Source organism: Lytechinus variegatus, chromosome 7, assembly GCF_018143015.1.
Source record: "Lytechinus variegatus isolate NC3 chromosome 7, Lvar_3.0, whole genome shotgun sequence".
Classification (NCBI taxonomy): Eukaryota; Metazoa; Echinodermata; class Echinoidea; order Temnopleuroida; family Toxopneustidae; genus Lytechinus; species Lytechinus variegatus.
The window spans coordinates 3,577,268-3,721,446 of NC_054746.1; the positions used below are offsets into that span (position 1 = coordinate 3,577,268).

General features: G+C 36.9%; 1 protein-coding gene across 1 annotated transcript; it reads right to left on the reverse strand.

The window, feature by feature from the left end:
• Positions 1–4,293: 4,293 nt before the first annotated feature.
• On the reverse strand, positions 4,294–74,631 carry LOC121418235 (sodium- and chloride-dependent betaine transporter-like). Its single transcript, XM_041611983.1, has 14 exons — positions 74,354–74,631; positions 58,698–58,922; positions 51,461–51,592; positions 50,774–51,071; positions 50,075–50,213; positions 47,224–47,358; positions 37,408–37,511; positions 23,274–23,398; positions 15,875–15,987; positions 11,925–12,062; positions 8,938–9,040; positions 7,436–7,539; positions 6,699–6,872; positions 4,294–5,395 (listed from the first exon to the last, which is right to left on the reverse strand). Exons 2-14 carry the CDS (start codon positions 58,912–58,914, stop codon positions 5,174–5,176), a joined length of 2,004 nt encoding a protein of 667 aa, XP_041467917.1. The 5' UTR covers positions 58,915–58,922; positions 74,354–74,631; the 3' UTR covers positions 4,294–5,173.
• Positions 74,632–144,179: the final 69,548 nt, after the last annotated feature.

Genomic DNA, 144,179 nt, shown 5'->3' on the forward strand with positions numbered 1-144,179 from the left:
TTTTTCCTCTTTCCTTGTCTGATTTGATTGGTGTGTTTGATTTGTCTTTGTTTTTAAAGAGAAACATAACATTTTCTCCACCAATTTCATAAATACTCAGATCCATCCCTACATATTTCTAGATAGATGGCGCTATTATCAGAATAAGTGCGGACATGACATAATCGGATTTCTCATTACATATTCATGAAGACAGGCATATACCGGTTTCTCTGAAATAATACAAAGCATCAAAATGTAACCTTCTTATTCCTTTCCCGATTTGGATGAAATTTTCAGTGTGTTTGTTTATCTGATTCTACTCTATTCTAACCACATTACCTTCTGCATGATGTACCCACTTCAAACTGAAGTCTCATTTTCAATATATTTTAGATTAATTTTCACAAGACTATGTACTATAGATATGAAAATTTTAAAAAAGTGGGAGCGAAGCGCGAGCTGAAAATGGGCCATATTCTGCCGGTATTCACGGTTATTTCATTTTCATGCCTGCTGCTTAAGTTTAAATCTCTCTTTTGTATCTTATCTCTTTTGACACTTAGTTTAAATCATAAACATGAATAAAGACTTCTATCGAATACTAAGTGATATTTCTTTTAAAAATGTAGAATGAACAGGACGCCACTTGCTCTTAATTGGTTGCGGGATTGGGTAAACTTTGTATTAAAAAATTATAAAAGTTGGACATAACGGTAAACTCGAAGTAAATGTAGAGAGTGGCAATGCTACTTATTCTTAAAATTTACCAGAAAGATCAGTCGTTTTCAATTCAGTATGAGTAAACAAATTAAATTAGGCATTTTCATTATTATTGTGTTTATACAAAAGTTCTTAGAGAGTATATATTTTACTATTTCTTCCCGTTTTTTAAAGTAGTCTGTACAAATTATAGCATTAATTCAACAACGAAATTATAACTCGGAAGTTGTGTTAACCAGTGTGTTTCCTTTACACAATCGAATAATAATTCTATACTAATTAAAACACGCAATAGCATACCTAATATTTTCCACGGGGGGCAAAATCGCCCGCAAAAAAATTGACCCCCAAAAAGTATTCAACCACAAATAAAGGATTTCGTGCCAGAAAAAAATTAAACTTCTCGTCCGGGGGGGGGGGGGGCAGAGATAGGTCCCTTGCATGGGTTGTGACTCGTCGGGGGGGGGGCAGTAACCCCCCCGTAGGTACGCTATAGTGAAAACAAAAAGTCATGAATTGATGGGACAAGAATGCTAGATATTTTTTCACAGTTTGGCGTTTATTTATTTTTTCTTCAAAGTCACTCGATCACTTCACTGTCACAATGTATTTACAAGACCACCAGAAAAGAGATTAATTTAAAGTATGTCTTCAAATCATAACATTTACATACTAGTATCCAGAATAATGTTTTAACTGTATGGAGTATTATGGTAATAAAGATTATTTTAAGTGGTACCTTTTGAACATAACAATTGATGAAATAAATTTCGTTTTAATCATTACAAAAAATACTGTCATTTGCTATGGTCTTACAATCTCTGTGTGTACTGAGAATCCATTGGCGTGACTGATATATACATAGCAATACTGACGCATTGGCAAGGTTATTTTTTTCTTATACGTAAAAATGAAAACATACATCAAAACAATTAAAACATAAACATTTTTATTATGAATTTGGGGGAGGGGGGAGATCAAAACCTAGTCTGAAATTAACAAACACAAACACACATTCAAACCCAAATACACACGTTTCTACAATTTATAATGTTCTGTGTTATTAAAAGAAAACAAGAATGTTCCTACTTTAAATCAGTCTTCGTTAGTAATGGCCGAATATTTCGCAGTACCCGCAGAGCATATCTATAAACCCCGAAACAAAAAGATGAGGAACATCGAAGGAAACAGGCGAAATTACTTTCACAACAAAATTTGTATCTACATAACACTATACATAACACAGCAAAAAAAATGGTTTCCCGATAAACGCGTTATTCAGTTTTGACCAAACAATATACTATAATATTCATATCTCGCTTCATTTTCCCCTTTAGCGTTTATTTGGGGTGCTTCATAGCACAGCTGGTCACAAATGGTAGAGATAATTATTAAAGATGGTTTCACTTGAGAAAGGGATTGTACATTAAGATCATTTGGTTCCTTTCCCGCAAGATGTGGCTTCGGGTAACCCAGTTTTTCTTTCAGCTCTAAAAAAAAATAAGCACATAGGCGCCTATATCAAAATTCGGCGATAAAGTTTTAATATCCCCTTCTAGGAGTCAAATTAAGTGTTAAAAATTTCATACAAGAAGATACATTGTTGCATTTTTAAATTCTTTATATAACCTCCCAAACATTACATTAGGCCCATACCGTATCCCCTATCCTTGTGCCATGGTTGCGATTTACTAAGAATGACGAATACCCAATTCTACCCAACATTATTTGGTCAAAATAAAAAAAATAAAGATTAATTTAGGACAGACCCACAAAAATCCGAATTACGAAGTGACAGCGACAAAGAAAGGTTTTTTTTTGGTCGCAAGAAGATCGATTGTGCGTAAGCGACATCATGATTCTATACAGAAAAAAAGTTTTGAATCGTTTGCAGGAAGACTGAAAGCAAAATGACAAGATTACAAGAAAATAAAGAGGGAATAGCCGAACACTTAACCAAATAAGCAGCAGAGGAAGACGATAGGCCTATTAAAAAGAATTATCTAGTGTAGTATACTGTACATATTATCTAGCAGAGCTGTCGTGGTGTAGGATGAGAAAGTTATTTTATGTTTGAATTTGCCACCGCGTTTTGAGGCTGCGATGAATGCAAGGAATGCTCCCAAGGATTGTAAATTGTGCACTAAGTTTCGGGATTGAAGTGAATCCAATGACCGGAGTAATTATATGCTCTTACGAGCTTTGAGACGAATTTGGGAAAAGGGCTATATAACAATTGGCTATTATCAGAATTTGACTGCGCGCAGTGCTGGCCGACTTATGATTTTCATATCTTGCGCATCTTTTGAGACCAAATTGCAACGCACAGTACACCGGTTCCGAAATTACGCAATGTTTTGTGGCACACGTCCAGGGGCGTAACAGGGGTCGGTGGCCAGGGGGGAGCCAAAAATTTCCCGATCATATCATGGAACAGGCAACGGCGTCGTGAGGCAAAAATTAGAGGGGGCGATATGTTGTATCAGGCAAAATAAATATTTATCCAAAATACGAGCGAGCAAAATTTTGTGATAGATTTTGACATATTCCACCCTTCTCTCTTTTCTTTTCTCTTTTTTTTTTCTTGGTCTGTACGCCATGGTGAACAGAATTTTTGTTATGATTGTGCGAGAGCATCAATTTTATTGCAAAAAAGGTCGAGGGGGGGGGAGCTGGTTCGACCCCAATCTTGCTTTTTTTAGAGTATAGGTTACAGCATATAAAGAGGGGCTGGTCTTACAAGACAAGTCAAACAGAGAAATAAAACAATCAACATTTCAATAAATCTAATGTAATAAATAATCTTCTCAAGCTTTATCTATGATGTTCGTCTAAATGCTGATTCATATTTAACAACAAAGTGTACTAAGCTTTCATCAGATAAGTACTTGCCCATATATTCTTTTACATTTCCCTGCTGTTTTGACGTTTTGTTATTTTTGAAGGGGGATACCAGTACCTTATTCTAACCAAAATACAGAATTTTCTACTGAACTGATTGTAGATGGTTGTTTTAAACTACATTAGCCAAATTATACTCGACAATTGAATATATACATATAATTGAATTCCCTTTACACCAATAATATACATGATGTATACTACCTATGAAAATCATGACATAATAACATAAATCGGTAGCATGATGGAAGATTTCACAACATCAATTATTTACAAGTTACATGGCAAGTCATAGCCAAATCTTCAATGAATTCCTCTGAATCCAGAATCAACCAAGTTTTACATATACACAAAAATGTTTTATTGCATTCTCATCATTCTCATTTGTCTCATCTTATATTATCATCTACACATGATTTCAACGTTCAGGCCCCGCTTCTTCGGAATGTCTGGCAATCAACTACTCAAGAATGAGTACTTCTATATTGTAATATAATTGATTGATATTTAAATGTTATGCATACATGATTGCAATATAAGACGAGAAAGACAATACGGATAGCATAAAAAAGGGACATCAAATATTATTTGAAGTGATTATATCATATCGTGTATTGTTACAACTTGTTCTAAATATCTGTTGCAGTTAGGTTTGACCGTAGTTTTAGAATTGCTTTTTTTTCACAAATAAAGATAATGTTACCAACCAATAAGACTAGCTTATTTTATGATTTAGTTGGTTGCTAGCAAGGTATGCTTGGTAACAAGAATATAATTTGTCATTAATAACATGTCATAATGTTTGGAGGGTATTCTTCATTACTAGCAATGATCTTGAATGCAATGCAATGAAATGTTTTTTTTTTAACCCTAACTAAGACCAGGGGTGGTATTAACACCTAAATCTTTCCTATTTTCTTTCAAGTCTCGCACAATTGATGTCAAATATGCATTTCGTAAATTACAGGTAATCTTATACATGTACAATGAACAACAAATTATTTTGTTTAGATACAATACCAATTTTGTTTTCAGCTTAATATTCATAAATGCATAATTATTTTGTTAACAGCTAAGAACAATTAGTTACTTGCATGTTGTCTATATGAATGAAAAATTTTGTTATAAAATTGCATTATAATAATAGAAATTAATATTGATATTGCATTTTAATAGAGTTGTTAAGAATGTTCCAAAGAGTATCTAGACCAAAAAATATAATTGATTTAAATAGAACAAAATTTTGATTTCAGGCATAAATGCAAGAATTAGCACAGTCAATGAAATCAATTTATTTTTCAAAACAAATTGTCTGTGCAATTTATGGGGGAAATGCGTGGCGATCTTTCGGTGTGATCTAACAAAATAACCCGGCCCCAAGCCTCGCCTAGTTAGGGTTAATTTCAAAGCTAAGTTGTCAAGAGCAAGCTGCAAAATCATAGAAGTAATAGGCCATCTACCCTGTGTGAATACATCTAGGATTTTTTTTTTAATATAAAATATCAAACATTCCCTTTCATAACATCTACAGCAAAGCCATGGTCTATTGACTGTCTGGTAAGTATTGCTTTTAGACGCTTTCTGTCGCATTATACGTTTGTATTCCAATGGATTCATTATAGGGTGGTGGGGGCATATCGGCCCCTCCATTCTTCATCACATCCCCGTCGCCGTGGTTGTTGTGGCCGAGTTCCATGTTAGAAAAGATGGGATCAATCACATGAACGTTGGGCGCATTCACCGTTTCACTCCGGCAGTGAGGCAGGTATGGAGTGGTCAGTATGTTCCATCGCTGGAGGAGAGAAATAAAAATGATAAATTATTCATACATTCAGAGCTGCCAACCAGAAAAAGAACATTTCAGTATTTTTAAAGCTGAAAATCAGTATTTCAGTAAGGAAATCAGTATTTTCAAAGAATATCATAGAACCACATGTAAAGCTGAAACTTAAGAAATCTGTATTTTACATGAAACTAACAGTATTCTTCTCATTTTTCAGTACTAAATACTGAAAATCAGTACTACTTGGCAGCTCTGTACATTGCATAATCAAATTTTGTAATCAATATGGTTTTTTTAAACGAAAAATTGAATATGAAGAATATTTGAATTCATTTATAGGATCAGTTTTCAATGACTTGTATATGCAAAATATGTTGATATAACGATGAGCTGAGAATGAACCTACAAGGTTCCTAAGTGAGAGGGTGTCAATTTCACCTCATCCTTCAAATCTTGCTTTCAAAACTCGATTGGAAAGGGGGTTATATACAATTAATACTAATTAGTAAAAAGTAAACTCCAATATCTCTTGTATTTCTGAAGATTAACTGGTTATGTATTTTGTTTCTAATTTGTTTGAATAATGTACTGTTATGATTTGTTAAGTTTTGGTCATTCTAATTTGGTAACTGGTAGTTTCTTTGAATAAATAGCTCTCCAAATGGGAAATTTTTTAAAGTGCTTAATATTATTACAATTCCTCTCCCAATGAATTTCAGTCAAATATCCAACAACTTTTTATAAGCTATGAAGTCATTATACGCCTTATTTGTGACATCATTCATAGCATTTATTTGTAGAAGCAAACCCTGCAACTCACTTTTTTTAATTATATTTTCATAATTTTACATATAAAATGATTTTTCTTTCATGTCTGTTGGATACACCCTTTTCTGCATCTAATTTAGTTTTTAGGAATGGTTGACAACACTAATTATCTTGTTTAGAATAATGTTCAGACAGAACAAGTGCCAGAGAACATTAATTTAAAAAATGTTTCGATATTCAGTGATGTTCATAGCCTTGCTTGCATACACACTACTTTATGCAAGACTAGTTTCCTCCTTTCCCCATTCATTTTGATTCCAAATCAGAAAAGATAGGTATCCCATTCAGAAATAAAGAGCCTTGTTCTTCATGAAAATCTGAATTAAAAATTCAATATTTATTTTCGGGTTTGGAATGCAATCCCATTCTATCAAAAACAGTAAAATTTTTGTGGGACCTGTTTTAGAGCAAAAAGGGGACACCAATCGTCCATACAGTTTCACTGCCCCAGTTACAAACAGCCCAAGAAATGATTATATCTTACCTCAATAAGGGATCCTTTGGCATTGAAGATTAACTGGTAAAAGAAGAATATAGGGATGTTGACCATGGTCATGAGGGCTAGGATCCATCCAATCATATAACCCCACCAGGGGTACACATAGGTGTTGTTATACGTAAGTGGCTTGTATTTCACCAAACTAAAGATAAAGATTGCCTGCAAAAAAGGGAAAATCATGACAATATAATTCATATATTATTATTCTCATTATAAAACACTGTGAAGTGCTGGCAACTGGGGAAACAGGGAAAGTGCCCCCTTCTTTGTTTTGATTTGTGCAATGTGCCTTACCTTTTCTAAGAAGTGCCCCTGCCCCTTTTTCATGTGACATTTTTTGCCTTTGCTTTATGCAGGGATGACTGATTGAATCCGATGACAGGGTAATAATAAATCTGTAAAGCACATAGACACATCCTCCCATGTATTAAACGCTGCATAAAAGCAAAATATTATTATTATATAATAAGAAGTGCCCCTGCCCCTTTTTTCATGTGAAAATTTTATTACATTATTACCCTGTCATCGAATTCAATCAGTCATCCCCAAATAAAGCAAAGGCAGAAAAAAAAAATTCACATGAAAAATTGTCAGCCTGACAATGTCTAATCTTTCATGTCACACATTAAATATAACATTCATTGAGATTACATTGGAGTTGGGGAAATGATTACTCTCCAAATAAAAATTGAGAAAAAAAATGTATTTTTGGTTATACTTACAGAAGTAAATAATGGAGAGAGACAGATCCATGCTGTAACCATGTAAGGAGCAATCCATTTCACACCAGACATCTCCGTCACATTCTTCATGAACCGGCGACCACCTACAACATAACAGATAGAAATAATATAGTTTTTATATAGCACAATGTCTTTGAGCACTTCATACCACAGTCATCTGAATCTGTCTAGCCTTTATTCAATGAATGCTCCTGACCATTATGTTCTACAAAAACAACAAGAACAGGCTGTATAAAGATATTTTTATAACATTATGTTACTGAATTAAACACACTGTTGAATTAGTAAAATAGCACTGGACAGTTTATTAATTACTTCTCTATTCATTTGCATTCCAATACACATGGTATAACATTTTGGATATACATAAGTATGGTCAGTTCCCCCATGTCTGCGCGGTCTCCCAAGTCTGCGCACCCGCGTATCTGCGCGATTCTAGTAAAAGAATATACGCAACGAGCACGAACTTTGCACATTCAATGCATAGACAGGTATTCATAAAAAAATCCGACTCAAAATGGTGCCAATAATGATTTCAGGGCATTTCATATGACGGTCTCAAAATGCAGCCTTTTGTCATCAAAATCCCCGAATCGTGTGCAAAGTGAATGAGTGCGCAGACATGGGGTACCATTTTTTTTTCAATCTGAAAATGACTGCCCGAAGTTTTTTTCCAAGAAAATCATATATTTCTTTCAAATTTTTATGAGATATTTGGCACACTAACTCATTATGATGTAAGGAACATTATCAACTGAAAGATTTTGTGAAATAAGAAGAAATTCATGTTAAATCTTAACTCAAATTGTTAGGTGCGCAGACTTGGGGCCCACCATCATAACATAAATTGATATGATTGTCAAAGTACAATATAATCTGTAATGAAGTTTCATTTAATGAGCCATTCATTATTTTGAGTTATTATTCAAAGTACATTTAAATACAAATTCTCTTCTAATGTTAAGTTTTATTTGCTATCGTTACTCATATTTCATAATGCACTATAACTTTCAAGGATTTAATATAAATCCAGATCAGATATAAATAAGGGACCAGTCGGATTTATTGGATTTATTTTGAATCCTAAAGATTAATTTTTAAATCTCAAAGGATTCATTTGTGATCCTCAAAGAACTTGGATTTAAAACTTTCAGATTTAAATTCAAATCCCAATGTTTACATATAAATCTAACGTCAAACTGGTCCCTATATACTCACAGTCGATCTCGATTTATTTTAAATCCTTGAAATTTAGAGTGTATATTTGTGAGAGTCCATTATTTTCCTCACCAATCTACTAATAAATTAGTTCATCTCAATCTAAAAATTTGTCCATAAAATTGTATATTGATCTCGCCTCCAATAATTATAGCTTTCCATACTAATCCATTTTATCCTTCCATCTGTGTTCCACCTAATAATAATTATGCTCTTCAATCTTTATTATTATAATCTTCTTTCTTTTCCTTCACTGCACATACCGTAAGCCCATCCGATGGTGAAGCTTTCAAACATCGACACCCAGAGAAGAACAAAGCCACTGGCTGCATAGTAATCAAACAATTGGAAGATGTACATGCCTCCCTGAATAGAGTAAGAGATCGAGAGGGCATTTAATTATCAGTTAATTGCATTCTTACAGAACCATGTCTTGCATTCCAAACCCCCTTTACCCCATCAATTAAAAACAAGATGGAATGCTTTAGCGAGAGTGTGCAAGGACACCAACATACGTGACAGTAGTGTAAGGCCATTAGTCTTGGACCTCAAGCCTGAATGTGTGCCTTTTTTTCGCCAAGGGGGGGGGGGGTGCGAAAAAAACTCATTCACATCTATGCTCTTTTATCATGCATTTGCATTATTGGTAACTAGATGGGCACTTGTTTTCGATGGATGATCCGGGCTGAAAATATTCATATCTAAATAAATAGAGTAAAATTCACAGAGCAAAATGCTGAAAATGTCATCAAAATCGGATAGCAAATAACGAAGTTATTGAATTTTAAAGTTTATCAATATTCTGTGGAAACAGGAAAATGCACATTGTCAAGAATATTCATTAGATGGGCTGATGATGTCACATCCCCAATTTTCTTATGTTATTACATTTACATGAAATCATGAATGTTGCATTTTTTCATACATATGCGTAAATGATGTGTCTCCATTATAATGAAATAAGTTGCGGCAATAAGTAAACTAATGCACTTAATCAATTGTCAATCCAATTATTTTAGTTCTTTGTAATTTTTTTTTAATAAACCTAATATCAAATAAAATACAAAAGAACAAGCGGGGATATGACATCATCAGCCCACCTAATTAGTATTCATGAAGACATGCCTCGAACCCTTTCACCGAAAATAATGCAAATCTTTAAAATTCAATAACTTTGTCATTTGTTATCCAATTTTGATCAAATTTTCAGCATTTTGTTGTGTGAATTTTACTCTATTTATTGAGATATTAATAATTCCCAGACTGGACAATCCCTTTAAAAAGAAATCATCAACATTTTCGTCGATTTTCCTCGAAGCTGATTTTGGTTGGTAGTCAACAGTTCAACTTCTTAGCTTTGCTCTTAGAAACAGGATATTTGTATCTCAATAGCCCTACTTGAATAATGCAAGCGCGAAGCGCGAGCTATTTTTTTAACTTGTATTTTATCCTGAAAATTCTACATTTAAGCACTTCTGTGATGATAAGTTTGATGCATGGTAAATATATTTTTAAGAATTAATGCAAATTCAAAGCGCAAGCCGAATTTTTTGATAAACTGTCATGAAAATGAGGATTTAAATTGTTTGTTTGAATTTATATTGCAGTAAACACCCTGTATCGGGGATCGGTGTACTCTTCAATGACAGCATTTCAGAGCCATCAATGTCATACATCCCACCTTCTCCATTCAATAGTCCCAGTAATGCACGTTTTAGCATCATGAAAATTTATAAAATGACTGAATTTTTTTCTCGTTCTTTTACCCATTAATAGGCAAAAGGAAATTGTATGATTTCCGTCACAATATTTTCAAAATTTATACTCTTTGAAGTCCTAAGTTCTCATTTCCCTGAGACAAACTAAATAATTTACACTTTTATAAGGTCAAGGGAAATGCTAGTTTAACAGAATGAATGCAAGTCGACTATGTTGGGAATTCAATTTTATTGCATGTCTGATTAATACGATATAAAAAAATCTGCTTCTTTTGATGCATCTACTCTCACATTTGGGAAAAGAGCTATCAATTTGTGTTTTCAAATGAACTTTCTCTCTGCGACTGGTCTGTATTAATAAAATGCTTCTTTGCCAATCGCAGTTCTAGTGCACACGAAACAGGTGTACTTTTTACACCGCCTACCTTAGATCTGAATTTGATCATATTATGGCGCACTTTGAGAGGAATATGATACAGGCAGAACGGCGGGAAAACGTCGTGAATTGGTAAATCGATCCCCGCGATACGAAGGCTAACAGATATAAAATAAGGCTGATACGATACTGCTTTCTATCTTTTCAAGAGTCAAGTCATGGCAATAAAGTGGCGACCTTCTCTTTTAATACCCTGGAGCGAGAGGGATATCCGTATCCAGATCGCTGGAGTCGTCTGGTGTCTAGTTTGGGTATACGATCATACGGATATTCTTCCCGTCTTACTTAGTCCAGGCACTGGCATTTCTATACACATGTAAACACCGACCCCGTCATCAACTGTGGTTACATCTTATCCACCACTTTCTGACCGCCGCGGCGGTATCTCATGCAAAAACTGTTTACGGATATCTTCTATTATCGATGTCATTTAACAAAGAAGAAAAATAAAAATTATTATACGATGAAACACCCAAATCATTCCGCAGAGATTCAGATTTTAAAGTTAATTTTAGCGATAAAAGATTTTATTTCAAGAAAATGGAGCAGAAACAATTGACTGTAATGGATAGCAATTCTTTACATAAGGCTGACTATCTATATGGGACTACACATGTACACTGTTAAAAATACTAGTAATTTTACAAAGAAAATCGTAAATTTAGTCACAATGGCTGAAGTTAGATGAGACGACATGACTCTCATGCCTTTTCGGTTATCTACAATAATGGCCGAGCGGGGATTCGAACTTATAACCTCACAATCATGAGTCCAATAGACCACATGGCCATTATCTTGGAAATCACTTTAAGTGAACGTATGGAAAAGGCAATAATATAAAACAACATCTGGAACGGAATGGAATAAAATTGATGAATGCCTCCATTTTTCTCGATTCATCAGATGATTTTTTTTCCACTCTTTAATTTCATGTAATTCGTTCAATTTTTCAAGAGATGTTATAACTTCGATAAATTTACCAAATAACGAAACAAAGAAAGACTAACAAGTTCCCCTAACAATATCACAATTGTTTACAACACGTTAATGTTGAACTGAAAAGTTAATAAAAGGATAGAAATTGCGAATGACTTACGTAAGTACACATAGGTATTCCGGCAATACAGAAGAACAAGCAGACAAAGATACAGAAGATTTCACGTCGGTGTCCTTTCAGGAGAGTGTTAGGAAACAAGTCCACGATAGTAGCCACGAAGCCTTCCACACCAACAAACTAATGCAATAAAAAATGTTAAAGATGGAAATGTGTGACGATAATGATACAAAATTCCCCCCTTAATGAAAATGATTGGAACCTTTGGATCAACTTGGCGACATCTACAATTTTACTTTCCGGCTTCAAAATAGTTCTTGTTAGGCCTATGTTATGGCATGAATATTCAATATCCCTATGAAGCTAGATCAAGCATTTTATGTTTTTTTTAGTGTAATATTACAGATGAATGCGCATGCAAATATTCGAAATGAAAATGCGAAAAATTTGGAGTCATTTTGGCATAAAATTTCATGCTCAACAGTCAACAACCATGGCAACTTGCACTCGAATTGTGCAAAATAACGGCTGAAATCGATTCACGATTTGATTTTTTTTTTTTCCTCTCTCTGATCATGTCATATATTTGGTAATATTTCATTTTGTAATTGCTGAAACGCATTAGTATATTAATTTCTAGTATTTTTGAAGTTTGATGTATAAGTTGTATAATTATATTGTAATGGATTTATTGTATAATTTATAATTATGTTTCAAATAGTTTGTACAAATTGTTTATAGAATCTGATTATGTATGTTAATTTGAGAGAATATAATAAAACATCCTTAAAAAAAAAAAAAACCTAGAAGTAAGAAATGATTTTCGATAGGAGCTCGAGAAACCATCAAGAGTGGGGCGAATCTGATACGATCTGATATATCACTACGATTACACAGTCCGTATAGTTAAAGATTACAACAATGCACATATAAACAAAATGGTGATCAGAACTCAGAAGAGGGGAATGTCCTATTATCTGTAAATTAGATTTTTCTAATTGAACGCACAATTATGGTTAAATAGGACAATGGACCTACTACCACTACTACTACTACTACTAAAACTACTACTACAATACCACTACTACTACTACTACTACTACTACTATTACTACTACTACTACTACTACTACTACTGCTATACTACTACTACTACTACTACTACTACCACCACTACTACTACTACTACTACTACTACTCCTACTACTACTACTACTACTACTACTACTACTACTACTACTACTACTACTACTACTACTACTACTACTACTACAACTACTACTACTCTTATACTACTTCTACTACTACTACTACTATACTACTACTGCTGCTACTACTACAACTACTACTACTGTAGTAAGTCAATGGAGGACAACTTTAACAAATATTCCTTATCAAAATATTAAATAAAAGATAATAATTAGTACCTATTCCTATTTTGAATTCAAACTCATCTCATTTATACATGTATTATTTTTGTTAATGAATGAACCAAGATGATGGATGTTCGGGTGTGCTTTTGTGTGTGATGATGACGATGTTCCTCGGTGGGTGGGTGTGTCTGTGTGAGAATGAGCATATTCCCCCCCCCCCCCTCTTCATCTGATGGGTACATAATTATTGTATTCTTTTGAGGCTTCTTATTTTCAAGTGTAAACTTTTTGTTGCCCTCCTTTTCTTGTAATGATATTTCTATATACGAATGTACAATTTGATGATGTTTTTATTATTATCAAGAATAAATTAAATTTGAAATTTGAATTTGAATTCAACCTGGCACAAGTTCCAGGCAAACCTGATACCTTTGTAAAATGATATTAAGTTTTCAAGTTATTTCTAAAGTACTTTTCTCTTTGTCTCCACCGTCGACGCCATATACCACTCCACTATATACACGTCGGAATCTTTTAACAATGACGTCACGAAGCCCCCAAATTCTCTGACAGTTTAAATGATGAATAACTCATATAAACAAACTGACAAGACAGAGATGAACGATTGGTCCCTTGCTATCAATGAAAATACATGCTAATAAAAGAGAGATTAATCGCAAACATGACATGGATGTCCCCATAGAGTTTACTTATCAATTAATAAAAAAACACACAGCACTTCACCCACTGGTCAATGGAAACGATCCATTTTAATGACAGATAAAATATTTCTTTCTTCGTTCCTGAGCACAATGCCTCCTTTCATACATTTTAAAATATAATGAAGCCATTACTTACAGGCTAACAAATCGCTTCTCCTTTTGAATTATTCATTACATCTACCCGCCCCAAGCTCATTTAACACCAGTAACGTTTTCATTTTTCACTCGACCTTCATTTTTATCCTACTGCATCATTTACAAATAGCTTGTGGATACTTCACACCAACAATCCATCTCTTAAACACTTGGGATCCAATATATTCTCATATCAATCCACCTTTAGTCATAGATGTCACATTTGGAGCCGAATATTTTTCGAAAACCTCACCACAAAATCAACATGTCCTCATCCTCAAAATCCAAATTCATTTTTCTCTCTCTCTCTTTGAATTATTATTCGACATTATAAATGTGAAAAAAACAAGATTTTTTGTTCGAAAAAAAAAGAGTGCAGATCACAAACTTGAAAAGAAGGACTGGGGTTCGATCCTCGGCCCAAAACAAACCACATTCAAATATCTTAAAACCAGACCCCCCCCCCCCTAAATAACCAATGCAAGCATAAGAACATATCAACCTCTCAATGGAAAATTAATGAACTTTTATGTTTTCTCTTGAAATTAATTGAATTGAATTTATTGGCTATTGTATTGGCTTCTCAAAATCAAGAAAAAAAAAGAACAGTGATTGGAATACAAAATGGTGGACAATGACTATGACCAAAACCACGCTGAAATGGTGCAATGAGAACACCTGTATAAGGGATATTACTTTCATACACCATTGGAGAGCTTCTTCGACACTTTGTGTCCATAAATTGTGTGCTCAAGATTCGAGAACATATAGCATTTGGACAAATATTGGGTTTATACAATTCCCTCCCCGTCAGAACTGATAAATTATTCAACGAAGCAATAACTGAAGAGTGGAATAGACATCAATTACGGGAATATGTTGCGGAAAGGCATACCAATAGACCCAACACAGCTAACTGAAATTCTACATTCTTTTCCCTTTCTATGAAATCCATATTTATATCAGAATCACTTTTTTTTATAATAGCTTCATGTTTTGCGCTATTCTATTCCGATATCACCTGAATACTCATCAGAGCTTATAATTTTCGCTCCTGTTTCCAATGTTTGAATCTGCCTTCTGAATTTCTGATCATTTTTAGCATACTTGAGAGAAGTACGTGTCAAAGGGTGACTGTTTATGCCCTTATCATTTTTTCGTGGTAAATATCTAATGCAAGATATTACCCCACCTCTTTTAAAGTGTCTTAAACTCACTCTAAAAAGAAAAAGTAACATTTTACCCAATACTGAGTAGAAAGGGAACTTAAATGCATGTTTTAAGGGTAAATTTCAAGGCAACATTGCATGAAATTTACAAACTATTTGGTATCTTCTTACCCAACAGGCATGCAGGTTCCCATTTTACCCAAAATAGGTACATTTTTTAGAGAGTTTCTTAATTTCTCAAAAGAAAAAATGGTCAAGCAACAAAGAAGAGTTGTCAATCCAATAGAGACCTATTTCAACCCTCTCTTAAAATAAGGGGGAGGGGAGGGGGGGGCACTACCCCTCAGATTACTCAATGTGATGTGTCAAAATGGGAACAGGGATGCCCCCTGTGCCCCCCCCCCCCCTTCCCCGCACCCACTGAAATCACCGCGTGTGAAACATTCAGCATCACAAAAACAGGACACTTCGAAAGTACACTTACATTACACAGAAAAATAAATAGACATATGAACTTATTTTTTTAAATTGCCAAATATAATAGCACACATTTCCCGCAAGGGGAAACACCGAGGCACAAAATAGATCCTTACCTGACTGTCTATACCCAGGACTAGAAGACAGAGAAAGAAGAGCACAGCCCACAGAGTAGAAGCCGGCATCTGTGTTATAGCTTCAGGATATGCAATGAAGGCCAGTCCAGGTCCTAAGATAAAGGGAGATCATCATAGACGAGAGTTATAACACCACACTGTTTACAGAATATAGCCAATTATATTGGAGCGTTGTGGCCCAGTGGATTAGTCTTCTGACTTAGAAACAGAGGGTCGTGGGTTCGAATCCCAGCCATGGCGTAATTTCCTTCAACAAGAAATTTATCCACATTTTGCTGAACTCAACCCAGGTGAGGTGGATGGGTACCCGGCAGGATTAATTCCTTGAATGCATGAGCGCTGAAAGGCAACTCGAGCTAAAGCCGGGGTAATAATAATAACACCGCGCCTCGGAATAGAATAATTCTAGATAGATGGCACTATATTAATGCCTATTATCATTATTACTATTATCATTATTATTTTTGGCTAAAAACACGATGAATGTGGCAATAGACAACATGAACTCATATCTTTATATCAGATTAATATCTAAATTAAATATGGTAAAATAAACAAGCTTACCGATAAAATATTTTTATTCAAGTAATATAGAGGGAAAACATTAAAAAAAAAGGGTTGGGTTTATAACATTTAACAGAAATTAAGAAGATGTACACATCTGATGATGTTCGTTTGCAGAGGACGATCCAGCTTTTGCTATATCGTAGAGGGGTTCGGACAAATGTTTTCATCCACATTTTCCTTCATATGTATTTACATAAACAACAACTATTTCAATTTCACATCTGAGCCGATTAAGGTCGGCAAGGCAATCAGGGTCATGGTCGGCATCAGTCTACCCCGACATCACTACCTACTCACATTGTCGACATTCCCGATCAAGGTCGATTAACCCCGATCACTTGCCGAGCTCGACCGACCCTTGCCGAATATCTTGTTGATCGGGCGTTATAGTTCGGCAACGCACGTGAGCAACGAATTGTGGATTAGTTCGTTATATCATTACCATTTTCTTGTTAAAAGAGTGACAAAGTGAACCTTATCTATCATCAAAATCTCCAAATTAACAGAAGGAACAGAGGCGTTGGTGTTACTGCCATACATTACACTGTAAAAAAATCAAGTGCTAAGTTAGCACTTACTGTGGTTGTATAGTGACTGCGTGCACTACTAGTGCTGATTATCTATAGTTTAAATCTAAACTAGAAAATTAGCACTCACTATACAAGTGCAGTCACTATACAAGCAATGTAAGTGCTAAATAAGCAATTCATTTTTACAGTGTACCTATTAAAAAAATAAGTCGGTTTCTTACTAGAATTGGGTAAAAATAAAACTGTTCTAGCCACCCTATAGCATTCTCTTCCCCGAAGAAACACAAAGGATACTATGTTACAAGAAATTGAACATGAAACTGAACTACATCCATGCGCTCGCTCTGCTAATGTATTCGGGAAAACATACGACACACGGTGACTCTTGAAAGGTCAAAGGTCGTTTCCAATAATATCATTTCGGAATTCAGGATGAAACAAACAAATCAAAACCTGATAACCTTCTACTTCATCAGGTTTATCAAATCATTTTTTGTGAACCAAGGGAGAGCTTGTGATGGTTAGCTCAAATCATTTTGTCATACTCATTTTACATTACCAATCGCAGATCTTACACAGATTTCAGACTCGGACTTGTAAGATAGTGCGGTAACTTGAATTGATATATTTTCTTCTCGCGATAATCTCCCTCCTAAAACACAAGACACTTACACGACTTGTTACTTTTAATTCACCATTATACTACAATGAATCGATAGTTGCATGATGCCTCTACCAATCACCCTGATTGAGTTTACTATAATCTGAGATCCTGAGAAGACTCTCCCTCTCTGTTTTCATGTGCAAACATGCAGCTTCTTGATCCCTCTTACATTTTCTGCGATTGTCTATTCGATCTTCTCCCCCTCTCCATTTCTGAGTGAATTATGATTGCAAACATGGAGAAGAGGCGGTTGACATGCCCATCTCGAGATAAATCATTTTGCATATCCATTCCCCTTTAACAAGTCTTTCCCATGGATTCTAATATAATCCTTGGTCCCGGCACAAGATATGGCTAAATAAATGTGGCCGTGACAGCCCATCGCTTGGTGTGTTTGATCTACGATTGGATGTCGTGTTCGCAGGAAACTCTGTCGCTGTTCAACGATCACGCGCGTACTATGCGAGACCCATCGATTGATTCGAACGAAATACGATCGTCAAGAGCAGTGCAGTCGCTCCTTCTTTTTCCAATGAGGGGTATATATCGCTTGAAAAATAAGACATAATTTAGACATGAAACCCGAGCGGACATCGGACACCGTCAGATAAAAGACGAGAGTTAAAAGCTCTTACTTGATACATTATGATCCTCTTCATTGGAATACGGCCTGGGAAGATTATTCTAATATGTTGTGGCTTTAAAAACTTCTCGATCTCCAGAGCAAATTTGATTCTTAAACATATCTTCTATCAGATTACTTATTCATTCAGTTTCACATTTACCTATTTGTGATTTTATATGAAATTATTTGAAAGAGAACGGGCTACTGGTCGAAGCAAGTTTTCCACGTTGAAATAATTGAAATAAAATCAAACAATAAATCTATTTAAAAAAGATTTCATGACCATGCACGACCAAAAGTCACAAAAGAATGAAGAACTTGCAAGTTGTCAGATTTTTCTGTATTAAAGGGATGGTCCGGGTTAAAAGTATTTATAGCCTAATAAGTAGAGTAGAATTCACTGAGCAAAATGCCGAAAATTCCATCAAATCGGATAACAAATAAAAAAGTTATTGAATTTTAAAGTTTAGCAATATTTTGTGAAAACAGTCTTCATGAATATTCATTAGGTGGGCTGATGATGTCACATCCCCACTTGTCCTTTTGTAATATATTATATTAAATTATGTCATTTATATTTTATAAGGAAGACATATTACTCACACAAGTATGAAATTATGAAAAATATGTCATAACATAATTATTAGAAAATAGTGTATGTATTAAGATATAAATATTTTCAGCCCGGACCATCCCATTAAGTATTTTTGGGGTATTAAGATTACTGAGGGGAATCGATAATTCATTACATCTGCTCCTTTAATTATGTTGGGTGCATATTTTGGTAAAATAGCTGGTATAAAATTTACTGATTAAGACGGATTTTCTGAATATCCACGTTCTCTTGAGCATGGATATTTTCATGTGGCATAATGGTCGTTACATAAACGATCAGCAAGAACCCATAATGCCAGAGTAATGGTCTATGGTATTACAACGACCTATGCTGACTGATGACAAGAGTACCTAAATTTTCTTATGCATCAGTGCCGGTGTAGCGGCAGATCTGATACCACCGGCGAATATGGTATCCGTCGGCAGGTATCCTTCTTATCGGTAGAACATTAGAACGTTATTTTATAACAAAAACATCTCTTTACATGGACGTGTATAGGTAATCATACCCTCCGAGTGAATATTACCGACATGTACTTTGTCGTGCTTCAGTGAGCACCGCCAGAGGGCAAAGTTGTCACTTTTTTAAAAGTCACAATATCGTGACTTTAATTCCATTTCACCCGAAGGAGTTAATTAAGCACCACTAAAAATGTTATAGTATCGCATTTTTTTTACAAACCTCTATTGGTAAGAATAATCGAATAAGATGATATTCATTGGGGGGAAGCTTATATTCAACAACATTTATCATTTCACGATTCAACGAACATTTTATGATAACAAAAATTGCCATCTTCAAATTTCCTAGGCAAGTATCTCATCAATTTGCTTTCGTTATTTTCATGACCAATCAACACGTCAATGATTCTAAGGCATTCCATTAACATTTACGTTTCAATTGACATGTGAACGTGAAAAAGCTCATGGGAATCAAGGTCTTGGCACCTCTCTGTGCCGTATTGAATGATCGTTTTTCAAGTGTGCGCCATTTTGATAATTTCAATTTTAATCCATTGTATCTAATACCTATCAATGACTTACTCATATACATTTCGATTATTTACTTTATTTTTGGTAAGGGCAGTCACCGCGGAGAATGGTATGTAAGATCATGTCTAGCAAGAACTTGGATCTTGCTCTATTTTCGCAACCAGAAACAGAAGTTGATTGTCTAATTGATACCTTTGGATAACAGCAGCACAGAAAAATTGACGCCTCACAAATCTGAAATTTAAGGCAAATTATGTAATAAAGACATAATTATTATATGGCCTGAAAGAGTATGTTCTCCCAAATAATCTGATACCACACTTACGTGATATGTGCTAACGCTTGGATGATATGGGGCCCGTTGCAGAAAGAGGTGCAATCGAACGCAACTCTAAAAATAATGCGCAACTTGATTTTCAATCAATCAACAGCGCGCATTTTGGAGTTTTGATTGATTTTTTGACTTGCGTTTAAACGCAACTCTTTGTGCAACGGACCCCAGGAGGTATTTTTTGCAGTGATGTAAATTTTGATTTGCGCCAAAGTAAGGCATCACTGCAATGAATGAATCCAGGGCCCTGTTGTACAAAGAGTTACGATTGATCCGATCAATCGCAACTATGGACGGCCAGCAACGTCAACATCTATTATGCATGTTTGTTCAAAATATTTTCTAGCTGTGATGTATATTCATGCATTCATTGTTTTCTTGAAAATTCACTGCGCTTCTCTTTGCATAAAAAGGACATTGCGCAAATTTTTCGTACAAAAAATTATGACACTGATGGACTTCCAATAGACTTAGGATTGATCGGATCAATCTTAACTCTTTGTACAACTGGACCCTGATGTCAATGATTCCATAATCCTAACAGCTGTATTAGCATTCAATTCAAAACACCTTTTCGATAATTTGCATTATAACTGTTTGTTAAACACTTTTTTGAAGTATCGATTTTCAAGTTAATTTAATTGAAAATTGATATTTTTGCAAATATGTTTACTAATTCATGTAGGATTATGACACCAAGTTGGCATCTGGATTCATTCATTGCAGCCATGCCTTACTTTGGCGCAAGTGAAAATTTACATCGCTGCAAAGAATACTTACTGATTATCCAAGCATTGACACATAAAATATAAATATGGTATCGAGTTAATTGGGAAAAGCTATACTCTTTCCAGCCATATGATGATAATGTGTTTAAGGTATATTTTTTTTCCTTAAAATGGGGATTTGTGAAGTGTCAATTTATTAATTTTTTAATCACAAAGTATAGTACAATTTCCTTCAAATTTACACTTAAATAAATTCACTTTTATCATAGATACAAGCATAAACGTCATTATTCCAATTTAAAGTAAAAATTTGAAAACTTGTCATCATCATATGTTGACTTGAATTTGAATTTTTCTCTTTTTTTTGTATTGTCACTCCAATCTACCCCCCCCCCTCTCCCCACTCCCGCGCCCCTACATCATTCCCTCCGTTGGTATGAATGTTCTATCGATCGGGACGGTTCTCTGGGACGAAGTAAAGAGAACGGTGGTTAGAATTTAAAAGAACTGGAGCAACATAAACGGATTGAACGTTATTGAAATAGCTGGCACATGCAGGTCCCCCGAGCAATCATGTCTGCTCACATCAGCTAAGGTGAAAGTTACCATAAAGAAGAAAGCTCTTTCGTGTTCTGGTCTTTATTTGAACAGCCGGATCGGTTTTAGACCGATGTTAAGGAGGCCATGAAAACAGAGCGGTTCTTGTATGCATCAACACACACCTCCACCCCTCTCTCTCCCCCATTCCCTGCTTCAAAGAATGTCACGTTTCTCTTGGAATATGAAAGAGCTCTGCATTCCGTTACATTCACGATGTCGCCACAGTGAAATAGGTGTTTGCCAGAGGATTCCCAAGTTGTGTCCATCCAATGTGTTAAGCATACATGCAGAACGAATAGGGAAATATCCAGAATCAAGTGTGATTAGGTTGAAGGAGATGGCGGGACAATCGGGCCAATTTAATCAGTGAAAGTCGCCATTGTTTGATTTTCTCATATTCAATCTCGCAAGAAATGGTTGCATTTGGGGTTTGTCTTGTAGTGTTGTGTGCTGTGTCCCTGGAGGGGGAGGGGGGTTCCTGGAAAAGACGCCGTTGACGCCACTAGCTTTATACAGTAGCTTATTCTCATCGATCATTCCAGAACAGGTGATGCTGTCACACATGACGTCACCCGGCCACACCAATTTATAATGTCTACACTTTCTGCAAATTTTCCTTTTCACCTGTCATGTCACAAATATTTTACCTTATTCATATGTCATGACAAAATTGTCAAATTTTGGTCGATAATTGTTAAATTCTTTCTGAACATCACAACATCACAAAACAATATCTGAAATTCTAGTATTCATAACATAATCTAAATGAAAATATTTCATTTTTTAAGACAAAGGGAGGGTGAAAAGGGAGAATCGGATGAAGAGAGAGTGTTTAGCTCTTGTATTAATATCGTATTTATGATCATCAATAAATTAAATTGCATGCCCCCACCCATCGCAGGTGTTTTTCTCGCCGTTCAACCAACAATACCGAGGTGCATCGCAGTAAAATACTCTTCCCCACCACATGAAATTATTGGAAAATATAGGTTCATTCAAAAAAAGGCCTTAAAACACCATTCTTTCTTTTTATATCATGGCAAAACTTAAATTTTCTTTGCATTCAACTAAGTTCAAGTTTTCCGTTCCTGCTTTACATGTATATATATATTTTTTTATTTATTTACCACTTGTGGGATGGAACACCCTATCAGCACATGCTGTTTTTCGTAGGGGTCCATAAATATATCTATGTTAGGGACCTATTTGTAAAACAGATATTGTATAACACTGAGAAGGGAAATCCCTTCGTCTTTTTATTGATCTTTTCTTTGTAATTGTAAATATATATCATTGTCACCGTTTGAAATTGACGGAAAGTAAATACAAAACAAACAACAAATACAAGCGCGGCTTGCATATTGGAAGGAAAAATATCTGATCGTGACGTCACGTGGTCAAAGGTCATCATCGATCTGTGGTGATTGTAAACTTGTCGAAAACATTTCACATGGTGGAGCAGTCATGAAATCTTTTGAGGGGTCAAATTAACCACACCTCCCTTAACTCAGCGATAAGTCACGTAACATAATTATGTTTACCGAACGAAATATACAGGAAAACACACTAACAAAAATGAAGAGAGCGACAGAGGACAAGGAAAATCACAGTCATTACGTGTATATCAATAGCTCACGAACGACTGATACACCCGTATCTTTTTCAAGCTATTCTTTTTTTTCATTCGTATTTGTCAATTCATGTACGCTGTAGATTGATACTAACCTGACTTGGCTACTACTGATACATCCACGCCTTGTTGACCAGCCATGAATCCAAGCACAGCAAAGATGACAAAGCCAGAATACAGACTGGTTCCAGAATTAGCCACAGAAAATATCAAAGCATCCCTGAAAGAAACAAAAGGTACAAAACTGAATAATAGAAAATCTAAAATCAAAATGTTTGAATAGTTCAACAGAAAGGACAAGTACAGAAAGGGGCGTTATGAATAAATATATATTTAGAATCAATACTAAAAAATATTTATTTTTATACAACTTGCTTTAAATACCCAGACCGGACCCAAAAGTGAAATTGACGAATCATTATACCAATCGAAATTTATATAAACTCTATAAAAAGACTGGACTATTTTGAAGCATAAGAGGACTGGGGAGCTGATTCAGCCCCCCCCCCCCCCCACCCCATTGATCTCGGCCGTCGACCGCGCGATCAAATTGTTCAATAAAGTTCATTACTATGAGCTTCAATATTTTTTGTTAGTAGGTTTTTCATCAAATATACTTTTAAAATATCAAATATCTCAATATTTTTATAAATTGGGTTTTTTTATTTTTCGTGTTTTTCTTTGTTTTACTGCTTATCAAATTAATGAATTAAAACCAGGCTCATATATTTTTACGGAATTAATGGAGTTTTATGAATTTTGGCTAAACACAATTTGCATTGGATTTGCGCACTGATTCATGTTTTGTGCAATTTTGGGGTCTGATATCCACTTATGAAATGTATTATTTCAGAACCACGTACTAGGGGGTCGCAAAAGTGATCTAAAGTCATGGCACGGCGCGGTACCAGCATTTCGCGTTTGAGATTCATCGCGGATAATGTCGGAGGGGGCTAAATTAGCCCTCTCCCCTATTACGATTCAGAATAGCTCTAATTATTGAGCTTCGAAAATGAGCTTTATAGTATTTTCACCGGGCTCATATGAGTTAGAAGCTTTGAGTGCCTTAGGTTTGTACACAGAAAACCTCGGTGATTTTTCTGCTTTTCAGATTACGCATTTTATTTTCTTCACTTCGATCACCATAGAGATAATCATAAACATTTTTTTTCTTACAGGCTTGAATTGATGAAATCCACAGCTTTGGACTACCTTCGTCATATCTTATAACCCGCTTATTGGGCGCCGTTTTCAAATTCTGTCTCTATCCAGATTATATGTAACAACTTTTCATATCATAGCAATTTAGGCCCAATAAGCCAAACAAAGAAACACTCTGAGCGCTTGATAATTGTCAGTGTCATTTTTCTGCACATTGAAAAAAAAATCAAATTCATAATCTAGAAATAAAATCTTCCTTCTCTTCTACATACGAACCTATGGAATCACAACTAAGCTGACACAATATGACGTCACGTAATTCAGGCGGTTGAGAAGTTTGAAAAAAGCCTGTCGAATTTGAGTTTTTCTTTTGCGAAATGCTCACCTGTCAAGCAGAAAAATATGCATAAAACTTACTTTGTTTTACCATGTAGCTTATATATCTCCCATTCGTCAATTTCACAATTAGCTCCGGCCTGTGTCTTTATATAAAATACTCTTATTTCAACTATTTTTGCTGAGACAAAAGTGTAGGATCCACTTGACGTAATCCAGATTAGGTATAGCTACAAAAACTACAATAATGTTCAAAATAAATTACCATGATCTGCTTTTTAACTTGAGATGAGTTTCGCAAGCCAACTCGATTTCTTGATTAATAAATGCCACAATTTCTTGTGAAATTTATATTTACCATCCAAATAAGTTGTTTCGTTACATTATAGCACTTATATTGTCCACATAGTACTACTTCAGTACTCTTCATAATAAAATTGTTCCCTTTCATTTGGGACTCTTCTTAATCACGGACTGAATTGAGTTTGGCGGTCAATTATGAGCCGTAGATTCCTATGACCATGATGACGAGTCTGATACTAGCTAATTAATACAGAGACATGTTCCTAAGTGGGCATAACGGGTTCGAATGGCGACAGTGACACCGTAAGAAGTTGCTCTTGACTTCAGAGTATTTCATGAGCACGCCCGGGCGCGTTGTGATGATGCGACGAAGAGATGGAGACAAGGGAAGATGCTGGGGTGTGTACGAAAAGTGACTTGTTGTTCACCAATTCGAATGGAACTGGGCTAAATATCACTTACATCTCCAGTGACTACTTGAGTCCAGTTCAGCAGGCTGGAGAGATTAAAAAATACCATTTTCTTTTTGGAGGGAGAGAGAGTCGGGGTGTAGAGAGAAGGGGGGGGGGTGAAGTCATCAATCTGCCGATCTGATTGTTATTCATGTACTTGTGTCGATCGACAGAAAAAAAATCATGTCTAGTACATCAGAGGCCCGTCTTACAAACAGTTACGATTGATCCGATCAATCGCAAGTATGGAAAGCAACGTCAACATCTAGGATAAATGTTTGTTCAAACTATTTTCTAAAAATGAGGGTTTATTCATGCAGTCACCGTTTTCTTGACAATTCGGTATGCTTCGTTTTGTTTTCAAAGGACATTGTGTAAATTTCCTGTATAAAAAAATATACATAACACTGATGGATTTCCATAGAGTTACGATTGATTGGATCAATCTTAAATCATTGTTAGACGGGGCCCAGGAAGGATTCACTGACGATCACTTCAATTATTTTTCTGATTATTCAATCAATGTGATAATCATTATTTTGACGACGAGATGAACTTACAAAGTAACTTTTAAAACGGGGATAGACACATCCACCCGAGTTAACGAAAATATTTCCTTTCATTTGAATGTAAAATAAACGTAAAAAGATGGCGTACTAATACAAAATCAGGACTGTGCGCCATAAACCATGCCAGCTTTTAATCTATCGTCATATGGTACATTACATCCTCGTTCACTCAATTTTATCTACTTTACAAAGAATGATTAAAATTTTCAATCATTACATTATTTTGGTATTTACTCCGACTTCAAATAATATCACTCCCTCCAGTTTGATATTTGATTTCTGCAGTAAGTACATGATGCTATTTTCAGAGTTTTTGACTGCCGAAGTAATTAACATCGGTAGGTAATCCAGAAGCCTACATGTCGAATCACAAGTGCTATCATTACAGCTTGAAGAGTGCTTCTAAACACCAAGTTTGTAAGGTTACACCAAGAACAGTCGAGCAGTAGGCTCGCTGAGATTCCAAAATGGCGCAGCTATTATTACGGGTGTATACAAAAATAAAAGAGCTTGACCTTTGAAATTTAGCCGAATGTCACTTTTCTCTTGTTCCCTATAGAAAGCAATGTCTAGCCAGGGAAAGCAATATCTAATTCTGGAGCCCGTTGTCTTAATTTATTCTGATCATTCCAATCGCTTGAAATTTTTATAGAGGATATCGGGACCCTTGCAGAAAGAGATGCCTTTCTCAACAAATAAATCATAAGTCTCTTCTCCGCGCATTTCATTGGCTAAAGATCACGTTGCGATTGATTTCAGTGTTACGTTTGATTGCGTCTATTTTTGAAACGGATCCTTGGTTTATTGAAATTGCTCAAGCACGAATGCAACATCAGCGTATGCCACTCACAGTAATACAAAAACCGAAATGAGATAAGAACTACGATCTCAAATAATGAAGAAAAAAATTAAAAGCATTTTGACATTTGATTCTGCATTTCAATTTATCTTTCAGGATTTTCATTACTCGGGAAAATATGAGGGTCGCAATGAAATAAAGAACCAAACATAAATATTCCCCAATACTTACATTAATTTATAACTTACAGTTTGTTTCGCTCTCATCATTATAAATTTTGCACCAAACATAAAATCTTATTAGTGCAGTTATCCCAGTGCATGAACCTAGATAATCTATCTCAAAGGCGGTTTCAAACCGCCTCGATCACAAGAATCCCCGTTAAATTACGAGAACTTTTTAAGGCTAAAAAATACCCGTTAATTATTCCTGCATTTACACCGCCCCGAAACACATCCTTCGGGATAAGTTCCCGAAGTTACGAGCATGCGCAGTATGGTCTGATAAGCAGGCAAGGCGCGAGATTCAAAATCACTAGCCCAGCAGCCACCCACGCCGCCGCGCCCAACGACACGCTGGGCTAAAAGTTCCCGTAATTTGCTTTCACATCGCCAAAATACCTGCGACCTTGGAAAAATCCCCACGAAAGTTCTCGTAATTTCGCCAAGTACCCACTATTTAGCGGGTATTTTCTTTCGGGGAAATTACGCGTAGTTTGCTTTCACATTACCAAAATACCTGGTATTTTCTGATCGGGGTAAATTTCCCGATCAGAGAATACCTGGAACTGGCGAACTTCGAGGCGGTCTGAAACCACCTAATAATAAGATGTAAAACAAGAATATAAAACACAGTTATACAAACACAACATACGACTACGTTTGTGTCCAGTTTATGAAAAAAAAAACATCATAACAACGTCTAGTTTGCTTCCAAACTTAAAACTTTTTTGGAAAAAAAAAACATTCCAAATATAGTTTTCTTAAAAAAAATCAAATCAATCACAATCGAGCCATTTGAGACAAACAAATAAAACACTTTGGCTGATAATCAAGACGAAATGACGGCGGGCATACTGAATTATCATGGGAGTTTTTAATCAATAGTTCGGCCTACAAATGTGATCAAAATGAATATGAATGAGGATTATCTTAAGAGAGAGGATAAACAGCCCTTGGGCTTGATGATCGCATGTGAAAGGCAGGGGGGGGTAGAAAGTCAAGCATAGGGAAACACTTACTTTGGAGAAATTTCAAATAAAAAAAATGGTTCGAACCCATCAGGATATACAAGGATATCGAATGGTCATTTAAAACTGCTATTCATTAACTCTTGGAATAGTTTTTAGTATCGAGAACACTGTTATGAAATTTATCCTTAATATAAAAGAAGTTCCTGCAGCAGAGTCTCGAGAACACCTGTAATCTTACCAGATTGCGTAATCTTACAGGAAATTGGTGTTTGGTGTATGGAACCTTACAACTTTCCTTAAAGAAAACACCCTTTTCCCCTTTTTAAATAGACCTGTTCTGTTAAATTGCAGAAAAATTCCTGTTTCATGAATTTACAAAATGATTCTGTTAGTGCTTTCTGCAAAATCGTTTTTTTCTGTAAAATCGGGGTTTTTTTAACATTGTGCACTGGCCTAAAATGGGGGGGGGGCGGCTTCGGCCGCCAAAGTTTCACGACCAAGGGTAAAAATGACAGAGAAAGAGTGAATTGTTATAGTATTTTTAATTCGTTTTCAAAATCTATCAAAACAAAATAGAATTATTAATTGAAAAGATTAAAAATGTTGCTTGCATCTGGTTTGAGTTTTTGCTCCATCCACAATAAATGTTTTTGGCTCTTTACGTCTCCGATAAATTGATCATCATTCAAGGATATATTATTGATTGACAAATATTTATAATTGGCATCGAACTCATCGAAATATTTTAGTATCGACTGGTTTCCATTTGTAACTGCTACCGGATTGTCGAACGCATCAGTATATTTGTTTAAAGTATTGATAGCAAACTTCGTAAGCGTGATATCAAACTGTTCGAAAACGATTAAATTTAAACGACGAAATGAGGATGACGCCTAAACAAGTCGGATTCATAATCCCACTCAACTAAATTGTTATCATGTTGTGACAAGCGCATCTTTATTTAACGCAAATGGAGTGCCAATCATGATAATATATGGTTCAAGAAATGTGGTGAAGGGGAGGTAAAAAAAAAACAATAAATAAAAAATTCTCGAAGACGAAACACCTCCATCTTTAAAAATGCCTGGTCAATGTCAGTCAATTCAATTGATCTATAACATCACGGTGTAAAATGGAACCATACGATCCAGAATTAATAGAAAATATGATGGGGGAAAGGATATGTCATTTCCTCGACCATCATTGATGACTGTTATTCATACAAATATATTGTTAATTACAAAATGGGCTTGAAGGCATGCCAATGTTTTGGTTGTCTCTGAATGAGACTCCTCGAGTATTCGCTCAATTACGCCGCAGGGAATAGGTGTTCTATAAAGAGACTATGAATCTCCTACTTCAAATGATGATGATGTTTTCTTTTAATCTCCATCGATCGAAGAGAGGTGAAGACGCATGGTATAGGGGCTTAAATAAAGAAAGCTTCTTACTTAAAATCAAGAGTGGCCGCTTGTGGGGGTGCCACTACCGCCGCGACACGCGCGAAAATACTCGGCTGACTTCAAAACCACTTACTTTCTCTCACCCAAAAGACTGGAGGCTTTTGACGTCTTTATAGCAATGTGCATCTATTTCAATGTTTAGATATGTATTCATGCCGGAAGCAAGTACATGCCAATGAAAATGTTTAATCTTTCACACAAAGTTCTGATAAGGAGGAGGAGGAGGTGGTGTTAGTTGTGCATTTGATCTTTGATTTCGATTTAGTGATTTCTTTCGTTTTTAAAGGACTTCAAACCTTTCTCTTTATAGAAGTTCAACCAAATGAAATTTTATGAATCTCAATATACCCCGTACAAAAAATTGCAATCATCATTCATTTCGTATTCTCTCTCTATTTACCAAATGCATAAATAATCTGCTGATTTTTACCAAAATCATACCAAGGAGCATAGGCTTCAAAAGAATATTTATACCCCTTTATTGAAAGAGTCAGATTGACAGTTCTATTGATTTTCTCAGCGTTTTGAAATTAACAAGGAAACATCTTCGCCAAGACATCTTTTGAGTCAGGGAATGCATGTAGGGATCGGTCATTCGAAGACCACATTGTTTTTATTCATGACACATCAATTTTCGTTGGGCCTTTTCCTTGCCCCCATGGGGAGGCGCGATAGCTCAGTCGGTATTAGAGCGGAGGTTTCAGATTCCGGGGACCCGGGTTCGATTCCCACTTGGTGCGCGAATGCCCTTTGGTAAGACATCAAACTTCATTACCATGTCTCTTGTTCAAAGAGGACCTTGAGCCATCAGTCCGCTGGTTGTTTGCTTACAAGCATTCATGCTTTCTTAGCAATCGGGTGAGAAAAAAAAATCATCACCTTTTACCATTTGCCATATACAAAATATCAGTTCAGCTCAGTTCATTTATTTTCCATTAAAAACTCAATCAAAATAAATATATACAAAATTAATGAATAGAATTCGGAAGGGCCCAAGGAAAAGCACAGCTTGCGAGAATTGTGCCCTATACAATAACTGACAAAACAAAACAGATCTTAGATAATTACATTAAAAGATATAAAGAATAAATACTTGGAAGTTGGAACTGCAATTGGAAGGAAATATTTTAAAAAATACCTAAGGAAGAAAAGGTCTCTCTACCACATGCCAAGTCTACAAAATTAAGGAATTTTCTTTATAATTCAAATCAATTTAATTTATTTATTTTCATTTCAAAAACAGCTTATGGTGTGTTTAATTCGTTTCATTTCTTTTTAGATCAAGTCTAAATTCTTTTAAAAAAAATGAGACTCCCGGTGAAAGTTCTTCATGTAATACAATTATTTAAAAAAAAAAAGGAAACTCTTTACACTCATGTTTTGATCCAATCCATATGTTGCATCCACAAAAAGGCCAAATAATGTGCAATTAATCAAATAAATATTTGAAAGAATACGACCCATCTAAGCAAGTGAATGCAATGTCCAGTTGTCAGCAATTATCAATGTTTACATTTTGACGAATGGCAAGGGCGATGCGTTCCTATTAACACAATTAATAACATTGTCCATTTACATAAAGCGCAGATAGTACATGCATTACTCTACTGCACTTTATACTTGATATCATTATATTCCCCCGGCTGTAGCTACACTGCAAAAACTCCGGTGTTGATTTAACACCAGCTCGGAATCTATTATGTCCACACCAGAGAAGTGTTGAAATAACACCAGTCTGGAATCAAACCGCTGCTGTTTTAACACTAATTTGTGTTGTATAACACCTATCTGGTGTTAGACCAAAACGAATCTGGTGTTGTTTAACACTTCTCTGGTGTGGACATAATATATATATTCCGGGCTGGTGTTAAATCAACACCAGAGTTTTTGCAGTGTAAGCCGCCATATAGGTGATAAAGCATTAATTGAATAAATCCTACCAGGTACCAATTCACCTCACCTGGGTTGAGTGCAACACATGTGGATCAATTTCTTGCTGAATGAAAACACGTCATGTCGTGGATTCGGACCCACGACCCTCTGTTTCAAAGTCCGAAGACTGATCCCCTGGGCCGCAGGGAGAAAGGGGGCACACCTGAAATATGCCCTTCTTCATGTGAATGCGATTTCTTAATAAACAAGTGGAATGCCTCTGGCCGTCTCACCTGCATCACGCAGTTCAATATAGCAGCAGTGCTGACTTTGAAAACTACTCTAACTCGCACAAGATGTTTAGTGATACATGGTTACTCTTATGTCCACTTTTTATGAACTAGACCAATAAACTTACAGAGATATGATGGTTATTCAACAAAAAAAAACCAACATGGCCAAAGTTCATTGACCTTACATGACCTTTGACCTTGATCATGTGACCTGAAACTCGGACAGGATGTTCAGTGATACTTGATTACTCTTATGTACAAGTTTCATGAATCAGATCCATAAACTTTCAAAGTTATGATGGTAATTCAACAGATAACCCAATTCGGCCAAAGTTCATTGACCTTTGACCTTGGTCATGTGACCTGAAACGCGCACAGGATGTTCAGTGATACTTGATTACTCTAATGTCCAAGTTCAATGAACTAGACCAATAAACTTTCAAAGTTATGATGGTAATTCAACAGATACCCCCGATTCGGCCAAAGTTCATTGACCCTAAATGACCTTTGACCTTAATCATGAGACCTGAAACTTGCACAAGATGTTCAGTGATGCTTGGTTACTATTATGTCCACGTTTCATGAATCAGATCCATAAACTTTCAAAGTTATGATGGGAATTCAACAGATATCCCCAATTCGGCCAAAGTTCATTGACCCTAAATGACCTTTGACCTTGGTCATGTGACGTGAAACTCATGCAGGATGTTCAGTGATACTTGATTAACCTTATGTCCAAGTTTCATGAACTAGGTCCATATATTTTCTAAGTTATGATGACATTTTAAAAACTTAACCTCAGGTTAAGATTTCAATGTTGATTCCTCCAACATGGTCTAAGTTCATTGACCCTAAATGACCTTTGACCTTGGTCATGTGACATGAAACTCTAATAGGATGTTCAGTAATACTTGATTAACCTTATGGCCAAGTTTCATGAACTAGGTCCATATACTTATATAATGTCATTTCAAAAACTTAACCTCAGGTTAAGATTTGATGTTGACGCCACCGCCGTCGCCGTCGGAAAAGCGGCGCCTATAGTCTCACTCTGCTATGCAGGTGAGACAAAAATTGTATGTCGTGCTGAATAAAAAGGGCAAAGCCGCTTATCCAATGGATAACTTTCACTAAATTTATATTGCTTGAAGGTATTGAACAAAACGAATAACTACTGTATCCGGAGAGCATCTCGAATTATAAGAAATAATCACACGTAAGCCAAATCTGTAGAGTTTGATCGTTGTTAAGCAATGTAATACCATTGGGTCATGTCGCACATTTAGTGTGAATTTTCACACACAGGATTTAAAAACAAGAAATTAATAAATTTTCGGGCAAGAAGATATAGTCTCTATAATAGATGAGTTGTAAGCTCGGCTATACACGACTTTTAAGAGAAGCACATTAGTATGCACTTTCATATATTCCATTAAACATTTCATGGCGTTTTATATACAATCACCCTGTCCCTGTTTTGAAATGTTTGATAGAGACTGGAATGAAAACTGATGATGGAGGTTGGTTCGTTTTTTGTGAAATCCATCAAACATGGGTAAAGTTGTGGTGTATTCTCTCTTGATTGGTATACTGAAGTAGAAATATAATCTACGGTAAGGCAATTACGTGAATTGATAGGATTCGAATAAATCCTCGGCAACGCGCTTTCATTTATTGGCCGCTATCCTCATAGGAATATTGCTTTTATCCTCATACGTTCAAAGGTTCTTTTTTAACAAAGATCTAGTCTTCGCTTCATCACTAACAGGCAAATTTACTGAAAGAAAAGAAGACAATTTTAAAGACAGCGTAACTGTGCTGCATTATTGTAGCGCACTTAGAGATTTCTGAAAAAAGAAGTATTTATATATGTAAACAAGTATAATTGCTTTAATAATTATTCACAAAGCGTTTATACAATCCATCTTTCCAAACGGGGAATAAAAATAACCAACTGATGGTATATAACGAAACTATCAGTTGGCAGCATAAATTTTTTTTTCAATATTTACGCCACCAACAAAAGAGGGCGTATCAATATTAACCGGTAAAAACGACGGTGGTGCAAGCACTGACAAATAATATCCCATATGACAGAAAATAGACTAGTAATGTACAGTACAGTACAATGAAACATATTCAGCGACTTGACTTCCATGAAAGGGTGGATAAAGAAATCTTGTGAAATGTGAGAATTGCTGCACCATTTTCAAAACGGAAGAACAATATGCGACATAAATAACTTTTCGCTTCGGATAGACAATATCCATTTGAGGACAAGTTGAAGAGGTGGGATGGGAGATGGTGAGATGGCGGGAGATTGTGCTGGTTTGTAAACAGAGGAAACTTTTGAGAAGAGAGAGGGTGAGGAGAGTCGGAGGGAGGGGTATTTAGGTTGAATGTGAGAGACAAAAGTTACTACCAATTTATAGCAATTCGTCGACGATTCGAACATAGGTAGACTTACAAATCCAGTGTACATACAGACAGACAGACTGAAGAGAAAATTATGTGAAGGAGAGGGGATCAAAGTACTTCTTATAAAGGTCATGATCACGTGACAAAACCATGCAGAGGGTTTCTGAGATGAGTACCCAAACGATGAAACGCTCCTCATGTCACAGTGTGCAGAGTTCATAACATTCTGTACGCCCTGTGCACCTGCGTTAACGCATCCCTTATTCAAATTTGTTCTCCAGAATACCGATGGAAAATCGCTTTCCCGCCAATCAATATCCCATCTCACGTTAATGTACTCCAAGGCGAGAATATACACCATGTTAGAGGATTGGAAACATGGGTTAGAAGAAAATAAAGGCAATCTATGAAAAACCCCAATCATCCTTCTCGTGTAAAACGCACCGTGACAGTTTGAGCGACATACATGCGGATAATTTCCCTCTCATCGTGATACCAATATAAACGCGTTGGGGGAATCGCTAAAACACGTGTGCACTTGATAATATCTATTGGGACTTTGTCTGGTAAATTAATAGATGTTTGTTCCTCGTTATTCCTTCCTGATGAAATGAACCATGCATTGATTAGGGCAGGCGAGCAAGTACACTAAACAAAGTTTACAACACCAACACGCGTGGTTCAGTCGCTGCTGCACTACTTTCCGTTGATGTATTTTAGAACTCACTATGCTCTAATTAACAGAAACAAGGTGGCGGATGTGAGAAATCGATCACCATATTAGAAAGAACAATTAAAGGTATCAACAATCAAAAGAATAAATAAACTTCTAATACAATATAGGACTTGTTTAATTTGTGTAATTTCAAGATTCACGATTCAAATATTTATTGTCTGTAAAAACACAGAAATTCGGCCTCCGCTGGCACTAAAATTTACATGACAACACTTATTCAACATTACATACAAAATACAGACATAACTTAGACATAAATAATCAGTACAAAAATAACAGTATACAATTCCACCAAAGCTTATTTCTATCCCATGTTAAACTCCTAAATAGTCTCCAATACATTTTACTCCATATCGATGCTTGTATTACCATTGTACATCCTATCCTTATAATGAAGTTATTATTCCCACCACAAATCCATTCAATTCATTGATCAAAACACAACAGCTTGGTGAAGCAGATCACATGTAGGCCATGACTTTTTCTTTTGTTGCCAAGGTGGTGGTGGATTGTTTAACCCGTCGCCATAGAGAGCCCGCGCCAACCGGGCATCCCCAGAGGTCAAAGGGCAAGCACACACGAAGAACTGCAGCGCCAAATTCATTAGTCAGGAGAAAAGAACACGTGAATTGGTTCGGAAATGGTTAGCCCTCTGCGAATGATTTATTAGGGATGTTCACCAAAACAAATCTACAGTCAACAAATTTTTTACTTATGAAATAACTATTTTCTGTGGAAAGTAATGAAAGTAAATCTTACATTTACATGTATGATTTTGGTTGAAAATAAGTTGGCAATGACTGTGTATATACAGGAAATCACGTTTTAGAGCAAGTTTGGGTCTGACGTGCTCTTACAAAATGTTTCGTAAATTTCAGAACCGCGTAACTGGCCCAGACCGTCGAAAAAATTGGTCCAGAAAGATGCACAGTAAATGCGAAAGACCCGGTCCCAAATTTTTTTCGCTCGGCAGCGGATCAGAGGCACAATATCGTCGAGGTGGGATCCAACTACCCCCCCCCCCCTTACTGCTTACTCTTCCTTGACCCTTGTGCTGAACAATTTTGTTATCGGGGGTTACATATTCACCTTTTGTCAATCCCAAATGAATTCAATAATTGTTTATGCCCGTACTGTGCTTAGTTCATGGTACATTCAATGATAATGGTCATTAGTGCCTGTCCGAGGCATGGGGACATTCCGATATCCCTTCTATACAGTCCACAACATTGTTCTGTCAAAATATCGCCGGTTCAATGTCGGATGATTTTTTTCAAGGACTTGTATAATATTATTGGTTACATAGGATTGTGCAGAGCTCGCTGAGGAAATCAGTATTTGAACCAATTACACTTTGAAGATAATTCGGAGTAAATCAGGGACAAATTTAGAATAGTCAAGGCCGCTGAATGCCCAAAATTGTGTTTTGTGGATTTTTTTAAAACTCTAGTCCAACATAGATTGCGGGGAAATGATTGATAATGTGACGCGAGCAAACGCAATTATTTTTGAACCGAGACGCATTAAAAACGTCACATTCTAATCTCACCGCGTTTATTAAATTTTAATTGCGTTATATGTGCATTAAGCCTTGTTATACCAACGTATCGACTCGTTTAACGTGAAAGGTTACACCAGAAAGGGGCTTATCAAACTTGCACTTCATTTTCTTAATTAGTTGTTATTACATCAACACATGCAATACCATAGTCAGTTCTCCTTTAAGAATGATTTTATGCAAGAAATAGGCCTATAAATACGGAATATTATAGTTCCAGCTTTCCAAACTTATTAATAAGTCCCCATGATATAATCTTTACCTTGAACATAATGAAGTCAAAGGCGGATCTGTCTTTTTTTATATCACACATTAATAGAAGATTACTTTATAGACATAGTACAACATACCATTACATATATATTTGATGGAATCTGCAGACTTGCTTGCTCATATACACTGCAAAAACTCTGGTGTTGATTTAACACCGGCCCGGAATCTATATATGTCCACACCAGAGAAGTGTTAAACAACACCAGTTTCGTTTTGGTCAAACGCCGCATGAGTATTAAAACAACATAGGTTTGATTCCAAACTGGCGATGTTTCAATACTTCTCTGGTGTGGACATGATAATATTCCGGGCTGGTGTTAAATCAACATCGGAATTTTTGCAGTGTAGGTTCGCAAGAGGATTAGTTACTGTAAGGAAGCTCAGAGTATATAAATTATGAACAATTGTGTAGTTTATGTTCGGCTTTTCAGCATTTCAAACAATCATTTAAAAGAATTATAGTTCTAAATATTTCGTTCTGAATATTTAGATCTGAATATTTAGAGATTCAATATATATTTATGATATAACGAACACGAGAAGTAATATAAAGAATTTTCTAATTCTCAGTTAAAATTGAAATAAGCCCTAAACGTCTCCTTTATATGCTCTCCTTGTTTCCCTCTTTTCTTCCGTTTTTTGTTTTCATTTTGCCCTCCTTTCCTCTATTTTTATTAACTTAAACAAAACCAGCTAGTGATAGTCGACCCAGGCCCCTCCCATGTACCGCCTTCGCCACCCATCATGACAATACACGCAGTGATATGAACAGCTAATGGATTCTCTTGATAAAGAATAGATTACCTGATGAAGTTATGCTTGTGTTTATTGTAGCTTCCGAGAGCAATGAGGACTCCTTGACCAAGCGAGTAGGAGAAGAAGATCTGAGTCGCTGCATCCATCCATACCTAACGATATAAAGGTACATAATTTAATTCATTATTCAGAAAACTGAGCATTCGACAATCATTAATGTGGTGACAATCATAGAACGTGAAATTATTGATTACTTCATTGCTAAGAAATTTGATCTATAGGAGCAAAACCAATTAATACTCTACGCAAAGGAATAAAGATGTGACACATTTTTTTCGTATAAAGGATTCAGATTATTCAAATATCTGCCTCCCGTATAGACCTTTCAAAAAGCACTTCCAATATAGAGAGAATATGAGGTGTTTTTATGAAATTGATATTAAAATAAAGTAATACAATTTTGTTAAACAGCGATCGTCCCTCTTAAAGAAGGGATAATTACATTAGAACCGTTATTTGCTTTTGCGACTTTTCTCGTTACAACACAGAACCGTATATGTCTACATTGTAAAAAATGAAGTGCTAATTTAGCACTCACAGTGCTTGTATAGTGACTACACTACGAGTGTTGATTTGCTAGTTCAAATTTAAACTAGAAAATCAGCACTCGTAGTGCAATCGCTAAACGTTTAAACACTTTAAGTGCTTAAATTAGCACATCTTTTTTCCCAGTGTATCTATTATTTTTAGACCCATGTAATGATTTACTCTATCTACTCAAGAATTGTTTATTGGCACAAATCTCTGAAGACCAGATAGATAGATGTCGGTAGGACCATTCCATCCTAATCACATACGTCATAAAAAAAGGGCTAATTGTGTCCACATAGTGCATGGGAAAGTAAAGTATACCAGGGGAGTCTCCACTATTTCATGACCTAATATATAAACCAGGTGCATTACGGTGCGTTTTCAAAATGAATGATTGGAAGATTCCGTGAGGCAGTTGGTCCGTTTTCTTACAGAATCGTGAATATGAGAGAATGAACTTTAAAAATAAATTAATAAATAAAAGTAATTTCATATAGCGCACGTATCCAACTTCTTAGGTGCTTAAGACGCTCCCGTAGCATACCGGCTAATATAAGCTAGTCTACCGATTCGGTGCTCTCATCATTTTTTTAGGAATTGCTTCCTGCCGGTGCCCATTTATACACCTGGGTTTGAGTGCAACTTTCGGTAGGTAAATTTCTTGCTAAAGGAATACACACCGGAATACACACCGTGTCTGGGAATCGAAAACCAGCCTCTCACTCCCTCTCAATTCTTCCATGGACGCGCTCTCTTTCATCAGCCTCTCACCTGCTCACTCCCTCTCATTTTTTTACATGGACACGCCCTCTTTCACCAGCCTATCACTCCCTCTCATTTCTTACATTGATACGCCCTCTTTCACCAGCCTCTCACTCCCTTTCATTTCTTACATGGACTCGCCCTCTACTACCATCCTCTCACTCCCTCTCATTTCTTACATGGACACGCCCTCTTCCACCATCCTCTCACTCCCTCTCATTTCTGACATGGACACGCCCTCTTCCACCATCCTCTCGCTCCCTCTTGTATGGAAACGCCCTCTCCCACCACCCTCTCATTTCTTACATGGACACGCCCTCTTCCACCAGCCTCTCACTCCCTTTCATTTCTTACATGGACACGCCCTCTTCTACCAGCCTCTCTCACCCTCAAATTTCTTACATGGACACGCCCTCTTCCACCATCCTCTCGCTCCCTCTTGTATGGAAACGCCCTCTCCCACCACCCTTTCATTTCTTACATGGACACGCCCTCTTCTACCAGCCTCTCTCACCCTCTCATTTCTTACATGGACACGCCCTCTTTCACCAGCCTCTCACTCCCTCTCATTTCTTTCATGGACACGCCCTCTTCCACCAGCCTCTCACTCCCTCTCATTTATTACATGGACACGCACTCTTTCACCAGCTTTTCATTTCGTACATGGACACGTGGTGGCTATAATTCATTAAAGAAATTTGTGATCCTACATCCAGAAACCAGGAGAAAAGAGACTTTTTTTGCAAAACTAATATGAAACGATAATATGACGAAATACAGTTAAACTTGAAAGTTTAAATAATTTTCTTCTTGTGAGCAGTGCATTAGTATGCAAGATCATGTATTGATTACTTCAAGACCCAATCATCGTGAATCGTTTACTACCAATCCAATTATCAACTGTGCGAGAAACACAAAATAAAAAGCAACGTTCCCATATTATTCAGCTATTATGATCAGTGTGAAACAATGAATGCCATCTTTAAATTAATTCATAATTAATACAGGGGCGGCCTCACATTTGGCCCCTATGATTTTTCAAGATGTAAAAAAAATTAGAAAAAGGGGTACAAATAAAACAAAAGTATAAGATATGTCTGGGCCGTAATTCACTCTATAAATCCCTATATTAATTCATTTGAGAAAACACCTGACGTCACCTTCCGATCATTTGTGGCGGAAGGCAAAAAATTTAGGGGAGGTCCACCTGATATTTTGGGATGGACACAAATAAAAAATTTGACAAGCTAAAATAAAACAAAAAAAACGGTTAACAACCAAAATTTTATGGGGGCAACAGGAAACAAATCCACAAGCAAAAAAAGAAGGTTCTCACCAAAAAAATTAGGGGGGAACATGTCCCCCCCCCCGCTTCCGCCGCCTATGCTTCCGATCATTATCAAATGAAAGCATTCCATCTCATTTCTCAGAAAAAAATATGAAATGAGTCATGATCATTCAAGCATTGTGCGCTATGCTCAATGATCACATAAGGGCTGAAGTACATAATTATGCATCATCGCATAACAATGAATTGCAACTAGGTGAAAAAAGGGCTACACTATTCCATTTCTATATGATATATAATAAATTACAGCAAATGATAGCAAAATTAGCACTTTTTTTTAGGTTCCACCATCTTGTCATTTTACATTGTTATATGAAGTGTAAAAATAATTTATTGGGACACTGCAGACGTTAATGCAATTATGTAGGCCTTCTGGCAACAATTCCTTTTTTATCAATAAGGCAAATTTCCAATGGGACTTTTATCAGCAACCATAAAAGCCCAGAGATGGAAAGAAAGTCATCCTCCGTTGGAAATATTACCATGCATTATGGTAAAAATGTTAATAAGCTATCATTAATGTGGTTCTCGGAATACCTAATGCTATTATGATCATTATCTGACACCTTTGCCTTTGATGATAAGTTACTAAAACTTGAATATAAATGAATCGCATCTTTGCGTCTTTAAAAAAAATAGAGTACAAGAATTCTAGTCATCTTAGTACACGAAGCGTACGGACCAGACACTCGAAATCACCAGACACTGATAATCATTTGGGGGAAACAATTACCATTATGAGTAACACTTTCATTCAACCTTAAAACTAAGACCCAATGTAAGAATAGGAGGAATTAGTAGTAGCTGATATCACGCTGGGTATGAAAAAGGTACACTGTCAAAACGCTCCACTTTATCATCACTCCATGGGATGCGGTACACGTCATCAATTTGCAATCGGACCAAAAACAAAACAAGAATGGAGCGGACAAAAATCCTCCAGTTAAGACAGGAGGGGATGGAGAAATCTCATTTAGATACTGACATGACAAACGGCAGGATGCTTGCTTCTATTACATGTCCTGAAACAATATTGCCTTCATTTTCATCTTGATTTTGAATGTCAACGCTTGGATTATGGCGGGCCTTTAACAAGAGTAGTGTGCTTCGTCACTACTACAGACACTCACAGTGTAACTACACGTAGAAGTCTACCTTAACATATTTCTCCCACAATATTAACGTTTGTCAACCCTTACACATAAAAGATTGTAGCTGTAAATTAGAGAACATTACCATTATTATTAAACAGGAAAAGACTTACAACTTGAATCTTGATTCTTTAATTCAATTAAATGGAATTTGATTCAAAACTGCATGGTCAGAGATCACAGTTGGTAAATTCTCATCTTTTTGGATTGAAAAACCATTCACTGTTAACTTCAACTGGATCGGAGGGAAGAAATATATATTTATATATAGTATTGGCCATCACGATTCAATAAATGTAGTTCTTAAGTCTAGAGTTTAGAAAATGAGAAGACGTGAATGAATGTGACAGAGCGAGCAATATGGAATATAATTTGAAACGCTTCGTCAGTAGAGTAAAGAGGTTTTGGTTGAGCCATCCCGGATCAGTTACAGTCCGTCGAATGGACGGTTTTAGATGGAGACATCTGCCTCGAAATAACATTGTGCCAGAGCAATTGCACAGCACTTAACCTTCAAAATGGAGATTATGCCTTCTTAATCAATAACAAAAAGATTCACGCCACACACTTTTTCACTAAGCATGCTATGCAATAAGAGCTCTGCTTTTCTCTGTATGTTTCTAACATAATACTCTACACACAGGAAATACGATGTACATATCTTATTATGTTACCCTAAAAATCATTTCCTTTTTATTCTAAATAGGGATTTTCACTCTCGTGCTGTCTCTCCCTCTCTAACTCTTTCTCCCAATTATCATGAAGGTAAAACACACAGTAATAACGCGATAACATTTTGCTACATGAGGGCGAGGTACAACACTATCGAAGTTTGCACTAACTACTATTACAGTAACAGGGGTTATTTGTTAATGAGTCTGTGCATTCTATATGATTATAAGCATATCAATGAGTAAATCTATATCTTATACGAGTAGGTCGTAATGAATGTAGGGCAGAATGGGGTTAATACGGCCCACTTTTACAAATTTTTCAATCTATCGTTTCGTACAAAGCATTAGAAACACGATTGGACGACGTGACCAATAACTATTGATCTGCAATCGACCTACATTATTCTGTAGAAGTGCTAGAACCAGTCGGTCTATAATGACCAATGAATATCTTTGACCAGTGGACTCATTCACTTCACCGAAATGAGGCAAATGAGCAAATTGCTAAACAAGTGCTGTGCCTCTGGCAGTCTCGCCTGCATTACGCGATTTAATGTAGCAGCGGTGCTGACTTTGAAAAATGAGCAACTTTAGTTTTCCAGATTGATGATTACATGCAGCACCTTCCACACATCTCTAACATGTCCAATATTCTCTGCAGTCATAATAACACTATATTAGTGCAACAATCCTTCATTTACTCTTTACAAGTTCTCCTCAATGCTCAAATTCATATGGTAATAGATTAGAATTTACAACATGTACACTTACTTAATGTTAGTTCATTGATTTTGGAGCCTTTCTTCCGATAAACCAAAACTAACGATATAAGCTGCGCATCATCGCCAACAAAAAAGAAAAAAAAAGATTACCAGCAAAGTTAAACTTCGCTTCAAATGTTTTGAGCCCCCCCCCCCCTCAAAAAAAACAAAACAAGCAAACAGAGGAACGCCTCTGGCAGTCTTGCCTGCATTACGCAATTCAATATGACCCTTGACCTTGGCCATGTGACTTGAAACTCATGCAAGATGGTCAATAATACTTGATAAACCTTATGTTTAAGTTTCATAAACTCGGTCCATGTAGTTGTAGTGAAATTTCACAAACTTAACCTTGGTTATTAAGATTTCAGTGATGACGCCGCTTTCAGAAAAGCGGCGCCTATAATATATAGTCTCCCTTTGCTATATGCAGCCGAGACAATAAAGCGGGATGGGCCTTTCAAATTTATATTCAGAAGTTAGAAATCTAAAAATCAGCTTTTATAATGTGATTATCAAATCGTCTATAAAGCTATTTTTCAAATTTTAGACTATATATTATGGACCGGTAAATCAAACGCTATCAACACCACAATATGTGAAAGAAAAGTGGAAAATGCGGCTACAACGTATAATAAAAAAAAATCCAATTATTAAGAATTGTCACATATTTTTCGAGATGCATATGTGTAATGACGTCTTTGACAGATGTGGATGACATTTCTTATATTTCCTCGCAATTTGTCAAATGTAGGTTAATTCTTGCATGTAAAAAGCGTCTCTTTGACTACAAACTGAGTGGTCGTCTTGCGGAAGCTCTTCCTTTCCTCGCCCCCATCGGCAAAATGTAAGAGTATAATCAAAAGGACGATGTCCCAAGAGGTACTCTTATGCACTGATCGCACCAGGCGGCTCTTGACAAGAAGGATAGCAAGAAAAAATCATATCTAAGGGGTATAGGAGTGAGATACCGGAGCACTCGATCTACAGAGGGGGGATATGAGAGACAGGAGCCGGTGGAGGAATGGGGGTATTTATTTTAGAGCGTGTGTACACACCGCAACTCTCCCGTTACCGCGAGGGGGCAAACTGCGGCATATGGAAATTAGAGAACGGAGCAAAAAGCTCAAATGGCGGGTTAAAGACGCTGAAGATGAGCGTGGTGTATATCGATGCTTGTTTGACATCATTCTGGATGTGTTTTAGGTATAAATAATCGTATCATTTTCCGCTTTTTCTTTTTCAAGTATTGCACCAAAATAGTGTAAGCTACTAAATCATGCGCGGGCATGCTTAGGTTTTATATTAGTATTTTCGACAAGACAGGTCATAATGATACATCAAACTGAATATTGTTTTGTTTCGGGTGAACAGATTTTTTTTGAAAGATAGTTTGCTTATAATCATAGTGTGCTTGTAGCCAAGGTATGACCATTTTTATACTGTTCCCTGCTAATCAGTTATAACGATAAAGTCCAAAATTGTATAGGCCTATACAGCGCTTTATTATACTTTTGAGATACTGCAACGAAGATTCTACGTCAATAGGCTTTCCAAATGAAAAGAAATCATCTATATTAATCATAATGTCATATGACACAAATTATTAAATATATTTTCCCTGAAACTATGAAAGAGCATTTTCGTTTTCAAAAAGCGGATATTTACACTGGATTACTTGACTTATTTTACCTATCAGGGTATCTTCAAAGAAAAAAAATCAAGGGATATAGGTATGACTTCCCTTTCAGCGCAGCGTATTTTGAGAAATAATTCAATTTATAAATTACTTCCCAAATTTACCGAGATAGCAGCATAATGAAATCATCCGTGCCTTGAAGCGAGGTGAGGTATTAAACAATGTCAGGTCAGCCAATAACACCACAAACACCATCTAACCTGTATATCTATTGGCCAAACTTCCATCATCGCGGCATGCAATATTCCCATTCTTCAATTTTCATGCAATGCATATCATTAACATTTCTCATATAGCTAGCTGGGAGTCTGGGACTCACATTATTCGTCATTGCATCACTCTCCCCTATTGGCTTTAATCCGAAGGAAAAATTAAAGAGGAGCCCTAATAAGTCTGCAGTTGTCGTTATGGCGTAAGAGCGATGTCGAGAGAGGGTCACACCATGCCCCTATAATTGGCGGTTATAGGTACGAATAACGCCAAGATGATACCCCTTTGGTAGCGTTCGGAGGCGAATACTGCAAATCCTATTCAGATATAGAATGCATCGATGGAGATCACTACATACAATTTAGATCGGAATACCACAAAGGGGTTTACGTTAACCCCCAGACCTATAGACCTCTAATTGACTTGACCTCTATATTGATGATTTATGTTTACCTCGATGACAATAGTTTGTTCTTGAGCATATTCATGGACCCTCATTCGTGTCGCCCATTTATTACAACGCATCGTGTGAGGCGCATTCAAACTATATTATTAGCATTTTATAGCTAAACTTTAAACCGCGGTTTTGTATGAAGGCCTAATTACTTACATACTACTTCATTCATAAGCAATATTTTTCCCCCCATTTCAACGACATAAAATATGTTTGCAAGTAAATTGCTAAAAACAAGTCTCCGACAGCGCTGCCCTTGCAAAGCCCCTTTCGTGCAATCGATCCCTGGTCTTTACGAGTGCACTGAAAAAATAAATGGCGTCGTACATAAATTCATGTATATAAACAAAATATGAAATTCTCTTTCTCATATTAAACCAGGTAAATCTTGGTCAGCTAGAGCGTACTTCGTGATATCATATTATATTCATATCATTCATCACGTACCATATTTTTCTCGCAAATCGTAATTTCATCGCACGTTGCAAAAACATGAACGATATTTATAATATCCTCGGGGTCACACAAAAGTACAGGTACACGTGTCAACATAATGTTTGTCGTCACGCTCGCTAATTATTTTAACATCTAACTCTGATCGAAACACTAGTCGCGTATCCAAATTCCCTTCATATTTTCCTACCCTTCTTTGTTTCTAAATAACGGTACAAAGTGAAGTTCTTTAATGAGTTGATGTCGTCTGTGGTTTATAATGTAAAAGAATGATTACACATATAGTTACTGTAAACCTGTCATTGCATGTGCGTTTTTCTCCAGAAATAAGGCAATAATCTTGGATATTAATCGTTTACAACAGAATGGAAAGTTAGCTTTAAAAATGTGTGTTCATTTCAAATTAATCTCCATCGATAGATCGGCCTGCGGTCAAATTCAGAAATCGCTTTCCGCGATATTAGTGTTGAGGATATTAAGGACGTCAGGGGCAAAATGGTCATGTTCAATCCAATACGACGAGGCCGGAGTCCCGCATTAACAAAAATGGCGGCATTCTTTTCTTGCCTCCGGCGGGTTTTACCCTTACAGGCTCAAAGGAGATATGAAAAATGCATTAAACATAATACCTGGACACCCAGAGGCGGTGTGGATAATTGTCTGACATTCATACCGAATTGCTTTACGTCTTACGTTACATGGTATCACTCCCTCCTCTCTTGAGTGGGGCTGACCCTTCTAACGTCCGATGAAACTGTATGATCCTCACAAGGAATCCTTAAAGTACATGCCAATGGGTTCAGCTCAATAGGGTACAATTATTCCAAACCCCTTGCCAGTCACCACTCTACTGTGAAGGCCTACAACTTGGATATAAATGTTCACTGAATATCCAAGTGACAGGATCTCATTTTACGGTATATGAATGACCAAGACGCTTCTACCTGTCCATGTCTTCTTTCGCTGTGATTGTTATCTATCAATCCATCCGCCCAGTTTCGTTATCTTTTTACGTTTTTTTTCTCACCTCCCCTTGTCCCTAACTCTCTCTCTCACACACACATACACACGCACACATATCCACCCTCACACACACGCCTTCTCTTTCAGGGACTGCCAAGTCATTACGAAATCCAATTATTTATCTGTTATCAATCAAAGCTCTTATTCTTATCCAAAAAATATTTTACACGAGGGTCCTTCATCCCCATTCAACATCTGACTGATCATCACTCAAAACATCATTAAAATTAATGAACGAGATGGAATCGTGGATAATTTGGAGAACTGACAGGGAAATGTACATGGAAGAGCAAATTAACGAAAACAATTCATATTAAAGTAGAAGACTAGAATTGTGACAAAATAATATCGGACAGGGAAATAGAAAGGTAGAGATTGGAAAATTCGAAAATTGTAAAATGCGTCAATACGATCACATCGATGTGAATTTGGAAGTAGATATAGGAGCGCCTTGAGCACCTAGCAAGGTCAATAGGTGCGCTATACACATCCTATATTATTTATTATTAATAGATTGAGGAAAAAGTACATTTTTGACGAGTAGTAAAATTATATAATGAAAATATATATTATAGGCGCATACGGTTCCCGACCTCATTCCTTGCGTCTAGATTTTAAAAATGTACAAGAGAAAGTTTTATATAAGATGCTTAATAGTTCTGTCTTTTACCTTTAAAATTACATCTACATCAAAGACGTAATGCATATACTAAATGAATGATGGACATGTGCTCTTACCTGACTGTCTCGTAGTCTTGTGATATCAGGCTTGAGGTAGTAGATTATTCCATCCATAGCATTGGGCAGAGTGACCGCTCGGATCAACAGGATTGTCAAGAGGATGTACGGGAAAGGAGCTGTGAAGTACACCACCTGGTAGAAAAAAGAGCACAAAAAAGTACAACCCCACCCCAAAAAGTTAGAACTTCTGCCCACACTAAGATAACCTACAAAAAATATATATTTTTACAACTTTATTTAAAATACAAGGAATCTATGGTCTATAATGGTGACATCGACATGAAAATGGTAAACTTTACTCACCTATCCGATTTGTTATGCCATCTACATTTTAAAAAAATAAAGAGAATCACATACACGAAGAAATAAGAAGATCAGAACATTGAACTACCACATGTGGATACAATGTGTTGTTAATTTTCTGGTGACAGTTTAACTGTTCTCAATGAAGAATTGAAATGTCATGGTATACATTGTAAAACCTCAAAACCTTTGTTTGAAAAGCATAGTTGGTTCAATAAAATGATTTTGCTATGAAAAGCTTAAAGTTTGAATGAAAATTTAAGGAAGGTTGACTTGACTATCACAATTGTGTCTTTGCTGGTCAATATTATGATTATGAATACACTTTTTACAATACATGATAGCATAATTTTTGCGGAGTAAATGTATGATGGTGACATAATATGGATATAGCTGACCGTAATTAAAAACTGTAAATCGGAATAATGCAATGTTTTACGTTTCTTAATTTTACAGATGAGTACAAAGGCGAACCATGGAATTCAATGGAATGATTATCGTTCGCCTTACGAATAATACTGTAAACTCGTGTCGACAATTATGTCTAATTTATATGTAATTTTGATAGTGAGTTCAAGTTTCGCAGAAATGAACTGACACGGTGATTGAAATATTATGGAGTTTGTATTCTATCTGCAGTGGCAGATGAATGGGAAGGTGGAAATTCGGTTTGCTCTTTTTTTTCATTCAAACAAACCATTGCATAAAATCTTAAGAATGATCAGCCTCAACTGAAACAAAGAAGAGACAGAACTTCATTGTTAATCTCACTTTACCCAATGTTCTGTCAATGTTTTCCCGCCACCTCCCTTCCTGTACGGCAGATAGAATCATCCAATAAATTCATATCCAACGCTTTATTACACCAGTGACACAAGTTCCATATGGACATGTTACACCCAACAGAGAGCATATCAGAAACACGATGGGTTCACAAAAAGCCCCAGAATGTTTCAATAGCATTGACTACATATTAAACACACACCCTCACATTGTTCTCTCGCACACACATATACGCACGCACACACACACAAACACACACACACACAAACATTTCGGAACGCGTTCCAGCAGTCACATGCTTCCACTCAACCAGATCATTCATTGTCCAAAATAAAATTGACATGAGATGATTATGGATGTCAAACTGGAGAGGGTAGAAGTAGAATGAGGAATGCTTCTTTGACGGGAGAGGTGTCAAAATTATGGTGCATTGACTCACACTTCAAAACAGATGAGAAAATGAAAGAGCGTTGAAAGTAAGAGGGAAGGGTACGACTTGTATCGAAAGATTGGTAAGTATAATGACTTTCATTACAAGTTCTAAATGCTTTTTAATTTTTAGTTCTTTAAGGATAAAGTTATATACATGATTATCATAAAGCGACACTGCAATTCAGCTGTTAAGAATGATGTTCTTCCCATCTGTCAGTCGTTGACTTATTAAAAATCATAGGAGTGGTGTGTCAAATCGAGGAGTAATCTTGTGAGACAGCTCTGCAGTTGAGTAGTTGTGAGTGGGTTGAGTAGATATTCAGATCTTTCGCGAAAATGTTCAGTGCAGTATACAGAAGATGTTTATAACTATGCTTGACTTGCTGTAGCCTCAAACCATCAGATCCCTTATTGCGTGTGGTCATATAATGTATCATGGCGGGATAAGACAGTTTAAGGCACAACAATCACCTTTCGTGTTAGTTTGAGTAAAACCACAAACAGAAAGGAATGCTTTTCAAACCATTGCAAGTTCTAATTTTGGTCAAGTGGAGACTAGGTTCGATTAAATGAAAATGTCCAAAAGATGTTTTGGAATCATTTTTCAATAGACGAGTCCAGCTTAACCCACGCAATCCCTGAAAAGATTTAAGATAATAGAACACGTGATTGCTTGGGTCAAACGACTCTGCCAATGAGCAAATTTTCAGTTTTTGTTCTCCTTGCACCAATATCAAATATTTTTAATCTTGCATTGGTTGCTTTAGTATAGATGAAAGGTATGATTGCACACAAGCTTACTATCAGTTTTGCAATGGTCTTGAGCCGTAAAACATGAAGACCAACATATTTGTCATAATATATATTTAGGTACCACAAAAATAGAAAACAATCAAAGTGCTTAACCCCAACAATCCCTGAGTTGGTATAACCATATTTCATACGTGATTGTTCGGGTTAAGGCACCACACCTCACACAATACTCTCCTCGACCACCGCCCATGCAAGCAAGCCTCCACTGAGAAGCAAAAGAAAGCCCACCACGAAAACTACTAAAAAAGGGTATCCTCCCATTTTATCCAACCCATCTTTGCAACAGTCGTTTCCCCTCCCCCACTCTTCTTCCCTGCCTCCCTTTTAACCATTCCACCTACCTCCCACCCGACCCTACCCTTCCAGGGACCTATATCTGAATAGAAAAGGAAAATGATTTGCAAATCCGTTTGATACAGATTTGCTTTTCTTTTAATTGGCTTGTATCCATCTTCGATCGTCCTTGTTTCGGCTTGCATTTTCCTCATCCACCAAGCTTGCACATCGTCACTTTTACCTTTCCCGACGTCTTGACACCTTTACAAATGCAGAGATAGCAGAGAAACCAGGCGAGGAACATGCAGAGCAAAAGCTGCCAGTTGATGCCACCGAGGTGCTCAATACCATCCGATAAATGTATCTGGAGGATCTTGCGGCTAGATATGGGGTTAATTTCAATCGAGATGGTTGTTTTCTAAACTGTTTTACAAAAAAAGTACACTTACAACTACTTTTGTGGAAGGGGTATGTCACTCACGCACTCATATGCAACACCTTAAGTCACAACCTTTAACATTACTGCTACACCAGTACCTTCTCAGTCATCTTGTTAGTTCAGATAGCCTCAGTTGGGATTTATGCACAAGAGAGAGAGAGATCACTTCTATACAATTTGCAGGGTCGTTTAGTTCCTGCATTAGACAACCGGTAGGACTCACCAACCTACCAGCTTTAGTTGAGAGGGTGGTCTATTAAGAATCTTACAATATTCCATTTTGTAAAGACAAATGAACAACCTGCAGCGATGAAATTGGACTAGCAAGTAATTCTTCTAATACAGAAAGTCAAATAAAATAATAAATCAATAAAGGAGGGAGGGAACAATTATAAACCTACATCAACACAAGCACAATTCACGTGTCTTTTCACACCCTCACATCATTCTGGTGGATAATAAACGATCAGGTGGCTAGAGCACAGGAAGTTGGTAACTTACTCCCAGAATTCGACGGTCGATGAAACTGTTCCGTTGCAAGTATCGGTGAGGTTGATGGAAGGTGTTCCAGTAGGGTCATACGACATTGCCGTCGGTGTCATTACAGTGCTGTCATTAGCCGTGTCATTGCCTATACCACCGGTGGCCAAGCAGCAAGGAGTGTTCCACGCGTTGTCGCAGTGAGAGTACGGAAGCTTGGACGTGAAGGACATGAACATGTAGTAGAGGGACCATGCCATGATCACGATGTAGTAGGTGTCCAGGAAAAACTGGATGAACATCCCAGCACCACCCAAACCTGATGCACAACAAGTAATTCTAGATTAACATGTCGCGATTGCTTCTTCGGCAATTAAAAAAAATTACATCCCCTTTTCTTTTTTCTGAAGATGAATAAATACATATCAAAACATATATTGTCACTAAAGGTATTTACACCAATACTTCTCATATCCAACAATTAACAAATTGGAGACCTTTAAATTTGTATTAATATTTTAATAATTGTGATATCTTATTGAGCGCACACACCGTCTAGAGACGCTAATGGCGCTAGCCCAGCAACAGTTCCTTCAGGAGACTCCTGAAATGTCTTAAAGACCTTCTATTGCTTAATCTCACTGTCAACTTTGATTAACGTGACTAAAAAGATGTCTACAGCGGAACCATAAAAGAGAGATGACTAACCCTTGAAGATCGGACAGATATCCCATGCAGTCACTGCAGCCTGGTTTGTCCACTGTCCAAGACCGATCTCTAGAATCAACTGAGGAATCCCACCAAGAATCAAACAGATGAAGTACGGGATTAGAAATGCACCTGGTAAAGAAAATAAAAAGAGATAACAGTAAGTTAGTAACACTGTCAATGTAGTTGACAAAGGAACGACATGCCGGGGAGATGTCCTCTTGACAGTGGGTCTATTAAAGGTTTACTTTGAAATACATGGCACCGCAAAGGAAATTACAAAGTTAAGGTATAACCAGACCTTCATTTAATCACAGAGCAGAATAATATTCATTCAGTACATGATTCTTCAAAAGAAAAGGCGTTTACATTCTAAGTATCTTTAAACGTGATTATTTAAACCAAACGAACCAAAGAAAACCATGATGGTCACGACGAATATAAAGTAAATTTTTGCCCTCACTAAGAAGGCGTCCGAAACATGGCAAGTTGCGAGACATTTGCTTTCTTTTTAACATGCTGCAGAATCTTTCATTGGATGAAAAGGTATGATAACATTAGTGATATTAGTGGGAAAAATCTTTCAAAACTGCATTGGGATCTGTGGAAAACACAAATTGAATTTCTTTCATGAAGTGTCGTTATTCTTCAATATACTCAGCGGCTACAACTTGACATCAAACATAAATATCAATGAATGGTAGTTAACAAATTTATAAATAATAGAACAGCAAATTTCTTCTGTAAAAGGAACTATTTAGCAGCAACAAATCGTACAATAAAAGGTTTTATTGTGCGATTTATTGCTCGCTAAATAAAGCTTTCTCAATCAGAAGAGAGCGTTGTCTGATCACGATATGCATTTTATAGGTTTTATCAGTGTCCTACATAATACCTGTAGTAAAATAAATAAAGAATTTTACGATTTGTTCAGACAAATGATGGTAATAAATCTCTTCAAGAGTTCATTAAATTTATATCAGTATATACGCCTCCTACAAACTAATATCTTAGATATTTGGTCATAATCAGAGATGATGTTGGTTTCTAGATCACTAATTTAAAACCATGCTAATTAATAGTGGGAGAGTAACACTAGGGGTTGGACTGGGGTTGGTATAGGGCTATCGGTATCACGACTGGCTATTATCTTTCTCATGTGCATTCCTGTCACATATAGCCTGCTGCGTCAAACCCAAGGAATGAACGGTATGAAAATTATTTTATCAAAACAATCATTAATGGGTAATAAATATCTCGTCAAACCAATTAACCATCAATCCGGCCGGACATCCATGTCTATGGTCCGCTGTTTGTGTGTGTGTTAATGTTTTTTTTTAAAGAATAGGTCATTGGGTTTAAACCATAGCTCAAACCCAGTTCAGTTTAGTTCTAGATGATATCGGTTTCCGTTAATATTCTGGAGCACGGAATGCCTTTGGAAACGAATAAATCGATCACTGGTAAACATTTGCCAAACGACCTGTCAAACTCTTCACTAAAACATTTTTTTTGTTCGGAAAGTTATTTATATTCTTACAACCAGGGCCTAGACAATCAATAAAACACTGTAAAGGTGGAAATATATAGAACAAAAATGAAGTAAGTTTAACCCGCAGACTGCTCAGTGGTTATACCTATCTACATTCGTGTTTAGATTGAAGATCAGGGTCACGGGGTCGGGGGTCAGTCAAGGGTAAATCTAGTCTAGATCTGTACGTTGATAGAACTATTTGTTTGGCAAGCCCTACACACACACTCTCTCTCTCCCTCTAACACACACACCCTCACACACACACCCACACACACACACTCACACCATTACCAATACATCAGTCGTCCCTCTTTTCACCTTCTCCTACTGATGTATTGGCGTGTGAGTGAGCGTAGGGTTTTCATAACAAATAACTACTAACGTCCAGATCTAGACTAGGGTCAATCGGACATGGAGATGGAGCTAGTTACATTGGTTTTTATCCACGTGGGGCCCGTTTCTCAACACTGGGACAAGTGGATAAGTTAGTCAATGGAGTTAGCTCAAAGTTTCACTAAACCCGTTTCACGTAAGGTTTCCTAACTAATCCTTGATATCGATACTATCGGCATAAAGAGCAGCCGAGACATAGCCTTAGTCACAAAATAGCATAATTTTCCAAAAATAAAACTGTGATTAACCTGCAATAATTGTAACGTATTGGGAATTGCATATAATAATAATACTAATAACAATAATATATAATACATAATAATAATAGTATAGTATAGTGGTGGCAAAATATGCTATAAATAGGCCTACATATTTAAACCATGCACGGAAACTTGAGCATTCAATTGCTGAGAAAATGAAATTATGAATAATTCATTTCATGACTCACATGTAAGCGCTGAGATGGGTACCCCCGGGATATCAATTGTTGTTAGATCACGAAAGTGAACCATGATTTTATTTTATTTTTTTGTAAAATGGTGATAGTTCTACGCTTTTTATGATTCCAAACATCATCAAAATAGAGTAACATAAACTGTATAGGCCTACATCCCTAGATACCGATTTATAATCATTTGACAAACTTTATGCATAAAGTAGAGATATAATTTTTCAAGATCCCGATAAGGGTCTCAAAACAAAGAATAGCATTATGGATGGCCAGAATCTTTAATCTATCGATTGAAATGAATGGTTTTGTGGCATTTATTAAAAGTTTTAATAATTTCATTGCATTATATTATCGAATGAACCGACCCACATGTGTTTGCGATTGAATTTCCACTTCTATTATTGATTACATAAGATTATAATTTGTCAAATTTCTAGGTACGTGTACTTAGCATTTCATGTCATAGTCTCCCCCCACGTGATGCCACTACGTCATTACGAAATAAGTTGACAGGGTCGGAGGTGTCGTAAATACTTCGTCAGTTTGTCGTCCCCGATCTTGGCCAAGAGGGCATCGTGAAACGGTTATCGGACAAGTAGCTCACTATCTCCGATATAGTAAAAAAGTTAGATTTATGAAGATGTTGAGAATGGGGCCCTTGGTTTACTATAGCAGTCTTTATCAAACCGACTTACCCCATCATAGGAAAAAGGTAACCCATATCAATTCAGCCCGTTAATCTGCCCCTCAATTAGGGCTAACTGCCATGGGGCAGTTAATGCCTCAATCGTTTAAAATTCGATACGTATCTTGAATTTTTCGCACTATGAGTGCGAAAATTTCAAGATACGAATTTTCAAAGAGTCTCTCTAAAAATTCGGCCCATAAACAGTGCATACATGGACTAGTATGCTATGCAGACTCTGAATGGCTCGTGAGGTGGGATCTGCTACTGGTTTGCGAAGCAAATCAGCCTGAAAGGGCGAGCGAAGCGAGCCACTTCTGCAGCCTCAGTAGACCTAGTCTGCTATGCAGACTCGTTGAATCAGCTGAGGTACACACACTGCAGATGTGGGTCTACATTTGTAGACTATACATGGACCATAGAGCTAGACCTAGGTCCATCGTTTATTTAGTCATATAGCCCTATAGACTCATTGGCCCGTATTCTGAAGTCAGGTTTAGAGTGTCTTAGACCATGGTCTAAGTCTGTGCTAAAACTATGGGAAGCCAAAAGTGTCAAAATATATGATATTGCAACGGTTTCTATGTTTACTCTGCTCTTTCCTGGTTCTTTGATTGTGTAGACAATTATCTATTCATAATTCCTAGACAATTGAGAACGATTTGAAAGTCAAATGAGCTGAAATATCACATCTCTATTGTTAGTGATTTATGTCACAATTGGCTTTCCATACTTAAACCAAAACTTTAAAGCTGAGTTTGAATAAGACCAAAGTTCAGAATACGGGCCTTTGATGTTAAAACAAATGGATCAATTAGATGAAATGGGTAGGTTAAGGTTTACTGTCTGACTGGGAATTAGACAAAACAAAATTATCATAAACGGGCTAATTATATGAAAGTATGACAATATTATGATATGGAAAAATACACAAATATGATATATCTAAAAGAAAGAAAATTTTAAAAAATGGTACGTTCTAACTCAAGTGCATTAAATGTCTCCGATCGCACGAATGTAAGAATAAATTGCTTCCTTATAACTTTTGTTACACTTTAAAAAATTGTCTCCTTAACTAAATATGACAATTTCATGGAATATATTTTTGTATATATTCAAATTTTGTGCCATAATATATCATGTTGAAAATCACATACTGTCGAAAGATTATACCATATTGTATTTTCAATAAAAGAACCATGTGGAAGTGTAAAAAGAAGGGGGGAAAATATATGAGCTAAGGGGTACCTGAACCAATATTTTTTAGAAGAACTCGGATTTTATCATGATCTGGGATGATTTCAAATGGAAAATGGACAAAGCACTAAAACTGCAGGCCTAGAGAGTGGCAATTCCCCAAAACGGCCAACGTATCAACAGTGAATCCCCAAAAGCGATATCAGCCTCCCATGATGCAACAGTCAACAATGGATTTCAGGACCCCTACAAATAATTACGACTGTAGGTCTACAGTTTAATCAATGCTTAAAATGACATACAGACATAAAAAGTGGATCACTTTGCTCTAGTTTATGTTGTCTTTAAATCAGGAATGGACACAAGAATTAGGGATTCGAACACTATGCAGAGGCCATCGATGGCGATGTATGTGAATACAAAAAAATCTTAATATTTCTCAGCTCTACGTTACTACTACAATTGCTACTACTATTACTACTAACAATAAATATCAGTAATTAATATCAATAAATGATAATAACAATCCGAACAGTAATACAAGTAATTTACAGTATAACAATAATGGCAAATTATGTAGAGTCCAAATATATGAGATATTCACATTATTATGGCTTTAAAGGGGAAGTTCACCCTGAAGAAAACTTTGTTGCAAAAATAGCAGAAAAAATAGTAAAAAATATTGGTGAAGGTTTGAGGAAAATCCGTTAAAGAGTAAGAAAGTTATTAGAGTTCAAAGTTTTGGATTTGTGACGTCATAAACGAGCAGCTGCCCCATGTGTTATGTAATATAAAATGCATGAATTTCAAATTTTGCATGGTTCCTGATGACTTAATTTTGTTTTCTATTCATGATCGGGTGTGAAATAATTTGTCCATTGATATACAGAAGGTACAGTGAAAACCATTTTCAATTTTCTGAGAAAATTACATTTTATTGATTTTTTTACCATTCGCTATGTAGGAATGCTGCTCGCATATGACGTCACAAATCAAGTAATTGAAATTCTAATAACTTTTTAATTATTTGATGAATTTTTCTCAAACCTTCGGCAATATTTTTTATTATTTTTTCTGCTATTTTTACAATAAAGTTTTTGTCAGGGTGAACTTCCCCTTTAATAGTAAGGCAAGTTCGCATTTTTTTTGTCTCGCCTGCAAAGCAGAGCAAGACGAAATAGGCGCCGCTTTTCCAATGGCGGCGGCGGTAGCGTTGTCAAAGTATTAAAATCTTATCCAAGTTTAGGTTTTTGAAATGTCATTATAACTTCATAAGGGTAATCAAGTATTACTGAACATCCTGCCCGAGTTTCAGGTCACATGACCAAGGTCAAATGTCATTTAGGGTCTATGAACTTAGACCATGTTGGGGGGATCAATATCGAAATCTTAACGAAGGTGACGTTTTTTTAAATGTCGTCATAACTTAGAAAGTATATAGACCTAGTTAACGAAACTTAAACATAAAGATAAGTGTGTATCACTGAAGATCCTGAGTTTCAGGTCACATGAACAAGGCTATAGGTCATTTAAGGTCAATGAACTTTGGCCGTTTTCGGGGTATTTGTAGAATTTGCATCATAACGACGATTTATGGATCTACACGTATGTAGTTCATAAAACATTGACATATGGGTAATCAAGTATGTTTTGCACATGTGTTAGGTCACATGACTATGGTCAAATGTCATGTTGGGTCAAACGACAAAGTATTTTATTATCATACGAGTGTTTTTGGTGAATAATTATTCAATGTCTGTTTTCAAAGTCAGCACTGTTGCTTTATCAAGATATTGAATCGTGTAATGCCAAAGGCTTTCCACATGGTAAAATGTCATGTTGGGTCAATCGACATAGTATTTTATTATCGTATGGGTGTTTTGGGTGAACAGTTATTCAATAGCTGTTTTCAAAGTCAGCACTGTTGCCATATCAAAATATTGAATCGTGTAATGCCAAAGGCGTTCCACTTGTAATGACTATTTGCTAATACATACCTGGGTGGAGTACGGTGAATGTAGACCGATGTCTTGCCAAAGAACAATGGTTTTGAACATGATATGAACCCCGTACCATTATAAAATTGACAAAAATAAATTTCACTCATTCGATTTTAAGCTATAATCGAATGCTATGTTAATCATATTTAACACAAGCTGTAACCATTTCATTCAAACCATGTCACTGTGAATTCTATAAAAAAAAAAAAACACGTCTGAACAAACACAGGTACACATGACAAATACGTAATATAACGTGACAAGGTCCAATCAACAAAATCACTGACAGAAAACAATATCGTGATGTAACGTTGCAGAATCCATTGTAAAAGAAAAAGATGTTTGAAGTAAAATATTTAACGAATAAATAAACGTGATATAACGTTACAAGCTCCGTTGCAAATCTTTATGTTTACCGCCTTTGGGTCATCACAGAGGTTAATTGTTGATTTGTAAACATCAGTAAAGGCCTATACACATCAACCACACGAGAAAATGATCTTGTAAAACTAAGTTCAGAACCTATGCAGAAAATTTATCTTTGATTGATCATTGAATACAATGATACCCGCATACATTTGTAATTCCGAAGCTTCGTTATTCCGAAGGTTCGGAAATTCCGAAGGTTCGCAATTCCGAAGGTTTGTTATTCCGAAGGTTTGTATTTCCGAAGGTTTGTAATTCCGAAGGTTCGTTAGTCCGAAAACGAATTGATTAACGAACCTTATTTCGTTTTTGGACTAACGAACCTTCGAAACAACGAACCTTATTTTGTTTTCGGATTAACAAACCTTCGGAATAACGCCACAAATGTTCGGATTAACGAACCCTTTTACGTTTTCGGATTAACGAACATCGAGGTATAGGCAATTTACGTGTTTCGGAATTACGAACCTTCGGAATAAAGAACCTTCAGAATAAAGAACCTTCAGAATTACGAACCTTCGGAATTACGAAGTGTAACCAATGATACCTACCTCCGCCATTCTTGTAACACAGATAAGGGAAGCGCCAAACGTTTCCAAGACCAACAGATGCTCCTATCAGAGCGAGCAGAAAGTCCAGTTGACTGGTCCAGGTACCGCGGTCTTTCTTTCCATCTTCTTTCTCCAACTTTTTATTCAGTAGCTCCTTCTCGTTTAGTTCTTTGGCTACAGGAGCCATTGCCGCGGAGTCGTGGTTAATGTCTCCCATTCAGCAAGCTGAAAATGAAAGAAGTGCTTTATTAGCATTCAATCTCGATCTCAAACACATGCCGGCATATCCATTATCGTTTCATTCTATTTGAAATTAAATATGTGAATCAAAAATAATACTTTGGCACTTATAGTCAGACTTCTATTAACTTACTGTCACTTTCTCAACACCCATTCACCAGACAAGCGGGAAGGAGAGGATTATCCTTCCTTTTTTTCAATTAATCGAAGATGTATTCAGCCATGATGAAGTCAGATTGCTGAAGAGGAATATTGGTTACGCAATGAAGGAACATATATGCCATTATTTGCAATCAATAAAATCGTCTTCTTACATTCATGTATAACACTTCCTACCATTACATAATGTTCTAAGCACTGTGTATTGTTACTCAATAGTTACAGAAATTATTCAATACAATTAATGGCAAAACAAAGTAGGTCTATGAATAACGAACAGCCTATGATAAAGTATTAAACGTTAAATGGTGAGAGGAACCTAGGATAAACGGTTTGTGTCATCACATCGGTATGTCACGTCCGGTCGGGCAATTGCATAACCCGACCATTTGAGAAAAGGGCCCCCTGAATTCCTGAAATGTCAGGTCCAGTTTATAAGATGCCTCATGAAAATATCGGTCGAAAATACGAATGTTTAGGTCCAATTCACCCGATGTTTCGTGAAAATTATAAGCCATAATGCAAGGGGGAACTGGACCCGACTGTTCCGGAATTTAGGGGCCCATTTTATCGAATGTTCGGGTTACGCGATCGCCCGACCGGACGCAACTATTCGATGTGATGGCACACGCCGGATAAACGCTTTTAGGGACACAAATTCCACTTCGAAGAATTATGCCTAAAAGGGATACCCCGGGCTGAGAATATTTAGATCTCAATAAATAAAGTAAAATTCACAGAGCAAAATACTGAAAAAATTATCAACATCTGATGACAAATAACAAAGTTATTGAATTCAAATATTTGCATTAATCCAGTGAAAAAGTTCGATGCATGTATTCATGAATATTTATTTAGGTGGGCTGATGATGTCATATCCCCCACTTATTCTTTTGTATTTTATTACATGAAAATAGGTTTATTAAAAACCTAAAGATTCTACTAAGAACTCAAACAATTGGATTGACAACTGATAACGTGCTTTAATTATTTCTTGCTGCAACTTATTTATAAATAAATAATAATAATACAGGATTTGTAAAGCGCACGTATCCAACTTGCTATAGGTGCTCAAGGCGCTCCTATATTACCCCAGCTGATATAGTCTACCGATTCTGGTGCGCCCTGCTTTTTGAAGAATTACTTCCTACCGGTACCCATTTACCTCGCCTGGGTCGAGTGCAGCACAGTGTGAATAAATTTCTTGCTGAGGGAAACACGCCATGGCTAGGATTCGAACCCACGACCTTCTGTTTGAAAGGCGAGAGTCAGGACCACTTGACCACGACGCACCCATATTTCATCGTTATGGAGACACGTCATTGTGCACATTTACGAAAAAATGAAACAATTATGATTTCATGTAATAACATAAGAAAAGGGAACGTAGGGATGGGACATAATCAGCCCACTTAATGAATATTCATGAACACCTAGAACGTGAGTGTTTCACCGGAATAATGCAAATCTTTGAAACTAATAACTTCGTTATTTGTTATCCAATTTTGATGAAATTTTTAGCATTTTGCTCAGTGAATTTTACTCTATTTATTGATATATAAATATCCTCAGCCCGGAGTATCACTGTAAGGAGGATAATTTCTTCCTTTCTCGAGATAGAGGTCACTGCATTACCGAACAGTTGCTGTATCTTTGGACCATACTCCCCTATATAAGCTACAGTATGACAATGCCCAATTATCCTTGTTCCACCATCCCACCGCTGCCACCAATGAAGATTTTCTTCTCCACGATCTTATCCCAAGTTTCACCACCCTGCGAACTCGACACTTTTAAAGTCTGTAAAGGTCTTATGGAAATGGGGAATAACGGTCGATCGATCTGCTTTCATAACATGACGTATAGGTCTATAGTTTCTCTGAATAATCTCCTGTTTGTTCTGGCAAAAAGGGGACAACTGTTTTAGTGAACCTTGATATATAAAAATAAATTAAAAGATTTGCGATCAATATTGACAGCACTCATACAGATACCAAAAAATCATCATGTAAACTTTGTAAAGTGAGGGATATAACTGCAAATGAAGGGCAATTGCTTCCAGTAGAGTCAGCTCTATGCAATATAAATGTTCAACATCATAAAAGGTGATTGAAAAATCATCGTAAACAAAACGCCCCTTTTCGGTTTATAAATTTATATTTTCTTCCTCAACTGTCAATCGACCAGCTACATTACAGATTAGTTAAAGGATAAGTCTACCCCGACAAAAATTGATTTTAATAAAAAGAGAAAAATAAAACAAGCATAACACTGACAGAAAAATCATCAGAATCGGATGGGAAATAAGAAAGCTATAACAATTAAGTTCTGCTTAATGTTACGAAACATAACATACACATTATGGTATGTATGCAAATAAGGGGACCAATGACATCATCCACTCACTATTTCTTTTGTTTTTTATCATATTTAAATTTTCTCCTCAAGTTTATTATTCCTCCCTGAATATGTGGAAATTGGAATCACCATTTTTCTAACATTTGTTGTTCAATCACGGATGTCCTTATTGTCAAATCTGTAAAAATTGAAAAAATTTATAATTCAAACAATAAAAAAAAACATAATAGTGAGTGTGACACAACATATTTTCTCTCATTTATATATCACTGAGTTTGGCATATAATTGTTTTGTGCAAAATAAGTGAAATTTAAACACGACATATTTTACATCGGATCTTAATTCAACTTTCAGCATTTCACTTCTTTGGTTTTTCTCTCTTGATTCAAATTAACCCTTTTTTCTACGGTGGACATGACTTTAAAAGATTCTTCTCTTCAGATCATGTTTTGGTACAAAGTAACATGAAGCATTCTTCACAGAGTAATAATAATAATGATGGCTACTTGTATAGCGCACAGGTCCACCTTTCGGTGCTCATGGTGCTTCGGGAAAAATAAACATTCACGCAAACAATAATTTAAATGAAATAGAAAGCGAAGAAGAATAGACATTTGAATCTTCCTGGTAAACACAATATTAAACTGTTAATTGGAGAGGAGCAAATATGTTTTTAGTTGGGACTTGAATGTTCCTGTTGATGAAATTTGGCGTAATTGGATAGGCAGTTGATTCCATCGAATTAATGGGGGCCGTAAATCATTGTTGGGCGTCTGGCCCTTCCTATCATTTCTCATTAGCACTCTCAGCCAAAAGTGTACAGACATCTGATAGGCATTTGTTTTATTGTCGATTATTTCTCTTGTGAACCAGTGCGGTGCTATGCTTTTTCCTTAAAGGACAAGTCCACCCCAGAAAAAAATGTCGATTTGAATGAAAAGAGAAAAAGATGACACTGAAAATTTTATCAAAATCGGATGTAAAATAAGAAAATTATGACTGTTTTAGGTTTTGCTTAATTTCATAAGACAGTTATATGCACATCCTGGTCGGTATTCAAATGAGACAATGACACCACCCACTCACCCACTCTCAACTTCTTACATATTTCATTAATGAAATATGCGATATTCTAATTTTCTCCTTATTGCCATGAGAAACAAAGTTTTATTCTTCCCTGCACATGTAAAATTACATTTGTTTTTGCACCTTATGGTTCGGTCAATTTGGTCCTTTATAAGTTATTGTCGAATCTGTAAAATATGAAATATTGTAATATTCAAACAATAAAAACAAAAGAAATAGTGAATGAGGGACGTCATCGACTCTCTCATTTGCATGTTACCATATTTTGTGAAAATTGAGCCAAACTTTAAAATGTCATAGCCTTTTCATTTTACATCCGATTTTGATGAAATTTTCAGCACTATGCTTGTTTAATTTTTCTCTATTGATTCAAACGACATTTTTATAGTGATAGATTAATTAACTATCATGATCTGTCAATATGTTAGGCCGGGAATGCTGGAATAGCAGTTTTCTAACTCAAGTAAATGGGTAAATAAAACATTTTTGTCGCTATTGGCAGCGAAATCGTGTGTTTGAGTGTGTATAATGGGATGGCAGTGTTGTCCAAAATTTTAAAATTTCATAACTTTCCTCTTTACATTCAATAATGATGACTTTTCGGCGTTATGCTAGTTTTATTCTTCTCCCCTGCACATTCAAAGCAACTTGCTCTTTATCAACAGACAATTACAAGAAACGGCCCAGTCTTTTTGTACACCCCCTCTCATTTACCATCCATGCCAATGTATTGATTTTAACGCACCCACCGCGTAAGCTCAGAAACAGTTCATACAAACATACTGGTTATTGTTTGGCGGGAAGAGAGAGAAAAAAAAACATCTGCGTTAATAATTTGATAGTAGTAGTCATCAATCATCAAGATTTGTCAGAGAATAATATTTTTTCCATGCATGATTCTTCAAAAAAGCGAGGTACCATATCCATTCAGTTACCTTTCACTGGTTATCATTAATTGCCTTTTCCACATTGATATCTGTTTGTAAATGCGTTGTCAAGATATGACTTGATATCGAGAATGAAGCTCCTACCCTGAGAACTTTCGACCCGCCCCACCCCTTCCCTTGACCTCACCCCATTCCCTTCCTTCGGTCCCATGCACCCCCCCCCCCCTCTCTCTCTCACACACACACACCCACACAAAAAATCCATGCTCCCTCACACACACACATACACCGCTCTCTCTTTTCACCTTTTCACTTTTTGGTATATTACCTTTCCATCTTTATTCCAACCTTTTTGTTGACAGAAGACCTTCAAGTTCCGATCATACATGAAAGAGTGTGTATCCGTGGTCCATGTCATAGTAGCGTAACCAAAGAGGTATCACCTCTCATTGGTGTATACACCAAGAAGTCAATGAACGGACACCTTGTTCTTCAAATTGCCCCCCTCCAACTTCCCCACGCAAGTACAGAATGTAAGAGAAAATCCAATTTATATTTTGGCACCAGATTGTTGATGGACTGGCAGAGTCTTGCAAATCTCTCTTTAGATTTATAAAACAACTTAACTATACAAAACCTCTCAGATTGGTTCAGTAGCATTTTCGCAGTGTTATCCATCAATATTTATCTACTCTCGTTGTTTGTTAGTAGTTTGTGTTGTATTTTCATGTTCAATATCTGCAGTGCGCCTTTGTAGAGCAGTTTTTTTTCCTAACTGAATAAGCAAACCGTGAGCTTAAAATAAATAAAAATAATAAGTAAACAAATAAATAATACTTAACAACCTTGCAATAATATTATTGAAGTGTTGAAGGAGTTTATGCATTCGTATACTTCCTTAATTCAGTGTATTAATCTAGTAAAAGGTATTAATTCATGAATAGCTCTCGGGTAATCAACTATATTTTGAACACCTCTACTGAATTATTCCCTTGTATAGCAAGCATTCTAGTTGGTATAAATAGCTTCGTATGGTCCATGCTTTCATCTTGTACCCTACCCCGTACCCTACTTCGAAAGTTCCATGATGAAACCATGGACCTACCACGATACACAGATGGAGAGCCTCCGCACGGGAGCGCGCGTAAGTGTAATTCAATCACCTAGTTTTCCCGCCATCAGTGACCTTCTGATTTCGCGAACACGTGGTTTAGTGGACGCGTGGCCAAATATATGAATGCACCGTCACTCACAATACATTTGTGTATTATAAGCCTGCATTCAATTCTGAAACGGTGGCTTCCAAGTAACCGGAACGTTAATAATTATGAACATTCACCCAAACAAAAAAGCGTAAATTCACACGCGAACAATATGACTGCGTGTATTTAAAGGTTTCTGATAAAGCCCATTCTCAAAGTCTAGTATATGTTCTTGGCGATTGCCATTAAGACAGGTATACAAAAACCATGGACCTACTAGCAAAAAACGAAGTGAATGAAATTGAATGAATGATCAAAGAAGATGATGCATTACGAATCAAGGGGCCGCAGAACCTGGGAGCTAGGGACATCTATTGTCCGGGGGGGGCACGCTTATTCCCTCCCACTTTCAAAGTCGTTCCACTGCCCCTATTGGTATTGGCATGGACCTCCGTGGTATTACGATTGCAAGGTGTCGATGGTTTGTGATGGCGATAAAGGGGGGGGGGTAGTGTTGCCATGGTTATTGTACATGGATAACTCCATGGTGATACCAACTGATCTCCATGTGAACATTTGAATGTACCGTGCGAGCCCCCCCCCAACCAAAAAAAAAAAAAGAACTGACGCCTCAAAAATCCCAAATTTGAGGGAAAAACAATGTCATGAACAAATAATCATCAGCTCATTACTTCATAAATATGGTATGAGCCTAAATCATTTAGAGGAAGATACTCTTTCACTTTTCCGGCCATATAATAATTATGCGTTCATAACATATTTTTCCTTAGATAAAGGGGGTTTGTGAGGTGTTAAGTTGTTTTTGTTTCTTCATACTCACACGGTATGAATATGGAGACGAGTGAAACAAAGCGTGATTTTTTGCCCAAACATCATCCATGTTATTTTGCAACTATAAACCACCAGGGAATAGTTCTGGTTCAATGATTCGGCTATTATCGTTCGATCTATGCATTTCATGCCCTCTTCATTCAGAGTAATATTATCAGTGTGTTCATAGAACAATTACATCGTCTCTGTATTGTTATACTAATGGGTGAATCAATCAATGTCTATACATAATTATGAATCATATCAACTCCCAACTGATAGCTTGGGGCCATCAATGCCAGGTCGTGCCGAGGTCATCGTTCACAACACGATCATAATCATATCTTAGGGGTGTATGTTTATCTGGATTCATTAGAGAAATTCGATTTTTTTTTAAACAAGTGCACACCTAGTTACCAATAATGCATATCATTTTCATTTATTTGAAAGAAATTCGATTTGCCTTTTATTAAATGTTTATACATGTAAAGCCAGAAAATGTTTAATCAATCATTAGATTTATGTCTCTTTTTTCCGAGTAAGCCAGGTGAAATACACTCATCTCATTAACAAAATCCTTTTAAGCAATTTTACCAACCTTACTGACATCCTTTTCATTTCCCCTTTTTCTGGCACAGTTGTAGCTCACCTTCAATTCTTTGAAGAAATACCATTTGTTTATAATTTCTGTTTCTTCTTTTATTCATGCAAGCACATGATAAAATTACTGACTTTATCCCCATATAATCATACTGTGGTCACAACTATCCAAGATTACTGTTATCCCATATATACAATTATTCTACTCTACTCCCTTATATAATTTCAACATAAGATTTATTCTATTACTTTTACATGTCATTTAATTATTGTCATTGACATTGTATATACTTTGTATTTTGCCTTGTACAAAATTTCGCAATTCAGCCTTCGGCTGCGATGAAGTTTTCATAATAAACCATTTCAATTTTAATGAGGGGCATAATTCAGGATTCATTGGGAATGGTTGAAAGTCATCAACAGGAACCATCATCCGAAGTATACGTGAAAAAACTATTCACGCGGTAAGAACGTAAATCGAACAACTTCACAATTATTCTCCTTTTTGTTAATGAAAATAGTTATCAGGAAGTCATCACGAGTTCATGTATTCTATAGTTTCTTCCTGAAGATATTATCTCACATTCAAAATTATTGTATTGATTTTTATGTTTGCATTCATTGGTGTAATGGCGGATAAAACACAATAAGATCCCCAGTATGAACATCGTGACAAAGGCTTGGCTCAGATTCAAATAGTAATTATATTCTGCACAATACAGTCACACAAACAAGAAGAGATGGAGGCCGTCCAGTTTTCTTTTCTTTTAAATAAGCGATGTGGGTGAGTTCCTGGGGGGTGAAAGGAGAAAGAAAAAAAAAACGAGAGACAGCTCTATACGGTGTAGAAGTTACGCGTGGTGCGTGAAGTAACATCAATAAGTTTCATGATCAAAAATTTTTTCCCTACAAGTGAATCAATACAAATAAACCCCCACGCAAGCGCTGTAAATTCGGCAACAATCTTACAAAAAATCCAATATAATTTGTTTTATGAAAAAAAAATGTCCTCATTAGTATAAACATGATACATAACGCTTAGGCCTATCCTATATCAAACAGCACATGCTAAAAAGAGTAATAACTTTTATTCATGCCGTGAACACACCTACAGTTGGTATGAAATGCACTTTGGCATTACACATAATTAACAATAAAAAAATACAAAATAAATAATAAGTGGAACGCCTCTGGCAGTCTCGCCTGCATTACGCGAATAAATAGCAACAGTGCTGACCGTTGAAGACGACTATTGAATTCATCCCCCAAAACACCATTCATATGATAATAAAACAATATATTAATTCACCCTAAATGACCCTTAACCTTGACCATGTGACCTAAGCCTCGTGCAAAATAACAAGTCATACTAGATTACCCTTTCGTCCTTGTTTCATGAACAAGATCCATAAACTTTCAGTTATAGCAATTCAACAAACATGACCAAAGTTCGTTGACCTTAAATGACCTTTAACCTTAGTCATGTGACCTCAAAATCAAGCAGGATGTTAAGTAATACTTGACTACCTTTCTGTCCAAGTTTCAATCACTAGGTTCATATACTTTCTAATTTATGATGACATTTCCAAAACTTTAAATTTGGTTCAGATTTCAAGTTGACGACGCCGCCGCCATCGGAAAAGCGGCGCCTATAATAGACTCGCCTTGCCGCGCAGGCGAGACAAAAACGGTTAACTTTATGAGGGCATCCCATTCATAACGTAACCACTAACCATGCAGAAAATGCACCCATTTTATTTTTTCTCGTTTTACTTTAGTTCTCTGCATAGAGAATTTGGCACAGAGTAAATAATATAAATCAAATATGATAATTGTCATTATCAATATTATCATCATAATATTCACGACTGGGAGTCGATCGCGGGGATGGCCTGTGTTGTCATCATTAGTATATCATGTTCATCCCTCTTTCTAGGGTCAAATCAAAATTGCTCATTTTCAAGTTGTATCTTAAAATTTCAGCCAAAGTGACTGTTTAAGTCGAGACCCAGACGTAAGAAAACAAATTGCACTATTATAGGTAATAGCAATTTTTTCTTACTTTATGGAATCAATCTTTTATCAAGTCTTACTGACGGCACAATTGAACAATGGTGTTATAACAAGTATCGCACCCTCTTAGATTCCTCACAGTATAACACTTCTTCCCCTCCATCGCCATCACAAACCATCCACACCTTTTAATCGTAATTCGTCCTCGCCTTCGTCTGGAACTAATGATTTCTCTCTAGCTAGGGATCACAACAAAATAGAGACAGAAGTAGTGGCGTAATGAGCAAAAAAAAATGGCGGATGGAGCGAAACTGTTCACCTTTTGAATAGCAAAATCTAATCGGGATAGATTCTGAGCTTTAACATCATATTCAGAAAATAATATATTTTTTTCTCCGGCTTATGTTTCTCCCCTTTCGATTTTTTCCTACATTTTCTTTGTCGTGAAACTTTTTTTTTTTTTTGGGGGGGGGGCATGGGGCTCTATCATGCTCCCATTGGTTAGCCAGTGAGAGAGAGGGGGGGGAGGAGGGAAATTCTTTACTGAGAAGAGAGTTCTGATTACATTGAACGGCTGACACCGTGTGCAGTCTAATCTGGAAAAACTCAATAAGTTGAAAAGAATTGGATTAAAATGATTCAATTAGAAAGACAAAGTGGATGGGGAGAAAACGGAAGGAGGTAGGTGCACGAGTTCAATGACAGACCTCAAGAGGTATATAGGTCTTTATCTTTAAAATTAATAGACCCCATATACCCAATGTCTCCTCAAATTAAGATTAATTTCCCAAACATGCCCAAAGGACAAAAGAAACAATTGGCATAGATCGAAATAATCACTTGAGTTATACAACATGATCTGTGTGCGTATCTCGAAACTTTGTTTTAAGGATGCAACATCGCGGTACTTGGTGTAGAAATGGGGGACTTGGGGACCCTCCCCTATGCCCCCCCCCCCTTCCATGACCAAGTAAACATAAGAAAAAGAAGGACGCAAGGAAAGAAAAGATAATGAAAAAGATAGATACATTGATTTTATGAAAAACATTATGTCTTGCTGAAAACGAATTACAGATAAATAACAAAATTAAATTATCAATGAATAAAAGACGAATATAAAGAGTGAAATACAATATTTGTTCATTTGGCTGAATTTTTCAAACAAACCATATTTTTTCCATTTCCTTATTTCCACATTTTTCGTAAACATTAATTCATACAAGTAAAACGCCTCTGGCAGTCTTGCCTGCATTACGCGATTCGATATAGCAGCAGTGCTGACTTTGAAATAAGCTAAAAAAATAGTTTATTCACAAAAGACAACACTCATATCATAATAAGATACTATGTCCATTGACCCAACATGACCTTTGACCGTGATCATGTGATCTAAGACATGGGCAAAATACTAATCCATACCCTTATGTCTATGTTTCATGAACTACATAAACTTTCTAAGTTATGATGCCTATTCAATAAATACCCCCCAAACACAGCCAAAGTTCATTAACCCGAAATAACCATTGATTTTGGTCAGATATTACATGAAACATTCTCATGATGTTCAGGGATATTTAATTGCTCTTATGTATAAGTTTCAAGAACTAGATCTATAAAGTTTTAAATTTATGATGACAATTCCACAAATACCCCAAAAGTTACCAAAGTTCGTTGACCCCAATGACCTTTGACCTTAGTCATGTGACCCTAAACTCGTACATGATACTTAATTGATCTATAATTTTCATGAACTAGATCCATAAAACTTCAGAGTTGATGATGACAATTCCACAAATACCCCTAACATGGTCAAAGTTCATTGACGCTAAGTGACCTTAATACCTTGGTCCTGTGACCTGAAACTCAGGCAGGATGTTCAATGAAACACTATCACCCGTATGTCCAGGTTTCGTGAACTACTAGTACTAGGTCCATATACTTTCGAAGTTATTACGACATTTCAAAAACTGAACCTTGGTTATGATTTCGATATTGATTCCCCAAACATGGTCTATACGTTAATTGACCCTAAATGACCTTTGACCCTTAGTCATGTAACCTGAAACTCGGGAAGGATGTTCAGTAATACTTGATTACCCTTACATCCAAGTTTCATGAACTAGGTTCATATACTTTAAAAGTTATGATGATATTTAAGAAACATAACCTTGGTTAAGATTCCAATGTTGACGCCGCCGCCGTCGGGTAAGCGGCGCATTACAGCCTCGCTCTGCTATGCAGGCGAGACCAGAAAAAAAATTGTTATGAAGAATACAAATATGTACATGTCAGCTTTGCAGAAGAATGTTATAGGCTCGTTCTTCTAATATATCACAAAATCAGATTTTCATTTTAAAAAGGCATTATTTTTTCTTTCGCTCACTTTTGAGCATTTTTATCCCACATACGCCATTATTTTGTGCCTTCATTTATAATCATTACGCCACAGCTTCGGTTTTAACCCAAAATTATATTTAAAAAAAAGATTATTTTCTGCTCGTTCAGCAATATTGCTTGACGTTCCTTTGAATAATAGCCTAAGTACATGACAGAAACAGATCTATTTTATTTCAATTGATAACACTTTTGAATACAAACTGCATTGATTGCAATAATAATATTTTTACAGCTCCACACCTCTTTGTACTTTTTATTCGCCAAAATGCATGATCAACAGAATAATTCATGGTTTTAAGATGCCTGAGTGCCTCGCAGCACTAATAGCTGGAATCATCTGTATTTTGTCTGGGCAAAACAAATTGACTATGAGACAAATGTTTTTGAGTTATGTTTTAATAATCACTTCATTTTATGTTTTCTTGATCATGTCTCATGGCACACACTATGATGGATCTGCCTTTTTTGCTGATCTAAGCAAGCATTGGTAAAGAAAAGAACGCATTGAACAATTTGAATTGATGGCCGACCCATTTGCATTCTTTCTTATAATGGTGGGGAAAACAGGCGCTATGACACCAAGGACTGATTATTGATTAACTGATCAGTAAGTACCTAAGAATCTGCTGAGGTAGCCAAAATCGATAATAATGGTTCTTCGATCCTACGGGAGGTGATGCAATTATTGAGAAGCATTATTCTCTGAGGTAACAAATGGGAAAACAAAACTATACACTGTCACCATTAAAGGGGAAAAATATTCATGAAATAAGAGCAAATAATAATAGCTTGACATATCGATTTCCTCTAAATGAATTGTCGCAAATTCACTCAACGCATGGGCATATTCCGGGTTATATACAGAATTACAGATCCAGAAACATGATGATGATTGTAATACAGGACCACTAAATGAAAACACTTTAAGTAATTCGCTACTCATTTTATTCATATCGCAATAATTATATCATCAAGAAGCAAAACATGTTAACTTAGTCTCCTCTCAGGAACATTTGATTTCGTCTACACAAATAATAACATCATTGGCAATTTTATCCTTTCTATCTTCACACGTATGTTTTAGACTAGCCACTAATAACACACAGTCAATTAGTAACAACAATGTGAGTTCGCCCCCTGTTACGGCACTTTTCAGCAATTTACCAAAATGTGCCTTAACTATGTTATGACATAATTTGGTTTACTGCACATTTTGGTAAATTTACCTAAATGTGTACGACATTGACGGCACATTTTGGTAACTTCATTCTCTCAATATACTGTAGTACTCATCCATCGCATTCAACTATATATCAATACAAAATATAAGTTTAACTAATTATCAGTTGGTCTCAATTTTCTAAAACCACAGCGGTCAAGCCCTTTTGGTTTACCATTTATTTTGAACAATCACCAGTCGTGCCGGTTAGTCTAAGCTCTACGTGGTGTAACACCCATTTGGTCTAATTGCCAATGAATCTCATTACCGCTTCGTCTACTTCGTCTTTCCTCTATTCGCTATATCTATAAGTTGCCCAATGTCTGTCCGTATGTTGCTTTAGGTTTCCATGGTACCCTAATAACAGTTACCACAGCTTTAAGTCTTATTTAAATGGTCCCCAGTGGAGTTTATATGTATCATTATACCAAGAAAGAACATGAAGCTACTTCGTTCGTAGCTCCAAGGAAAGAAAGTCACGTGTTCCCATCCTTTCCACAATTCTTCTCCCAATTACTTGAGCAAAACATTCGTAACACCTCTGTAAAAAAATCGACACAATAACTTTGACCCTCGCAGCACACCAAAAAAAAAATACAAGGATCGACGCAGTCAGCCAAAACAAAAAAAAAACTACGAAAGCTATTGTTCTTATCTCCCCCCTTTTTTGCATTGCGATTTATGACATCAGTGACTACTTGGTGCTTCACTTCTTACATTATTTGGATAGATGTAACCAAAGCCATATATTGCTTCAGACTTAAAAGCCGTCATGAAATAATGCAAACGGAATTTCACTTTAAATCAAAACACCAAGCTTAGCAAGCTATATACATCAACTATTATCATAATATATATATTAATTAATAAAAATGAGGAAGTGAAAACATTGAATTGGCTCAAGTCCACGTTCAAGTGTTCACATTGATCATTCATGTTATTATATAATATATTTCCTTGTACAATGGTGGCTACTTATATAGCGCACAGGTCCACCTTTCGGTGCTCATGGCGCTTCAAGGAAAATATACAGATCATTTAAAGGGAAGTTCACCCTGAAGAAAACTTTGTTGTAAAAATAGCAGAAAAAATAGTAGAAAATATTGGTGAAGGTTTGAGGAAAATCCGTTAAAGAGTAAGAAAGTTATTAGAGTTCAAAGTTTTGGATTTGTGACGTCATAAACGAGCAGCTGCCCCATGTGTTATGTAATATAAAATGTATGAATTTCAAATTTTGTATGGTTCCTGATGACTTAATTTTGTTTTCTTTTCATGATCGGGTGTGAAACGATTTGTCTCTTGATATACAAAAGTTACAATGAAAACCATTTTCAATTTTCTGAGAAAATTACATTTCATTGATTTTTTACCATTCGCTATGTAGGAATGCTGCTCGCATATGACGTCACAAATCAAATAATTGAAATTCTAATAACTTTTTAATTATTTGATGATTTTTTCTCAAACCTTCGGCAATATTTCTTATTATTTTTTCTGCTATTTTTACAATAAACTTTTTGTCAGGGTGAACTTCCCCTTTAAAGGTTGGCATACTACATGAAAATGCGGAACGAGATCTCTCAAAACTCAAGCAACGCTCACAGAATAATAATACAGAACAAAACAAACACATTATAATCACTTACAACGCTAAGATTGTGTAGGACTTTTTGTGTGTATTGTTTTTTTTTTCTTTTAGGATGGAACTTTTATGGCTATGAGAGACACCGCTAGCTGATATATCAGCTGTTTTGGAGGAGTTTTTTCTCCTTCACAGAGAGGGTATACATCGAAGTATGTCCCTGACAGAATAGACGGTCTATGTACTCATCCCCAAACAAGTTCAACATGACACTGACAACGCTCAAACCCATGTGCTCAAAAGCACCAATCAAACTCAACGAAGCTGCGATGGCTCAAAATATGTACTGTACAGTGTATAGTACATTCTCAAAAGGACGACTTTCAATCACGATCGACAAGTTCTTAATGATCATACACTCTAAAAACGAATCAGTCAAAATGACTAGTTAATAGGGTCAGCTGGGTGCATGCAACTGTTATTCTAGTCATATTTGACTATTTTGTAGTCATACTGTACTAGAAAAGAGTTATTGCTGACTAGAATAATGTCAGAAATGTGAATATCAGTAATTGCCATATCAGTTGCTCCCAGCTGACTACTGGTCTAGTCAATTTGACTGATTTGTTTTTATAATAACACATCACTGCCAAGTGCCAACATTAATGAGATCCGAACACTGATATGATAAGACGAGATCGCTCTCAACTCACACACTCAATCACATTCACAGTCAGTACAGCCAACAATAAATCATTATCCACATCATATTCTGATTCAGTGACAGTATATATAACGGAAATTGTAAAAATAAAAATTCATGTTTCACAATTTGACCGGCGATCATGCACCCACACACATGGATAATGAGACAATTACTTGAGCACCTTTATAACAATTTGACCTGTCCACGTGGACTAGACCCAGCATATGTTCCTCCAACTCCTTGCTCCCTCATCACTTGGCTTTAATTTTCGCGCCAGTTATAATACAAGAGAGAAAGAGAGAGATCGCTTCCCCTGGCATTCCACTGGCATGACCGGCATGAACCGTAGAAATCAGTGAATCTTCGTGTACATACCTCAACTGCAAATGAGTGATATCAACGAATCTTCCTCTGACCAGGGATGTCGTCTGAATCCTCCACGCACTCGATTTGAAATCTCAGCTTATCAATTTTCAGGTAACAATCAAGTAATATAATTTGCCCGAACGTGTGAGATGGCCAACACAATCCCAGACGACTGTACCGCGTTTTGCACATGAGATGAACGATAACTAACGGGCAGAGTGGAATACCCACGAAGCAGACGCAGACTTATAAAAGGCTAAAATATCATTGTTCGCCTGCTCAGCGCGGTTCTCTCCTCAGTTTGAAAGGCACGATGAAACACATGAAAAAGGCTACATACATTACAGCGTGCGGGGCGCCATCAGCGTTGTTTCTTCGTATAGTTTCTATTTTCTTCTCCACTTTCCCATGTTCTTAGTTTGTTTGTTTTTTATTCTTCTCGTCCTCCTGCTACTTCCTCCCCGGATCCCTTGAATACTTAACCCTCTCCTTTATCTCAATCAATATGATTATGACTATGTTAATAGACTTTTTTCATCATTTATTATCAATCAATAAAATTGTGCAAGTCGAGTAGTCGCCTCCATTAGAACTTCGACTTAGAAGCAAACCAATTTGTCCATCAAAAATTTACGATATATTCATGTCCTTATTGGCAATGAGCAGATCTATCTTTTTTTCTGTTTTTATTATAGCAAATTAAAATAAATTACAAAATTTACAAATGAATATTAGGTGCAGATCTATCTTTCAGTAAAGTGCTGTAATTCATTTCTTTACGGACATCTTTGGTAGGTATGGCTTTGACGTAGAGGATTTGGGGGGATATAAAATAAATTACCCCAAACGGCATGGGTGAAGCTTTGAGTTGAATTAAGGCCCTAAATCAAATAAATTTGAAGAAAAAGAAAAAAGTTTAACAAAAATCCATTACATTATTCATCATTAAATAAAAACTGATTAGGCCTAATGAATATTACCAAGCTTTAAATCAACAACTTGAATGTAAACTTTACCGATGTTATATTGGTTCAATTATACCCTATTTACTGTTGTAATTACGAAAGAAAGTTACCATTATCAGGCCGGGATTTTTGGCTATTATGACCGGGGGTGGTCGAATACCCCCCCCCCCCCCTCCGTGAGATCTCGGCCGCCGATCGCGCGAACGCCGTGAAAATCGGTATGATAATAGTGTGGGACTTGATCTACAAAGCTGTAATAAGTAAATTTTCCGAAATAATAAGATTTTTGTTCATTTGAATTAATTATGCTAATTTATGCGTAAATCGTACTCTTTGCTCTAATACACACAAAAAAACTCCAAATACTGATTTGTTTGTGTTCATATACTTTATACCATCGCTAACAATTACAAATTAAAACCATTCGCGTTTGAAAATGAATTTCTTATGTATTTTGTGAATTTCTTGTGTATTTCTTTGTTTCCCAACCTTTTCTATGTTTTTTTTTGCCAAATTTATAGCAGAAACCTTTTAGAAGTATAATTATTATGCTAAAATCAATTAATTTCAGCTGATGAAAGTAAAAATAATATATTTATGAATAATTAAGATGAGAAAACTTTGACTTTTTAAACAAAATCACTTTTTTGAGCAGTTTTCAGTCTGACATGCACTTATGTAATGTTGCGAACATTTTCAACCGCATTTGAACATCATAAATTTTGGTCTCAAAAGATGCGCAAGACTTCAAACTAAAAAATCAGCTAGTGGCGCGGTCGAAAAATTTCGCGCAGCGGAATGGTCGCGGAAAATGTCGAGGGGGTTAATTCAACCCCCCCCCCCCCCGGTCGCTCTAATCACACTCGTCTTGGAGTGAGACGAATTCATTTTCGAGGGAGATTTGCATCTGTCTACAGTCGTTTTTACCTATTTTGGAATGAAAGTGTCTAAAAGGATGCACAGCTCACTCTCGAAGGAGCTATAATTCACTCCATTGGAAAGAACAGTTAACTCCAAAAGGAGTGGTCCCTATACTACAACTCCGAGAAGAGTGCGATTAGGGACTATGTTAGCTCTTTTGCATTTAGAGAATACCAATCCATTTTTTTTTCTTTAGAATGTTGCAAATAGATGGATGAGGTAATTAAGAATCCAAAACTGGCTTGGATGCCTGAGAGTCCTAGCCAAGCACCAGTGGTCTACCAGGAAAACCTCACCAGGAGGGACAAGTCAAAAAGAGGACATAAAAAATCTGAAATTTTGTCTGCGGGGGCATCCCACCCCTTTCAGGCATACCAATGCAAAACGTTCTAGTTAATAAATTGTTTTTATGGGGGGGTCGAGGGGTCAGAGTTTCATAATAGAAGACGAGTTCATCCTAACAAAATGTTGATTTGAATAAAAAGAGAAAAAAAATCAAACATAACAATCATTCAGTGTTTCGTTTGAGTTCACATCTGCATTTGAGGGGACGGATGACACCACCCAATCATAACTTCGTTTGAATTCTTATTACATTATATGCAATATGTAATATTTTAATTTTCTCCTCACTGTCATGTGAAACAAAGTCTCATTCCTCAATGACCATGTTGAAATGGGGTCCACCCGCCAGTCATAAGGACCACTGGTCATAATACCCGCTAGTTATAAGGACCGCTAGTCATAATAGTCATAAGGGTCGCTATTCATAAGGGGCTTTGTTCATAGAGGTCGCAAGTCATAATCAACGATGGGGGTCGCCATTCATAATCAAACAAGAGGGTCGCTAGTCATAATAAAGGAAGAGGGTCGCCAGTCATAAAGAGGAAAAGGGTTCGTTGATCATAAGGGTCGCCATTCATAATAGTGGATGAGGGTCGCCAGTCATAATAGTAGAAAGGGTTCGCCAGTCATAATAATGGATGAGGGTCGCCAGTCATAATATTAGAAGGGGTTCGCCAGTCATAATGGTAGATGAGGGTCGCTAGTCATAATAGCAGATGGGGTTCGCCAGTCATAATAATGGATGAGGGTCGCCAGTCATAATATTAGAAGGGGTTCGCCAGTCATAATGGCAGATGAGGTTCGCTAGTCATAATAGTAGATGGGGTTCGCCAGTCATAATAGTGGATGAGGGTCGCTATTCATAATAGTAGAAAGGGTTCGCCAGTCATAATAGTGGATGAGGGTCGCCAGTCATAATAGTAGAAGGGGTTCGCCAGTCATAATGGTAGATGAGGGTCGCTATTCATAATAGTAGAAAGGGTTCGCCAGTCATAATAATGGATGAGGGTCGCCAGTCATAATATTAGAAGGGGTTCGCCAGTCATAATGGTAGATGAGGGTCGCTAGTCATAATAGCAGATGGGGTTCGCCAGTCATAATAATGGATGAGGGTCGCCAGTCATAATAATGGATGAGGGTCGCCAGTCATAATAGTAGAAGGGGTTCGCCAGTCATAATGGTAGATGAGGGTCGCTATTCATAAGAGTAGAGAGGGTTCGCCAGTCATAATAATGGATGAGGGTCGCCAGTCATAATAGTAGAAGGGGTTCGCCAGTCATAATGGTAGATGAGGGTCGCTATTCATAATAGTAGAAAGGGTTCGCCAGTCATAATAATGGATGAGGGTCGCCAGTCATATTAGAAGTGGTTCGCCAGTCATAATGGTAGATGAGGGTCGCTATTCATAAGAGTAGAGAGGGTTCGCCAGTCATAATAATGGATGAGGGCCGCCAGTCATAATAGTAGAAGGGGTTCGCCAGTCATAATGGTAGATGAGGGTCGCTAGTCATAATAGTAGATGGGGTTCTCCAGTCATAATAACGGATGAGGGTCGCCAGTCATAATAGTAGATGGGGTTCGCCAGTCATAATAATGGATGAGGGTCGCCAGTCATAATAATGGATGAGGGTCGCCAGTCATAATAGTAGAAGGGGTTCGCCAGTCATAATGGTAGATGAGGGTCGCTATTCATAATAGTAGAAAGGGTTCGCCAGTCATAATAATGGATGAGGGTCGCCAGTCATAATATTAGAAGGGGTTCGCCAGTCATAATGGTAGATGAGGGTCGCTATTCATAAGAGTAGAGAGGGTTCGCCAGTCATAATAATGGATGAGGGTCGCCAGTCATAATAGTAGAAGGGGTGCGCCAGTCATAATGGTAGATGAGGGTCGCTAGTCATAATAGTAGATGGGGTTCTCCAGTCATAATAATGGATGAGGGTCGCCAGTCATAATAGTAGAAGGGGTTCGCCAGTCATAATGGTAGATGAGGGTCGCTAGTCATAATAGTAGATGGGGTTTTCCAGTCATAATAACGGATGAGGGTCGCCAGTCATAATAGTAGATGGGGTTCGCCAGTCATAATAATGGATGAGGGTCGCCAGTCATAATAATGGATGAGGGTCGCCAGTCATAATAGTAGAAGGGGTTCGCCAGTCATAATGGTAGATGAGGGTTGCTAGTCATATTAGTAGATGGGGTTCGCCAGTCATAATAATGGATGAGGGTCGCCAGTCATAATAATGGATGAGGGTCGCCAGTCATAATAGTAGAAGGGGTTCGCCAGTCATAATGGTAGATGAGGGTCGCTAGTCATAATAGTAGATGGGTTCGCCAGTCATAATAATGGATGAGGGTCGCCAGTCATAATAGTAGAAGGGGTTCGCCAGTCATAATGGTAGATGAGGGTCGCTATTCATAATAGTAGATGGGGTTCGCCAGTCATAATAATGGATGAGGGTCGCCAGTCATAATATATGAAGGGGTTCGCCAGTCATAATGGCAGATGAGGTTCGTTAGTCATAATAGTAGATGGGGTTCGCCAGTCATAATAGTGGATGAGGGTCGCTATTTATAATAGTAGAAAGGGTTCGCCAGTCATAATAATGGATGAGGGTCGCCAGTCATAATGGTAGATGAGGGTCGCTATTCATAAGAGTAGAGAGGGTTCGCCAGTCATAATAATGGATGAGGGTCGCCAGTCATAATAATGGATGAGGGTCGCCAGTCATAATAGTAGAAGGGGTTCGCCAGTCATAATGGTAGATGAGGGTCGCTAGTCATAATAGTAGATGGGGTTCGCCAGTCATAATAATGGATGAGGGTCGCCAGTCATAATATTAGATGGGGTTCGCCAGTCATAATGGTAGATGAGGGTCGCCAGTCATAATAATGGATGAGGGTTGCGAGTCATAATAGTAGAAGGGGTTCGCCAGTCATAATGGTAGATGAGGGTCGCTAGTCATAATAGTAGATGGGGTTCTCCAGTCATAATAATGGATGAGGGTCGCCAGTCATAATAGTAGATGGGGTTCGCCAGTCATAATAATGGATGAGGGTCGCCAGTCATAATAATGGATGAGGGTCGCCAGTCATAATAGTAGAAGGGGTTCGCCAGTCATAATGGTAGATGAGGGTCGCTATTCATAATAGTAGAAAGGGTTTGCCAGTCATAATAATGGATGAGGGTCGCCAGTCATAATATTAGAAGGGGTTCGCCAGTCATAATGGTAGATGAGGGTCGCTAGTCATAATAGTAGATGAGGTTCGCCAGTCATAATAATGGATGAGGATCTCCAGTCATAATAGTACATTGTAAAAAATGAGGTGCTAATTTAGCGCTTACAGTGCTTGTATAGTGACTGCACTGGGAGTGTTGATTTTCTAGTTTAAATGTGAACTAGAAAATCAGCACTACTAGTGCAGTCACTATACAAGCACTGTAAGTGCTGAATTAGCAATTCATTTTTACAGTGTAGTAGGGGTTTGCTAGTCATAATAGTAGATGAGGGTCGCTAGTCTTATTAGTAGAAGAGGGTCGCTAGCCATGATAGTGGAAGTGGTTCGCCTGTCAGTAGAAGGGAACTTTGCTACATAATAGCTGAGGTCGGCGCAAAGCGTGAGAACACAAAAACGGTGATTTTCAAGCCTAATATGTATTATGTTGTAGTTCAAAAAGGGTATTTAATTTCGAATAAGAGCACATTTTTATTTTGAAAAATGGGATTTTTTTTAAATCATAACCAGCAGGAGCTATTAAAAATGACACCCTTTAAAAAGATAAATTATCTCATGTTATTGACATTACTTTTGTGACCATCCTGAAATGTTTTATGTTGGACTTCAAGAACAGTATTTAGTTTTGAAAAAAGAGCACCTTTCATTTTGCCAAAAGGCTTTTTACTTTTGAAAAAGGGCATTTTTTTTACCTACGGCGATTTTTTTTCATCATAACCAGCAGAAGTTGTTAGAAATGACACCCTCCCCTAAAAAATCAAATTATCTTTAGGCGAAAAGGTGTAGATTGTGAATAATTCCAATAACAAGGAAATCTTCTTTGAATATATGCATTTAAGATAGTGTTGACCTAAACCTGTACGACAGTATTTTCTAAAAGCCTTTTTTCAATAGAGGTTGTTTTTTTTTTACAGAAAAATGTCTTTTCTATCTATATTATACTTTTTTTAGTTGATGTTGAATATGATATGAGCATGAAATTATTCCTTCATATTATATATTTCATTTTTTGAAAAGGAAAAAAAACCCAAATATTTATTGTTTACAGGACACTCATTTTGTAAAGGATTTGGAAGAAAACATATTAAAGGAGTGGGAGGAAGGTTTTTTTCTCATATAAATCATCTAATGCAATGCTATATTATTTGATAAAAACATACAACTTGTTAATAAGAGAGTAAAATGCGATACTGATGGAAACTATGTTGCTTATTTCATTGATATCATTGTATGGGCAAAATGACCCTAAATTTTTTAGATGTATAGAAAATATCTTATTGGACTATGATGATTTAATGATGAGTTAATTTAGTTGATCCATGGCGTCAGTTAAATCCAAATTCAAAATGTTATACTTGGAGACAGTCCACACCATTGAAGCAAAGTAGAAAACATTATTTTTTGATATCTTCAGATATTATTTCTTTGGTTAGAAAATGTGATATTGATTTAGGATATCGTACCGATCACACAATGATCAGTTTAGAGATTGTGTTAGATAAATGTTTTTACAGTATCTTGATATTGATTGTCTTCATGGTAAAGCTTTTGAAACTGTTAGAAAAGAGAAACTCAGATTTATTATTGAATATCAGTTGTTTTGTTTATACACTGTTCATAGGCGGATCTAGGGGGCCCGAGGGCCCCCCCCCCCCCCCCCCCCCCATTGGCGGAGCAAAAAAAAGTAAAAGGGGGAAGAAAGAAAGAAAGAAAGAAAGAAAGAAAAAGAAGGGAAAAGAGAGGAGAAAAAAGAAGGGGAAACACAAGAAGAGGAAGACGAGTGAATAAAATAAGATGAGGGGAAGCCTAGGAAAATGATTTTTAAAATCCTTAATGTCACTATAAAAAAATCGCTTGCGCTTCGCGCTCGCATTGCATGTTAGGTGATTTACATATCAATATGGAGATTGAAATATCAAAATTTGAAGTCAACATAGAAAACATATTTCAGCTCAGAAATCGTACTTTCATTATTTTGTTTGATTTACAAATTGATTTTTAAAAAGTGCTCTGCAAAACTTTTTGTTTTATGGTCTGAATTTTTAAGAAATTCGGCTCGCGATTCGCGCTCGCATTGATTGTTGAAAATCTATCAACTCACGCATCTTCTGCATAAATCATAAATACAAAAGTGCTTTAAATGTACAGTTTTCAGGCCATAATATTAATAGATTTCACGCTCTCACATTAGGCTTATTAGGTTAATAAATAAGATATTAATTTAAGAATCAAATTGTCCCTTTTTTCAGAATGCAATATCGACAAGTTTTATCTTGCGCTTAGGAAGAGAAATAAGAAGATATAGTCATAATTTTCATATGATGACATAATGCTCTTGGAATGTCCTGGTCCTATGTCAAAACTCAAAGTAATAATAATGAAACTTTTGAATGAAATTAAAATAATGAAACTCTTTTTTTTAATGTCATCCATATCCACCTCACAATTTTTCCTACAAAGTGCTTGAAATACAGAGCTTAAATTGACCCTTTTCAGATCGGAATATCAAATGTTTTAAGCTCCCGGCCGCTTCGCGCTCACTTTATCGATTTTAACGATGAAAAAAGGTATTTAGAATGCCCATTCAGATTCTAGGTCTAAATCTGAAACACGCGCGCGTTTATTCAGATACGCAGCTTGTTCTCTGTATAAATCATTATCCCGGGGGGGGGGGGCACCCGACCAAAAAAGTGGGGGGGGTGTGCCGCGGGCGAGACAAAAAACGGGGGCCTTGGAGCGGGCTTACTCTAAAAAGGAGGGTCCTCGGAACGGGCTTCGGAACGACAAATGTTTGTGAAAACGGGGGTCGTTGGAATGGATCGCCAGCGTGTGAGTGCGTATGCATCTCTATGGAACGGTCATGCGTGCACGATGCAGCTAGCGCGGCCTCCGCCGGGGAGCTCTGCGGCCGCTTTTCACCAAAATTGCGGCTCATTCAATGTAGAAAGATATCCAATTACTCATCCTTTTCACGATTTACAAAACATGAATGTAGTGTCCCGTTTTTAGGTGTAAACAGCGGCGTATTAGGGGTCGGTGGCCAAGGGGGGGGGGCAAGAGCCAAAAATTTCCCGGTCATATCATGGTATAAACAGGCGCAATGGTGTAATTAGGCGACGATTTCGAAAGGGCAAGACATTGTGTATCAGGCAGAATTTATCTTTTAAAAAAAAAGTTGCGAGAGAGCGATGCGAGCGAGCGAGCAAAAATTTTGACATTTTTAATACAAAAATCCAATTTTGTGATAGATTTTGACATGATATCCAGAGAATATATTTCACTCTTCTCTCTTTCCATCCCTTTTTTGTGATCTGTACGCCACTGTTAACAGGATTATTTGCGGCAGTAGCGTGCAGAGTAAACAAAACAAAAATCAAGGGGCGCAGTATGGCGCATGTGCTAAAAAGCTGCTTAATATAAGTCCCGAGCGAGCGAAGCGAGAAAAAATCACCTTTTCATGAGAATCTAACTTTGAGATATCTTTTTTTTACATGGTAAAACTTTTGGGGACCATGGCCCAACCCTTCCATACTCATATACGGCAGTGCTATGCGGTTGGGGTCTGGGGCGGAGCCCCCGGAACTTCTTGATCTCAAAGCCATTTAAACCTCGCAGATTGCCGCTATTTAATCAAATTGCGGGTATAATTATACAGAATATAGCTTTTACACAACACATTTATTCAACCCAGTTGAGCCAAATATTTTGAGGGGCAAAACATAGCAATGTGGGGGGGGGAAGTCGCCAGCGAGCAAAGCGAGCTGGGAAAAAAATTGCCTATTGAAATTAAATTCTAATTATGTGATAGATTTCTCCATTATATTCAGCAAATAACACATTTCATTGTTTCCATTCATTTCATTATACGTTGTCTCCCATAAATTCTTTTATTTCCTCTTGGGTGTTGAACCAAGACCCCCCCCCCGCGCCTGTACGCCAGTGATTGAACGTAAAGCTTAATGTAGGAAGGGTCCCTAAGGGGGGGCGTAATAGAGCCATTTGAAGGTCATAGATGAAGAGCCCCTACTGCTTGGGGTCTGGGGCAAAGCCCCGGTAGCTTTTTTGCATAAAATTTAGCAAGCTAATAGCACAATGTTGTATGCAGTTCCTCTTTCTTCCCGCTCTTTATTTTCTATCCTCGTCAGCCCGGTCGTGTTATTAAGTTTTATTTCTTGTCCCTTTTCTTTGTTTTCCAATTTAGCTTTGGACTAATTCCATTCTACCTTCATTTCCCGCTATTGTTTGCCATCTTTTAATTTATTTCCCATCATGCTAGTGCACTATATAGGTCTATTTCAGAATGATTTGTTCTTTCTCAAATGTTTTTCTTTCGTACTTCTTCCCGCTTTCCTTCCTTTCTATTTCAAAAAATATGTTTTTTCCTTGTTTTCTTTCCACTTTTCCCTTTCTCTTTCCTTTTCCTCCTTTCCTTTCTCTCTTTCCTTCCCTTTCCCTTTCTTTCTCCATCCCTTTTATTTTTCCCGTTTTTTTTATTTATTTTCCCGGTGAAATCCGCCGGGGGGCAGCTTGCCCCTGCCCCCCCCCTGCCTGTTACGCCACTGGTGTAAATCTCGAATTTTTCAGCTCGCACTTCGCGCTCGCATCAATTGTTTAGTTACATACTTATCCTTTTTACGATGACAAAAAGTGCTCAGAATTTCGTTTTTCAGGTAGAAATGTCAAAATTTTTAGCTCGCGCTTCGCGCTCGCATTATTTGATTATTGAAATATATAACGTTCTTAGGCTAACTGCAAGCAGCCGTTAACAGATCATTTTTCATTACATCAAAACGTATATATTAAAAATTTCTGCTCGCGCTTTGCGCTCGCTATATTAAAGGTCAAGTCCACCTCAGAAAAATGTTGATTTGAATCAATAGAGAAAAATCAGACAAGCACAATGATGAAAATTTCATCAAAATCGGATGTAAAATAAAAAAGTTATGACATTTCAAAGTTTCGCTTATTTTCAACAAAATAGTTATATGAACGAGCCAGTTACATCCAAATGAGAGAGTCGATGATGTCACTCACTCACTATTTCTTTTGTTTTTTATCGTTTGAATTATACAATATTTCAATTTTTTTCGAATTTGACGATTAGGACCTCCTTGCGTGAAGCACAAAATGTTAAAATAATGGAATTCCACGTGTTCAGGGAGGAATGAAACTTCATTTCACAGACAATGACGAGAAAATAAAAATATTTCATATTTCATTTAACAAAATACAAAAGAAATAGTGAGTGAGTGATGTCATCAACTCTCTCATTTGGATTTAACTGGCTCGTTCATATAACTATTTTGTTGAAAATTTAAGCGAAACTTTAAAATGCCCTAACTTTCTTAATTTACATCCGATTTTGATGAAATTTTCAGTGTTATGCTTGTTGAATTTTTCTCTTTTTATCCAAATCAAGTTTTTGTTGGGGTGGACTTGTCCTTTAAAGGAAACCAAAACCCAAGAAGAGAGGCAATTTTACTTGAAAGAGTAAAATGAAAGGATCAATTTAAAAAAAGTTTCATCAAAATCGGTTATGAAATAAGCAAGTTATGGGAGTTTGAAAACTCTTGTTGTACTTTCTATGGGCATCCTCAAATTGGCAAACGTGCTTCAATATGGCTGATTTTGTGGACAACTCTCCATTTGTTTTGTACACAAATTTTCAGATTTTCCTCATTATCTTTCAAGTTGCATCTTGCCTCCTTCTGAGCACAACATATGTCATGGGAAAATATAATCCACACCATATATGTCAAGGTCAGGAGGTGATAATGTGAAATATGTAAAATAAAGGGGAAAATCTGAAAATATGTGTACAAAACAAATGGAGAGTTGTCCACAAAATCAGCCATTCAGTCATTTTTGCTCGCGCTTCACGTTTGTAGTAGTTATTCATTTGCATGCACATCTTTTTCAGAAAAAAATACAAAAGATTCCCAAAAAATTAGCTCGCGCTTCGCGCTCACATTATATAAATAAAGATATGATATTGTCTATAAATGTTTATTCATAGGAATAAAGCTAAGAAGTGAGTATTAGGATTACCCCTTCAAAGAAACCAAAAATCATCTTCGAGTGGCCGATCGGGGAAAATATGTCTGAAAAAATTCCGCCCCCCCCCCCCCCTATTGGCGAAGGCTAGATCCGCCCCTGCTGTTGATGGAGTTGAGAGCAGCGACTATATTGTATGTAATAAGAGAGAAGAGAAAAGAAGAAAGTGTAGAAAAACCTCGAAATTGAAATACTTAACTTAGAAAAACTTCTAGACCAAAATATAAATACTGGAGAAAATTTACAAAAAACTGGCTACTTAGGAAATAATTAGAACAATTTAGATAAGACTTCAAATAATGCAATATGGAGAAAAACCGTCTAAATATTTTTTTATCTTGAAAAGCAGAGGATAGCAGAAATAAACATTTGTTGAATTGATTCATGATAATGGTACAGTATTGCAAAACAAACAGACATTTTAAGAGAAATTGGCTCATATAATGAACAGTTATATAAATATCATACAAATAGTGATGCTGAAGAACTTTTTTTATCTTATTAGAGAAGAGAGTTTCCATAGTCTTACAGAGGAAGACGATTCTTCTTAAGGAGAAATATCTTACAGTGAAGTTGATTTTGCATTAAAAAAATATGAAAAATAATAAGCCTCCTGGACGAGACGGATTTACAACTGATTTTTTTAAGCATTCTTTCAGGACTTAGGTATATTCTTGGTACGAAGTATGAATTTTGCTTATATTTCTGGAAAATTATCCATCTCACAAACAATAATGGCTTCATAACATTAATTCCTTAAGGTGACAAAGTAAGACATTTCATCAAAAATTGGAGATCAATTTCATTGTTGAATGTTGTTTATAAACTGTTGTAAAGTTGTATTGTTCACAGACTTTAAAAAGTATTACCATATAATTATTCATGTTAATCAATCAGGATTCTTGTCTGGACGATTTATTGGTGAAAATAGGAAAATTTTGTATGATTTAATTGTGTATACGGAGAAGAAACATATTCCTGATTTCTGATTTTTCATGATTTTTTGTTTAAAACGCTTTCCATTTTTAAATTTGGCAAATCTTTCATTACATGAATAAAATACTTTATCAGAATGCATTTTCTAGTGTTCTAGTCAATGGGCAAATGACATTAAGATTCGTTTTTGCTATGCTCTAAAATTCTTGGGTTGTTAATTCGAAATTCACACTCTGTCAAATGAATTTATGTTGGCTTAAAAGAATACAAAGTTCTTTAATATGCGGATGACCAAGGGCGCCGGAAGCGGGGGGGGGGGGCAGGGGGGGCACTTGCCCCCCCCAAAGAAAATTTTGGGGGGGGCAAAACGAGATTTTGCCCCCCCCCCAATTTTCCCCCTAAAAGTAGAAAAATGATATTATTTAAGGACAAAAGTAAACGATGAAGGCACTTTTCTGCCTAAGAATTGTCATTTCTTTTGTCAAAAATGAAAAAAAATTCGCCCCTGACGGGGCAATTACACATCATAGTAAGCCTTGCGTCTTTTGACGAACATGTCCCTCTGTGAAACATACCTTTGATAAGCCCCTTTTCCATCTTATTACAGTGTGATAAACAAGACCGCTGAAAGACCTTTGAAAGACCATGAATTTTGGTTGATCTTTCAGAGGTCTCTCAATGAACCTACAATGGTCTTTGAGGTCTTACGCGAGTCCTGACCAATCTTTCAGTGGTCTTCGTGGTCTTCATGGGCTCCAAAACTTCTTGAAACGGTTCAAAACAGTCTTACAACGGTCTTACAGGAAAATTGTCTTTCAGTGGTCTTTCAGCAGTCTCTCAAGATTTTTGCGGAGATCACTGTAAGACTCATGAGAGATCATTGAAAGATCATTGAAAGACCATTGAAAGACCAGGCAAAGTCCATGGAAAGAATTCTGAAAGATCACTTATTGCATAAAAAATCTCTGAAAGACCATTGAAAGATCTCGAGAGGACTAGTCTAAGACCAGTACGACAAGAAATATCCAACTAGTCTTTCAGAGTTCTTTGAGGGGTCTTTCTGAGCCATTCCACAGAGACGACAAATTTCATTGATCTTGAAGACCGCTGTAAGACCTCACCAATCTTTCAATGGTCTCCGTTCTGTGGAATGGGGGCCTATTAGTATTAATGAATACATTTCAGACTAAAACCGAATGGCAAATTTGCATGCTGTGTCGGCTAACAAACGCGCGGTCGCCCAGAAACGCTCAGACCGGGGTGGTGTTTCATAAATATTTTCGTCCGACAAGTTGTAAGATCTGACAACTTTCCTGTATTCTGATTGGTTGAGAAGCATTGTTACCATAGTAACTGTCGGATAAAACGTCCTACAAGTCCTTTCATGAAACGCTCCCGGACCTGGGGAGTGTTTCATCCGACAAGTTGTCAGATCTGACATCTTTCTCTGATGTTGATTGGCTGAGAGGTACTGTTACTATGGTAACTGTCGGATGAAATGGGACTTTTCGGATAAAACGTCCGACAAGTCCTTTCATGAAACGCCCCCCCCCCCCCCCCGATATCACCAACGCGCGTGAACGCTAGTTACTCGAGCAACATATGGAATCTGAAAATAGCTGTAAAACCGAAAAGTTTAAAGAGTTATAGAGGATTGAATAGTTGCTTACTGGATAAATGAGAAGATGCTATGATTCGGCGAATGGAGTGCAGAGCAGGAATACTAATCTATCAACTAATCAAGCCTCTTCTTCAACCTTTTCTGGTTTACTGTCTTTATCAGGATTACGCTCATTTGAACAAAACATTACTCGACTTTCACTGTCTACTTCCTCCTATCAATTTCAATTCTTCCTCTATCCACTTTTTCTCTTTTTTTTCCCGAAAACTCCACATGGTGTACCGTCAACCACATCCGCTGTTGGAATGTAATTGTTTTCTTCTAAATAATGTTACATAATGTACATTATGAACTGCCGTAGTTTGTTAGTTCAGATTATTTACCAGTGAATATTTCCAGGAATTCGATATTCATCATTTCCTAGTTATGGTCACATTTTCCCCAGAAAATATGTAAAGAAAAAAGAAGATTTTGAAGGGTCATCCAAATGTGCTTCCCAGCCATACAAAACATGCCAAAGGAAACACATAAATCGAGTAATGTTTTAAATTTTCAGAAAAGTTTTAAATTGTTAGACAATAATTAAGCAGGTCATATTTCTTTTTCCTCCAGTTACAAAATATGAAACGTTTTGCCTATGTATGTATAATCAGGGACTCTCTCCAATGCTGAGGTCAGAAATGATTTAAATAGAATGGGTGTTTAAGCGCTTATCGTCGTCTGCCACGTCAGAACACCCGCCATTTTGAATTTAAAAAGACATTCATTGGAAATTTATTTTGTTTCTGTTGTTACGCTTCTTCTGCTTCTTCTTCTTCTCGCGTCGTCCGTGTATGTAAATGTACATAAATAAATATTTCTGAAAGGATATTGCATGAAAAATGTAATTTCTGGTATTTTGAGTCAGTATAAGCGTATTACGTAATTTAATTGATCAGACACGAAAACCACATTCCGAATTAAGCGATCGTTTTGCGCGTAGATTTCATAGGTTCTCATAAACTCTGAGTATAGTCTTTCGTAGTGAATTCTATGTTTAATTCTCAAGAAATTTATTTTTGAATTCTCTTAGAAACGTAACTTTTAAACTCCATTTTTACACAAAGTCCTTACCGGGGGGGGGGGGGGTCCCACGCCCTCTACCGCTCGATCGCTTCGGTATCTCACGCTGTCAAAAATATTGTGCCCCCTTCGGGATTTTGCCCCCCCAAAACTGAAAGTGTTCCGGCGCGCCTGCGGATGACACAGTTTTATTTCTCGATGGTACAGCTGCCAGTTTCTGTAATGTACTAAATATTTTGGATTCATTTGCTAAATGTAGTGGGTTGAAGGTCAATACGCAAAATCTACCATCTACCTCAGCTACCATTATGACTATCGACCCCATCTACTATTATGACTGGCGAACCCTTTCTTCTATTATGACTGCATGCGACCCTCATCCATTATTATGACTGGCGAACCCTTTCTACTATTATGAATAGCGACCCTCATCTACCATTATGACTGGCGTACACTTTCTACTATTATGAATAGCGACCCTCATCTACCATTATGACTGGCGAACCCCTTCTACTATTATGAATAGCGACCCTCATCTACCATTATGACTGGCGAACCCCTTCTACTTTTATGACTGGCGAACCCCATTTAGTATTATGACTGGCGACCCTCATCCATTATTATGACTGGCGAACCCTTTCTCCTATTATGACTGGCGACCCTCATTCATTATTATGACTGGCGAACCCTTTCTACTATTATGAATAGCGACCCTCATCGACCATTATGACTGGCGAACCCCTTCTACTATTATGACTGGCGACCCTCATCCATTATTATGACTGGCGACCCTCATCCATTATTATGACTGGCGAACCCTTTCTCCTATTATGACTGGCGACCCTCATCCATTATTATGACTGGCGAACCCTTTCTCCTATTATGACTGGCGACCCTCATCCGTTATTATGACTGGCGACCCTCATCCATTATTATGACTGGCGAACCCTTTCTACTATTATGAATAGCGACCCTCATCTACCATTATGACTGGCGAACCCTTTCTACTATTATGAATAGCGACCCTCATCTACCATTATGACTGGCGAACCCCTTCTACTTTTATGACTGGCGAACCCCTTTTAGTATTATGACTGGCGACCCTCATCCATTATTATGACTGGCGAACCCTTTCTCCTATTATGACTGGCGACCCTCATTCATTATTATGACTGGCGAACCCTTTCTACTATTATGACTAGCGACCCTCATCTACAATTATGACTGGCGAACCCCTTCTACTATTATGACTGGCGACCCTCATCTATCATTATGACTGGCGAACCCTTTCTACTATTATGAATAGCGACCCTCATCTACCATTATGACTGGCGAACCCCTTCTACTATTATGAATAGCGACCCTCATCTACCATTATGACTGGCGAACCCCTTTTACTTTTATGACTGGCGAACCCCTTTTAGTATTATGACTGGCGACCCTCAATCATTATTATGACTGGCGAACCCTTTCTACTATTATGTATAGCGACCCTCATCGACCATTATGACTGGCGAACCCCTTCCACTATTATGACTGGCGACCCTCATCCATTATTATGACTGGCGAACCCTTTCTACTATTATGAATAGCGACCCTCATCTACCATTATGACTGGCGAACCCCTTCTACTATTATGAATAGCGACCCTCATCTACCATTATGACTGGCGAACCCCTTCTACTTTTATGACTGGCGAACCCCTTTTAGTATTATGACTGGCGACCCTCAACCATCATTATGACTGGCGAACCCTTTCTACTATTATGAAAAGCGACCCTCATTTACCATTATGACTGGCGAACCCTTTCTACTATTATGAATAGCGACCCTCATCTACCATTATGACTGGCGAACCCCTTCTACTTTTATGACTGGCGAACCCCTTTTAGTATTATGACTGGCGACCCTCATCCATTATTATGACTGGCGAACCCTTTCTCCTATTATGACTAGCGACCCTCATCTACCATTATGACTGGCGAACCCTTTCTCCTATTATGACTGGCGACCCTCATCCATTATTATGACTGGCGACCCTCATCCATTATTATGACTGGCGAACCCTTTCTACTATTATGAATAGCGACCCTCATCTACCATTATGACTGGCGAACCCTTTCCACTATTATGAATAGCGACCCTCATCTACCATTATGACTGGCGAACCCCTTCTACTTTTATGACTGGCGAACCCCTTTTAGTATTATGACTGGCGACCCTCATCCATTATTATGACTGACGAACCCTTTCTCCTATTATGACTGGCGACCCTCATCCATTATTATGACTGGCGAACCCTTTCTACTATTATGAATAGCGACCCTCATCTGCCATTATGACTGGCGAACCCCTTCTACTTTTATGACTGGCGAACCCCTTTTAGTATTATGACTGGCGACCCTCATCCATTATTATGACTGGCGAACCCTTTCTCCTATTATGACTGGCGACCCTCATTCATTATTATGACTGGCGAACCCTTTCTACTATTATGACTGGCGACCCTCATCTATCATTATGACTGGCGAACCCCTTCTACTATTATGAATAGCGACCCTCATCTACCATTATGACTGGCGAACCCCTTCTACTTTTATGACTGGCGAACCCCTTTTAGTATTATGACTGGCGACCCTCATCCATTATTATGACTGGCGAACCCTTTCTCCTATTATGACTGGCGACCCTCATTCATTATTATGACTGGCGAACCCTTTCTACTATTATGACTAGCGACCCTCATCTACCATTATGACTGGCGAACCCCTTCTACTATTATGAATAGCGACCCTCATCTACCATTATGACTGGCGAACCCCTTTTAGTATTATGACTGGCGACCCTCATCCATTATTAGGACTGGCGAACCCTTTCTCCTATTATGACTGGCGACCCTCATCCATTATTATGACTGGCGACCCTCATCCATTATTATGACTGGCGAACCCTTTCTACTATTATGAATAGCGACCCTCATCTACCATTATGACTGGCGAACCCTTTCCACTATTATGAATAGCGACCCTCATCTACCATTATGACTGGCGAACCCCTTCTACTTTTATGACTGGCGAACCCCTTTTAGTATTATGACTGGCGACCCTCATCCATTATTATGACTGGCGAACCCTTTCTCCTATTATGACTGGCGACCCTCATCCATTATTATGACTGGCGAACCCTTTCTCCTATTATGACTGGCGACCCTCATCCATTATTATGACTGGCGACCCTCATCCATTATTATGACTGGCGAACCCTTTCTACTATTATGAATAGCGACCCTCATCTACCATTATGACTGGCGAACCCTTTCTACTATTATGAATAGCGACCCTCATCTACCATTATGACTGGCGAACCCCTTCTACTTTTATGACTGGCGAACCCCTTTTAGTATTATGACTGGCGACCCTCATCCATTATTATGACTGACGAACCCTTTCTCCTATTATGACTGGCGACCCTCATCCATTATTATGACTGGCGAACCCTTTCTACTATTATGAAAAGCGACCCTCATTTACCATTATGACTGGCGAACCCCTTCTACTATTATGAATAGCGACCCTCATCTACCATTATGACTGGCGAACCCCTTCTACTTTTATGACTGGCGAACCCCATTTAGTATTATGACTGGCAACCCTCATCCATTATTATGACTGGCGAACCCTTTCTCCTATTATGACTGGCGACCCTCATTCATTATTATGACTGGCGAACCCTTTCTACTATTATGAATAGCGACCCTCATCGACCATTATGACTGGCGAACCCCTTCTACTATTATGACTGGCGACCCTCATCCATTATTATGACTGGCGACCCTCATCCATTATTATGACTGGCGAACCCTTTCTCCTATTATGACTGGCGACCCTCATCCATTATTATGACTGGCGAACCCTTTCTCCTATTATGACTGGCGACCCTCATCCGTTATTATGACTGGCGACCCTCATCCATTATTATGACTGGCGAACCCTTTCTACTATTATGAATAGCGACCCTCATCTACCATTATGACTGGCGAACCCTTTCTACTATTATGAATAGCGACCCTCATCTACCATTATGACTGGCGAACCCCTTCTACTTTTATGACTGGCGAACCCCTTTTAGTATTATGACTGGCGACCCTCATCCATTATTATGACTGGCGAACCCTTTCTCCTATTATGACTGGCGACCCTCATTCATTATTATGACTGGCGAACCCTTTCTACTATTATGACTAGCGACCCTCATCTACAATTATGACTGGCGAACCCCTTCTACTATTATGACTGGCGACCCTCATCTATCATTATGACTGGCGAACCCTTTCTACTATTATGAATAGCGACCCTCATCTACCATTATGACTGGCGAACCCCTTCTACTATTATGAATAGCGACCCTCATCTACCATTATGACTGGCGAACCCCTTCTACTTTTATGACTGGCGAACCCCTTTTAGTATTATGACTGGCGACCCTCATTCATTATTATGACTGGCGAACCCTTTCTACTATTATGAATAGCGACCCTCATCTACCATTATGACTGGCGAACCCTTTCTACTATTATGAAAAGCGACCCTCATTTACCATTATGACTGGCGAACCCTTTCTACTATTATGAATAGCGACCCTCATCTACCATTATGACTGGCGAACCCCTTCTACTTTTATGACTGGCGAACCCCTTTTAGTATTATGACTGGCGACCCTCATCCATTATTATGACTGGCGAACCCTTTCTCCTATTATGACTAGCGACCCTCATCTACTATTATGACTGGCGAACCCTTTCTCCTATTATGACTGGCGACCCTCATCCATTATTATGACTGGCGACCCTCATCCATTATTATGACTGGCGAACCCTTTCTACTATTATGAATAGCGACCCTCATCTACCATTATGACTGGCGAACCCTTTCCACTATTATGAATAGCGACCCTCATCTACCATTATGACTGGCGAACCCCTTCTACTTTTATGACTGGCGAACCCCTTTTAGTATTATGACTGGCGACCCTCATCCATTATTATGACTGACGAACCCTTTCTCCTATTATGACTGGCGACCCTCATCCATTATTATGACTGGCGAACCCTTTCTACTATTATGAATAGCGACCCTCATCTGCCATTATGACTGGCGAACCCCTTCTACTTTTATGACTGGCGAACCCCTTTTAGTATTATGACTGGCGACCCTCATCCATTATTATGACTGGCGAACCCTTTCTCCTATTATGACTGGCGACCCTCATTCATTATTATGACTGGCGAACCCTTTCTACTATTATGACTGGCGACCCTCATCTATCATTATGACTGGCGAACCCCTTCTACTATTATGAATAGCGACCCTCATCTACCATTATGACTGGCGAACCCCTTCTACTTTTATGACTGGCGAACCCCTTTTAGTATTATGACTGGCGACCCTCAATCATTATTATGACTGGCGAACCCTTTCTACTATTATGAATAGCGACCCTCATCCATTATTATGACTGACGAACCCTTTCTCCTATTATGACTGCCGACCCTCATCCATTATTATGACTGGCGAACCCTTTCTACTATTATGAATAGCGACCCTCATCTACCATTATGACTGGCGAACCCTTTCTACTATTATGAATAGCGACCCTCATCTACCATTATGACTGGCGACCCTCATCCATTATTATGACTGGCGAACCCTTTCTACTATTATGACTGGCGACCCTCATCTATCATTATGACTGGCGAACCCCTTCTACTATTATGAATAGCGACCCTCATCTACCATTATGACTGGCGACCCTCATCCATTATTATGACTGACGAACCCTTTCTCCTATTATGACTGGCGACCCTCATCCATTATTATGACTGGCGAACCCTTTCTACTATTATGAAAAGCGACCCTCATTTACCATTATGACTGGCGAACCCCTTCTACTATTATGAATAGCGACCCTCATCTACCATTATGACTGGCGAACCCCTTTTAGTATTATGACTGGCGACCCTCATCCATTATTATGACTGACGAACCCTTTCTCCTATTATGACTGGCGACCCTCATTCATTATTATGACTGGCGAACCCTTTCTACTATTATGACTAGCGACCCTCATCTACCATTATGACTGGCGAACCCTTTCTCCTATTATGACTGGCGACCCTCATTCATTATTATGACTGGCGAACCCTTTCTACTATTATGACTGGCGACCCTCATCTATCATTATGACTGGCGAACCCCTTCTACTATTATGAATAGCGACCCTCATCTACCATTATGACTGGCGAACCCCTTCTACTTTTATGACTGGCGAACCCCTTTTAGTATTATGACTGGCGACCCTCATTCATTATTATGACTGGCGAACCCTTTCTACTATTATGAATAGCGACCCTCATCGACCATTATGACTGGCGAACCCCTTCTACTATTATGACTGGCGACCCTCATCCATTATTATGACTGGCGACCCTCATCCATTATTATGACTGGCGAACCCTTTCTCCTATTATGACTGGCGACCCTCATCCATTATTATGACTGGCGAACCCTTTCTCCTATTATGACTGGCGACCCTCATCCATTATTATGACTGGCGACCCTCATCCATTATTATGACTGGCGAACCCTTTCTACTATTATGAATAGCGACCCTCATCTACCATTATGACTGGCGAACCCTTTCCACTATTATGAATAGCGACCCTCATCTACCATTATGACTGGCAAACCCTTCTACTTTTATGACTGGCGAACCCCTTTTAGTATTATGACTGGCGACCCTCATCCATTATTATGACTGACGAACCCTTTCTCCTATTATGACTGGCGACCCTCATCCATTATTATGACTGGCGAACCCTTTCTACTATTATGAAAAGCGACCCTCATTTACCATTATGACTGGCGAACCCCTTCTACTATTATGAATAGCGACCCTCATCTACCATTATGACTGGCGAACCCCTTCTACTTTTATGACTGGCGAACCCCTTTTAGTATTATGACTGGCGACCCTCATCCATTATTATGACTGGCGAACCCTTTCTCCTATTATGACTGGCGACCCTCATTCATTATTATGACTGGCGAACCCTTTCTACTATTATGACTAGCGACCCTCATCTACAATTATGACTGGCGAACCCCTTCTACTATTATGACTGGCGACCCTCATCTATCATTATGACTGGCGAACCCTTTCTACTATTATGAATAGCGACCCTCATCTACCATTATGACTGGCGAACCCCTTCTACTATTATGAATAGCGACCCTCATCTACCATTATGACTGGCGAACCCCTTCTACTTTTATGACTGGCGAACCCCTTTTAGTATTATGACTGACCCTCAATCATTATTATGACTGGCGAACCCTTTCTACTATTATGACTAGCGACCCTCATCCACTATTATGACTGGCGAACCCTTTCTCCTATTATGACTGGCGACCCTCATCCATTATTATGACTGGCGAACCCTTTCTACTATTATGAATAGCGACCCTCATCTACCATTATGACTGGCGAACCCTTTCCACTATTATGAATAGCGACCCTCATCTACCATTATGACTGGCGAACCCCTTCTACTTTTATGACTGGCGAACCCCTTTTAGTATTATGACTGGCGACCCTCATCCATTATTATGACTGACGAACCCTTTCTCCTATTATGACTGGCGACCCTCATCCATTATTATGACTGGCGAACCCTTTCTACTATTATGAATAGCGACCCTCATCTACCATTATGACTGGCGAACCCCTTTTAGTATTATGACTGGCGACCCTCATCTATTATAATGACTGGCGAACCCTTTCTCCTATTATGACTGGCGACCCTCATTCATTATTATGACTGGCGAACCCTTTCTACTATTATGACTGGCGACCCTCATCTATCATTATGACTGGCGAACCCCTTCTACTATTATGAATAGCGACCCTCATCTACCATTATGACTGGCGAACCCCTTCTACTATTATGAATAGCGACCCTCATCTACCATTATGACTGGCGAACCCCTTCTACTTTTATGACTGGCGAACCCCTTTTAGTATTATGACTGACCCTCAATCATTATTATGACTGGCGAACCCTTTCTACTATTATGACTAGCGACCCTCATCTACCATTATGACTGGCGAACCCTTTCTCCTATTATGACTGGCGACCCTCATCCATTATTATGACTGGCGAACCCTTTCTACTATTATGAATAGCGACCCTCATCTACCATTATGACTGGCGAACCCTTTCCACTATTATGAATAGCGACCCTCATCTACCATTATGACTGGCGAACCCCTTCTACTTTTATGACTGGCGAACCCCTTTTAGTATTATGACTGGCGACCCTCATCCATTATTATGACTGACGAACCCTTTCTCCTATTATGACTGGCGACCCTCATCCATTATTATGACTGGCGAACCCTTTCTACTATTATGAATAGCGACCCTCATCTACCATTATGACTGGCGAACCCCTTTTAGTATTATGACTGGCGACCCTCATCTATTATTATGACTGGCGAACCCTTTCTCCTATTATGACTGGCGACCCTCATTCATTATTATGACTGGCGAACCCTTTCTACTATTATGACTGGCGACCCTCATCTATCATTATGACTGGCGAACCCCTTCTACTATTATGAATAGCGACCCTCATCTACCATTATGACTGGCGAACCCCTTCTACTTTTATGACTGGCGAACCCCTTTTAGTATTATGACTGGCGACCCTCAATCATTATTATGACTGGCGAACCCTTTCTACTATTATGAATAGCGACCCTCATCGACCATTATGACTGGCGAACCCCTTCTACTATTATGACTGGCGACCCTCATCCATTATTATGACTGGCGACCCTCATCCATTATTATGACTGGCGAACCCTTTCTACTATTATGAATAGCGACCCTCATCCACCATTATGACTTGCGAACCCCTTCTACTATTATGAATAGCGACCCTCATCTACCATTATGACTGGCGAACCCCTTCTACTTTTATGACTGGCGAACCCCTTTTAGTATTATGACTGGCGACCCTCATCCCCTATTATGACTGGCGACCCTTATGATTAATGTAGCCTCTTCCTTTTTATGACTAGCGACCCTTATCTAGTATTATGAATACCGACCCTCATTGTTGATTATGACTAGCGATCCTTATGATCAATTACCCTTATGGTCCATTATGAATAGCGACCCTTATCTTGCATTATGAAAATCGGACCTTATGACCCATGGTCCTTATGACCTTATGACTAGCGACCCCTTTTGCCTATTATGACTAGCGAGCTTTTGGGTATAGGATTTTACACGTTATGACTAGCGGTCCTTATGACCAGTTAGTATTATGACTTATGGTCCTTATGACTGACGGGCTTATCCCGTTGAAATACCATTGTCTTAACACTTTGTGGTTTAGTCAAGTTGGTCCTTAATGTCAAAATCTGTAAAAGTTGAGATAATATATAAAATAAGCAGTTAAAAACAAAGGAAATAGTGAGTGAGGTGCATGCTTGTTTGATATTGCTCTATTGGTTCAAATCTACATTTTCCTTGAGTGGATTTGACCTTTAAATCATTTAGATTCTGTGAATATCATTTTGCGGCGTGCCTAAAAATGATTTCATTCTACCTGTCAAGAATAATATCGAGTGCGAGAGTGTGAGTTGCATACATTTATGGAAATGTAAGTTTCAGTCGGGCTGTAACAAAGTATCACATTATATTCATAGAAAGTATTTTTGATTATTGAAAACCGAGAAAATATGTTTAATATGTATATATATATATGTGATGTCAATCACTCACTATTTCTTTTGTTTTAAATTGTTTGAGTTACACAATATTTCGGTTTTTTTACAGATTAGACAATAGTGACCAATATGACTGAACCACAAAATGATCATTCCACATGTTCAGGGAGGAATAGAAAATTGTTTTACATTGTAATGAGTAGAGAATTAAAATATTTCTTCATAAAATACAAGAAAAAAATAGTTAGTGGGTGATGTCATCTGTTCCCTCATCTGCATATAAATAACTTTCTTATTTTACATCTGATTTTGATGGAATTTTCGGTGTTATTCTTGTTGGATTTTGTCTCCTTTTATTCAAATTTACTTTTTGTTTGGTGGACTTGTCCTTTGATAATTATCAGGGGACACGGAACCAGGGGGCTGGGGAGGGGCTTCAGCGCCTCTTATTTTCAATGAACGTGTATAAAGGCCTGATAAAGCATACGAAATGACCACCTCACTGGGGGGCATGGTCAGAACTACCCCCTCTCCTCCGTTCGAAACTGTTACAAGGCCTCATTATGCAACAAGAGTGCACTCCAATCGCTGTCAACGCTTAACAAGATCTTGATCGTGAAAAAATACATTTAATTACAAAATATCAATTGAAAGTAGACATTCATATCTATGCAGGCTATATAAAGCCCCGGTAAAAAAGCAATTTCTTCACGCTTATAAACTGTTAAAAATAATTTAAACAACGCTGTTACTATGTGAACCGCACAGGAGTTGTTTAAACATTTTAAACAAGTGTTTAAAATCTTTACCAACAAACTTTGAATTCAAGTATTTAATTATCAATAATTTAAGTTTTTAAACCACTATTGTGCGATTCACATGGTGAACAATGTTGTTTAATTTTATTTTTAACAGTGTTTATAGCTGGTCCATTTTACTGATTCATCACCTAACGTACGCTAGCCAAGGATTCTAACAGACCTTGAGTGATCACAGACAAATTGATTATTATTTCAAACAGAGATCTTTGCCTTAGAAGACGGGTGCAGAGGATCATCATATTTCTCAATTTTTATATTGCGTGCAATGTATCATTTTTTTAATCTCCTACCTAGATTCTTTGGGCCATATACTGAAGTCGGTTTAACTTAAACTGAGGTTTAAAGTTGTGGTTTAAGTATGGAAAGCCAATTGCTACACAAATCACTAGCAGTAGAGATATCATATTTGGCAGCTCATTTGGCTCTCAAATCATTCGTAATTGTCTAGGGAAAATAGATGATTGTTTTCACCATCGATGAATCAGGAAAGAGCACATTAAACATTACAAACTTACAACTTAAAAAAATTGACACTTTTGGCTTCCCATGATTTTAGCACAAATTTAGACCATGGTCTAAGTTAAACCTTATACGGACCATTATGTTTATAGCCCAAGCTGTTTAGAAACTCCATAGTCGTATAGCAAGAGCAGGGAGGGGTGGAGGTATCCATACATGAAATAGACCGTTAAGTGTATCCTCAGGTCTTTGAAGAACTTACAATCAATATTAACGAATATATTTCTTATATCTCTTCATACGTTCCACCTCTAAATTTTGGGCAATATGTAATTTTATGCGTATGCCCTCTTATGTATTTTAGTCACCACTTTCACATGAATTTTGTACTTTAACTGCTTATTTTTCGATCAAAATCTTGAATTTTATTTGCATCATACAAATTTGCTATTTTCAAGCAAAACTGTAATGGTATTTTATTCTTAATCATAGGCCCATTAATCAAATATGACGTGTTTTTATTTTCAGATGATATTAAATGACTTACATCCGTCTATTCACAGTCAGGCATGTTTGCGATTGAGCAATATTCAATAATGAAGATTTGGATTAGGTCCAAATCGAGGATAACATTTTTTAATTAGAGGTAGGCTCTACCCCTGCCTCAAGAATAATATATAGGCCCTACATGTTATGTATATATTGAAGGACGTAAAGGACGAGTCCAACCCCAAAAAGAAGTTGATTTGAATATAAAAATTAGAAAGACAAAGATCCAACAAAAATAACATTGAAAATTTTATCAAAATCGGATGTGAAATAAGAAAGTTACTACATTTTAAGGTATCGCTTAATTTCAGAAAACAGTATACTAGTCTTTATGCAAATTAGGAGACTGATGATGTCATCCACTCACTATTTCTTTTGTATTTTATTATGTGAAATATGAAATATTCTAATTTTCTCCCCGTTGTCAAGTGAAACAAAGATTAATTCCTCCCTGAATATGTGGAATTACCATTAATATTCTATGGTTCAGTCAAGTTGGTCCTTCTTGTCAAATCTGTAAAAAATGAAATATTGTATAATTCAAACAATACTGAGAAAACAAACGAAATAGTGAGTGAGGGACGTCATCGACTGACTCACCTAGTTATGCATATCACTGTTTTGTGAAAAATAATCGAAACTTTTAAATGTCATAACTTTCTTATTTTACATCCGATTTTCATGAAATTTTCAGCACTATGCCAGTTTGATTTTTCTCTATTCATTCAAGTCAGCGTTTTTCTATGGTGAACTTGACCTTTAAACAGCTACGTTTAGTTTTCTTTTATATTCCATTCCCAATAAATTCAGCATGGTTGTTTAAACTGCTAAACAACTATTGAACAGGTTCATAGGAAACAGCTTCGTATAAATTTTCAAAATTTTTTATTTTACTGTGCTTGTTTCATATGCATATCACTGAGTTGTTCATATCACTGTTTTGTGAAAAATAAACAAAACTTTCATATGTCATAACTTTTTTTATTTTGCAACCGATTTGATGCAATTTTCAGCGTTATGCTAGTTTGATTTTTCTCTATTTATTCAAATCTACATTTTTCTGGGATGGACTTGACCTTTCATATTGTTATCAATTATAAAGCATGATGTACGAACAAAAACAGGTCATATTTTCCGTTTCGACGCGTCAGCAATCATAGATAATTATAATGTATAGGACTACCTTTGTATGAACATACTAAAAATATTTTCGTTGTAAGTCAATCCATTCTGTTAAAATTGCATTTTGATATTTTTGTCTGGAGGGCAATTTTTATTCCATGATGCTTTTAAACGAATTGCTTTGTTTTTCTTCTTAAACATGCATCATGCATTTAAAATTGAACTATTGAAAAAATGTTATCGAACACTTGACTTGCTCTGGGTACTTTATAATGTCTTAATCGATTCCTGCAGATGTATAGCTTCTGTGGCGTCACGGAGAGTGATGCTTTTATTTATTTTATTTTGTGCTTGCCTGCCGTCACTATAGCATACGATATCAGATTATAAAACCACTCGGCGAATTGAAATCCCAAATTCATTACGGCTCTCAAATTACAGCCTTCGTTTTCCCCGCTATTCGTCATCGTCGAACTTGGTGAGTTGGCTTACTTCTGCTACAATCCTTTTTCCCCGTGGCTTTCACCCCTCCAGTCAACTGCAATAGTCCCGGATAATCAATTACGCGTCCTGTTTTCTACTCGACTCACCCGATAGGTAAGCCATGGTAAGATCGTCCAATGGTTGACTGATTACTACGGTGCATTAGCGAGTCGAAGCTTAGGGTTCTATGCCACGACAGCCGGTGTAAACTCACATTACCTTTATGTCACATTTATCACAGAACCGAACCGACTCGAATCTTGTGCTCCATTACGGTTTTTTAAGTCGAGAAACAATTATTTTCGCCCGGCCAAAGAAGATGGATTTTTAGGATTTAAGTATATATATTTCTTTTCCCCAAAAAAAATAAATGTGAAAGAACGGGTCCGTAGGCCTAAGTGTAGATCAGTGTAGGCGCTTCGTGGTCTAGTGGTTCTGGCTCTCTCCTTTCAAACGGAGGGTCGTGGGTTCGAATCCTATATAGCTATGGCGTATTTTCTTCAGCAAGAAATTCATTCACACTGTGCTGCACTCGACCCAGGTGAGGTGAATGGATACCCGGCAGGATTAATTCCTTGAATGCTTGAGCGCCTAGGCTTCCCAGCTAAAGCCGGGGCAATAATAGCAGGGCCCACTGGGAGAACAGTTTTCGGAACTGAAGTGGCTATACCCTGGGTAAATATACCACTATATTATTATTAGTAGTAGTAGTATCTAAGTACAAACGTTCCTAAGAAAGGAGTAGAACATCTTTCTCCTAATGATATACTATTAAGTTTAACATGATCAAAGTGATACAAGAATCATTTGGTTTATTGCTTTTCAACATTTACACAGAAGACTTTTCTCTTCCCACCCCCCCCCCCCCCTTCGCTTCATAATTCCCCTCTCTCTTTCTGTATCGTTGGTGTATGTTTTTTTTCACTCCATTGACTGATTTCTTTCTTCATTTTCTCTTTCTCTAAATTTGTTTTTGTTCAATATTTTTTTTGTTTAATAAGTGTTTACAGTGATAATAATCATTTATTGTATTTGTACTTTATTGCATTTTATTTATTTACTCACGGATAAAAAGCCTGCTAGCTTTCAGTAGCTAAAAGTTCTTTAACAACAAGGCCAAGAACGAATGCAAATAATACAATAATGAAAATATTTACAAAAATAAGGACGAAAACATACAACAAAACATAAAAATAATACAAAAAATTAGCAAAAGCAAAATTGAAGTAAACAAAAGTGAAAAGTAAAGAAATTGAATGATATACAAAGCAAATATCAAATTCAAAATGATTAAAAACAAAAATTAGGGTAAGTTGATTAATATAATACAGCATCTATATACGGGGGTTGTCAGTATGGGGGGTAATTGGTTTCAGATAGTGATATGAGACGTGCATGTGTAGACGGGTTTATGATCTATCTCAGTGAATATACACAAAAAAGTAAAATTTTGCTGGACCTTTTTCTTCCATTCTCCTCTCAATCTCTTTTCATTCCTTACCATGCTCAACAATTAACTTTCATACATTGTTCCGGCTATGCAGAAATGAAATTTCCAGTTCATATTATTTATTTAAAATGAAACGAATTTGCTTCATATAATGTTAGGGGGTAACCTGCGCATCCCAGTCGTGCTTCGACGGTAAATCAAATATGCACATTGATGAAGCAGTTCATAATACTCTCCTCTGCATGGAAATGAAGAATATTGGACCGACGAAGGGATTCTCCTAATATTGCTTTTCCATGTTGCATCGATGGAGCATAATTGGAAAATGCACTAGAAACTGTTTGTTGGATTGAAATTAAATCAACCTTTCTAGATCATGTAGACGGTTCTCGATAAAAAAAAATATCCAAGCTACCCTCTTAACTAGTCGTATATCCCGTTTGTATATCCACCTTGCAAATATGCCGTGGAATATTAGACCAATGCGCTGTGTACATGATTGAAATATATGGATATCACTGATCCAAAGTCCTGTCATTTTTACATACTGCAAAAATGTTCCAATTGTTTATATGATAATTTAAAAAAGGGGTATTTGGAAGTTCTCTTAAGGACCCAGACCGGACCCAAAAATGAAATTGACAAATTATATACCAATCGACAGCTTATAAGCTACTTAATATAGCAATGTGAGCTTTATTCATTTTCACCCCTTCCCAGCTGAGTATTTTGCTTAATATTCCAATTATCGGGCTTCGAACCCGGCTTAGAAATCAGGCTTTATTGTGCTTTTCAAATGCCTCGAGACCGTGACGTCACGTTGTGTAAGAAGCGTCGTGATTCCATAGGTTTGTACACAGAAAAACTGTTTTATTTTTTTGCTTTCCAGATTACGCATTTCATTTTCTTCACTTCCATCACAGAGTGATATAAAATATATTTTTTTCCTACATGCTTAAATCATGAAATCTACAGTTTTGAACTGGTTTTTGCTATATTTTATTTCCTGCTTATTTGGCGTAGATTTCAATTCTATCTGCATTCAGATTATGTATGACAAATTTTCCTGACATAGCAATTTAGGCCCGATAAGAACCAAACAAAGAAATCACAAAAAAGGTAGTGAATAGCTGTTGGTTTCCATCAATTTGAACAGTGAATAATTGTGAGTGCCATTTTCATCTGAAAACGAAAAAAAAATTGGATTCATAATAAAGAAATGGAAGAAAATACCCAATGCTTTTGTACACAAACCTATGGAATCGCAACCCTCCAGACACAACATGACGTCATCATTTCCAGGCGACGTGGGGTGCTCAATCGAAGCGTACTTTGGAGGAGCAGTTTCTTTGATTTTTATCTAATATTTATAAAAAAAAAAAAAAGGAGATATATAGAATATTTTTGGTATATTTGTATTCTATGAATCAATACCTTTCTTTTAATATATGATTGATTTTACACCGGTCAGGGTCTTTAAGCAGTTAATAACGTTAGAACGCCATCATCTGTTCAAACATACAAATTAGCCTAATAGTAACCATTAGATATTCTTTAAATTGAAATGATTTCTTATCTCCGTAGTTTTGAGGGTGGTTCACCATCAGGTAAAGTTGGTTTAGATTCAAGCAGAAAAATCACGAAATTATACTGGTGAAGGTTTGGGAAACAGTGGCGTAGCTAGGATTTTTCCCAGGGGGGGGGGGCACTGGGGGTCCTTGCTTTTTCAGGGGGGGGGCACCGGCATTTTTCCTGTGTGTGTGTATGTATCACAAGGGCGGATCCGACTTTCGCCAATAGGGACGGGGTCCGAAATTATCTTCACCTATATTTTCCCCGATCAGTCACTTCGTACTTTTATGGGAAAATACATCGAATATCAACGGAGGTAGCAACTCCCCCATGAAGTAAATTGTATGTTACATCATTTGCTCAGAAAATTGAAAATGAGTTTACTTTTATGAGAATGCGATCTTTCTTCAGACACATTTATCATAACGATAATAATGGTAACAATAATAATACTAATAACAATAGTAATAGTGATAATGATTACAATAATAATAATAATGAAAATAATTATAATAAGGAACATTTATATAGCGCTTAGAACAATTAAGGAATCCCCAAGCATCACAATTTTTAAACATAACCTTAAAAAGATGCTTATTTGCCAATAATTTACACAAACAAGTCAATCTACCACATAACCAAAACCATATACAATTTTTTCCCCTCCCATCATACAACTTAACTGCTACCTGTTTCCGCACCTGCCTTGCTCTTCTTTGCACCTCCAATTGTACCTGCACCCCCTCTCTCCCTATATTTGCCTCTGTTCTTCCCTCATAATCACAATTATTGTAACCATGTTGTTATTTTTTATTATTTTTATTGTTATTACTATTATCATTTATTCTAATTTGGTTCACTCTTTCGTTGTTACCTTCGATATTTTGTATAGCCTCCTTATAAACTGTCTTCCGTCTCTCCTTTATACTATAGTTTTGTAATATACGTATTGAAACTAAGTTACGGGGGCTTGCCTCCCATACAAGCTTCGCTTTTCTTGGCAAGCCCCTCCGTTCTGTTTTATATAGTTATTATAGTCAAAGTTACTTTAGTTTGCATTAATTCTCATTGTTTATACCTTATTTCGATTGATGTTGTACTTTAAATTTGACTATGTATTGTTTGATTTTGTTGTGCTTTGTGAACGGAAAATGAATAAAATCTGGATCTAAATCAATGTTTCTAAGCGTTTATTATAAGTATATCCACTATAATAAGGAATATTTGAATCATCATGAACTATTGAAAAATGGAAATTCCTGGAATTTATTTTCCATGCTATATAAAGCAGTTGCTCATCTATGACCATAAGCGGCGGAAGCGGGGGGGGGACGTGTCCCCCCTAAATTTGAGAAGGGGGGAGGGTCCCCACTAAATTTGTTGTTGTTTTTGGTTTTGTTTTTTTTTGCTTGTCAATTCATTTTCCTACGTCCCCCCCAAAAAAAAATTGGGGTCGATTTTTTTTTTGCTTGTCAATTTATTTTCCTACGTCCCCAAAAAAATTTTGGGTTGATTTATTTATTTATTTTTTTTGCTTGTCAAAAATTTTTTGGTTGTCCCCTCCTAAAATATTTAGCTTCCGCCGCCAATGTCTATGACGTCACAGATTAAAACAACTTAAAGTCATTCTTTGATGGATTATCATTAATTCTTTTCCAGATATTTCCCTTTAAGTTTTCTGCTTTTTAGAATCGTCATCGCCAGGATGAGCTCCTTTTTTTAATCCGCATTTCTCGCAATCATTGCCATGTTTACTTGTGAATTGTTATGCGAATGCTGGTATTTCGTCAAAGAAATTAATATCCCACAAAGAACCAAAATAATTATAATGTTTCATGTCGATTTGCGTTGAAAATTCAAGAATGACTTCATATTCCAGTTTAAAATTAACCTGCTACCTATTATTCATTCATTAATTCACATTTTCTTCCACTTAAAAAATATATTCACTTTCTGCATAATTCATACGAAACCAATTTGTCACAAAAAATTAAATATTCACAAAATATGCTTACAGAAAGTCTTAAGGTTGTTAATAGATATGCCTCTATAACACAAACACAATTTTTTTTATTGAAGTGTTATCAATTCATAGCATGTATAGACGTAATATTTCATTAAATCTGTGTGTTTTCAAGTGGTAGGCCTGTGTAGTGTATACCTTTATTATCAGTATATAATTATATGGATTTAGGATTTGAAGTATAAAGGCCCGGTCACATATAGGCGACGCACGAGGGGCGCATGGCCCACGTGTTGAATTTTTGCTGTTTTGGTCAATGCGTTGTTACTCGCTAGATCTGCGCTATTGTTCGTTAAGCGTTCGACGAGCGCGTTTTACCAACGTTATGTATTCGACGCTCTTCGCTTGTGCGTCGTGATTTTTTGAGCATGCTCAAAAATATGCGCAGAGCTCGACGCATGACTCTATACGCCATGAACTCGCTAAACATTCGCAAAGCGCGCTAGACCAACGCTAGACGTACGCTGAGCCTACGTTGAGTATTCGGCGGCTGATTTCGAACGAACGACTGGCGCACACATAACGTGCTTTCCAACGAACACACAACGAATATGAACGAGCTGAACGAATGCTGAACGAGTGCTGAACGTGTCTCTAACGCACACAACGTGTATCTTGCGTGTTCATAACCTATACCCGGCGTGTTTCTAGCGTGTAGTCATAGGGCATTAAAGTGGATCCGGCACCAACTCCTCATCACTTCTCCTCCAGCCCTCGAAAGAATCACCTCGGAAGATGGATGATCCTGACACTCAAATGAAATATAAAATTGCAGTTCTTCAACATCAGCATAACCTAATGGCACTGACTATTCACCAACTACAAGTCTCCAGAAGGAGAAAGGAAACAAATGTAACATTTGAAGACAAATCCGGGCATGGTGGCTCAGCGGAAGAGCGTCCGCCTCATGAACGGGAGGTCGTGGGTTCGATCTTTGGCCGAGTCATACCAAAGACTTATAAAAATTGGACCTTCTGCCTTCTTGCTAGGCGCTCAGCATTTAGATTGGAGAAGGGAAATAATTACATCTTATGTTATGCAGGGCCCGCTGGTAGAACAGTTTCCTAACTGAAATGGCTACCCTGGGTAAATAAAAAGTTATTATTTATTATTATTTTATCATTAAATCCACACACCCCTTTCTCCTACATGTGTCTATTAGCTTTTTTCATATTTCCCCTCTCTTCTTTGTAAAGTATTAAAAATATTATGTACAGTGATAATATTCAGATATGCCGGCAACTTTTTTTTCAAAAAATAACTTGTGTTTTCCCTGCCTGATAAATTGAAACTGCTTTAGATATAAAATATTTTCAAATTATTTTTCTTTGGTAGTGTAAGTATAAGTAACAAAATATATTTTCTTAATAACTTAGTATTTTTTCTACAAAATTAATGTATACAGTTGTTTATAGGGTTTTGCGTACTTGTTTTTTTTAATGGATATCACGTCAGTCTTTTTTACCAAATGTGTTCTAATATACTTCTGCTCCCATTTTCCTGATATCCCTTTCAATTCCTATTCTTTATCTTTTTCTCATTATTCATGTCCTCTCTTTAATTATGTAATTATATTTTGTCTATTTCAAGAACTAAATGTATTCGCGTTTTTATATTTCCATTTCATTGATTATTATGTCGACTTTTACATTGTGTAAATCCAATTTGCATGCTGCAGAAGAGTAAGTTTAATAAACATAAGTTTGACAAGAAACAAGACTGTGCTGTATTTATTTAATGCACTAATTGTTTTTATTAAAGACCTTGCAAAAGTTAATACCCCATCATTTTTTTATTGAGGGGAAGGAAGGGGGGTTACAAAACCGAAATGGAATAAACTAAAATCATTATAAGTGTTTTCTTTTTTAGCATTTCTATAACATTAAAATCTTTGTCTTAATCTTTTGCATTAAATTTTTTATATCATTTACTTGGCAAGTCCCCTTACATTAGTTTTCATTATTAATATTCAGGTAATAGCAAATCAATAGTTCAAACAATATAAACGAAGAAAAACTAAAAGAAAAAAAAGAGGTACAAACACTGAAACTTGAACTGAGGGACTTGTTCAATTAGGATAGTTTCCATAATCTACTGCACATTAAACAAAACGTGTTGTAATGAGAATGAAAAAAATTGAAGGTGTAATAAACATTTTACTATGTTTAATAACTAACGCTTTCTCTTTTTACATTTTTGGAATATTAAAATCGAATACAAAGCACATTGTTTAACAGTTGAAATGAGAGGTTGATAAAAAATCATTTACCAAGACTTTTATTACCACTTGTTTTCAATCTGCACTGTCCACGTATGAAATGGGCAAACACAAAGCGTATTATTTTAATTAAACATTAACAATGAAATATGCATTATTGTACAACGCCTACTTAGCTTGTTGTACGTGATCAAATGGGAGGCTGAATGTCACACATTCGTACCGTTGCACACAAGACGTACCATCCAAAATGTACCGTTGCACGGCTTTAGGAGGTGACGTCACAATGCGATTTCATTGAATAAGATGACAATGCGCGTACAACCCGCTGGCTAAATGCGCAATGCTGTCCAAGATCATGTGCGCTTGTGGGCCCGGCTTGTGGGATTTTGCTTTTCGCTTTCAATATTTTTGCTCCTTTTTCATAGATTACTGGAGGGAAAAACTCTTCTTTTTTCATATTTTCGCTAGATTCCGAGGCGTTGTACAACACAAATAGCGAATATTCTTATTCGTGCAATGGTGCGAGATTTCGCATTCGGTGAAAGAAAGAAATGCTCTATTCAACTCGGCTAACGCCTCGTTGAATAGAGCATCTTTCTTTCACCTCATGCGAAATCTTGCACCATTGCACTCATGCCTATTCGCTATTTGTATATTGTACAACGCCTACTTAGCTAGTTGTACGCGATCAAATGGGAGGCTGAATGTCATACATTCGTACCGTTGCACACAAGACGTACCATCCAAAATGTACCATTGCACGGCTTTAGGAGGTGACGTCACAATGCGATTTCATTGAATAAGATGACAATGCGCGTACAGCTCGCTGGCTAAATGCGCAATGCTGTCCAAGATCATGTGCGCTTGTGGGCCCGGCTTGTGGGATTTTGCTTTTCGCTTTCAATATTTTTGCTCCCTTTTTATAGATTACTGGAGGGAAAAACTCTTGTTTTTTCATATTTTCGCTAGATTCCGAGGCGTTGTACAACACAAATAGCGAATATTCTTATTCGTGCAATGGTGCGACATTTCGCATTCGGTGAAAGAACGAAACGCTCTATTCAACTCGGCTAACGCCTCGTCGAATAGAGCATCTTTCTTTCACCTCATGCGAAATCTCGCACCATCGCACTCATGCCTATTCGCTATTTGTATAAAAAGCAAAACTGTCCTTGTGCATCATTCCATAGCGTCCCTCCCAATCTTGATCAAGACTGATTCTCACCGGCACCAGACATAGTAGGAGTATTCATATCCCTGGGTGTCATCTGGCCCGAGGTTCTTTTTAGTTTTGCAGCCACAGTCACGTGACTGGAAGTTTTTGGTCGCGGGCTGCGCGTTGAATGCGCAGTGCATGCGCTAGCCCAGCGCTAGCCATTATACAAATAGCGAATAGGCATGAGTGCGATGGTGCGAGATTTCGCATGAGGTGAAAGAAAGATGCTCTATTCAACGAGGCGATAGCCGAGTTGAATAGAGCGTTTCTTTCTTTCACCGAATGCGAAATCTCGCACCATTGCACGAATAAGAATATTCGCTATTTGTGTTGTACAACGCCTCGGAATCTAGCGAAAATATGAAAAAACAAGAGTTTTTCCATCCAGTAATCTATGAAAAGGGAGCAAAAATATTGAAAGCGAAAAGCAAAATCCCACAAGCCGGGCCCACAAGCGCACATGATCTTGGACAACATTGCGCATTTAGCCAGCGGGCTGTACGCGCATTGTCACCTTATTTAATGAAATCGCATTGTGACGTCACCTCTTAAAGCCGTGCAATGGTACATTTTGGATGGTACGTCTTGTGTGCAACGGTACGAATGTGTGACATTCAGCCTCCCATTTGATCGCGTACAACAAGCTAAGTAGGCGTTGTACAATACGTAATGCATTCGTTGGGAGGTTTTGCATATGCGCTCTGTGTACGGTCAAAATGCGTCCAGTATACGCGCAGCGCGTTAGCAATATGTTATGTATTCGATGCTAGCTAGCCTTTCACAAATTCTGACAGGAGTTGAGCGCACAACAACGCACTGGCCCTATTTTCCAATTTTCAATGCGCGGGTCGTGCGTCGGGCTATATGTGACCGGCCTTACACAGCGGCATGTCATAGAAAGATTTAGATACTAGTGGTTTTCTCCTATGCACATTGAAATGTGCATAGGAGAAAGCAAATCTGCCCTTTGGTTTTGATACGATAAATTGTAATAGAAATGAATTCTGACGTTAGGATTGGCATCATGTAATTGATAGTGACATTCATCTCATGGTCATGTTAAAATTTATATACTTCAGTCTTATATGACACAGTCACACCAAATAAACCGACTCCAAACCGATCAAATCTATTACGTTATTTCCAATGGTATACCATCGGTCAGTTTGGAGCCGGTTTCGGTTACAGTTACACCAACTAAACTGACTCCAAACCGATCAAAGCTATTACGTTATTTCCAATGGTATACCATCGGTCGGTTTGGAGTCAGTTTCGGTTACAGTCACACCATCGAAACCGACTCCAAACCTATCAAAGCTATTACGTTATTTCCAATGGTATACCATTGGTCGGTTTGGAGTCGATTTCATTGGCCTGACTGTAGTTGAACTAGAATACAACAATGCTTGACATGATTGAAATTGAATGAAAAGTAACAGATAACGATTGCTAGCGTAAAGTCCTGCCGAAAGGAACACACTATCACCATAGAATGTAACGTGGTCTTTTAAACTGATATTTTTTTTAATATTGTAATTCCAATATTTACAGTTGGAACTTTTTTTTTCAACGTGTGGTACAAGGTGTATGAACACTTATAACACCATCTGTTTGTTTGTTGTTTGTATTTATTTCCATATAAAACAAAATATATACATGATCAAATTACAAAAAGAAAAATCGTCAAATAAAATATGGAGGATTGCCCATTTCAGCGGTATTAACATAATACCGCTGTTCTTCCATGGCGTCCTTTGCAACGTAAATACATATTATTAAAAAAATAAAAATATACACTCTAAGTACACATCTCATACACTATAACGGATTGGCTTAAAATTATAGTAACAGTGTGAACATTTCCACACCTTGGCAACAGTTTGGTGACGATAGTCAAATTGTTTTCATATCATAAAACATAAAGAAATATATAACAATCTTTAACCCCTCTCGTAAATTTCTCGGTCATCTCTTGTCCAAAACAATGTAATGATCTCTGTAACAAGGTCAATTCAATTCATATTGAATTATGCATGTTGTGAACTTTTAAGATGATAATGTCGTTATTTTTTTTTCTTTTCTCATGCGTGGGGAGTGACTATAAAAGACACGAGACGCATCTCTCATCTCAAATCCTGATACCTATAAGGCCTTAAAGTGTAATGCTGTCACAGAATAAAAAAAATAAGACTTACACGTTAAATATATCACAGTATCACTCACTATATGTTACGCGTCATAGTCATAGCTTGACGAGTTTATTTTTAACAGTAAGGGACTATACACTGCTAGAAAATTTATCCTTAAAATAAAAGAAGTTCCTGCAGCAGAGTCCCGAGAACACCTGCAATCTTACCAGATTGCGTAATCTTACATTATATCATGTAAAATTACAGGAAATTGGTACTTGGTGTATGGAACCTTACAATTTTCTTGAATAAAACACCATTTTCCCCTTTTAAACAGACATGGGCCCGTTGCAGAAAGAGTTGCGTTGAAACGCAAGTCGAAAAATCAATCGTCAGTCCCAAATGCGTGCCGTTGATTGGTTGAAAATCAAGTTGCGCACGATTTTTTAGAGATTCGATTGATTGCAACCCTTTTTGCAACGGTACCCAGTTCTGTTAAATTCTAGAAAAAAATCCTGATTTATGAATTTACAGAATGATTCTGTTATAGCTTTCTGCATTTTTTTTCTGTATTACAAGATATCGCTGCCTGGATAATAGTTCTATTAACGATTCATTATTGTTATTTCAATATCGAGAAAATATTAATAATCATTTATCTTTTATATATGTATTATTTGCCAAATCTGATTTCAAAAACAGGCTTACGACCGTGGATGACTCAAAATCTTTTTTTTAACAGTGTACATCCCGGAGTATAGGTTGCTATCTAGGGTAGATCGTAAGATAGTCGCTGGACAGTGGTTGTGCAAAAGAGACTCGGGGTAAGTTTCCTGTACGTAGATGGCTAAATAATATTTACAGGATATTCTCGTTCTGAACTCATGACTCCAATACACCCAACCACCCAAATTATGGACATCTCCTCTCCCTCCCTTTCAAGGTGAACCGCTGATGATATAGGTGTCTGCAAATAACACTCAATGTAGACAATCAAATTCAATTTCCTCTTTCTCTCTCACATTATAATTGTATTTTGACTAGACGAATCGTGGTGGCGTGATGTTGTACTCACGGCAGGAAGGGGAATGGATTATTGTGCCAGAGTTAATGCTTTTAGATGATGGTGGAAGCCATGATGGATTCATGTGAGCTCATGTGATTCGTTAAATTTCTCTCAAAAGATTAATCGATTTGTTCATAACATTACCACTTCAAAATCAATGAAAACAAGATCCGTGTTCAATTCATGAAATTGTTTTTTTTTAATACTCAATAGCTCATCAAGAAGTACTGTTTTATGTTTTAAGTTATGGAGACACTTGTTCATTTACAGACCTTCATATCTGCGCTAACTTCTGTACTGGTTTTGGGTGGTAGTTGCGAATCAGGATTAATAAGGTATCTGAGGAGACATGAAACACCATCATGAGGAGAGGGATGAGAGAAACAAGGTCGAGATTGTAAAGAAGATTGGGAGAAGATGAAAGATGAAAGGGGCAACAAGGCGAAAAAATAAAGAGAAATAAAAAATGCAAGGCATTCAAAGTGTAACACAAGATGTAACCTAGCCACGGTCAATAAGGCCTGATGACGAAGTGAAACCATACGGTGTATTAGAATTGCCCATTTTATCAAAACAACTCTATCAGCAAGGGTGAGGGAATTCTTCTTCTTCTTTCGTTTTTACCCTGGTATGTATCGCTATTAACTCATGTACTTTCACATTTGAACACCTTTTTAGCTCCTCCAAGACGATGGTAGGTCTGTTCTTCACCCATATAATATGGAGTTTATTATCGTACCCCGCCGAGGGTTTTCGTCACGGTGTTGACGTCTAAAGAGTACGCCTATTGATTCTGGTCAAAGGAGAGAGGGGGTGAGAAAAGAAGGCAAGAGAAAAAAAAAAGAAAGAGAGAGAGAGAGAGAGAGAAAGGGGGAAGAACATGGAATGCTTTCAAAATTCTCTCGTCTTTTAATTGACGACATTAACTTCGGAGAGTTGAAAGGGGCTCCCAAAAATCTATAGGGTAGCAATCAGTCTGATTGGTATCGCTTGGGGGCAGGCTATCTGCTAAAGTTTAATGACATTACACGTCACGTTTTTAAGAAGACAATCCATGTATACCGCTACAAACACCCCCCCCCCCCCCGCTCATCCCCTCTATACGTGCAGGCGGACTAAATGATATAAACGGGGATTAGAATTATATTATTTTGCTTACCTCAACATGATCGACGGTAATTGTTCTTCTATATCTGGATATCTGCAGCGTTTCCATCACGGTTCGGAATTTATGGCAATCCTGATTTAGACGCTTATACATTTCTGTGAATATTGAAATAATAAGACTCGTGAAAAATACACTCGATATAAAAATATTTTGACCAATTTACTACGACAAGCGAAAAAACATTATTATGCAATGCAATTTGAGCTTAATAAAAATAACATGAGAAACACATGGAAAATAATTAACAGAACATTAAACAGAAACAGTAAAACGCAAAATATTATCAAAATTAAATCAGAGACTAACGATCTTATTGAAGAACCTCAAGCGATAGCTGAGATTTTTAACTCGTACTTCTCTCAAATTGGAGAAAAACTTGCTGAAAATATTCCGACAACTGGCAGTAAATTTGATAATTATCTGGGGAATAATAACCAATCTTCTTTGTTTTTTGTCCCTACTGACCGTGAGGAAATTATCGGTATAGTGAATAGGTTAGAAGGTAAGAAAAGCTCAGGACACGACGAAATTGATAACTGTCTCCTCAAATCCATAATCTTAACAATAGCGACTCCGCTGGCCCACATTTTTAACCTATCACTCACTAGTGGCATTGTACCAAATAACATTAAAATTGCGAAAGTAATCCCGATATTCAAAAAAGGAGACACATCTGAAACAAAAAACTACAGACCAATATCACTGTTACCATCCTTATCCAAAGTTTTGGAAAGGATCGTATTTATTAGAGTAACAGACTTCTTAAACAAACATAATATTTTTTGCGAATCACAGTTTGGCTTTCGAGCAAATCACAATACAACTCAAGCGGTATTGAAATGCATCGATACATTATCACATGCCGTTGATCAACATTTACATACAATTGCAATATTCCTGGACTTTTCCAAGGCTTTCGATACAATTAACCATGATATCCTATTAGTAAAGTTGTCACACTATGGTGTTAGAGGGAAAGCCTTGGAATGGTTCAGGAATTATTTATCGAATAGAAAACAATTTGTACAAATAGATAATCACAGTTCTGCATTGCGACCAATAAATTGTGGAGTTCCACAGGGTAGTATACTAGGTCCCTTGTTATTTATAATATACATAAATGACTTTTATAAATCTTCAGATGTTCTATCTTTCATTTTATTTGCAGACGATTTGACCTTATTTTATTCCCATGCGAACCAAAATACACTATTGTCTACTATAAATCGTGAACTGAGACATGTAGTTGAATGGGTTAAAGCAAACAAATTATCCCTTAACATCCTGAAGACAAACTTTATGTTATTTAGTAACACTTTGCAAAATCTACTTGGAGACATCCTTTTGGACGATACTGCTCTAAATAGGGTCTCTTCAACAAAATTTTTAGGTCTCATGATTGACGATAAATTGAAATGGAACATTCATATTCAAAATATATCCAAAACTATATCAAGGAACATTGGTATAATGAATAAAATAAGACACTTTTTTCCAAAATCAACTCTTTTTACACTATATTCCTCCCTAATACTTCCCTATCTGAATTATGGAATAATGACATGGGGTAACGCCAACAAATATCTTACAGACAAAATTCTCATCTTACAAAAGAACATTATAAGAATTATACATAATGCTCCTCCTCGTTCTCATACTAACAATTTATTTTACAAGTCCAATATTTTAAAACTTCCAGATCTATTTCTTTTTCAAACAGGGCAATTTATGTACAAATTGAATTCAAACCAACTCCCAAACATATTAATTAACATGTTTACAAAAAATAACGCCATTCACAATTACCCAACAAGACAATCACTCCGTTTTCACCTTCCCCGTACCCGCACTCAACTCGCACAAAAAACAATTTCCTTTTACGGTCCTAAATACTGGAATACACTCAGTCACGACATCATTAACTCCGTTAGTCTGAACTGTTTTAAAATCAAGCTAAAAAAGCACATTCTCGAATCTTATAGAGTAAGTCCAAATTGAGCGCTCAGGACCCAACTTCTCTCTTTCTCTCTCTCTTCTTTCCTCTATGTCCTTCCCTTTCATCTGCCATCACCCTTATTTCCCCCCCCCCCCCTTCATTCTCTTTCATCCACACAGGTGCACCAGTCTTTCTTCTCGGTTATCTATCTTTTCACTTTCATCCATCATTTCCGTACTCCATCCATCACAATAGCTTTCTTACGATTTTTTTTTTCTCGTTCTTGCATTTATACTTATACCTACAAACCTGTCTTTTAACTTATTCTTTGAGGAATCCACACTCAACAAGCCCTGCTTTTTAGTGGATCCCTCCATTTCCTCAACATTTATTTAAATAGTAAAGATTATATAATGATTATATTGTTTCGTGTCTATTGTATATATTTACTTATATATGCCACATTGTCATACTGTATATACTTGCATATTCATTTATATCTTTGTAATGATTTCTTTTGCTGTTAAAATTGATTTGAGTTGAAATGAAATAAACCAAACTGAAACTGAACTGAACTGAAATACAAATGTATAAGAAGATCTAATCACACTACAGTGTTTCTCTGTAATTAATCTATGGCATCTAGCAGATTCAAATAATTCCTTTGACGGGTTTTGTCGCATCGCATATATCCAGCTATTTGAGATAGTTAGAGGTCATTTACGTGACCAGGGTTCTTTTGTTTAATTGATTATTACATCCTCAGATCTTGTCGATTAAACCAGAAAAGTCGAAATTTCCATTAACAATGTTTTCAAAATACCAAAGTTGTGGAATGTCTCAAGGTTTTGCTTCTTTTATTTATAATTCGATGTGCATGAAAAAAATAAATATCTTCAGTATGTTGCAAGTTGTTTTATTAATCCAGTTTTGTTGAATCTTCACTGCCTTGCTTCTTTGATTTAAAATCAATCCTAAATCGAATTGATTTGATCTCATTATCTCGGGTATATTGGACTTTCAACAGCAGACCCTCTTCATTGTTTTTTTTTCAAGTATTTTTCGCCGGATGTAGACAGAAAATATAACTCTATTGATAAATGAAGTAAAATACGCTGATTTGATATATATACAAGGACAAATACATTTTCATTCTACAGGTTTCTTGAGGATTTGCCATTAATATCATAAACCACTTTTCTGACGTTAATGTACTCTGATGGAAAAGAACACTAATCATTTTTTTTTCATTTTAGATAAGATTCTTATTTAATCAACCTATATATTTATATTTATGAATATTCTTTTTATCAACATTCCTGCATTACTTTCGTAACATGGTTCATTGTTTTCTGCAATTGCAGGGAAGTTGTAAGAGAGTCCTTCAATGTAATTCTTCTTGATTGGCAATATGACTAAATTTCCTTTCAAATGGATTTAACTTAATCTACAATCCGGTTTATTTGTTATTCAATAAATCATGTCCGACATTCCACCTTTGATGAATGTATTCATTTTGGGATCTGGTTACGATTCGTAATCTTCTTTTCATTCATTTTCCAAATTCATTTTTGAAATTTCTCATATCGACTAGTTATTTATTTGACATTTAACAATGAAACTTGCGTTTAAAACAAAACCAATAGCAATATTACCCCCCCCCCCCCTTAGAAGATCCGTTCCAAAATGGCGCCGAAGCAAACTTAAGCGCATATCTGATCTTCAGTCTCCGTTCTCCATACAATAAACACATAAAGAAGACCGACGACGTTAAAAGGGACAGTTTTCTTAAAATCTGATGATCATGTTATTTGACTGAATAACTTAATCAGGAATGGATTGAATGTTCTCCTTCATTTTTTATATATGTCGAATTGAATATTAGTAATCTTTGGTCTTAATTGGCCTTTCGTCTACCGTCTTTGGTCTTGTTCCTTGGTTTTCAGTATTTGTTTTATGAACACCCCACGCCATGTGCACCCTTCATTAACCCTGCACCTTCCAAATACGTCTGAAGGGGTATAATCTTAATGGGCATCAGACCTATTCCCTTACATCCAAACTAGTCCTCTATTCTTTCATCGCGTTATGATAATGGCATCTAGGCTATTTCTTGACGCGTTTGTTTTTGTAAGGACAGCTTAGGATCTCATCACCAGTTCATCACGGGATTGCATCCCAAGGAATATACCGGAGGTTGGTCTTCTTTGTTTTCGGTCTTAGAGGTACGAGACAGAGATGAAGTCTAGTTAAAGGTCGTTTTCATATGGAGACGCGTCATCTCTTATAGAAATAATGTACTTGTTAGAAGACACGTGATTATATATTTACTGGCATCCTATAATATTTATCAATATACATGATACAACCTCTCTCCTGATGGTTGTATTTTATCCACAAAAAGATAACATGTTGAATCTGTTTTGATGATAAAGGTAATGGTCCTGGTAACAATAGTGGGGTGGTAATGATATAAGTGATGGTAATGGTCATGGTAACGGTAGTGGTGTGGTAATGTTAATAGTGACAGTAATGGTCATGGTAATTATCATAGTGTGGTAATAATAATATTGACGGTAATGGCTATGGTGACGCCGGTAGAGTAGTAATGATAATGGTGACGGTAATGGTCATGGTTTGGTAATGATAATAGTGAGGTAATGGTCATGGTAACGGTAGTGTTTTGGTAATGATAATAGTGATGGTAATGGTCATGGTAACGGAAGTGTTGTGGTAATGATAATTGTGACGGTAATGGTCACCGTTGTGGTGATGATAATAGTGACGGTAATGGTCATGTTATCGATAGTGTTGTGGTAATGATAATAGTGATGGTAATGGTCATGGTAACGGAAGTGTTGTGGTAATGATAATTGTGACGGTAATGGTCACCGTTGCGGTGATGATAATAGTGATGGTAATGGTCATGGTAACGGTAGTGACGTGGTAATGATAAAAGTGACGGTAATGGTCATGGTAACGGTAGTGATGTGGTAATGATAAAAGTGACGGTAATGGTCATGGTAACGGTAGTGACGTGGTAATGATAAAAGTGACGGTAATGGTCATGGTAACGGTAGTGGTAATGATAAAAGTGACGGTAATGGTCATGGTAAGGGTAGTGGTGTGGTAATGATAATAGTGACGGTAATGGTCATGGTCATGGTAGGGTTGCGGTAATTATAATAGTGACAGTAATGGTCATGGTAATGGTAGTGGTGTGGTGTGACAAGGGTGACAGTAATGGTCATGGTAACGGTAGTGATGATAATAGTGACGGTAATGGTCATGGTAATGGTAGTGATGTGGTAACGATAATAGTGATGGTAATGATTAATTTTAAATGGTATTTGCATGACATTATTGGTAATTGTAATAGTCATGAAGTAGTAAACATTAATTGTAATGATAATTGTAGCATGTAGTAATGGTTACGGTAATGGTAATCGTAACGTAAATGATAAGAATTACTATGTTTTTAACAAAAACATATATGCAGCCAAAAGCTTAATTGCAGAATTTAGTTCTAAGTAAATTCAATTAAATTCATTTCATTTATTTCATCCCGGTAAAAAGACATATATTATACAATTGCACGAACACCTATTTTAAACTTAAGCAATAAAAAAAATGATATACAATATAAGATTTAAAAAAAACATCAGTATTGGAATAGGATCGGGAATTGTCTAGATTCTAGAATTTGAACTTAGATGATAAGAACATGGATATATCCTGAGGTAATACATAAATTTAAACGAGTCATTGGGCAAATATAGTATGAAATGACAATGAGCATCTTTTTTAATACATTGTATGATAATAATAATAATAATAGGCATAGTGACTGATGGAAGGAATTATCATCGTTGTCAACAATGGGCTTTTAATTGACTGCAATGACGTCAACAACTAATAGTGCAAATGCGCTAAAGGAGCAAGAGATATTCGTAAAAGGGTAAACGATACAAATGGCTTTTTTTTACGCCATTCCATTGCAGAGTTCCATCTTAAAACATCTTTCGTTTCCATGCATTTTTTTTACGCTGAATCTCGAGAGCCTTGAGTGCCCATTATAAGAATTAAAGATTCTTAGACAAGTTCCTTTTAAAGGATTCTTTAGTTTCCCAAATTCGGGCTTTTCGCGAAAAGGCAAACATGGGGAGAGTGTTGGTTGTCAAACACTCCACTTTGCATTGATAAAAATGAAGGGTGTCTGCTCGATGAAGACGTGACAAGAAAGAAAACGGCACTCTTACAAGATACATGTATTTCGCTTGAAGGAAGAAGATTGAAAACATAGTCAATGTGTTCTCATCATATGAAAATTATAGTTATGACACTCATGAGAAAGACTTAACCAACGAAAGCATTAATTAATTGTCGAAATGACAATTATTATTATAAATATCATCATAATTCATATTATAATCATCATTTTTGTTGTTGATGTTGTTAATATCGTCATTTTATCATACATTTCATAATTATCATTATTGTTATTATTGATAGTGGTAGTAAAATTAATGATAAAATCATCAGAGCAGTAACAGTAGTAGTAGTAGTTGCTGTAGTAGTACTAGTAGTAGTAGTAGTAGTAGTGGTGGTGGTGATGGTGGTGGTAGTAGTAGTGGCAGTAGTAGTAGTATAGTAGTAGTAGTAGTAGTTGTTGTTGTTGCAGTAGTGGTGATGTGGTGGTGGTGATAGTAGTGTAGTAGTAGTAGCAGTGGTGGTGGTGGTGGTGATAGTAGTAGTAGTAGTAGTAGTAGTAGTAGTAGTAGTAGTAGACGACGTAGTAGTAGTTGTTGTTGTTGCAGATGTAATTGATAATAGTAATGATACTATTATAACGGTACGATTTTGATTTGATTTTGATTTTGATTTTATTGATTTCCGTTTCACAACATAAGAATGATAAATATAACATGATAAGGTCGAAAATACTGCAAAACATAATAGATATATATAACATAATCTTAGACTTAAGGAACATGATTTAACAAATAAAAAAAAACAACCTAATATTACATTTGTATTTGAAAGTTACATTACATATTTTAATACACTGATAATTTACATGGACCACTATGATCATTCTTTCCTGTATATAAACGCATATACGAATAAGTCGATTATATTTTCTTCATTTCCAAGGGGGATCCACAATTTACAAGCTTTGCTTTTTAGTGGACCCCCTTCTTTCCCATTTATGCTCAATATTATACTGTTTTTTTTTTGTTTTATGAAGTAAGAATGCTCGTACGCAAAATTGTACTTGATTTGTATTACTTTATATTACTTTGTATTATTTTGAATTTTGAATGGAAATGGACTAAAGAATTGAATTGAGGTGGTCATTGTGCAGGGACCAATACACGTAGGATTAGTCTATTGTTTCTGGGGGTGCTAAGCATTGTCACAGCAGCACCCCCAGAACAATAGATAATCATCCGTGGTCAGGTACATGTCGTTGTGGTGGTGGCGATAATTTGATTTGATTTGGATTTATTGTTTTCTTCTGCATCCATAACATTCGTATAATACATTTTTCATAACATAATAAACATAATATGTTAGCATTTTTGGCATAAATTGTAAATAAAGAGTACTAAAAAGATAATTCCAGACAAAAAGATTAACTATATGATGATCACAATTTGCAGGAGAAGGATTGTCATCATAAGCAGATTGTTTGAAAAAAATGACAATCCCAAACTTATACTAATTGAATTAATACATTTATAACATTTAAAAAGCAGAATTGGCATATTCTTTCAAATAGCTGAGGGTGACGGTGATATGATGATGATGTTGATGATGATGATGATGATGATGATGATGATGATGATGATGATGATGATGATGAAGGCCATGGAGATGACGATGGTCATGATGAAGATATTGGTAATGACTAAATCGAAGGAGGAATAAATTCACGATAAAAAGGATACGACACAGAAATAATGGTAATGATGATTCTATTTCTATGTTTTCATATCCATCAAAAGCAATGCTCATAGCTCAAACAGAACATTGAGATATAAAAAAAAAGTACAGGAAGAAAATTAAATAGGCCTACATTGTAGATGCGGATTATGGTTGATATGTATCAACCATAACCAATAAAGTAATATAATTATAATCCTGACAACTTTCAAACTAAATTCGTAGGATTGGTTCAAATATTAATGAACATTTTACAAACCTTTATTCTGAAACCGTGTATTACGTAACGAAAGTCAAATGTCAGGCCTATATGTAATCTTCATTCTGTGTCAAAGTTGGTTGAAGGGGCAGCCACTGCTCAGATTCAGGAACACCTCAATATTATTGTAACAATCTGTTCCCCTTACTGACTCAATCGACTTATACGAAATATCACAGTACATACAACCCTAATAAAAGTTAAGGATGATTTACTAATGGCTATATGAACCAAACAGAAAGTGATCTTCCTCGTACTCTTAGACCGAAGTGCCGCGTTCGACACGGTTGACCATAGTATACTCGCTTAGATATTAGAATTTGATTTTGGGATATCAGATTCTGTTTTGTCTTGGTTGCAGTTCTACCTTTGCGATAGGCAGCAACAAATATGAATCGGTGAGATATATTATAATTATATTATGAGAAATTTGACATTAGATGGGGCATGCCTCAAGGTTCCAGGCTCGTACCCTTCCTCTTTTCTTTCTATGCTAGCAGGCTTTTCTCAGCCATTAAAGCATACTCTCGTAACGTATATTGTCACTGCTATAAATGACAATCAATTATCATTATTATACACTTCCTTCAGCCTAGTCAGGAAACAAGAACAGTTCTGTATTTTGGCCCTTGAACATTGTCTACAAGATCTTCTAAGATGGATGTTCAGCATTGAATTGGAACTTAAAGGACATGTCTACCCCAACAAAAGGTTGACTGGAATAAAATGAGAAAAATCCAACGAGCATAACACTGATTTTTTTTATCGAAATTGGATGTGAAATAAGAGATTTATGGCATTTCAAAGATTCGTTTAATTTCACAAAACAGTTGTATTCACTTCCTGGTCGGTATGCAAATGAGGGGACTGATGACATCACTCACTCACTATTTTCTTTGTATTTTATTATATGAAATATGAAATATTCCCATTTTCTCCCTGTTGTCCCTTGAAACAAAGTATTATTTCTCCCTGAACAACGTGGACAAATTGCATGCGCCAGACTCGTCTGTCACCAGGCATTCACCTCAAATTCTCCCATGTAACACCCCCACTTCGTGATCAACACTGGCTTCCAGTACATCAGCGAATTAAATTCAAAATACTGCTGTTCACATTTCAGATAAAGCATGGCTCCCACCTATCTCACTCCTAGCCATGAAATCACCCACCCACTACTACCAGGGAATTGGGAATTGGACAAAATTCTCCTTAGTCACCCACCTTTTTAATGAGTTGATCGTGCCTTTGTTAGTGCTGCCCCCAAACTCCGGAATTGAAACGCATTTATCTGTGAACTTGTTCAAAACTAAACTAAATACCTACTTTTTTCAAGACAGTTTGAATGAATAAGTCATTTTTTTGTTATATTATGTGTAGAGATATTAGGCTTCCCTTTTCACGTAATTACAACTTTTGTTATAATTTTTGTTTTCTTATCTTGTTAACTATTTCACCTTTGGTGTGTTGGCTCAGTTGGTCGGGAGTTCAAACCCCGTCAGACCAAAAGACGTAAAAAGATGGGAGTTGCTGCTAGCCTGTTTGGCGTTCAACGATTAAAGGGATATAGCCTCGTCGATCTGACGCCGCATAGCGACTGCCGGGGCCCACGATCAATTGGGTAAAGCAAATTTTCGGAATATTTCATTTCATTTCATGTCTGTTTCAAACAATAAAATTTGGATTTTGATGGATTTTTCATGAAGTATTGTAATGCGAAGTTTAGTATATACATATAGAAATTGCAAAATATAAAATTAATGATCAATTATTATCATTAATATTATGAGTGTCCGACAAAGCAGTTACCATTATATTCTACTACAGTCGTGAACGAAATACAGATCTACTTTATTTATCTATATATTAACTTTTTAATTATTTATATATTTATTTATTCATGTTAAGAATGGGTCGTTGTAGGGGTATATTTGGAGTTGGGTATCTATTGTAACAAAGTAATAAATTTCGTGTAACTGAAGGCATCAAATCTCACATCTCATTTCTTACTTATAATGGGATAAAGGCAAGTGACATCCAGAATCTTGTCCCCGTCTTTGAGATCGATAAACAATTTCCTTTTACCGCTTCTACCGCCCAAAGGCCGACTAGTTTTGCACCTGGTATTCTCTCACCGTCTGAATAAAAAAACCCTCACTAAATAAAGTAAACTGATTAAATAATGATACTTTCACCAGTAGCCCAGTCATTTTAGCCAAAATTTTAACCAAACTTGGAACAAATTGCAACAGATTTTTTTCTATCACAATGCATTTCTGTGAGGTCTCTAGTACAACATACTAAAAGTCCCAAACTTTCCGAATAGGGGAAAGGGATCTAATTTGCATAAATCCAAGATGGCTGCCAATTTAATTGATATGCCTTATCCTTAATATTTTTTGTACAGATAATGGAAAAATCTTGAAATGAATACGCAATTCACTATTATTAAGATGTCATAAATCGATTGCAATCGTTTCCGGGACTGCCCGATTCATATTTTTTGAAAAATGTGAGAAATTATGTCAAAATTTCCATGTTTTCGGTCAAAAAATTGCATGTGCGTTGATATCTTTCTGTTTTATCATTAGCATCAACAACTAATACAAAATATCAGCATTCAACAAGAAAGGGGATATATCAACGAGAAAATTGATATGCTTCATAACAGTATTAATGTTTTAACTTGCTTAGATTAAGCGCAAATACATCCGAATGTATTATGCGATATTGCGACAAAGTGACACCAAAAACAAACCTCCGTGTCCCAGTCTGTCTTTTATATCGACTACAACGCGATCGCTGGCATGCCTTTGAAGATAGTACAATATATTAAATCGTCTAGCCACTCCTTTGTTGGTGTGACTAACACGCGTAAATACAATGACGTATAGCGATACAAAGGTGTATATTACTTAAATTGATGTGTGGACATAGGGCTTTTTCTGCATATTAAAGTAACTTTTATGTTAATGAAATCTCTTAGAAAAAGTTAGAGGATGCATTGCTCTGTATCCTGCATGCAATTACGTTCAAGAACATAACAGCATAGCCCCGCAAGAGCTTGTCAAAGTTACCACCCTTATCCGTAGCTCAACTATTAAAAATATCGTGCTCTTTGGAGCCCCCAATGTGACAAAGCGGTGCTTTGCTACAAAGAAAAACAATTTTATTGTCTTGAAATCACTTGGAGGCAAAAGAGCAGGCTTTTCTCTATCAGTTACATATAAAGAAGTGATGGCACAGCAAGTCCTAACCTTTCAGGGGTCTTCCGAAGTCACGAAACCCCTTTTTGTATTTTGCTCATTTCTTGGAAAATTCGCACAATTTTTAGCCCCATTGAGGCAAAAGGCGTTTCCCCTTTGCAGTAAACCGATTTAATTGTTTTGTAAGCACTTGGGGATGACAAAATAGATTTTCTTTTATCAGATAAATCTGGCACAGCAATTAAAGTCTATTCCCTACCTTTTGCTAAAGTCAATCACCCCTTTTCCATATTTTGCCAATTTATGAAAAAATCTATAAATCCGGAGCCCTCATTGAGGCAAAAAGATGTTTCTGCTACAGTGTAAGCCACTTTTATTGTTTTAAAACCACTTGGAAACAAAAAAGTAGCATTTCTTCTATGTGCTACGTATAAAGAAGTGCTGGCACATCAAAGCCTGCATCCTTTAAGGGGCTGCTGAAATCACCCCACCCCTTTTGCGTATTTTGCCCATTTCTTGTAAAACTTTGGAGCCCCATTAAGGTAAAAGGCGTTTCCCCCCTTTGCCGTAGACCACTTTTATTCTTTGGAACCACCTGGAGATAACAAAATTAGATTTTCCTCCATCAGCTACATACAAAGAAGTGCTGGCACAGCAAACCCAACCTCTCAGGGGTTTGCCAAACTCATCCATCCCTTTTCCATATTTTGCCTATTTATGGAATAATCTATCGATTCGGAGCCCTCATTGATGCAAAAAAATTGTATATATATGTATATATAGCAAACCACTTTCATTGTTTCGTAACCACTTGGAGATAAAATCCTTTATCAGCTACATATAAAGAAGTGCTGGCTCAGCAAAGCCTACCCCCTCAGAGGTTCCCTAAGTCTCCCCACCATTTTTGCCTATTTTCCCCTCCTTATTTTATTTATAATTTATGGGAAAATCTGCCAATTTGGAGCCCCTATTGGGGCAAAACGTTGTTTCTGCTCTATAGCAAATTTCTTTCATTGTTTTGTAACCACTTGGAGATAAAAAAAGTAGATTTTCCTCTATCAACTACAATAAAGAAGTGTTGGCTCAGCAAAGTCTACCCCCCTTAGAGGTTCCGAAGTCTCTCCACCCTTTTGTGCTTATTTTTCCTCTTTCTTAAAACAAAATTGCAGTGTTTGCCCCCCCCCCCCCCCTATTCAGGCAAAAGGCATTTCTGCTATATGGTCACTTTTATTATTTCAAACTTAAAGATGAGTAGGTTTAGTTTATCAGCACATCGACCCTTCCATCTTCAGGGACTCCAAATTGACAGATTTCCCCATAAATTGGCAAAGTACGGCGCATCGACCCCTTCCCTCTTCAGGGGCTCAAAAGTGACAGATTTTCCCATAAATTTGCAAAATACGGAAAAAGTGTGACTTCGGTATATAGTTTAATAGTAGTATGATAGGATGTGGCAGGTCTAATAGCTACATCTTATTTTTCTCTTGAACAAGCAAGCAGTAAATGTCATTATTTTGGTGTGCAATGTCACGTGACTAGCATATGATAGTTTCCGTGCCTAGATACTTTCATGTTAAACAATTGATAGAGTCCAAACAGAATCGAATTTATGCATTTAATGTTAATGGTAACAATGTTCTTGTAGTATAGATTTTTGCTTACTGATATTTATGATATAGCGATAGTTTGAGGAAGTCGATGTTTATAGTATATCGAGGCCGGAATTGATATGATTTGTAATCGGGTCTGAGTACATACTATACACTAGCGTCGTCTGCTACGTAAACTTCATGAGCGAATATGGCCAAAATTAACCATTATGTTTATGCAAATTAGAACACTTTCCCCTATTCGGATTTTCTGGGACTTTTAGTATGGTCTTCTATGGACATCAAAGAAATGTTCTGCATTGGAATAAATTCTGTTGCAATTTGTTCCAAGTGAAAATTTAAATGACTGGACTACAGGGGAGACTCAAAATAACGTCTGAGAATTGTTGGGTTGTTTTATATAGTTTTTTTTTTAGAAATGAAGAGAATGTGTATTCTCCCCACTATGATACATAAAGACGTTAAAATATACAAACGAGGACAAAAGAAAAGACTTACTTGTCCTCCTACATGTACTTTTTAAACATGTTCACGTACAATTTTTGTGCCTTGCCCTTGGCGAGATAACGTTTCTCACCATGCTGACATGCAACTTTTCATATGTCAACTTGCGAGATCTCGCAACTATGTCGACTTGATGAGATAAATAATCTCGTTCTATTCCACTACGACTACCACTATTACTACTCTCTTACCACCACCACTGCTACTGCCATGACTACTTTTGCTGCTACTACTACTCATATTGAACTGTTTGTGATATTTTGACTATGTATTGCTATACGTTGATTGTATTTGTATTATGTTAAACGGAAATATATGAAATCTAATCCACTACTACTACTGGTTACAGCCCGATAGACCGCGGGTCCGTTAGACCGCGGGTCCGATAGACCGCGGGTCCGTTAGACCGCGGGCCCGATAGACCGCGGGTCCGATAGTCCGCGGTGTGTGTAAAATTATGATCAGGACAATATAGTGAAATCCATGTCATCAAGAGGTCAAAAGGTCATTGATACGAGTCCATGGGGTTCTATAACGATGACCCACAGGACAATCGCCCCCTGACATTTACTTCAAGGAAAATATCCCCATATTTTTTATCGTCGGGGACTGTTACCCCCCCCCCCCCGAAATATGCCCTCTAGACGCCATACGGAGCCTCTAAAATGCCATCGACTTGACGACATGGCGAGATACTTTATCTTGCCATGTCGAATAAATAAGCCTATTATGTCCGCATGGCGAGATGCGTTATCCTGCCAAGTCAGTCCACTTCTAAAAAGTTATATGTCAACATGGCGAGATATTGTATCTTGCCAAGTCGACTTAAATATGTTACATGTCAACAAGGCGATATATCGGGATTCTTGCCGGGACTTGTACACTTCATATCTCGCCATGTGGACATATCGACTTGACAAGATAGAATATATCGCTATGTCGAAATAATAAGCTTATAAATAAATAACTTAGGCGGCGGAAGCGGGGGTTCCCCCTAAATTTGAGGTGGGAGGACGGTCCCTAAAGAATTTTTAGTTGAGAACCTTTTTTGGTCGTCAATTTCTTTTCTACGTCCCCCCCCCCCCACCTAAATTGAGGTAGACCACCCTAAAATATTTTTGTCCCCCCCTAATTTTGGTTGATAACCTTCTTTTTTTTCCTTGTCAAAATATTTTGGTGGTCCCTCCTAAAATTTTGGTTGATTTGCTTGTCAATTTTTTACCTGTGTCCATCCCAAAATTTCAGGTGGATCCCCCTAAATGTTTTGCCTTCGGCCTCCAATGACTAATTAAGACATGGTAAGATAAAGTACCACGCCATGTCGTCACGTTAAGGCATTTTCACAATTATAATTTTCATAATTATCTGGGGTAATTGTCTGGAGAGTAAATTTCCGGGGGGGGTAACAGTCCCCGGCGGTAAAAAATATGGGGATAATATTTTCCTTGAAGTAGTTGTCAGGGGGTGATTGCCCCAATTGGGTTATTTTCATAGAACCCAGGCGCGGATCCAGGATTTCGTGGGGAGGGAGGGGAGCAAATTTCACCTGATGTTTGGCGCCCATGTGTACTTTTCGAAAAATGGCGCCCACTCCCTCCCGGCCAGGCTAACTTAAATTATTTTATAATCACATTAAAAAAAATAAAGACCTGTTTTTAATGTGTTCTTGAAAAAAAATCCATGAATACATAAATACCAAAAGGTAGGGGGGACACAGGGGCTGTTCCAGCCTTCGCCAATGGGGGGGGGGGGGTGGGGCGGAAATTTGTTTCAGCCATATTTTCCCCGATCGGCAGCTCAAAGATAATTTTTGTTTGTTTCTTTGAAGGGTTAGTCCTCATTAGTCACTTCTTGGCTTTATTCTTATAAATTAATACATAATATCATAATCCTCATTTATATGATGCGAGCGCGAAGCGCGAGCTAATTTGGGGGGAAATTTTATGTATTTTTTCCAAAAATTTGAACTGATTCTGGGCAATGTTTGTAATCCTGAAAAAGACATGTAAGCAACTTAATAATTACTGCGAACGCAAAGCGCGAGGGGAAATGAACTGATGAAAAAGATACCTGTTAAAGAAGCATTTAACAATCAAATAATGCGAGCGCGAAGCGCGAGCTGAATCGACACCCAAAGAAAGGAAATTCTAAGCACTTTTTTTAACTCAAGCAGAATAGGTATATGAGTAAACAATTAAAGCAAGCGCGAAGCGCGAGCGGAAAATTTCTAGATTTAGTCCTATAATATTTACTGAACGAGACACTCTATTCATGATTTGTAAATCCTAAAAATATGAGTATTAATAATGCGAGCGCAAAGCGCGAACAAAAAATACACGTTTTGAACTGGTACCTGATCAGGACTGCTTGCACTTAGCCATGAAGGCGTCACATATTTCAACAGTCAAAAAAATGCGAGCGCGAAGTGTGAGCTGAACATTTTTGAACTTTTTTAAAGAAAGAATGGAAAATTTCAATCAGTTTTTGTAATCGTGAACAGGATAGCTATGTAATTTAACGATTGATGCGAGCGCGAAGTGCGAGCAGAAAAAAAATCGAGATTTAGACCTAAAAGTGGGCCACTCTGTTCATGTTTTGTAAATCATCAAAAGGATGAGTAATATGGGGTCTTCCTACATTAATAATGCGAGCACAAAGCGCGAGCAGAAAACTTTTGATATTGTGATCTGAAACTGGATAATGATTTAAATTAGAGAACAAGTTGGGTATCTGAATAAACATACGCGAGCGTGTTTCATATTTAGACCTAGAATCTAGGCATTCTAAATACAACTTTAATCATGAAAATCATGAAACTTTCATAGTCCGATCTGAAAAAAGAGTAAATTTCAGCTTTATATTTCTAGCACTTTGTAGAAAAATTGTATGGTGGATATGGATCTCACTTAAAAAAGAGCTGATATTATTATTACTTTGAGTTTTGACATAGGACGGGACATCCTTACGACATGCCATCATATGAAAATGATGACTATCTCCCTATTCATCTTGCTAAGCGCGAGATGAAACAAAGGGACAGTTTAATTATTAAATTGATATCATATTTATTAATGCCTAATGAGGGCGCGAAATCTGATGATATCATGGCATAAAAACTGGACATTTCACTAATGTGATTATGAATAGGATGCATCAGTTAATATATTTTCAACCACTAATGCAAGCGCAAGTCGCGAGCTATAATTTTTGATAAACTGTCATGAAAAGGGGATTTTAAGTAGTTTGTTGTATAAACAATATTGAAACATTTATATAACTCGCCAATCAAAATGCGAGCGTGCAGCGCGCTAGCTGATGCGTCTTAACAATCAGACCAGAAAAAGGATATTTTGAAAAGTTTATGGAATACACGAAAATATAGGTACTTGATAAATCAAAATTTGCGAGCGCGTAGCGCAAGCGGCAAATGTTAACATTCAAACAATAAAATTGACATTTTTACAGAGCACTTTTTAAAAACCAATTTGTAAATTACACAAAATAATGAAAGTTCGATTTCCTAGGTGAAATATGTGTGGTATATTGACTTCCAAACTTGATATTCAAACTCCATATTGAACAAGATATGTAGATCACCTAAGTCTTCCTCTTATCTTATTTTATGCCTTCGTCGTCCTTCTCTTCCTTTTCTCCTCTCTTTTTCCTCTTTTTCCTTCTTTCTTTCCTTTTTTTTGCTCCGCCAAGAGAGGGGGGGGGGGGGAGCTCGGCCCCCTGGATCCGCCTATGGGGACAAGAGGCGGGAAAAATATGACAAGCAAAAAAAAGGTTATCATTCAATTCAATTCAATTCAATTCAAATTTATTTTCATTCTTCAAAATGATACAAATAAGTACAAAATAGATTGATTCAATTTAAATAAACAATAGCATGAACAAAATTCAATATTGGAAGAAAAAAGTAAGGTCATCTCGTCCCAAAGTAAGGTCATCTCGTCCCAAAATGTTTTATTTCGATTTAGAATGATGTATTTCTATGATTATAAAAGACCAAAATAGTAGGGGGACATTTCATATTGTGTCCCCTCTATTATTTTGAGTAGGTGGGACATGTACTGTTGTTTTAGTATACCCTTCAATATTATTAATGATAACCTCTAGGAAATATGCAATCTTGACTTATTATCCTCATCAGTGGCGTATTCATTCAGCATGGGTGCAGGGGGGGGGAGCAAGGGCACCAAGATAAAAAAAATAAATGAAATGGGGGGTAGACGTTAAAGAAAATCTGAGATTTTATTCTTGAAAAACACATTGAGGTATTTCACAAGGCCTAAATAAATAATGAGAACGCAAAGCACGATCTGATTTTTTTAAATAGAAATTTCCTGTATTTTATCTTGAAAGCCTAAGTCAGGGGCGGACCCAGCTTCCGCCAATAGGGGGAGGGGCCATTTTTTCACCCATATTTTCCCCGATCGGCCGCTCAGAGTTGATTTGTCCAAGTGCCGTAATGAGCCAACAATTTCGAGGGGGCTCGATATGGCGTATCGCATGAAATTAATAAGAAGTTGGCAGTGAGCGAAGCGAGCAAGCAAATATGTTGTCACTTTTATTACAAAAATACAAGGTTGTGATAGTATAGATTTTGACATAATGTTTGAAAAATAATAGTATATTTCATCCTAATCCCTTTCCTTTTCTCTCTATTTTTTCTTAGCCTTGATTCTCTTTTTTTGTTGGGAGGGGGGGGGGCAAACACCCATGTCCTAACAGTCATTTCCTAGATTTACTTTATAAGCATTATAAATGTGTTATAATCTCATAAGCCATATGCAAGCTAAAAATTAAATTTTTTCTTATTTTTCTTCCCATCTTTCTCTCTTTTTAATATTAGTCTCTTCCTATTTTTTCTTCTTCTTTTCCCCCTTTTCCTTGCTTTTCTTTCTTTTCCCTCTTCCTCTTTTTTTCTCTTTCCCCCATTACTTATCCCTCTTGCTTTTTCTTTCTTTTCCCCTTTTTCTTCTCTCCCTCCCCCATCCACTCTCTCTCTCTTTATTCTCTTCTTTTCCCCTCTTCCTCTATCTCTCTTTTTTCTTATCTTTCTTCCAGTCTTCCTCTCTATTTAAATATTCTTCTCTTCCTTCCTCTTTTTTTTCTTCTTCTTTTTCCTCCTTTTCCTTTCTCCTTTCTTTTCTTCTCTTCCTTGTCCCTCCTCTCTTTTTTTTCTATTCTTTCCCCCTGTTCTTTTCCCATTTTCTTTGTCTTTCCTTTCCACCTCTTACTCTCTTTTCTATTATCTTCTTTTCCCATCTTCCTCTCTCTTTTTATTCTCTCCTTTTCCCCTCTCCCCCTCTTTTTTGAGCTGGGGGGGGGGGGGGTGGGTGAGACAGTTCCTCCTCGCCCCCCATGGATCCGCACCTGATAGAACCCCATGGTCTTGTATCATTTCACCTTTGGACCTATCGATGACATTTGATATATCTGATCATAATTTTACACTTTCTGCGGACTATCGGACCCGCGGTCTATCGGACCCGCGGTCTAACGGACCCGCGGTCTATCGGACCCGCGGACTATCGGACCCGCGGTCTATCGGACCCGCGGTCTATCGGGATGTCCCCCTACTACTACTACTACTACTACTACTATTAATACTACTACTACTACTACACTCTTACCACCACCACCACCACTGCTACTACCATGACTACTTCTGCTGCTGCTGCTGCTACTACTACTACTTCTACTACACTACCACCACCACCACTGCTACTACTACTATCGCTGCTGCTGCTGCTGCTACTACTACTTCTACTTCTACTACCATGTATGTTTTGCTTTGATATTATGAATCATAAGTGTATATGAATGTAATATTTCAACTTGCTTTTCAGTCGACCGATGAAGAATCAATCCGAAACAGTCAAGGCGCAATATCAGTTTCTAATTTCGATTTATTTTCGAAGTGACATAACTCGATCAGCTTTGTTTGTTTCGGCGCTCTTTTATTTGCTCAGAAGAAAAGAGGATGTCAAGATACTGTTTTCTCTCATCTGTTCGAAACTTTGGAAGCATACGTATATACAATAATTAAGATATTAGGTTTCATGGGCCTAATTACAACTGACCATGCATAAGATATTCATTCGAGCCAACCCATTCTCAATATTTAAATTTGATATTGCTGATTGTCAAAAATGAATGAATATGAGTGACGATCTCACACTGATTCTATAGGGAGGGTACCTACTGAACTTGCTTTTTCCAAATTTGAAAGATATATCACCATTTTGGAACATTTTTTTACTGGCGGAAGAATTAGGGCCATTTTACTCTCTCAAGTGATGAATTTGATCTTCTCAGGTGTAGTCTTCATAAGTGCCGATTTATTTTTAAAATGAGCCGGTCGAGTTACCCTTTTCTGGTCAGATATGGAATGTCAGACATATATCCTATCCACTGGTAGTAAACATTCAACCTCGAATATTTCCTTCGTATTTTTTATGATTTTTTTTAAAGTGCCACTTTAAAGAGAAATTCCAGTAGTTGCAGTAAACACTGATTTCATGAGAAAGTCTGTAAAACAAGGCTTAATTGTCAGTATATCATCGAGGATCTAGATCTGGTACAGTTACATTAACTGAACTTTGTGAAATCTTGAAATCTACGCTGAAAAATGTTCACACCGAAGATCCCCAACACAGATAAGCGCACGTGGGACAATGTATAATTATTGCTTAGGGCGTCGGGCCCGACGCCCTACCCGATTCCTGTGCTTATTTGCTGATTTCTCAGCAATTACACTATTTCTTCCAGAATTCTTTGGCACATGCGTTTTATTTATACAAATTCGATTCTGTACGAACTCATTTTGATATCGTTACCAAAACTAGCATTTACCTTTAACGCACAAGTCGCTGGAAATTATTTAGGCCTGTGATACCATTATCTCTGTGGCTCGAAATAGCGAGAGCGCCATCTGCCATGTACTTTTAGAGAATTAGACTCGCATGCTGATTTTTTTCCAATTGGAACCCCTGCCTTCTTGCTATTTAGTCCAGTCATTTAAATTTTCACTTGGAACAAATTGCAACAGAATTTATTCCAATGCAGAACATTTCTTTGATGTCCATAGAAGACCATACTAAAAGTCCCAGAAAATCCGAATAGGGGAAAGTGTTCTAATTTGCATAAACATAATGGTTAATTTTGGCCATATTCGCTCATGAAGTTTACGTAGCAGACGACGCTAGTGTATAGTATGTACTCAGACCCGATTACAAATCATATCAATTCCGGCCTCGATATACTATAAACATCGACTTCCTCAAACTATCGCTATATCATAAATATCAGTAAGCAAAAATCTATACTACAAGAACATTGTTACCATTAACATTAAATGCATAAATTCGATTCTGTTTGGACTCTATCAATTGTTTAACATGAAAGTATCTAGGCACGGAAACTATCATATGCTAGTCACGTGACATTGCACACCAAAATAATGACATTTACTGCTTGCTTGTTCAAGAGAAAAATAAGATGTAGCTATTAGACCTGCCACATCCTATCATACTACTATTAAACTATATACCGAAGTCACACTTTTTCCGTATTTTGCAAATTTATGGGAAAATCTGTCACTTTTGAGCCCCTGAAGAGGGAAGGGGTCGATGCGCCGTACTTTGCCAATTTATGGGGAAATCTGTCAATTTGGAGTCCCTGAAGATGGAAGGGTCGATGTGCTGATAAACTAAACCTACTCATCTTTAAGTTTGAAATAATAAAAGTGACCATATAGCAGAAATGCCTTTTGCCTGAATAGGGGGGGGGGGCAAACACTGCAATTTTGTTTTAAGAAAGAGGAAAAATAAGCACAAAAGGGTGGAGAGACTTCGGAACCTCTAAGGGGGGTAGACTTTGCTGAGCCAACACTTCTTTATTGTAGTTGATAGAGGAAAATCTACTTTTTTTATCTCCAAGTGGTTACAAAACAATGAAAGAAATTTGCTATAGAGCAGAAACAACGTTTTGCCCCAATAGGGGCTCAAAATTGGCAGATTTTCCCATAAATTATAAATAAAATAAGGAGGGGAAAATAGGCAAAAATGGTGGGGAGACTTAGGGAACCTCTGAGGGGGTAGGCTTTGCTGAGCCAGCACTTCTTTATATGTAGCTGATAAAGGATTTTATCTCCAAGTGGTTACGAAACAATGAAAGTGGTTTGCTATATATACATATATATACAATTTTTTTGCATCAATGAGGGCTCCGAATCGATAGATTATTCCATAAATAGGCAAAATATGGAAAAGGGATGGATGAGTTTGGCAAACCCCTGAGAGGTTGGGTTTGCTGTGCCAGCACTTCTTTGTATGTAGCTGATGGAGGAAAATCTAATTTTGTTATCTCCAGGTGGTTCCAAAGAATAAAAGTGGTCTACGGCAAAGGGGGAAACGCCTTTTACCTTAATGGGGCTCCAAAGTTTTACAAGAAATGGGCAAAATACGCAAAAGGGTGGGGTGATTTCAGCAGCCCCTTAAAGGATGCAGGCTTTGATGTGCCAGCACTTCTTTATACGTAGCACATAGAAGAAATGCTACTTTTTTGTTTCCAAGTGGTTTTAAAACAATAAAAGTGGCTTACACTGTAGCAGAAACATCTTTTTGCCTCAATGAGGGCTCCGGATTTATAGATTTTTTCATAAATTGGCAAAATATGGAAAAGGGGTGATTGACTTTAGCAAAAGGTAGGGAATAGACTTTAATTGCTGTGCCAGATTTATCTGATAAAAGAAAATCTATTTTGTCATCCCCAAGTGCTTACAAAACAATTAAATCGGTTTACTGCAAAGGGGAAACGCCTTTTGCCTCAATGGGGCTAAAAATTGTGCGAATTTTCCAAGAAATGAGCAAAATACAAAAAGGGGTTTCGTGACTTCGGAAGACCCCTGAAAGGTTAGGACTTGCTGTGCCATCACTTCTTTATATGTAACTGATAGAGAAAAGCCTGCTCTTTTGCCTCCAAGTGATTTCAAGACAATAAAATTGTTTTTCTTTGTAGCAAAGCACCGCTTTGTCACATTGGGGGCTCCAAAGAGCACGATATTTTTAATAGTTGAGCTACGGATAAGGGTGGTAACTTTGACAAGCTCTTGCGGGGCTATGCTGTTATGTTCTTGAACGTAATTGCATGCAGGATACAGAGCAATGCATCCTCTAACTTTTTCTAAGAGATTTCATTAACATAAAAGTTACTTTAATATGCAGAAAAAGCCCTATGTCCACACATCAATTTAAGTAATATACACCTTTGTATCGCTATACGTCATTGTATTTACGCGTGTTAGTCACACCAACAAAGGAGTGGCTAGACGATTTAATATATTGTACTATCTTCAAAGGCATGCCAGCGATCGCGTTGTAGTCGATATAAAAGACAGACTGGGACACGGAGGTTTGTTTTTGGTGTCACTTTGTCGCAATATCGCATAATACATTCGGATGTATTTGCGCTTAATCTAAGCAAGTTAAAACATTAATACTGTTATGAAGCATATCAATTTTCTCGTTGATATATCCCCTTTCTTGTTGAATGCTGATATTTTGTATTAGTTGTTGATGCTAATGATAAAACAGAAAGATATCAACGCACATGCAATTTTTTGACCGAAAACATGGAAAATTTGACATAATTTCTCACATTTTTCAAAAAATATGAATCGGGCAGTCCCGGAAACGATTGCAATCGATTTATGACATCTTAATAATAGTGAATTGCGTATTCATTTCAAGATTTTTCCATTATCTGTACAAAAAATATTAAGGATAAGGCATATCAATTAAATTGGCAGCCATCTTGGATTTATGCAAATTAGATCCCTTTCCCCTATTCGGAAAGTTTGGGACTTTTAGTATGTTGTACTAGAGACCTCACAGAAATGCATTGTGATAGAAAAAAATCTGTTGCAATTTGTTCCAAGTTTGGTTAAAATTTTGGCTAAAATGACTGGGCTAATTGGCGCTCAGCATTAGAATGAAGAATGGTAACACATAATATGATATGCAGGGCCCGCTGGAAGAACAGCTTACATCTGAAGCGGCTATCCAGGTTAAATAAGAGATATTATCATCATTGTTAGTATTTATATAGCTGGATTTTTAGTGCGCTTTTTGCCCGAGGATACAAAGCATGCTATTATTACCCCGGCTACAGACGTGTAGTCTACATGAGCTCTGGCATTCCAAGAATTTGTGCCTACTAGGTACCCATACACCTCACCTGGGTTGAGTGCATCACACTGTGGGGAAATTTCTTGCTTGAAGGAAACACGCCATGGGTGGAAATCGAAGACGACAATCATAACCATTTGACCACGATGCCCCCACCAAATTGTTATAATTTATCATTATCATTATTATTATTATTATTATTATTAATGGTAGTAGTAGTAGTAGTAGTAGTAAAAATAGGAGTAGTAGTAGTAGTAAAAATAGGAGTAGTAGTAGTAGTAAAAATAGAAGTAGTAGTAGAAGTAGTAGTAGTAGTAGTAGTAGTAGTAGTAGTAGTAGTAGTAGTAGTAGTAGTAGTAGTAGTAGTAGTAGTAGTAGTAGTAGTAGTAGTAGTAGTAGTAGTAGTAGTAGTAGTAGTAGTAGTAGAATAACAAGCCCCCCCCCCCCTGTTCCAGAAATGACATAAACAACATCATAAAGTGTTCGTTTCCAGACTTCATTTTGTATTTGGAATTCACGAAAGAGCATTGCGAGCGAGAAGAATCTCGAATTTTGTATACAAATTTGACGTTTTTATAATTACTCTAAATGATCTTAAATAACCTGAAATACTTTTGGTTGCCGACGGATCAAATTCTATTAGGCTTATAACAAAGTTACATAGCACCGACACTTTTGTCATATTTTACTGGAGGTTCAGACAATTTTTATCAAATGTCCTTGTAAAATATTTGACTGATTTTAGCACAAAAATATAATATATATAACGTAAAAATTATCGAATTTGGCTAGCTCGCTTTACTCTCTCGTATACTATATACTGTATCCAAAATTAAGCCCATTCATTTGGTTGCATCATGATGTTACCGAACTGTAAAGGAAAATTGTTTGTACCTCATGATTCGTTGTTTCTTTCAATCTATTTTAGTATTACAATGAACTATTCAATCATACTTATTAATCGCAATATTGTGCGATTTAAAGATTTCAGTATCGATTTTTTTTCACGCTTTCCTACCAATGGAAGGATAAACGCAAAATCACCATTGATGACATATTTCAGACCGGTATTCAGTTTAATGCTAAAAGTAAAATCTTTCAGATATTTTCTTATATAAAATAGGAATTACATTATGGGAATGTCTTAGCTAGCAAATGTTGCTCCATTCAAATCTTAAATTACGTTACGGCCTTGGATTAAATGAATGTTCATTTAAAAGAAGAGATACACAAATGCGTTGAATAAATAAAACTCACGTAGTAGATTATTCAGCGCTGAGAACTGTATTCGTACCTATATTCAATTTGTTCTTCTGTTTAAATGAATGGTTGTTTTGATGGGTTACAATCTTTGTTCTGTCAGCAATTTGCAATCGACACAATATGAAAACAAGAAATGTTCGTTTGTCAGCAAATATTGACATTATTAATGATATTAGCTAAAAGGATATCTTCTTCAATAATGGTTGTTAGCTTAAACTATTGTCCCTTGACTCAGAGATCGATGAACAGCTTTTGATTCTTATGCAGATTTTTTAGATACCACATGTCATGAAGATCAACAGGAAGCGCTCTTGAAATGTATGATGATTATACAATTTATTTTCACATTTTCTTCTCTTTTCTTCTTCTTCTTTTTTTTTCATTTATGGGTCTTCTTCTCCTCCTTCTTCATCTTCATATTCATCTACTTCTTCTTCTATTCCTCCTGGATCTATAGAAAGGATTTTTTTAAGAAAAGGAGAGCTATGGAAGAGAAAAGAAGAATGACAGACGATGAAGAGTGAAGAAAATTAAAAGAATAAAAGACAGGAAGAAGAGGAGAGGAGACTCCGAATCTCTCCAAACAGTGATTTTTTGTTTTAAATCACATTTATATCTTCCTCATATCACATGTAAAAAATATATATATAACATGACATCATTAAAACATAATTGTTTCAAGTTTACACATAAACATTTTAACATGGTAAGAAAAATGAATATATATGAATTTCAATTGTAAACTTAGAATTAATCTGCTCACATTTCTTTAACAACTTATAATCACGAAGGGATAAATACAGAACAGAATCCGGGTACAACAACAGCAAAAATCTAAATTACGGAAAAAACCCTTATGATCTGTATATAAAACTCAAGTTAAGATTCTCTAAACTCTTCAATCAAACTGATTAATGAGGAAGTTATATTAAAAAAAAACAAAAACATACACACAACTTAAAACCAGACCCTTAGTAACCGATCTCGATACTTGGAAGTTTATAATTGCAAAAATACATACGAACCAAAATATCAATTTTGCATTTGTTAGTCTGCAAAGTTGAAATCTCTTTATTCTAAAACTGCCCATTCTATTCTATTTTAATGATCGGTGATGTATATGCAGGCGGATTCAGGGGAGGAGGCGAGGGGCCCGGGCACCCCCCCCCCCCCCTTGGTGGAGCAAAAAAGAGGGGGAAAGAACAAAAACAGGAGGGGAGAGAGAAGAGAAAAATAAGAGGAAGACGAGTGAATAAAATAAGTTGAGGGGAAGACTTGGAAAGTAATTTTTTTAATCTTTCATGTCACTATAGAAAAATTTTCGCTCGCGCTTCGCGCTCGCATTAAAGAGATTCATATCTTGCTCAATATGATGATATGCAGCCTAAAATATCAAGTTTTGAAAATCACTACATATAACATACTTTAGCTCGGACATCGAGCTTTCATTATTTTGTTTGATTTACAAATTGATTTTCTACGTGCTCTGTGAAATGTCCGTTTTACCAAATATCAATATTTTATGAAAAATGGAAGTGGTATAAAGGCTGAAACTTAATCTCTCTATACTGTTCGCTATACCATGTATACGGCGTGAATTTGGGCTCCCACTATCCTGCTTCTAACAATCTACCAAGAATAGAGCCGTAAAATAAACATGGATTGACCTTCAATCTCACCATTGTAAGGAAATGAAGAAAAAAAAATAATTATGTAACCCATTCATAGAGCTATGTTATCGTTGCCATTTAAATGATAATCAATCGGGCTTGAGATCAGTCAATTGGAAAAGCATCAGTAAGTCATTTTGTATTCGTATAATTCCATTGGAATTGAATTTTAGATTGTAACGAATCATTGATTACTAGTTATTTCTGCACTGTTAATCTGGCTGTGTAAAATCTTACACAACCTGTGTAAATTCTTACACAACCGCTGCATCATATATGAACCCAGCAACGGTTGTGTAAAACTGTACACAACCCGGGTTGTGTACATTTTTAAGTAGCAGTTGTGTAAATTTTCTACACATGAATTGTGTAACCATAATTTTACACAGCCAGGTTGTGTAAATTTTCTACACATGAATTGTGTAACCATAATTTTACACAGCCAGGTTGTGTAGGTGCTTTTCACAATAGTTGCTTAAAACTTACACATGAGTTGTTGAAATTTAATTTTACACAACCAATTGTGTTAGACAGGCCACTCTTTGACACATACATGTATACATACAGACATAAAGAATTGTGTGTTATGATGTACAGTATTTATTTCCATTCATAAATCAATTCGATACCTTCTTCCAAATGCATCAAAAATACATTTTCATGCAATACATCAAACCGTAAATAAAATCTATTTAACCAATTTCAATGGTTTTAAAGTATACAAACATGTACTTTCACAATTTTTAAAGGAATATTTAGCAATTTCACACTGAATTCACATGTCAGTAGAATGAATATCGTACAATTAAATAAAACTGCAACACTCCTTTCTCTAAATAAAATAATTGACACTTTCTGATCCTGGTTCCTGAGAGTATTTGCGTATAAACTATTTTTGCCCTATTAATTCAACAAATCCAGTCAGCCTGTGCTACTGGTCATTTTTATATACTACTGAATATACTTGCATGTTCTTAAAACGAATTTGACAGCGTGCTTAAAGATAAATTCCAGTTTTGGTAACGGTCTCAAAATGACTTTTTACAGAATCTAATATAATGACCACCCAAGTGTCTGTTTGTATGAATAAAAAATATGTGCCAAAGGATTCTTGAAGAAATTGTGTAATTGCTGAGAAATAAGCAGAATAAGCGCGGATTCGGTCACTTAATTCCGTCAGGTCTTTATTCCAGCAATAATAATACACTGTCCCACGTGTGCCTATCTGTGTTGGTGATTTTCAGTGTGAACATTTTTCAGCGTAGATTTCAAGATTTCACAAAGTTCAGTTTATGTAACTGTACCAGATCTAGATCCTCGATGATATACTGACAATTAAGCCTGGATTTACAGACTTTCTCATGAAATCAGTGTTTACTGCAACTACTGGCATTTCTCTTTAAGTTTTCTATATTTTGCTTCTAAACTATACAGGGCTCTATACTGTTACAATTGCTGAACGATCAATTTTTATTTTCTTAGGCAATTCAAATACTGAAAAAAATAACATCAGTCTATATAACTTCATGAAAGAGGGCTCATATCATGGTTTTATTTTTTTCCCCAATAATTCTCTCATTTTACATAGAAAATAAAAACAAGAAGAAAACCAATTCCTGATCACCAAGCCTAGCATTATAATAAGTAAATATCCACTATTAATCACTAATTTTTTTTTAATCCCAAAATGGCATGAAGACATTTAACATCATGGAGCAAAAATATGAGATGAAGAACGCCAATCTAAGTATTAACCCTAAAAAGACTGGGGGGGGCTGAGCCCCCCCCCTCGACACTTTTCGCGATAAATCCGCCGTGCAAAATTTTTTGACCGCGTCGTTTGCTGACTTTTTACTTTCAAGTCTCACGCAACTTTTGAGACCAAAATTTGTGACCCCCGAGTACGCAATTTCGAAATTACGCAACATCTCGTAAGTGCATGCAGACCCAAATTTACTCAAAAACGTGAATTTGTGTACAAATCCAATGCAAATGGTGTTTTTATCCCAAATTCATAAATGTATCATTAT

Bases quoted from the DNA above. Each gene is read 5' to 3' on its own strand.
- LOC121418235 (XM_041611983.1), bottom strand. From the start codon at position 58,914: ATGGGAGACATTAACCACGACTCCGCGGCAATGGCTCCTGTAGCCAAA. The intron at 51,072-51,460 runs GTTAGTCATCTC...GTTGTGCATCAG, and splicing joins TATCTGTCCGATCTTCAAGG to GTTTGGGTGGTGCTGGGATG. The intron at 15,988-23,273 runs GTTAGTATCAAT...CCTTTATCTTAG, and splicing joins ATCAGTAGTAGCCAAGTCAG to GACCTGGACTGGCCTTCATT.